Below are 107,805 nucleotides of genomic sequence, written 5' to 3'. Positions count from 1 at the left end.
GCAACACCAGGCATCTGGGACCAGGACTAGCAAATGTGTCAATCCTTAACCAAACAAACAGAAGGATTGTGAAATAAACCATGCTAGGATTGGGTAAGAAATGTGAATTAGAGTAAAAGAATTCAATGTCAAATCAAATACTGAAAGCAAAAATGGTGAGAAAAAGGATTGGATTAAGAGAGTAACAGAATTTTTTAAAAACTCTTACATCTTTCAAATCTCCAACAATTAAAACCTGAATGAATGAGACCCCACATTTATAAGTTAATCTTCAGTGTCAGTGGTTGATTTGCAGTAAATCAACACTTATCACGTCATTGAAAGGGGACATGCATTTGAAATAACAACATCTATGGATTTCGATGGTGACACAGACAGTGATATGTCATTTTCAAAGTCAACTGGGGCCGCATCTTTTGAATTTCTGTTTAACTGTCCTTGTCCTTGTCTGAAGTTTTGCCATCGGCCTTTCTGTTATTTTGACAGTTAGTTACTTACAGACCTATTACTGAAAGTAAAGAAAATGCCAAAGCATTGTACTTAGAAGAATTTATATACAGCAATGTATTTCTGCAATTATATACACAACATATTCTGCAGCTAATAATGTAAAGTTACATCTTTGACAGACCAACAGTACAATTCTAACCTACATGTTTACAAGACATGACAGATATATATTAATTTACAATATTAAACATTTATATTTACAATATCTGGAGCATCTAAAAAGGAGTGCGTTAATGTATCCTACAAGTACAATATTACAAATCGAACATCCTTCTAGCATTTATGTTGTTTCCATTTACGGGCGGCGAGTGTCAGTTGAGTATCCTTTTTGTGCCACAAGTAGATTTTGTTTACTATTATATTGGTGTCCTGAACATTGCCAATGAGGACATACTGTACGCCTCGGTTGCTACTACGAATCATCTTGTGGGCGCAGTTTGCATTGATAAGGAGCCATTGCTGAATAATGGTGCGTGTTCCAAAGGAAAACAGTGAGCCAGGGCTGATCATCTCTACCCGCCCTTCCACATCGTATTCAGAATCTCCCGAGGCACCCTTTCTTCGTGCTAGTGTAACTTTCACAGCTGTGGGCATAGCAACAAGGGACCATCGTTTACTGTTATACATAAATGCTATCAAAGTCAAAGGACTTCATTTTACAATACAAAATAAATACTTAGTTTCTGTTGCCAGGTTTTGCATGTGATTTTTCCTTTATTCTTTCATGGGATGTGGACATCACGGGTGAGACCAGCATTTGTTGCCCATCCCTAATTGCCCTTGAACTGAACATTTCAGAGGGTAGTTAAGAGTCAACTACATTGTTGTGGGTCTGGAGTCACATGTAGGCCAGACCAGGTAAGGATGGCAGATTTCCTTCCCTAAAGGACGTTAGTGAACCAGATGGGTTTTTTTAACACAATGATAGTTTCATGGTCACCATCACTGAGACTAGCTTTAATTCCAGATTTTTAAAAAGTTAATTGAATGTAAATTCTACCAGCTACCCTGGTGGGATCCTCAAAGCATTAGGCCAGGTCTCTGGATTACTTGTTCAGTGACATTTATTCCATATGATTTATTCCCCCTGCACAACCACCCCACCCCCCTTGCCCCACCATGAGACTTACCAAAATTGTTCTGACAAAATGTTTGTAATACTCTTTTGTGTGCACCTGGTTCCTCTGTAGTAGGACAGCCCTGGCAAGTAGGTTTTGGAAAAACTGTAAATAACAGAAGCAAAGATAATTAAAACAATTCATGTTGACTTTTGACTGTAAGAAAGAACGGTTTTAAAATGAGCATTTTTCAAATTAGAATTGAATTGTGAGGTTGGGAAATGTCAATTAGCTCGCAATATACGATGCAATATAATGTGTCTCACATTTTCGATAAGCAGTAGACTCTGTATGGATCGATGTGAGGCACGTGTCTTCATCAGCTGGGAATCGATCACAGTCAAAGGCATCAGGCCAGGACTGTCCATGGCAGGCAAGGACTTGACTACAACTGTCTCTCACAGCCACACACATACTCCTGCAAGGTTGGATGAATCTGCAATGATGCAATGGGACATTATAAGTGTACATCCTATCAATGTTCTCAAATGTTCGACCACTCAAGTATAACAAAGCAATGTGCATACTACGATGTTGATGTTCATAGAACCATAGAACGTTTACAGCACAGAAAGAGACCACTTAGCCCATGTGTGAGAAACCAGCCACCCAGCCTAAGCCCACCTTCTGACATTTGGTCCATGGCCAGAGCTATGGCACTTGAGATGCATATCCAGACACATTTTAAATGAGTTGAGGGCTTCTGCCTCTACCAACTTTTCAGGCAGAGTTCCAGACCTCCTACTATCTTCTGGGTATTTTTTTCCCCTCATCTCCCCTAATCTTTCTATCAATCACTTTAAATCTATGGCCCCTGGTCATTGACCTCTCTGCTAGGTCCTTCCGATCCACTCTATTCCCCTGGCCTGCACAACTTTGTATTTTTCAATCAAATCTCCCCTAAGCCTCCTCTGTTCCAAGAACAACCCCAGCCTAGCCAATCTTTCCTCATAGCGGCAATTTTCCAATCCTGGCAGCATCCTCATAAATATCCTCTGTACCCTTTCTAGTTCAATTGTATCCTTTCAGGAATGAGGTGACCAGAACTGTGTTCAAGCGACCACTATCAGAGTAACGTTATCCGAAGCAGACAAGGAGTAAGATACCGAATAGGGAATGCTTACGTATCTAAGCAGACGGGGGCAAACAACGAGCACAGGAAAGTGGCGGCCTGCGAGTGGCAGCCAGTGCGAAGAAGCGACTCCCATTCGGCAGATTTGGGGATAGCCTCTCCCAATGTGGTGTGGCCCATCAGATTTGGAAGCCTCATTTCTGAGTATCCGACATCCTGACATAACCCCATTTCCTTTGGTACGGACACGCACTTTGTCGATATTCCAATGTCAAAACAGTCTATCAGCACGAATGACAGAAGACAGAATAGCAAAAGAAGACATCTCCTCGTACGACGAGGCATCTCTGAAGAGTGACCACAAAAGTAAGATTCCTTTTTTGCCCCCTTGCCTGTTGCTGTATTTATATCTAGTGATCTGCTTTATCGATTGTCTTCAAAGTACTTCAGATAAACCTTCACCCTAATCTCCATTCAAATGATCGTTGTGATTACGGTGGAGGCGGACATTATAAACACTGCACCTCTTCAGACTGCACTGATTCATACCTACCGGTACTGTACCCTGGGATTTAGTACATTTTCTTTGTTTTAATTCCAAGGTGTCTTTTAATATTAAAATAAAATCTCAAACATACACGGTTCCAAGTTCGATTTAAGAAATCCTGCGCATAAATCTTCAGCAGACAGACAGACTCCAAAAATCCCATTTGTCTCCGTTGTGTTTTGACAAATGGCAAATGTGAGAAATTAAACAAAAGAATGAATTAAGCGAGTGAAGAAATTTCTGCCAGGGCTAATTGTCTCGCGTCTCTTGTCTTGAGTACAAGTATTACCCTGGAGACATGTTTCTGGTTCTTAACGACCGTCACGTCTGGTGTTCCAGCAGCAGGTATGAAAAGCTTTGAAAAGCCGGAATATTAAAGATAAACTAGTTAAATTTCAATTTCTTGCCAAAGGACCCTAACGTTGTAGATAGAAATAAATAATATAGGCACCATCCGGTGTAACAAGACAGGTAGACAATAATTATATTTTGAATATTGGAACTATTTCTTTGCAGTTTCCTCAAAAAGAAACCGTTACTTTTGAACTCGGGAGTTGTACTGAAGTAGAGTGAAACCTTTATAAATTACATTCATAGATCTGCTTGTGTCAGGAAGCTTCATTGTAATGTTCGATAGGAATGAAGAATAGGCCAATCCACCTTCGGCACACCACAGTGATTTTTTTACATTGGAAATAACATTTCACGTTTAATTTAGCACCTTTTCAGTGTTTAATTAATTTAATAAATTCAAACGACTGAAGGGTTATTATAATCGTCACTTGTGCGAAAGTTAGGTTTTATAGTTTCATTCAGTGTACAGTAACTGAATATGCAGCTCTGGTTTAATGTTTAAGCTGGATTAAACCTTTCCAATTCAAGCATGGAATTGTGATTCTTATTTTTTATTGTACAAGTCCCAAGTACAGGGGAACAGGTAACCCGAAAAAATAATGGAAAGCTGTTTTTTTGTAATTTTCACACACATATATAAGGTAACATATGACTGGGAATCAAAATGTAAATGTTTTAAATCATCAGATTTTGCTTTGCTTGTTATCTCTCCTCTCTTTAAGGCTTTGATTCTTGCTGGGATATGGTTTCATAAGAATGGTGAATTCTGTCCATGTGACCTTCCTTCATAACCTCAACAGTTAATGTAAGCCATTATTTGGATACAAAGGGTATTACAGTTGATCATTTCCCATTTAATGTCCAAATATAGACCTTCCAGGAGAACCCCGGCTGATCATTCTTCCTCGGCCAGGAGCACGGAGGTCCATTGAAACATTTTTTTTACTATTACTTGTATAATTCAGATTTCAGGAGACTAGCATAAGTGTGCCTGATACAAGCCTTTGTACTGTTAAATCCAGCTCCTTTATTCCTGTGCCAGAAGCTGATACTCATGAAAAAAAACAGAATCTGTGATTCCTCAGCTGGAATTCTGTCCTGAAACAAAAGATAAGAATGTTTTTCTTGCACCTCAAACACTGTCTTACCTGAGATCAGCAAATTCAGCATTGACAAAAAAATGAACTTTGGTCTAAAAATGGAATTGCCAGAAGTGCATACCATGTCACCCAGCATATGTGGACTGAACAAGTGTGTTGACATATTGAATGCATTATTGCCTAGGGTGTCAGAAGAATTCTCTAATGCTCTTTGAATAATACCATATGCTTGGCTGGGGCCTTTTAACATTTCTTTGGAAGGACAGCAATTCTGGCAACATAGCACACCCTCAGTATTTCTCACTGTATGGAACTCAAGCTCAGAATCTTCTCACCCAGACGTTTGCTAACTGAGCAAAGGCAATACAAATAATTTGCAACCCAGAATCTAAAAAATGCAACACTCAATGTGTTCTTTGGACAGCTATATTGTCACAGTTCATATATTTAATATTGTTTAGAGAATTAACAGTAAAAGATAAAATCCTAATATCTTTATTCTTAAATTATAATTTATGCCTATCATACATATTCTCAAATTCAATAACACAAAGCATTAGGATTAGACCATCTAGTGCCTGGACTGGCAGGCAGACACTTGACCCAAAGACAGATGTCGTGCATGCTTGACTCCCTCACCATTGAAAAGGTGAGGCAATACAAAGGCAGGTCTGATTAAACATTTCTAAGTACCTAACGTGTTCAGACTTCATTGTTAAGTGCATTAAACAATAGTCAGTCCCACTCCTTCCTTATCTGTCTTGCAGATTCTTCACATTCAGGTATAATAATTGTAGTTCCCTTCCCCACCCATCCAATTCAGGGTGTTTGATAAAATGTTGGGTGGAGGTTGGCTGAAGGCATTATTTTGGAATCTCGTTGTAGAGTGTCCCGCTATTGAAGCAATGAGGGAATATTTACAGGCCTTGTAGTTTATAGGTAAAAAACAACACAAAAAGGTCTAAGAGCAAAATATGGCAGATGCTGGATTAAAACAAGCTGCTGGAAATACTCAGTAGGTTAGTCAGCATCTGTGGATAGAGTAAAGCAGAGTTAATGTTAACATTTACTCTGTTTCTCTCTCCACAGGTACTGCCAGACCTATTGAGTCTTTCCAGCATTTTCCATTTTTATTCCAAAAGATCTAAAGTTTAAGGAATCCCATACTTAAAAACATGCTTCACATTTATATGGACTGTGAGAATTTGTAGCCCACGTTTCATTATTTGAAGAGGCCGCCCCTCAACTTCAGGCTCAAATTCAGTCCCACGTTGCTGATCCTTGGCCACCTGGTGCAGAGGATGGCGGACACGTCAGGGAATTGCCTTGTGAATCTATTCCTGTGCCTGTCCACAGGTCCAAGTTGGACTTAGCCCATGTAGGTAGTCGCGTTGGCCTCTCTTTGTGATCATATCCCTGCCGGAGTAGCCCTGAAGACGAACTTGCAGTGTCTGCTGATATGTTTGAGGTCTTTCGTGACCAGAGGATGCTGCAGGAACTGGAGCGTTTGGTGGATATTATTATTTAATTTGATCAGTTTTCTTTGTATTTTTGACATAGTTTTCTGTTAAATGTGCCGCTTTAAAACAGAGCATTTCTGTTTGATGGTACTAGGACAACCCAGTGTCTTCTCATAATTTAAATTAAGAAAATACATACTTACAAACAAAATGTTAACTGATGATACAATCTTGGGAAGCTCCAAAGGTAAAAGCCAAAACTAGGTTGAGTTGTTAGGTACATAGTTCAAAATAACCCATGATTAACTAAAGTCAATTTGTTCTTTGATTTTTTTTTTGCTAGTTTGCTTTTAAACCTTACAAAAGGATAACAAAAAGTATTGTAGCTGGTTTGTTACCGGTGACTGTCAGACTGATTGAATTCTATCTGGGTCAGTGTCTCAATGTAGTTTTTAAACTATTGAACACAACAATTTGTGGACGTGTTGCGGCAAGGAATTCTTAATACTATGCTATAATGACATTTTACATTTTCTTCTTTCTTTAGTGTTTTGACTCACGCTAAAGTTGTGACATGTTTGCTGGAAGCCTCCAATAACTCTCCCAAGTGACCATTCTTCGCATGTGAGGTTACAACAATGAAGGGCCAATTTTCCTGTGGTCTATGGAACTGAGCGTTACACCTAGACAGTGCTTTGAAATCATATTGTGCCCAAGGTCACTTCATGTGCTCTGACTTCCTGCCATCATATATTATCATATTGTGGGCTGAAGGCTGATCGAGGCCTCCAATATGGTGCAGTCATGAGGGCACAGGGAATTGAAACACTTTTGCAGCCTTTAAAACATGCTGAAGGGTTAATTCATTTTGGGAACTTGAGAGAGCTTGTGGAGGAAACACCAGCTCAATGAATAGATGAACATTTTGGAAGTTTAAAACTCGCAGCCAAATATCCTCATTTCCACCAGTGAATCGTTTTTAAAGTGACAGTGGCAAGGGGAAAGTTTTTTTCTGGGATCGACAGGAAAAAACACCATCAGCATGTCAGCAAGGAGGAATGGTCGCATAAGGCCACTCTGCTTTGAATGATGAGGCTACTGAGCAGGAATGCTCTTTCTCTTCATTATGGTCAGAAGGTCTTGGAGGTTGTGGCAGGCAGGACATTGCATGATGTGGTTTATGCCATCAACAGGAGAAGCATTATGCTGTGCCAGAAAAAGATTAATTACCCCCACTAGTTGAGGGAAAGTAAGTGTGAGCTTTTACACTGTTGTTATGCTTAATTAAAGGATAATTTCTTCTATTGATCATGGTTTTGGACTAGCAACCTGGAAGTTAAGAGTTCAATCCCATCATAACAAATTGTGAAATTGAGCTCAGTGAATATCTGCTAATTTGCAGCTGACACCAGAAAAAATGATAATAAAGTGGTGGAATTATTGTTAAAAAAAATTATGTTGTCTATTATTGTTCTTCAGGGAAGAGGAAAAAGTCCTGTTGCCCTTATCCAATCTGGACTACAAGATCTGGACTCCAGATTCCACATGATGCAAATGACTCGTAATGCTCTCAGGGCAACTAGGGGTGGGTAACAAATGTTACCTTGCTGATGTCACCCACATCACAAGAATACATTTTTAAAAGTAAAATGTTAGAGTATGATGAGTACTTAGTCAGCACTCCTGGATCACAAGCTACATACACACAAATGTGTGCAAGGATCTGATGTATGAAAGAACATCAAAGCTGTAAGAACTTCAAATTAACTGTACTTCCTTCTTAATGCACATGGAGATGGCACAGCTAATATTGTTGGAGTATTGACACCAGTTTATTGGAATCAGAAAAATATGACTACAGTTCTATCGTAAGTACAAGGGAGCCAGTTTAGCAATGTTATTGTGGGGAGCTGGTTAGTGGGTGTCACTTTACTGTGCTCAGAATTACAAGAGTATCAAATTTTTAAAGCACCTAGAATGAACTGAGCACAATGCCAGTGGCTAATAACTTAAATAATGCTAATCTCAAACAACTAACACAAGTGAGTCTACCTACCATGATCATACCAGAGTAAAATAAATAGTTTATCAACAAATGATTCTGGCAATCTACCATTCATTAAAATAGATACGTTTTCAATCATTGTTGTGTCAGGTATGTAGCTTAGGCTTACAGATGCCTCTTATATCTTCAGACCCACACACACTTACTACTCACTGCTATAAAGCCCTTTGGACACACATTCCAAAACTGGACAAAGTTGTTGAGAAACTAGAGGACCTATCCACAGGCACTTCTGCATTTAGTACTTCTATTTTTCGGATTGTGAGAGAATGACCTTTGTGTACCATTTCTCTGCACCCGCTTCCCCCACCCACCCCAATTACATTGCTAAATTTATCCGCATATTCTAAATCGCAAAACTGGACCAGGGTAAGTAAAGCCACTTTAGCAGTGCAAACATGGGCAGTTGGTGGATGAATAGCTGTGGCTGTCCTGCAAATTAAGCTATCGAAACACCAAATGCAATATCACTTTTTTTTACAGAATTATTACAGAACAGGAGGCTATTAGGCCCATCGTGTCTACACTGGCTCTCTGAATGAGCAATCCACCTAGTTCCATTCTCCTGCCTTTTCCCTGTAACTCTGCACATTCTTTCTTTTCAAAAAGCAGGCTAATTTTAAAATTTAAAGCAGTATTATTTGTCTGAAACTTGCTTCAGCGCTTTCAGTGAAGCTGCTTATCTAGCATTTGGCTTATTTTTACCTTCATGTGCTCGCTCAACTCCTCCCACCTGGGTAATATATTTCTAATTGTCTGCATTCTGTCAGCTTCAGCTGTTAACGGAGTTGTGTGAGATAGCCTCAGACAACTTGGAGACTGCCCCACAATTGTATCTGATAATTAACTGAAAAATCCACACTTATTTAATTTACTATAGCTGGTCAAAGTGAACAGATGGTTGCTGAGGTGGCAAAAGGTTATAAAGAAAGATTGTTCTGTAGAAACAAAATATTCCAATGAATACGGTGGTGATGCATCATAGTGACTCCAGTTAGTTATCAGTTTGTAAATCTTTACCAGTAATGATCATATTTGGAATGTCCCTTGTCCTCTTTTTAAATTCACAAATGATTTCTTGCACCTGACATTCTTGGGGTTTTGCTCTCCTCCCGAAATAGTGTTGGGCAGGATGTCCAGCCAGCCATTCTGCTTCACTCAAATCCCCATCCCAAATGCTGGGGTTGAGGTCACGTGCATAAATGTAAAACAAAAACAGAAACAGAAATACCTGGAAAAACTCAGCAGGTCTGGCAGCATCAGCGGAAAAGAGCACAGTTGAGGTCACGTGCATAAATGTTGCTGTTTCTGGGACATGTTGTCCCACGTGTGATGGATGGGAGGGAGGAATGCCGTCGAGAGAATATGATGCTCCATCTGAAGACAGGCCATTCTAACTGAAAACATTGAGAATTTTTTTTTAAGCGTCATGAATTTCAGCTGCTGACATGGCAGTAACATCTTATTACATTGCACTAGTAAATCTACCCAAAATTAGCAATGTTCTGAAAAAAAAACCACTTAGGTTCAGGCTGCCACAGCTTGATTGTTTGACCATGTTAAAGACACTATATAAATGCAATTTGTTGTTGTTAGAGGAGTTTGGAAAGCAGGATGAGAGTTTAAAAATTGGGGTGTTTCTTGCCAAACCAGGAGCCAGTGTAGGTAAGTGATGATGGGTGGACAGGACTTGGGCAGCAGCGTTTTGGATTAGTTCAGGTTTATGAAAGTTAGATGATGGGAAGCCAGCCGAGAGTGTGTTGGACTAGTCAAGTCTAGGGGTAACAAAGACACAGATGAGGGTTTCAGCAGCAGATGATATTCAGGCAGAGTCGAGTTGGGTGACGTTTTGGCCCTGGAAGTACCGTAGACGGTTTTGGTGATTGTGATATGTGGTTGGAAGCTCACACTGGTGTCAAATACAACACTTAGGTTGTGGTTCAGCCTCAGACAGTTGCTGGGGAGAAGGAATGGGGTTGGTATCCATGGAATGTAATTTGTGACGGGAACTGAAGACAATGGCATTGGACTTCCCAGTATTTAGATAAAAGAAATTTCTGCTCATCCGGTACTGGGTGTTGGATAAACTGTAAGTAGGAAACAAAAATCCAAGGATATTTTTTCTCCCCATACTGGAACACCTTACAACTGAACAGAGCTCTAATACCAGCACTGAAAATTGATGAAACTCCTGCTACAAAGGTAAGAGACTGAGGCCAAATATAGCCTTGGACAGTTTGCCTCATATCCCTCTTGTGCAGCTTTTATATTGACATTATTTAAAGCATCTTTTATATTGTGTGCAGCACATTGGGTTGCAAACTGCAAGTACTTTTATGGAGTTTACTCAAGTCAGCAGCCAAGAAGAGACAGTTAAAAATAAAATATGCCTTCCTAATTGCAGGCCTTAGCAAACTGTAGCAAATTTACCTTCAGGTTGCAGGTGGAAACTGGTTCACACCCTTGAGTCAAGAGCCAGTCCCATTAGCATGAGTAATGGTGCAATATAAAAACTGCTCCAGTTTGAATTCCAGTAGACGGACATCTGTGAATGGGCCGTCACTAGGGTTGCTAACTTATTAAATGTATTCCTGGAGGTTTCATCACATGAATTGCCCCCATGCTCCAGCCATTAGTTGGCCAACGCATCCATCCTTGTGATGTACTGCCTTCCTACACCAATTGGAAAGCAATAAGACTCATTACCCAATTGGATGATGCTTGACTGTCAGTCAAACAGCCTTTATTTCACATTTTCCATATTTTAATATCTGGTAAAGAGATATATTCAAAGCAAATGACAAAACAAAACAATCCTTTTTAATGTCCCAATGATATTTCTCCAGGGTTGCACACAGCAGTGTCCTGGAGATTGATCTTCAATTCCTGGAGACTCCAGGCCAATCCTGGAGGGGTGGCAATCTGAGCTGTCACTGTTTACAATCCTAAATATAGCTCCTTTATCCCAGTGGCAGACTCATAGGCCTAGTTTTTAATGGACCAGTGAGTCTGCTGCCAGTATGACAGAGCTGGAGTTAGCAACTATTAGGAGCCAACTCACAGACATCACTTTCTGAGAATATGAATATTGCTATTATAAAAATAGCCTTAGTTAGAGTCCAGCATGCTTCCACTGAAATTACTTGGTCACAATTCTGCCATTTGAATATATTCTAACCATTAAAAGTCTGACATTGGTGACAACAGGATTTCCGAAAGTGCACATAGGACATAGCTGTTAAAATAGTTTTGTGAAATATTGCTGCTATTTCTCAATTTTTGCTGAATTTAATTGCTGAAAAGAGACCCCAAGCAGTTTGGTAGGTAGAACTCACAGTGCTGACACTCATCACTGGCATTAAGTAAAAATGGTTCCGCAGAGATTTCCCACTACTAAAACATTACAGCCCATTAACTTAACTTCAAAGTAAACAACAGGTAGGTAAGAATTATCAGGAAAGTGAGTGCGATTATCTTGTCTGCTCCTGGTGCTCTTTTTGTCTACTGCATGTAGTCGGCTACTGATTACAAGTGATAAGACATGTGGGCATCAGAACTCCACAATCTTGTCTGGCATTAAAGATGTTAAAACAGAAACAAACTGTCAGAGTCTCAGCAAAACAATCAAGTGATCAGCCACTTTGACTCCAACATGTTCGATACTTTGAATGGTAAACCTGGTAAAAACAATTAAATTTCACCACTGGCTATTAATACTGTTTTGTATAAAAATGATTCTCCAAATATATACTTGAAAACTGAATTAATAGCAACCAATACATCACATTGCAGTATAAAATTATTTTACATTACAATAAGTACTGAACAAAACATGATTTTTTGATCCCAGCAAAATTGTGCCGTATGTGCCCATCTAGGTTTTATGAGACAAGCCTTTCTTATCGATTTATCTAGGCCCCTTGAACACAGTATACAGTAACAAGTGGTGAAGCAAATGCAGGCTGATTAACTGGCAATTACATTTAAAAGACAACAGTGTTTTCTGAAAAGGGAGACAACATTTTGCTCGCCAAACCACCATTGGCTGTCTACCAACATGGTTTCAAAGAGCAATGCTGCCTTCAATTACTACACCTTGCGTGGTGCAACAAAGAAGGTTGGTTATTTCTAGGGAGACCATCACCTTCTTGCAACTGTGATATGGAAGCTGTCTGGAGGTAGTTAGTGAAACAGACTTTCTATGGTTACATGCTTCCTGTTTCTCCCTGGAAGGTACAGCCTACAAAATGGGATGAACTCCATTGCCTGAGTGGAATGTGGGGAGGCAAGCAGAGCTTATCTGGGTTTCACTCCATTTAGAAAAATGGGAAGAAAATCAGGCAGGCTCTAATCCTAGTGTGCAAGCCTCCCCATCTGATTTTCCTGCTTACATTCTGCCCATATAAAGCTTAATGCCCAGATGGTAAAAACAAAAGTCTATCCCAATATTTTTCACCCTCCCAGTTACAAACACTGGCATCTACCTGACAATGTGGAAAATTGCCCAGGTATGTCCTGCCCACAAAAATCAGGATAAATCCAAACTAGCCAATTACTGCTCCTCTCAATCATCAGCAAAATGGTGGAAGGTGTCATCAATAATGCTGTCAAGAGACACTTACTCAGCACAAATCTGCTCATTGATGCTTAGTTTGGGTTCTGCTAGGGCCATTCAGCTCTAGACCTCATTATAGTCTTGGTCCAAAACATGGACAAAAGAGCTGAATTCTAGAAATGAGGTGAGAGTGACTGCCCTTGACGTCAAGGCAGCCTTTGACCAAGTTGGCATTAAGAGGCTCTGATAAAATTGAAGTCAATGGGAATCAAGGGGAGAACTCTCCACTGGTTGAAGTCATAACTAGCATGAAGGAAGATGGTTTTAGTTGTTGGAGGCCAATCATTGCAGTCCCAGGACTTCACTGCAGGAGTCTGTCCTAGTGTCCTAGGCCCAACCTGCTTCAACAATGACCTTCTGTCCATCATAAGGTCAGAAGGAGGGAATGTTCACTGATGAGTGCACAGTCTTCAGTACAACTCCCAGATACTGCAGCAGTCTGTGCCTGTATGCAGTAAGACCCGGTCAACATTCAGGCTTGGGCTGATTAAAGACATGTGACATTTACACCACTCAAGTGCCAGGCGATAACTGCCTCCAACAAGAGAATTTTCCCCTTGACATTCATACAAGATAAGTTCTGATGATAGGTAATCTCGACCTGAAATGTTAACTCTGTTTTTCTTCACAGATGCTGCCCAACCTGCCTGAGTATTTCCAGCACTTTTTGTTTTTATTTCAGATTACCAACATCTACAGTATTTTGCTTTTGCATCAGTTAAAAAAGACAAAATTGGCCTCCCTGCTATATTGCTCCCTGTTATATAGATAGTTGACACATTGATGCCTTTAGAACTAAAATGAGAAAGAAAGGAAGAAGGGGACAAAACTGGAAGGGGAAACTGGAATACATGGAAAGGAATGAGTTACCTTACTGGAGCATAGTTCCATAGGTGTTATCATTTGTTGACTGAAGCTCTTCCGCCTCCAAATGGAGCAGAAGAAGTCAAAGTCAATCAGAGCAGCGATTCTAAAATGTAAAGGAATGGCAATTTTATTTTTTTAAATTGTTTTTACTACTTAGGGAATCATGTAAAGATACATTCAGTTTAAAGTTAATCCTTGCTCATAATTGTTTTCAGCATTTTCTGCCTGTATTTCAGATTTCCAGCACCCGTGGGTGTTTAGTTGGCTGGGAATAGGGGGGGGGGGTTGGTTCTTTCTTTGCAGAGTTGGCTGCGATGTGACTGTTCTGCCAGTCCTGTTGGTGGCAGCAGCGCCCAGAGGCCGCTGAGCTGCCGGGAGGAGGGGAGCCTCTCTCTCTCTGTCGCTCTTTGTCTCCTCGGCTCGGGGGAGGGGAAGCTGGGGGGTAGGGGTGATGGCGGCTGCGGGAGAGGAGCCTAAGTTACAACGGGAGGGGAACGGAGTCCCGTACAAACAGCGGCTGGAGGTGAGTGCGGGCCCGGTCGGACATTGGGTGGGGTGTAGCTGGGCGACGGTCACGGGGGAAGAGGCCCCTCATCCCGGGGCCGCTGTGAGCCTTGTACCCAGAGCCAGGTTGAGCAGAAGCGGTCTGCCCTGAGCCCTGAGTGCCTGGTATTACCGCCTGTCTCCATACAGCAGCTCACACGCCCAGGTGGATTTAACACCATTGATGGAAAACAGCAATAACATGTCGCTGCTGTGGACAATAAAGAATTCCCCGTGTTTTCTACATGACAACAGTGACGACACTTCAAAAGTGGTTGAAAAGTGCTTTGGGACCTGCTAAGGTCATCAGAGGAACTACACAAAAGCAAGTCTTTTTAATGAATTCTGACGTTCACCCAAATCATTCATGGTTTTCAGCTTGCAAAGTATTTCCAGCACAGAAACACAACTCATCTGTGCCAGTATTTATACTCCACATGACCCTCCCACCTTATTTCATCTCATCCTGTCAGCATATCCTCCTATTCCTTTCTCCCCATGTTCTTATCTAGTTTCCCCTTGAATACACTGATAAAATTTGCCTTATCTACTCCTTGTGGTTCTGAGTTCCACACTCTCTGGATAAAGATGTTTCTCTTGAATTCTTTATTGGGTTTATTATTGACCATCTTACATTTATGGTCCCCTGTTTTAGTCTCACCTATAAATGGAAACTTTACATCCACCCTATTAAATCCATTCATAATATGAAAGGTCTCTATTAGAATTCCCCTCAATCTTTTTTTCTGGCGAGAAGAACCCAGCTTATTCAGTCTTTCTTGATAATTATAATCTCCCTGTCCTGATATCATTGTAAATCTTTTTGTACTTTCTCCAGTGCCTCTATATCCTTTTTGTAAGATGAAGACCCAGAATTGTTTATTGTATGAAACTTAATTTCTTTGCTTTTCACTTCATTTATTTTTTTTATGGCTTGCATTGTTTGTCATTTTCAAATCAAACCTGGACCACACACAGTTCCACAATACTCGTGATACCAGAGCCAACTTGTAATTTTGCACCCTTTCTTTGAGTTTAAATAGTAAATATTTCTTTAAAAACTCCCCTCTCTTGAGCAAGGCTGAATTTACCTGGCACTCACCCATCAACCTTGGTAACTGTGGATCTACCTTGTGATCTTACTGTCACTCTCAGCGCTCCCCCATATGGACTCCCATCCAATGAGCTGCTAATGTGGTGGTCACACTCCCCTCTTGCCTCCTCACTTGTAGTAAGGCTGCCTCAAGCTGCTGCTTATCCGTTAACATCTCAGCCATCTTGCAGATCCCCTGGAAAGTTTCTGTGGAATGCCTGGAGGTCTGTGAACCCCGGTTTGCAAAACACTGGTTTAGATTATCGGCTTTCCTTTGTATATTTTGCAGATATGCTTTTAAGTTTGTTTTTAAAAAATGCAACTCACTTGTTGCCCTGATGTTGTTACATGGCAAGAGGTCAGAGGTATACCTGTCAAAAAGATCTGTCCATGCCTCAGGTTCTACGTAACCAGCTACTAAAAAGGCATAAAAACAGAAAATATTAGTAAAACTCTGCAGGCCTGGCAGCATCTGTGGAGAGAGAAACAGAGTTAACATTTCAAGTCCATGTGACTCTTCTTCAGAGCTAAAGAGCTCTCTTTAGCTCCGAAGAAGAGTCATATGGACTCGAAACATTAACTGTTTCTCTCTCCACAGATGCTGCCAGACCTGCTGAGTTTTTCCAGCATTTTCTGTTTTTATTTCAGATTTCCAGCATCTGCAGTATTTTGTTTTTATCTTAGTGTTAAAAAGGCACATGGAAATGTGTTGTTTCCAATCAACTTTCATGGCCTTGTAAAATGTATTTTTTCCCCCCTTACCTCACTGATGTTCACAGATTTAATTTTTCATGTGCTTTGAAAGCTATTTGTTTGTGCTATCTTTTAGATGCTGATTGGAGACTCCACTGACAATTTGATTAAACGCATAATGAGACTCATTCTACAAGACACTTATGAGGCCCAGTCAGAACTACATACTATCATGCTAAATTTGTTTGACAAAATTTCTATTAACGGAGCCGAGGATTGTCGCCCTGAAGCACATGTCTTTTTGCAGCGATTTGCCGAAATTGCATGGTCTGAACTGGTGGATGAGTGCTTTGCTGAAAGCAGCATGAAGTTGATTCACTCGCATTCTACATTTTTTCAGGCTTTAGGCTTCTTGCGTCGAATATCTTGTTATATGCCCTGTGTTAAACGAATGTGGGATAAGCGATACAGAATCGTTACGAATATAGGCATCATGCTTGTTTTTGACGGTGAAATTACACACCTGCGCCATTTCATCTGGCAGGAGTGCTTGAAGATTCTTTACAATTGCCTTGTCTTGTGCACTGAAGATGACGTAAAGTATCTTTGCCAATTGCAGATCTTTAACTGCCTAGAAGTAGCTTGGAAAATGTCTGATCAAAGATTGAACCTTGGGTTGCTTGTTAAAGCATGGCTGGTCTTGGCAGAGCATTATCACATTCCGATTTGTAAGCAAACCTGGGATAGATCCTCCTTCCCCCAAATAATTTGGTACTTGTCACAGGAAGATGAATATGAAATGGCAGGCGTACTTGTCGCTAGAAAAGCCATGATGGCTGTGGAAAACCCTGAAGAATACAAGAAAAACCCTTACGTGCATTATAAACAGAAGGCGAGGTATGTATCCACAATTTCTGACATAGAAACCAAACTACCAGAAACATTCCCGATTATATGTTCTTCACCTATGTGTAATGAACTGGAAGATTTGGACTGTCACTTTCGCTCTTGTGAACGCTGTCGGCTTACATATTACTGCAGCAAAGTCTGCCAGAAGTACCACTGGAAACATGGTCACAAGGAGGAATGTGTTCCCCTGATTCCAAAGGAGGAAATTCTTAAGTACTACACTGAAGATGTGATAAATGACTTTCAATTGTACTGTATAAGCCTGTCGAATAGCAAGATGCTAGAAAGCATTATGGGTCAAACCATTCCGAAGCGCAAGAGAGGAGATGGCGTTCGCTGTTTAGGCGTTCTTGTTAAAAATGAGCAGGGCCAATGGGTCACCATTGATGAGCAAATACCAGATTCCAAGAAACATGCATTTTCTCATTCCAGAAGAAATAGACCCAAAGACTAATTTTTACTTTCCCCCCAGTGATTTTTCGGTTATTTATAAACAATGTTCGCATTGCAGCCAAATGCTTTTGTGGACCTCGGTTAGACCAGTTTTAGGGGCAAACATCGGTTTTTTTTTTGAACAGCAGGGGCCTACGGGAGAACATTTAAGACTTCACTAACAGCTGAAATAAACAGTCCACTGTTTCCCACTCTGACTTCACCACTACCGTCCTATTTCAGGACCGTGAAGAAATCACCTGTATGAGTACGGTTAGCTGTCGTTATACACCATTATGGACTCGGTTATTCTCATTTCCAGTCATTTTTAGCAAATTCCATTTCCAAGCCTTCTGATGCTATTATAATCTGGATTTACCTGAATTATCTAAAAGCTAGACAATATGCACCTAGATGAGTCACGAAGCTTGGAGAACAGATTTATAATTTCTCCTGAATTGTCCTATTATTTCTTACAACAACAACAACTTGCATTTATATCACACCTTTGGTGTAAGAAAATGTCCCAAGGTGCTTCAGCAGAGCGTAATCAGACAAAAAACACAGCATTGAGTCAAAGAATTATAGCCATTTTATACCTGGTTGAAGAAACTGAATAAAGCAAAGTGGCAGAGATTCAGCTCCTGATCAGTGAATGGAATCCTTCCTTTGTTATTTTAAAACATTGAGCACTTTTGTTTCTGAATTAATCTGATTTTAACAGTACTTTTGCTGAAATTGGAGGGAAATAATTCAAAATGGATGCATGGAATTGTAGAGTGTTTTGTCTTTTTGAGAAGAAATATCTTTTAATTTGATATTCTCTGATTCATGAATAATGTGCCAACAAAGTGACTTGTTATATTGAATCTGATCAGTTTCTTTAATTTGATTTTATTACTTGTAGTTGATCTTAAATGAGAAAATCGATCCAGTAGGTGACCTTTTGATGATGTTTACTGATCTAAAAATGTTGCTATAAAGTATATTTATTTCTCAGAAAGGAGGACTCTTATTTTATAATGAAGTTAAAATGTCACAGAAAGGTGACCTGGTCTTACAAATACAGAGTAGTCGGCATTATTTTTTATTAGAAACCCAACACTAGTATGGCATTGTATTAAATACCTTTTTATGGTGGGGGAGAATAGATTAGCTGTTCAGAATTTTCAGTTTTCTTGAAGTAGTCCACAGGTGCAAACTCCAGGTAGTGAATATAGGGATAAAAGCTGCAATGTAAAATTACTCTTTACTTAATTTGAGGAAATACCTTTTAACCTCACAGAATTAAAATTTTCTATTCCACTTTATTGGGCTCTTTCTGAGAATGAGAAGTTCCAGCCTTTATAAAAAGATCATTTATTATCTCTGCCACTTTAAAGAATCCATTAACTGAAGAAGAGATGTTGAAGCAATCATCCCTGTATTCTAATACATAAATTGTTAAATATGAATATAATAAATATATAAATTTATATATACGTATAAATTGTTGTTTTTTCCCTTATATTGGTATTCTTGCAAGTGTCCTGATGAGTGCAAGACAAAAATCTTCGACATGTTTCTTTTTTTTCAGCGATACTCAAGTTCAGTACTACCAAATGACTATTTGAATCCATTGAAATTGGGAAATAGAGCAAATAGGGCATCGGAATATTTTGGTTGTTTTATTTAGCATGTTGTGGATTCCCTCAGCAGCTGTGGTGGAATTTGTCACAGCTGTCAAAAGTGAGCTGAGTTTTTAGAGCAGGTTATTGGATGTGGATTGGCTTGAAGCCAATGAGATGGAAGTGCTTAATAAAAAGATTTCTTTTTCAGCTTTGTAGTTAGATGTCAACCAGGCAGGGAAACCCTCAAGGAAGAGATGAATAACTGTATTAACGTTGAGTAAACACAGTGGCAAAGGTATGTGCTCTAATGGCCCTCTTCACTTGTTATGTGTTAGGAAAATACAGACGTGGAATGAAACAATAACTACACTCCAAACATTTGGGAGTTCAAGGATTTAGAATTGCTTTAAAGAAGAATACCTCACTTAAATGCTATAGCCTTATAGAAAGGCTTATACTGGACTAATCCCATAAAATAAATTTTTTTATGTAGCTAGGGATGATGAAGCTTTGTAGACGTCTCAGTGCTTGCAGGTAGTGAAGTAACACATGTTTGAGGATCAGGGCAGCTGTGGAAGAGGTGTATTATATGTTGAAATGTTTAAATAAAATAGATCCAGTGGAGCCCTTGGCACCTTGAAAGTCTCAAGGAAGGAATGCTACTGTACACATTTTAATCAGCTACAATGGGCAGCGAATTCTTCATGTAATTCATGTGACCACTAGGTAAGGATACTGTCTGGTGTTTTGTGTTTTTAGACTGCCGTGAAGGTTATTTTCATATGGAAAAAGAACAACTGCACATATTTCCATGGCCAGCAAGTATGCCTTTTTTCTAGATTGTAGGAGTTATATTGGACAATTAAGAATGTGGTATTTCTTTCCGTAAACCAATAAAACAGAACTACTGATAAATAGGATGTAGCTAGAACTCCATGGTTCAGTCAGGCCTGTGCTGTGGATTGACCACAAGATGGTGCTCTTAAATAGTAGGTTACAAGCAATTAGCTATCTCTTATAATAATAGCTGAAAGCAAATATACTTCATTAAGCTCAAACCCTTGTTTTTAGAATATTTTCTCCTAGTATGACTCTTAGACAGTTGGATCTTGATTTATATTGACTTTGGGGCTTGTGTGAGGTATGAACAGGTTGGTGTAACTGTTCAGGATTTGTCTTACAGGTTGGATTTCTGGTAGAGACAAGAACATGCTGCTCTCAAAACAGTTGCAAAGCTCCCATGTCAGACACTAGAGGAAGTGCAAGTTGTGGTGTATGCTACAGTCTACATCTCCAACTTCTTCAAACAGTTTAATACCCAATGTGTTTGGTGTCGCAGTAACAACATTCAACCCCTAATTGCATGTCTGCTGAAATTTAGACACAGATATCATGATCTGGAAACTTTAGTGGTTGGAAAGAGCGAGACAGATCGCAAAACAATTTAACATTAAAGATGTGCTTATTTTTCAGGAGTGAGGTAGATTAAAATTGGCCACATCTTTACGCCAAAGTGAGTGAATTCAGTTCTAATGAATGAGACTTGGATTTCTCTGTAGTGGAAATATATTACTTAGGAACATAGGAGCAGGAGTAGGCCATTTGGCCCATTGAGCCTGCTCCGCCATTCAAACAGATCATGGCTGATCATCTATCTCTGTGCCATTTTTCCCCCTATCTCTTGAAATCATTAGTATCCAGAAATCTATTGATTTCTGTCTTGAACATGCTCAATGATTGAGCTTCCATAGCCCTCTGGTCACTTGCGTTTCCATCTACTAAAAAGTGCTCATTCTTGTCTCAAGGACAATTAGGAACGGACAATAAATGCTGGCCTGACCAGCTACACTGACATATCATGAATTAGTTTTTTAAAAATTTAATTTTAGCCTATAGTTTCTCTGCATTTGTGAGACCCAAATGGTTTTGCTAAGAGTCTGCATTTGCCCATCCACATTATTGTAATGAAATATTCATCTTGGGGAATAGCACAAAGTGGGTGGTATCACATCAGCTGATGGAATGGAATGGAAAATCAGATGGTCCTGTAACAGGTAGCCGATGACATGCCACTTGTTTTGCGCTATTGCCCAAAATGAATTATTACTCCATTGTGTGGTGTAAATTATAGTGATTCTTAATCACTTCTGACCTGTTTTCAGAATCAAAAGTTTACAATTTTTTTTATAATTTCAAGAATGTACCTGGGAAATAGCATGGAACAACTTAAAAAAGCAGGTGAATAAACAGAAGCAGTGTAAAAGTGATTCAATAAAATTATTCAGAAAGATATAATTGCCAGTTAAAGGAGACTTAGGAAGAAATGAATACATAGGCAAGCCTCTCAATAGATTGCTATTCAGCTTGCAAGTACTGAAACAAAAAATTGTCAATCTACCAAGTTTAGGAAACATACAAGTAGAACTTGGCCACTAACTTTAGCAACGGCTAATGGATTCCTTTGTCAGTTCTTTCAAAAATAACTGGCTTTCTGGGTATCCTTGGAACTGCATGCAGCAAGACCTGGACAACATTGCTTGTGCTCATAAGTGGCAAGAAACACTCATGCCACACCAGTGCCAGGCAATGACTATCTCCAAAAGAAAGAACCCAATCACTTCCCCATGACATTCAGTGGCACTACTGTTGTTGAACAACATCCTGTGGGGGCTCACTATTGATCAGAAACTTAGCTGAATCAGCCATCTAAACACTGTGGATACAAGAGCAGATTTGAGGCTGTGTATCCTGTGGTGCCGGTCTCATCTCCTGCCTCCCCAAAACCTTTTCACCATCTAAAAGGCAGAAGTCAGGAATGTATTGGAATACGCTCCACTTGCCTGTAAGAATGCAGCTTCAACAACACACTAGAAGCTCATAATCATCCAGGACAAAGCAGCCGCTTGATTGGCACCCCATCCACCACCTTTAACATTTGCTTCCTCCACCAGCACACGCTGTCTGTAGTGTGCACCACCTATAAGATGCATTGAAAAAACTTGACAAGGCTTCTTCGACAGTACTGCCCAAACCTGTGCCTTCTACCACCTTGGGCAATGATAGCAATGCACCACCTGCAAGTTCCTGTCCAAGTTACACACCATCCTCCTTTCTTGGAAATATATAGTCAATCCTTGATAAAGTGCCATATCAAAGATTGTTTTGGAAAATAATTGCTCATGGTATGGGGGGTGGGGGTGGGTGGGTAACGTATTGGCATGGATAGAAGATTGGCTGGCTAACAGGAAGTAGTAGGCATAAATGGGTCTATTTCAGATTGGCAAGATGTAACGAGTGGTGTGCCACAGGGATCAGTGCTGGGACCTCAACTATTTACAATTTATATAAATGACTTGGCTGAAGACATGGTTAGCAAATTTGCTGATGACACAAAGAAAGGTAGGAAAGTAAGTTGTGAAGAGGACATAAGGAGGCTACAAAAATGTAGATAGGTTAAGTGAGTGGGCAAAGATCTGGCAGATGGTGTATAATGTGGAAAATGTGAAATTGTCCATTTTGGCAGGAAGAGTAAAAGAGAAGCATATTATCTAATTGGTGAGAGATTGCAGAGTTTTGAGACTGAGAGACCCGGGTGTTCTAGCGCATGAACCACAAAAGGCTAGTAAGCAAGTACAGCAAGTAATTAGGAAAGCTAATAGAATATTATCATTTATTGCGAGGGGAATTGAATACAAAAGTGAGTTTATGCTTCAGTTGTACAGGCACTAGTGAGACCATATTTGGAGTACTGGATATAGTATTGGTCACCTTATTTAAGGAAGGATGTAAATGCGTTGGAAGCAGTTCAGAGAAGGCTTACCAGACCATTACCTGGAATGGGTGGGCTGTCTTATGAGGAAAGGACTAGAATTGTATCTGCTGGAGTTTGGAAGAGTAAGAGGTGACTTGATTGAAACATATAAGATCCTGAGGGGTCCTGACAGGGTAGATGTGGAGAGAATGTTCCCTCTTGTGGAAGAATCTAGAATAGTAGGTCACTGTTTAAAAATAAGGGGTTGCCCACTTAAAACAGAGGTGAAATTTTTTCACTCAGAGGGTCGTGAGTCTTTAGAACTGTCTTCCTGAAAAGGTGGTGGAAGCAGAGTCTTTGGATATTTTTAAGGCAAAGGTGGATAAATTCTTGGTCAGTAAAGGGGTGATAGGTTATCGGGGGTAGGTGGGATGCAGGTTTCAGGTTACTATCAGATCAGCCATGATCTTATTAAATGGTGGTGCAGGCTCAAGGGGCTGAATGGCCTACTCCTGCTCCTTGTTTATATGTTCCTTCATGTTACTGGGTCAACATTCTGCAGCTCCTTACCTAACAGCACTGTGGGAGCATTTTCATAGGTTGCAGAAGTTTAAGAAGTGGCTCATCACACCTCAAGGGTAATTAATGATGGACAATAAATGATGGCCTTGCCAGCGGCACTACATCCCATGAATTGTTGATAGTAAATAATGGGTTTGAAGCTCTTTCCAGTTTTATTTCCCCTCCCTTCTCAAGGATTAATTCCTTTGCAGTGCCATGATTCTCTAGGAAAACGTTGTCCTCTTGGCAGCTCACCCAAGTAAAGTTATTTGGCTGGAGGACAACGCAGCCAAGCCAAATCCTGCCCTCACCCATTCTGTACGTACATACTTTCAACAGGTTATGCTGGACAAAGATAGAGAGATGGAACATGTGTTGATTTTCCTTTCCCTAATCCAAGGTACGTTAGACATTGCTGCCAGCTCCTCTGTTGCCCCATTTAGAGATTAGCTAATTCAGTACAGGCTGCTGATCAGACCTGCAATCCGCCTGGCCAGAGAGTTTTCTTTCCCACCTCACCCTGACTAATTAAGGTGAAGTGGTGTAAAAGCTGAAAACGTTGGAAATAAACAGCCAGTCTGACAGCATCTGTGGCGAGAGAAACAGAGTTAACATTTCAGGTCGATGTCTTTTCATCAGTCAGATGGTATGCTGCCAAATTGCACTCTGCTCCAATGCACTTGAACCCACCTTTATTTCTGGTTTCAGGTAATTTGCATTTTAAGTATCTGCAACACATGCAACAATAGAGGTATGGAACTTGCATGTCAGTACAGGCCTGCAGCAGTTTATAGAGGAGATTGCTGTTTGGCATGTAGGCTGCATTATCCAGCTGAGGACATGTCTGGCAGCAGTCTGGGGATAAATCAAGTCCGTTGCCAGAAAAATATTGCTGTAGCGAGTTTAATACCCAAGCACTCTGCAAAGCAGTTCCAATTCACCTGAAGGGATCTGGGTAGCTAATGTGAGGGCAACAGACTGGGTGGCCAATAGGGCAGAAATGAGCAAGATCAGGGAGAGGTGGTTCAGGGGGAGCAGGAAGCACCTGACTAGAGTTGAGAGTACATCCATCCATAGTTGATAAGAGATGCTGATCTCCAGGGCAAAGCTTTTAAAAAGATGCTCGCGGAGTATGTGAGCATATTGAAACTTCTGAGTACGTGTCTTCGATAAGTTAAACTACACTTATGAGATTCTGCTGTATTTGCTAACAATTAAGAATTATTGAGCATGTGCACCAGTTTGGCTGTTTTGTCGCTTTAGTGTCAGAAGTCAATATTGTTAATTTTAGTGATGTCTGTTTAAGAATCTGACATCATTCCATGGAGGCTGGGAAGCCAACCCTAGCAATGGAAGATGATATTGGTGATTGTGGATAGCAGGTGTTGTGGCCTCAGTCAAGACCAGTTAACTTAAAAAAAATCTCAAATCCTAGCTATTTACTGAAATAATGAGGCCACAGATTCCACAGTTTAAAACAAAAGAAGTTTTACTATACATGAGTCAAACAAAGCAAATACTAAATCCTATCTTGGATAACCACTGATAGCTAAAACCCAGAATGAACATAAGTTAAACATGAATTAACAGGCAAATTGCAGTTGATTATAAACTATAAATTGCATATTAATTGGCATGTAGAACTAAGCCAGATCTTACAAATTAGCCTGGCAGTCCACTCAGCTAAGTCATCAATCTCAGTCACAAAGCCCTTCAAAACTCTGTCTTCTGCATGAAGAATTTCAGCTTTTAAGATTTACCCTGAACCCCAGATGACAGCAGTGTACAACCAACCTGGGTTCCACATGCACGGTCTTCATTAGAAATGGCACATGTCTCCAGAACCACCTCAACTCTGCTTTCGACGGTCTGGATGGCATAGATCCACCAGTGTTATCTTCAGGTAACAGAAACAGCTGCAGCAACTGTATATTTGCCTATTCTTAGCTTCTGGATCTAGATTCTTCTTCTATACTGCTGGGATTGTAATCTGAGTTTGGTTGGCTTGGTGTCCTTTTACATGATTTCAACCTGTTTTAGCCTCCCCATAAATTTTCGTTTCCAATCTCAGTTTCAGTCTGCTTAGAAGCTTGGGTGGTGAGTTTCCTGTCTCAGTTTCCCTTTTCAATTAGGGTCTTTCTCAGAAAATACAAACTTTGAAATTATGGATTCCATTACACAATAAGAGAAAGATTGAATTTAGCTGATCTCCTTCACCCTAACCACCACCCTCCCTCTACCAACCTAGTTAAAGAGTCATACGGACTCGAAATGTTAACTGTATCCTCTCCGCAGATGCTGCCAGACCTGCTGAGTTTTTCCAGGTATTTTTGTTTTTGTTTTGGATTTCCAGCATCCGCAGTTTTTTGCTTTTATCCTAGTTAAATACCTGTCTGACAGTGTCAATATGGGAATGAAGTACGGCCACTTAACAAGATACTGGGAGAGGAGGAGAGTAAAATATTAACATTCATCTAATACCAAATGGACACTAATATCTGTTGCTAATGTTAAGCTTATTGTTAAAATTAATGAAGCAATTGTTGGAGGGTGGGGAAATATTTTTTTCCTCATTTCCAGGGACATTTAAAAACAGCAGGATTTTCTGCACTTCCCTTGATCTAAGTATATTTTTAGTCTAACCTGCCATTAAGTTTCAACATTGTAAAATTGTTCCTACATTGGTTCTTTAAATGTGATTCTAAACTCCTGTAGTGTGGTTAAGAAAGGGTTAAGATGATTTGTGAACAGTAAAACTGTTAGACTTTAGATGATTGTAATCTGGGACAGTGTCTTTGGACACATAAACAAGTTTTAAAATAGAACAATGCCCAACATCAATAATGCCTGCTGCCCACCGAACTCTGATGTGCTTTAGGATCGTTTGTTACATGATGAGCACTAAGTTTAAATGTACTAAAATATAGTTAGTTCAGTTTTTGGAATGTACAGCTTATTGCTGTACCCCAAAGGAGTCCTTATGCACATTACTCATCTCAGTCATACTGCTGCAAAGATACACCCAGTGAAAGCCAGACTGCCCCTCACAAAAAATCATTGACATGGAGGGTGTCTGACGGATGTTACTTAGTGCCATTAGCAGAACATTGGAAGCTAGATGCCCACCTGCTCTCTTAGCGGAGGAGAGTCCAGGGGTGGGGAAATAAAGCAAAGAAAATCAGTGGGCAATACGATCTCACCCTGTAAATCACATTGCAAGTTTCTCTATTCCAAAATTTCCACAAAGCTAAGCTTTTTTGCATTTTGAACTATTATGTATTTGTTGTAAGAACAAAAAATGTATCTAAACTGAATTTGGTGCCAACGCCTCCCTAATTAAAGTTCAGAAAACTAATTGCATGATGAGGCCTGTCAGTGGGGTGACTAATAGTTGTCATCTAGGCATATATCAACTTCCAATATACTTCAACAAATCGGCCCTATAATAGTATGAGGGCTTCTGCAAATTCCCTGAACTCTTGTATGTATTATAAGTGGGCAAGTATTCTCCAGGAACAAAGAGAATTCAAATATAATTAGAAATCAGATTTGTTACAGTAACACCAACCTAGTGTTGCCCATTTTCTAAACTTTTTTTTTAGCAAACCTAATCTACAAAATGCAGCAAATCTGTTACCAGTTCAAATTTGATATCATTTGAAATATCTCTGCTTGCATCTGCCACCACCATTGCAGAAATTCATTTCCAAGAGTTTATTTTGATATCCTTAGAAAACAATACAAAGGCAGTTTAAAATGCATAAAGGCTTCAAAATAGGGACTTTTTTTTCAAGTCAGACAGCAAATTGTACAGCATCAGTTATAGAATCTTTTGAAAAGGGGGAGTAAAAAATTTAAGATTGCTCTTGCAGGCCAAGTTCAGAAATGAGGAAACGATTGTTTTAAAACAAAAGCCAGTTTAAAGTATTACTGGTTAACCAAAACTTAAACTGCTCCCAAGGTAATTTCAGCCTGTCAGTGCCATTACTGAGTTAATTATTAATTTCAAATTTAGATTTGAGTTTTCTCTTGACCAGGTTTGCAGTTTCCATTGCAAGATATCTTGAGCTAAAATGAGCAGTTGGGCTGCGGCAAAGTTTAGCTCAGCTCTGTGGACTGTATTTATATTTCTTGCTCTGATTAAAGCAATCATAAAGCATCTTACTGCCATCCACCCTCAGTTATGCTGTATCCTACAACTTATCATGAGCACTATCACTCATTTTTAGTAAGAGGAGCGTGCTGTGTGATATGAACATGATTGATTAAACCTGTTTTATGCGAAACATATTAACATGACCCTACTTCAAGTTTGCATTCCTTATGAAATTTATAGTTGTAAGATAAACGGTTTGGCTAACTTGGTCAGTGTCTGTTACTACAGAGCCACTCTCAGTAATGGGCACTGAAGTCCCCACATGGTATATTTTGTATCCTTGCCTCCCTCTGGTAGGTATAATTCTGTGAGTATAACTATGTCAGGCTGTTGCTTGACTAATCCATTGACCAGACCAGGTAATTATGGCATGTTTCCTTCCCTGGAGTACATCAGTTGCGCTTATACAACAATCCAACAAATTTTATGGTCACTGATACCGTGTCTATATTCAAGAGAATTAAAATTTCCAAGCTACCATGGTGGGGTTTGAACCCTTGTATTCTGCAGTCCTAGTCCAGTAGTATAATCCCTATACTGCTATACCCAGGTTTGTAAATGCTGAAATCTGGTACTGCAATGCAACTGATATATGAACATCTGTCTTTTCGTAACTTCTCATTAAATATGTAGATTTTAGCTTATCAACACTTGCATTCTTTGAAGGAAAATCATAAACTACCAGAATTTGTTTATTCAGTAAAATTGTATATCCTGGAAGCCTGCCTCAGGAGCTCCCCATGCCTTTGGATGGTGCGATGCTGCAAGGTACTGATCAGGAAAGTCCCAGGCTCAGTCATTTGTTTATGCTCAATTATGTAATTACAGCCAATTGACAGGTCCACTCAATATCCCTGTGCTAGACTGGGAAAGAGTTAGGAAGAGTACTATCCAGTGATCTCTCATGCAGTATGTACGAAGAATGTCAATTTAGGGCAGAATAAAGCTCAGGTATGAAATCTTTATGCTTGAATAATTTCCTGAGATGCACTGTTCAGGCAAATACATGAAGAGTAGTCATTTGTGTGAGGGCTGTCAGGACCTGTGGCTCAGTACAATCACCGCCTTTGTGATGAAGGAAAAATAGTGAGAAAATTGTATTTGTGTATGTGGTCAGTCATTTTATTTCATTGATAAGATAGCTGAAATTTTCTTTTAATTGCTGAAAATATTTTAGAAATATTTCTTCTACCATTTCAGCTGCCTTCCAACTGCCAAGCACATTATTTTGGCTGTGTGGATACATGTGAGGGGAAAATGATTTACTGTACAGTCACCATGAATTTTGTGTGAATACCCATCACAGCAAGAGTGATTCTGGAGATGCTCTCTATGTTCAGATATGAGGTCTGCAGAGCTCATTTTCAAAATCTAGAAGTTGGTGTTAATTTCAATATGTAATTGTTTTACTTTCTGCCCTCATGATCTAGGAATATTGCTGCAAAAAAATTGTACTTGTCTTACGACCTTTAAGGCATTGTTCTACTTTAGTCAATATTTTTGATCAACTTTTTTTTAATACTCGTTCAAGGGATGTGGCATCGCTGGCTAGGCCAGCATTTATTGCCTATCCCTAATTGCCCTCCAGAGGGCATTTTTAAGAGTGAACCACATTGCTGTGGGTCTGGAGTCACATGTAAGCTTGACCAGGTCAGGACAGCGGATTTCCTTCCCTAAAGGACATTAGTGAGCCAAATAAGTTTTTATGGCAATCGGCAATGGTTTCATGATGATCATCCAACTTTTAGTAGCAGACTTTTAATTCCTGGGTGCTTGACATACATGAAAACCCACCACCAAGAGTCTCCAAACCAAGCTAATGAGAAATCCATATAGGTGGAATTTATATTTGCTAAAGATAGAATGCGCACTCTCATTACATTGAGACATACCCACTTAACTATGTCCAAAGCGAATAGAAGAAAGTTGGCAGAATCAAGGTTTAGGGACCTCAAGTGTGCTCAGAGTACAGCTAAAACAGCAATATTCCACAAGAAAGCACTGATGTTTTGCCCGCTGCTTGTCGAGTTAAGACCACCCTACCATTAGGGCGTTGACAGGCCATCTGAAGGAAAAAATATATAGCATCTTTCATGACTTTAGGATGTCCGAAAAGTAGATGGTAAAATATATCAACCAGCCTCAAATTGACATGTTAAATGGAGTCATATGTGATTTCCACATATTTCAAAAGTGTAAACAATTACATCTTGTCCGTTCAAACAGATTTATTATTAAGTTCTACCATAATCAAACTGTGAAGGTTGAATCATATTTTTTGTGGTTTAGCATAATTTGCAACACGAACCAAAGCTGCTGATGAGATGTTCAGACACAACAACACAATCTAAGATATTTTTATTAAGTTTATTCACAGTCTTTCATCTCACAAAATGTGAACTGAACAACAATTGTTCTTTAAGGAGAAACTCTTCCTGGACTATCTTGCACTTGTAACAGTTTCCCGAGGAAATACTCTGGCATGGGTGGAGTTTCTGTCTCTTGAACTGGTATCGCTCAAATGGTGTAATGAACATAATAAGGCTGAATCTTTTGCCAGCTGCACATGCCAAAATCTAGTGTTAGATACTAAACGTGAGAATGCCAGCTCCTCAAACTACCTTAGTACTTGATTAATTGTGGATGATGGATTAGATTTTCAAAAAATACCTGTTCTGTTTTGTGAGGTTAACACAAACATTGTTTTTGCCTAAAGAAGAAAGATTTGCCTTTATATAGTGCCTTTCACAATCTCAGGATGTCCCAAAGCTAATTGGTTTGACAGCCAATCAAGCCACCTACCCTGCATTCTACAGCACCCATTCTGTTGGTTTATTTACCCCTCTGTTATCCTCATCCATGCCATATGGGCTAGTTTGCCTTTGACATTAAAGGTAGTTGAATAAATTGTATCATCAAGGGAGCAAAAGATGAAACATCTGACCTGAGCTTTGAAGTTTACTCCCTGTAGATATTTTAAAGCATAAAAGTAGTTTAAGATTCTCATGAAGTTCACATTAATTTTATCCATTCTGGCTAGAGTTTTGATTGGGTGATATTCTCAGTCCTTGAGCAACATAAATTATCTGTGGTGCTGAGTTTTCCTTTTCTTAATATCCTCAGAAGACATGAGGTTAGGAATTCTGGCATATGGAAGAGGAGAGAGGGGTTTGTGTTTGTACGGTGGGAGGGAAAGAATCCCAGTGGGAGTGGGTTATAATTTGAGGTGAAACCATATCTAATGGGCTTCTACTCAAATTGCCCAATTATTTCAGTTTTTGTTAATTAGGCAACAATCCCAGAGAGAGAAATTACTTTTAAAAGGATGGTTCTCTGCTCCCTAAGGTGTAGTTCTCAAAATTTTAGACGCTGTTCTCTTTGGTTGTTTATTGGACCTTGGGTGTCCTCTGGAGGTGCAGCCTGCTGCCGTGATTTTTGCTTCCTTATTGTTAATACTAAACATACAACAGGCTGACAAAACGTTGCAATTCTACCACTGAGTGGTTAAAGTACCACTGACTTTTTCTTTAACAGTGTTCCAGTACACTAATACAAGTGGTTAGCAGAAACAGTGATACTCTTCAAACTTTAAAAAATATTTTAATGTTTTAGCCTACTGGTGGTTTCTCTGCAATACAGTTCATTGTTTACTAAAATTCCGTCAATACTGCTCCTTCAGCAAAGCTTTAATGCTAGTACCATAAGGTTCATAGGCTAGTAATGCACTGGATAAGTGTCTGCACGCACAGCTCGCAGGAAACAATTGAAAAGTTAAAATAAATAACTAGATGACATCCCTGAGGAAATTGTTGAAGTATGCTCTCACTGGTTTGAAAAATAATGGGATGGATTTTGTGGTAGAAATTACAGTGAACCTAATGGCACTCATTGTTTTTAATGTAAGATAGACAGTAACTTCCAGTAATTTCACATGCAGTTAAATGTGTAAACCAGGAAGCTGCGGTCTGAGATGCCCTTCCCCTCAAGAAGTTGCACAAGAATGGTATCTCACCAAGAGCCTTGACGTTGAAATACCTGGAATGGTGTAAAGCAACTATATTTTAACAGTGTTGTAAATCTTAATCACTGCCAAATTAATCTTAACAAGTGTGCAGTCTCATTCCTTTCGATTTTAATTATTATTGTAGATTATAAGAAATGTTACTTTTCATTTTGTCTCTCATCCAGTTTTATTTTCTCTCTGTAGATGATTTTACATTGAACTAACTATTCTAACTGACACATCTTGGTTCAGACTATGTATAGTTTATTAATGATTCTTCAATCTAATTGGTTAAGGAGATACACAGTTTGGCCTGTTCGCACAGGTTCCAGATGCCCAGTGGAGGGCTGCTCCACATATTCCAATAGTTGGCTGAGAAGAACATCCAATGTAATACCCATAATCTTTGGGCAAGTTCAAGTGTGATGAACAACACCCAATGGATTTACACTGTTAATTTCAGTCCTTTAAAATGCAGCTATGACAATATGAATGAATTAATGAAAAGAAGTGAATTAATTTTTTAAAAATGTGGCTGAAGCCCACATGATTGGCCAATGCTGTACACTTGCACATGAAAGTTTTAAGAGGTCAGTTCGTCAATCATTCTATGCGAGGATTTGAAAAATGTAGCCTTTGATAATTACTTTGAATTAGTGTTCCAGCATAGTTATAATGGAATTGAGAATAGATTAATCAGTTTTCAATACCCTTACATGTTTGTTATAATTCCAACACTCCACCAATGTTAATAATAGTTCTATATTTTTGCTAACAGCGCTTAGAGAAAACTGATTAAATACACCACATACAGAGTATGCAAGAGACTGAAGACAATGCAGGTAGGACAGACTATCCTTTGCTAATAACAACAACTTGAATTTACATAGCACCATGAAAAGATCGGTGTAAGGACAAGATTGCTTTTGCTACTTTTTTCCCTAAATTATGGTCAGGAAACATTTTGGCCTAAAATCACTAAATGCTGTAGAACTTTTAAAAATGTTACAACACTGAAGTGCTTTCCAAGAGATGCTGGTGCAGAGTTTCAGTTTGACCTTCAAAGAGACAAAGTTACACTGTGATTGAACTGCAGGCTATAGACATAAAATTAAAATATTGTACATTTTTTTCAAAACATTAAAACAAGAAACAACTAAAGTAATGTTTTCAGAGCTGCACGCCCCACGAGTATATACTACTTCTGTCTTGCCCCATTGTTATGATTCCAGTGTTACACTGCAGTTTCTTTAGATTCGGGTACTCCAGTTGATGGTTTAAAGTTAATCACTTCTTTATGTGTATGACCTAGGGAGAAAATAAATGAGTTTATTTCCTTGCAATTTACCACCTTTCACATGTAACACTAATTTCATAGTTCCATTTGTCTATGTTGCCTTTTACAAGTTTTTTTCCATAAAGAACTCAGTCTGGAGCTCTCTCTAAAGGACATACTCTTACAAAAAATACATTAATTTATGTTGTCACTGAAGTCCGTGGATGATGTTAACAAGAGGAAGAATGTAGATGAGGAAGAGCAGAGGACAAAGATAGACCTCTGGGGGAACCTCTGGGCCAACTGTAAAATCTCAACTGCTATTTCAACTGAAATTGGCTACACATAACTGGAAACACCAGTAGGCGAGTTAGCATTTGTGGAGAGAACAGACAAGTTAATATTTTGGGTGTGGAACCCTGTTAGAACTGAACTCAACAGGAACCTAGAATTAAACTATGGACTTTCTCAGCTGTACCCCATAGTTCCAGATCTGGCGGTACTAACATGGGTATCAGAAGTTTCCAGAGGTATAAATAAACTACCACAGAGACCTACCAGTAGGAAAAAGAAACAGCAGTGAAACCATCCCAGGAGAAAGACAGATAGAAATTTAATTGCAAAATGAAAGGCTTTACTATAGCAAAATAAAATGAAAGAAAAGCTTCGCTTCATTTTTATAAATCAGAAAATTCATGTCAATGAATTAGTTGAATTATTATTAGCTTCTGTAATTTTACCAACAGTCACCTAGAAGATAGATCGCAGTAATGGAGAATCCAACATTTTCTAGTTTTTCGATGCAGTGTGGGTATCGAAGAATCCTGAGTTCCATAGATTAAATACAGATTAAAACACTTATACAGTCTTAGTTCTACCATTACTATGTGATTTAACCCAAATATCAGTAGCTCATCCTTTACTGCACCAGTTGAAGTTTTCCATTTCCTATACCAGATATCCTCATACTCTCTGAGGATGACACACCTACATCAAATTGTGAGAAGTTTGTATTCTGGACTCATGCCAACTAAGGAACTGAGTTGAGAATGGCTAAAATTATGGTACTTGGCAACCTTACAACTGGCAGACAGGAAAGATTTTTGTCATACAACTTTGAACCCAATTTGAACATAAATTAGATGGTAAATGAACAAATTCAATGGAATAATAACTACATGAAATGGCCAGAGCAGTTACAATCGACATTTATTTTTTATTCATTCACAGAATGTCGGCTTCGCTGGCTGGGCCAGCATTTATTGCCCAACCCTAATTGCCCTTGAGCAGATGGTGGTGAGCTGCCTTCTTGAATCACTGCAGTCTGTGTGGTGTAGGTACACCCACAGTGCTGTTAGGAAGGGAGTTCCAGGATTTTGACCCAGCGACAGTGAAGGAATGGTGATATATTTCCAAGTCAGGGTGGTGAGTGACTTGGAGGGGAACTTCCAGGTGGTGGTGTTCCCATCTATCTGCTACCCTTGCCCTTCTAGATGGTAGTGGTCGTAGGTTTGGAAGGTGCTGTTGAAGGAGCCTTGGTGAATTCCTGCAGTGCATCCTGTAGATGGTACACACTGCTGCTACTGTGCGTTGGTGGTGGAGGGAGTGAATGTTTGTGGATGGGGTACCAATCAAGTGGGCTGCTTTGTTAAGAAATTTCCAATTTCCAGTGTCCCCATGCTACTTTTTCGATTGAATATCCATCTAACTGTTCTCTGTTTTGTTTTAAAGTCCCACCCTCCATTCTCTTTCAAAGCTCTGTTCTCTGTTGACTTTGGGAATCTGCACCCCCGTTTGCTTTCTTCTTGAACTCTAATGTGGCAGCTCCAATGCTGTGAGGCAGAGTGAAAACAGAATAGTTAAAAATAGACAAAACCAAGAACGAGGACTGAAAGATGAAAAAAGGGAAAAGTGAATAGCAAAAGAAAGAAAAAATGTGAATGAGAGCGATAGAGGCAAACCGTATTGTGGGAAAAAATGTTCGCGAGAAGCAAGTGAAGGAGTGAGAGCAAAACAATGAAGAGATGGGAGAGAGAGAGTAACTGAAATGAAGGAGTAGTAAGCAGAAGAGACATCTTTTGCAGGCTTATCATTATCAGTATATTTATTTAATGGGGTGTGAAGTTGAGAGCTTTTTTAGTGAACATTGCGGATAAACCAAGATTGCGTACAACATTAACATAATTTCTCTGCTTTTCAATACTATCCCTCTAGCAATAAACACCAGTACTTTGTTTTCTTTTTTAAAATGGCCTTATTAACTGGTGTCACTAATTTTAGTGTTTCTTCTAAACTGATTGCACTAACCAACTATGCCATCCAATCCCGGCTCAAACTGATTTTATGTTAAGGTCAGAAGTGTACGAAGAAGAGAGCAAGAAATAGAGAAACAAGATGGAGGTGAGTGGGGGGAAAAAAGAAGATTTTGACGTATTTTGCAGATTCACGCCTACCTGCATCCTTAGCTTGAGGAATATGAGAGGCAGAAAGCTTTTTTTGGTGGGGGCTAGTGGCAAAATTGGAGAGCCATTGAATCAGAGTCTTTTTTCTGGGCTGCACATGATCCTGGTCCTACAATATGCGTTTGACTCTAAATGCCCTCTGAAGTGGACCCCAGCACCGCGGATGGGCAATTTGTATGATCTAGTGTGACCCCACAACCTGAGAACAATTTTTTAAAAATCAATATTGGAAGTGTGCTTACATTTCCATTCTTCAATAGTGCAATCTATGTTATCAAAACTATCGTCATACGGTGTTGCAACGGTCTCTTCCTCAGGATCCCGGTACTGCTCAAAGTAAGGATGAGCCAAGGCGTCTGCAGCTGTTATTCGTTTTTCAGCATCGAGTACAAGCATTTTTTCCATTAGGTTCACAGCTGTTTTCAGAAAATTAAAATCAGCAACATAAGGTTATTAAACAAATGAAATTCTAAGCTTGAAAGAATAACTGCATATGCACATTACATAAACTAGTACAGTGAAATACCACATGTACTTTAATGCAGAAAAGTTTGCCAAGCTGCTTCACAGCAGTGAAAAAAGACTTGGATCTGTATAATGTCTTTCACAATGTCCCAGGGTACTGAACAGCCAATAAAACACTTTTGAACTGTAGTCACTGTTGTACTAGGAGGCAAGTGGTATTGTCGCTGGACTAGTAATCCAGAGACTCAGGGTAATGCTCTGGGGACCCAAGTTCAAATCCTACCACAGCAGATGGTGGAATTTGAATTCAATAAAAAACTGGAATTAAAAGTCTAATGATGACCATGAGTCGATTGTTGTAAAAACCCATTTGGTTCACTAATGTCCTTTAGGGAAGGAAATCTGCTGCCCTTACCTGGTCTTACTCCAGACCTACAGCAATGTGTTTACTCTTAAATGGCCCCTGAACAAAGGCAATTAGGGATGGGCAATAAATGCTGGCCTAGCCAGTGATGCCCACATCCCATGAATGATTTTTAAAAAAAGTTGCACCCAATGTGTGCAGAGCAAGCTCCCACAAACAGTAATGATGAGGAATAATTTTTTTGTAATGTTGAATGGGATAAATATTGTTCTTCTTTGAAATAGTGCCATGGGATCTTTTACGTCTACCTGGAAGTGCAACCAGAGCCTTCGTTTAAAAAATGATTGCACTGCACAGAGTGTCAGCCTAGATCTTTGCTAGGGTGGGACCTGATCTAACAACGACTGAGGCAAGAGTGCTTGCAACTGAGCGAAGCTGACGCTGCTGCATCAAAGGTACACAGATAAATTCTCATAGTTAATCACAGAAAAGAGAGAATGTAGCCACTGTCAGAATCAAGCATACCCAACTTACGTCACTTAGAACACACATTAGATGTAATGTATATTAATACAACATTGGTGCAATTTAGCTGTTGGATTGTTAAAGCAAAATGTCACAACAGGAAAATTACCTCTTAACAGTTTTAATTTGACATTGCCAAATTTTGGCAATGATGCGCAAACCAACCAGATGATGTAAAATTTAGTATTGCTGTTGTGAGGTGAAAATACCAATACCAATGGTGCTAAATTGGCTACCAGCCACCTAGGGAAAATCACACTAGTTGGAGTTTAAATCTGATTTTAGATTAACACACTCACCTACACCAGCAAGGCAATGACCAAAACCATTAGCTTGAGCTGGGATTGGATGGTACCACTGGCTTGCACACTCATAGTTGCAGTCAGTAACAAAAGATGGTTGGGGTATCACCTCCACAAGTATACCATGACCCCTCATTGCCTCACTAGCACATTCCCTTGGAGGGAGGTCAAGCATCAGAGATCAGCTTAGCCAGTTTTATGCTGTGAGTTTGTAGTTTGAAGAAAAACATTGCAAGCATTTGACCTCTTTCATTACCTATTGAATTTCATTACCAGCTATTGAATTCAGTGTACCAATTCAGCCTTCTATAATCAAATCTCTGATTTATGCTGCTAGAACATAGCAATATAGGAGCAGAAGTAGGCCATTCACCCCATCGAGCCTGCTCTGCCATTTAATTAGATCATGGCTGATCATCTACCTCAACATCACTTTCCTGAGCTATCCCCATATCCCTTGATGTAATTAGTATCTAGAAATCTATCTATTTCTGTCTTGAACATGATCAATGACTGAGCTTCCACAGCGCTGGTTAGAGAATTCCAAAGATTCACCACCCTCTGACTGAAGAAATTCCTCCTCATCTCCGTCTTAAATGGCCTGCCTCTTGTTCTGAGACTGTGTCCCCTGGTTCTAGACTCACCAGCCAGAAGAAACATCCTATTTACATCTACTTTGTCATGCCCTGTAAGAATTTTGTAAATTACAATGAGATCACCTCTCATTTCACAATGGTGCTTGTTTAGTTTGTATTATAGGATAGCCAGTACCTGGTATTTACACAACTAATTTAAGTTGCCTTATCTCAGTGGCAGAAGCATAGACCAGAGAAAAAATTGGGTCTATGTTTGTACCTCGGATTTGTTCCTGAGAGTTTTTAGTAATTTACACAAAATGAGTCATGGACAACAGTCTTTTGGAATCTGTCTAAATAAATGGAAATATAAAGGGGTCTTTAAGCAGAAACTGCTTCATCAATCTTTGATTGCCCAGATAACCAGAGAACAAAAGTCCTAAATTACCATGAGATAAAAACAAAAAACTACTGCGGATGCTGGAAATCCAAAACAAAAACAGAATTACCTGGAAAAACTCAGCAGGTCTGGCAGCATCGGCGGAGAAGAAAAGAGTTGACGTTTTGAGTCCTCATGACCCTTCGTTCTGCTGAAGGGTCATGAGGACTCGAAACATCAACTCTTTTCTTCTCCGCCGATGCTGCCAGACCTGCTGAGTTTTTCCAGGTAATTCTGTTTTTGTCCTAAATTACCATATCCGACTAACATTTCATTGCTACACTGCCTAATTAATTGGCTATAATCCATCTAATCCCTTCATTAAAACATATCAATTTATAGAAGTGATTCTTACCCGCTTGATTTGCATTTGCAAATAGGGCTTTAAAGTCTTTTTTTGGAACTCTTTGTAAACTTTTGATGTAATTCTTAGCCTGTAGAAAACAAACATATAGCTTAATTATTAAGATTTTATTAACACAAAATTTTACTGGTAGTATGTGAGCATTTAATAGTTAACTAATGCCTCCCCAAGCATTTAGTTTGTTCCAAGATCTGTGTGAACATCTGATGCCATTTTTTTCAGTACTAAGCCAATGTAATTTTACAACAAAATATTAAAAATCTAAAATTTTTATTTGGAAATGTAATAAAAGAAATTTTACATAGTGTAACTAGTAAGTTGTTAAATTGCTAAAATACTTTATTATACATTTTGAAAATTGGAAATATCATTAAGATCTTAAAAATATTTACTTCTATTTCAATTAGAAACATCCTTTTGTTAAAACATACGATGTGTATGTTCTTTACTATTTCCATTAAAGTCTAGTCAACCATACTTGCTACATTATGGAATGCCTAAAAATGAAGCCATGATTCAAAACTGTTCAATTCTGAAATTTAAATAGGGAGTTATTGCTGTTCAGCCTCTTGAAGCTATTTGCAAACTGCCAGTGAAGTCTCTGTTTCACTGATGTGAAAGTCCCAAAATGCATATGTCACGTGTTTCATGCTGGCTAGTGTAAGGAAGAAAGATCTTGCATTCATGTAGCATCATGCTCAACCTGTCCCAAAGTGCTTCACAAACAGTGAAGTACTTTTGAAGTGTAGTCAGCCAATTTGTACACTGCAACGTCCCACAAGCAGCAATAAAATAGATGATCAGATAATCTGCTTTTAATGATGTTGGTTGAGGGATTAATATCAGCCAGACACCTGGAGAATCCTTCTTTGAACAGTGTCAGGGTATCTTTTATGTATAACTGAGGGCAGATGGGACCTCAGTTTAAATATCTCATCCAAAAGACAGCACCTTCAACAGTGTGTCACTCCCTCAATACTACATTGAAATATCAGTATGGGTTAGTGGCACAAATCCTGCAGTGGAATTTAAACTCTCACGGCAGAATTTTGCCCTTGGTGGGTGGGCGGACCCCACTGGCTCGGTGGCGGGCGGGCAGCCAATCCCTGCCGCCATTTTGAGTGGGTGGGCCAATTAAGGCCCACCCAGCGGCCTGCCCGATGGGGAGCGCTATGCACTTTCTGTGCGGGGCTGGTGGGGGGGAGGGGGGGGATTCCCCAACTGTCAAAGTGCACTCTTTCACACATGTGCACAAAAGAGCGCACATCTCCCTGAGACTAAGTGCCGTCTCAGGGAGAGCGCTGAAAGTTTTTTAAACATCAAGCATAGACAAATAAAAAATTTATTAACATGTCCCCCTCATGTGACAATGTCACACGAGATGGGACATGTTAATAAAAAGGACATGAAGTTTATTAAACATTTTTAAAACGGACATGAACCCTCATCCCGCTGGTGAATGAGATTTCATGTTTTTTCTATTCCCCACTGGGGCTCTTGGCCTGCCCACCAACCTTAAGGTTGGATGGGCAGGGCATTTAATGGGCTTAATTATCCTGTCAATGGCCTCAATTGGCCATTGACAGGTCAGCAGGTGGACAGCTGATTTCGATGTCCGCCCGCCTTCCTCAATATTTTAATGGGGCGGGATGACATCGGGGGTTCCTCCCGACGTCATCCCGCGTCATTTTCCCGTCAGCGCACGGGCCCCACCCCCAAATCGCCGATGGAAAAATTCTGGCCACAGCCTTCTGACTCAGGCAAGAATGCTACCATTGAGGCAAGGCTGATGCCTAATATAAAAGCAAAATACTGCGGATGCTGGAAATCTGAAACAAAAACAAAAATTGCTGGAAAAACTCAGCAGTTCTGACAGCATCTGCGGAGAGAAAGACAGACTTAACGTTTTGAATCCATACAATTCTTCTTCAGAACTAAAGAGAAGTAGAAATGTGGTGAAATATGTACTGTTTAAGGGGGGTGGGACAGGTGATGCTGGATAGAAGGCCAGTGATAGGTGGAGGCAAAGGAGAGATTACAAAAGATGTCGTAAACAAAAGGTTGAAGGGGTGTTGATGGTGGTGATACTGGCTAAAGGAGGTGCTAATGGTGACATTAAGAGTAGAAAACAAGATGAGCAAGTGACAGATGGCCCTAGTGGGGGTGGGGTGGGGGGAGGGGAGGGGATGGTGTGGGAGTAAAGATCAAAATTGGCTAAAAGGTGGGGATAAAACCAATGAATGGAAATACATTTTAAAAATAATAATAGAAATAGGCGGGGGGAAAATATATATACAAATTTAAAAATAAATATTTGAAAAAAGGGGTGAGGATGGAGGAGAGTGTTAATGATCTAAAATTGTTGAACTCAACATTCAGTCCAGAAGGCTGTGAAGTGCCGAATCGGAAGATGAAGTGCTGTTCCTCCAGTTTGCATTGAGCTTCACTGGAACATTGCAGCAGGCCAAGGACGGACATGTGGGCATGAGAGCAGGGTGGTGTGTTGAAATGGCAAACGACGGGAAGGTCTGGGTTATGCTTGCAGATAGACCGAAGGTGTTCCGCAGAGCGGTCACCCAGTCTGTGTTTCGTCTCTCCAATGTAGAGGAGACTGCATTGGCTTCAGCAAATATAGTAGACCAAATTGAGGGAAGTGCAAGTGAAGCATTGCTTCACTTGAAAGGAGTATCTGTTGGTGCTGTTAATTGCTTCTCTGGTTAAAATTGCTTCAAAGAAGTTCTTATTTTGTATATTTAATAAATGTTTTTCATCATGATTTTCAACTGTGTATGTCACTTAAGAACCCCTTTTGGGTTTTGACTATCAACCCTCTCTGTTACAGTTTGGAAGAATTATTAGAAAAAAAAACCATGCATATCAGAATCATGACTTTTGTTTAGTATTCCATAATTTTATAAGTAACAATCACTTTTACCATATAAATTTTGAAGGAAATGCCGCTTTAAGAATGTGCCTACTGATGTTGCCGTATTAAAGTGTTGCCATATTTAAAGCACTATGGGCTGAATTTTGACCCCCGTGCAGGGGCGGGTGGGAGCAAGCATGAACGATCGGGTGCACGCCGCCATTTTACGTGGGCAGGCCAATTAAGGCCCGCCCAGCGTGACACACACTTGGAAGTGCTGAGCGCTCCCTGTGCGGGCGGGCAGGGATTCCCTGAGTCGAGAGTGCGCTCTTTCGTGCATGTGCGCAAAAGAGTGCAGAAATCTCCCTGAGGCACAGAGGTGCCTCGGGAAGATTTGTTTAAGTTTAAAATTTCTAAATAAAGTATTTGAAAACTTTTAAAACATGTCCCCTCATATGACACTGTCAGATAAGCTGGGACATATCAATGATTTTTTTAAAAAAAAATTCTATTGAATTTTTAAACACTTCATGAAACCTCATCCGGCCCGTGGATGAGGTTCCATGAGAAATGCGAAGGCCACCTGGGCTTTTCACCTGCCCCCCAACCTTAAGGTTGGACCCCGCCCCGGGCCCTGTCCCTGCTTGCCGACCAGAGATTTCAGCCCTATATTTAAATCAATGGCATCACTAAAAATATCAATTTCTATATGGTAGCATTTTTTTTTATTGCTTAGCTTCCTGAAATAAATACAAAGTGTAAGGGAATTGATTCAGTCTCTGTTATAAAAAAAATAGATCCATTAAAAGCTCAGCTCTTATACAGTCCTTGTTTTGCCAGCGGTTGTTATGTGTCTGTTGTTATGGTAACCTATCTCTGGAACTGAACCTTTTTCTTGCAGCAGTTGGAAACAGCACCAAATCTAATTAGCAGCTCATAGCAGCATCATGACCCAAACAGGAAATGTACAGTTAACAGATTTACACAAATAATCAGATGTCATACAATCTGCATCTTAAAAATCATTTTACTGATTTTGCTTCCTAACGTTGCTAGAAGAGTATATCATCATCTACAATAATCAAAGTAACAAAAAACAGAAATACTTGCATTTATATAGTGCCTTTCACAACCATTGGTACTTTTGAAGTGTAGTCATTGTTGTAATGTAGGAAATGTGGAAGCAAATTTGTACACAGCAAGCTCTCACAAACAATGTGATAATGACCAAATAATCTGCGTTTGTGATGATGATTGAGGGATAAATATTGGGCAGGAAACTGGGGATAACTCCCCTGCTCTTCTTTGAAATTGTGCCATGGGATCTTTTACTTCATCTAAGAAGGCACGTGGGGCCTTGGTTTAACATCTCGTCCAAAAGACACCAACAATTCAGCACTCTTAATGCTGCACTGGCGTGTCAGCCTTGATTTTTTATGCTTAAGTCCAGAAGTGAGACTTGAACTCACAACTTTGTGACTCAGAGGTGTGAGTGTACGTACCACTGCAGACATGGCCCTTAAACAATTTGTGCAGGAAAATGTGTGAATACCTATAACTCATTGCCATTTAAGCATACTTTGGAGTGAGTGAGCCTGGTTCTAACTCGCTGAAATCCCATTCGCTTAGAGTTAAAATCGAACCCATTTTCACTGATATTCCTTTTCTACAATTGAGCTTTCATATAAAGCTGGAAAATGCAGTTGAGGTGCACAGCATCCATGATCTAAATGCAGGCTGATTGGCCTGCCCATGTTCCCAATGTTCCTATGATATCGTTGGCAGAGTATTTCTAATGAGAGAGAAACTATTAAAATGTTCTTTTTGTTACTTTTTATAGGTTTAAAATGTTCTTACTTCTTGACTTTGCAGCTTCTGAACGAAGTCTTGCGTGGGTGTACCTGTTATTTTCATGATTTCTGTCAGTTGATCTAGATCTATAAACTGAGAGTCAAGGACCATTTTCGATGAACCACATAGCTGTAAACTGTAGGGCAAAAACCCTGATGTGCGATTAAGTTAATTAAACACTGTAACCCTCTGTGATGCCACACATCAATCAAATATCCAAGGTATTGTCATCTGTGAAAAGCAGACACATTCAATTGGGCGAACCATGAAGAGTCAAAGAAAAAAGATTTACATTTATACAGCGCCTTTCATGACCACATGACGCCCCAAAATGCCTTAGAGCCAATGAACCACTTTTGAGTGTAGTCACTGTTGTGCTGTAGGAGATGAGGCAGCTGAACTGTGCACAGCAAGCTCCCACAAACAGCAATGTCATAATGACCAGATAATCTTTTGTGGTGCAGATTAGGAAATAAATATTGTCCAGGACACCAGGGATAATTCCTCTACTCTTCTGCATAGAAAGGATGATGTCAGTAGGCCAGGGGCAGATTACGCAAGCACCTGTGGCCCAGTGATCTCCTGGACACAGGAGGGTAGTGCAGTTGATGTGATCTACATGGATTTTAGCAAAGCGTTTGACACAGTCCCACATGGCAGACTGGTTAAAAAAAATAGGAGCCCATGGGACTGTAGCAAGCTGAATGCAAAATTGGCTCAGTGGCAGGAAACAAAGTAATTGTTGATGGACATTTTTGCGACTGGCTGTTTCCAGTGGGGTTCCGCAGGGCTCAGTATGAGGACCCCTGCTTTTTGTGATACTTATTAACAATTTGGACATAAAGGTGGGGAGCATGATCAGGAAGTTTGCAGCTAACTCAAAAATTGGCCGCATGGTTGATAGTGGACTGGTCAGGTGGGCAGTAAAGTGGCAAATGGAATTCAACCCAGAGAAGTGTGAGATGGGTTTCTGCCTCTACCACTTTCAGGCAGTGAGTTCCAGATTCCCACCACCCTCTGGGTGAAAGATTTTTCCCTGCATCCCCTCTCAACCTCCTACCTCTTCCTCTCAATCTATGCCACCTGGTTCCTGTTATAAACATGGGGCCTGTCTCAAATGTAAATTTCGATGTTGCTGCTCCATTCATAGGGGGATCCTTTCCACTAATTTCCAGTCATTTGCCCCAATATCAGGAAATGAGCAATGGAAACATGAAACACCCTTTTCCTCAAATTTCCACGGGCCCTCTGCAAAGGTTATGGCAGACAAACGGTAACACTTTCATGAAAATTCACCCCAAAAGAGTTTATAAAAGAAAGGGCACATTGGTCATGCCTCTCCGATACTGCTGGGAGTGGTGTCTGGTATCGAGGCAAATGTTTAAAACTAAAACAAATTTGCAATTCTTACATGACAATGGTAGGCAAGACTGTGGGCCACGTATGGACTTGATTTTCTCAGTGCTGAAAATAATATACTACCTAGCCTATCATTGTCAACTGGAGGCTGTTGTTAAGACTCCAACACTAATTTACTAATTACATTACTGATCTGCATAATTAGATCTCTACCTTTTAGTAATTAACAGAGTCTGTCGCAGTTGCAAAGGATACGATCGATGCCTTTAAAAAGAGGCCGGCTTGTAATCATCTCCGCCATGATGCAGCCGACAGACCAAATATCAACTAAAAATTATAAATTATATAAGGTCATTAACAATGTCAAGGTAAAATTGTTTTCATATAGTCAACAGTTTTCAATACCGGAAACAAAGCTTTTTCTTTATTCATTTTATTATTTAGGAGTTTAGTAAACATACAGGTCATGTAGTCTTAAACACGGAGAGTTCAAAACCAGGGATCCAAGGGTCCAAAACCAGCATGATAGGGAAGGGGTCCAAGAATAAATAAAAGTAAAATAAAAAGTGATGTCACAGGGAAACAAGTAAGTGATTTGTTGGTGATTAATTTGCTCATTTATCCTTCAAAACCTAGGTACTTTTTAGTAATTGTAAGGTTTATTTAGTATAGTAAATTTTGCTAGCATTAATAAAGCTTATTGAGAGTAGTTGGGTTTATTAATTATAAATTAAGTGTTCATTAATTTATACTTTTCTTAACTAAGATGGCAGGGCAGGTGATGTGTTGTGACTGCAGAATATGGGACCTCCTGGATGCTGGTGTGATTAGGGTAAATGGATCTGCAGTAAATGTCTGCGGCTGGAGGAACTTCGCCTTAGGGTCATTGGATGGAGGCTAAGCTGCAGACACTGCAACGCATCAGGGAGGGGGAAAGTTACCTGGACAGTTTGTTCCAGGAGGCAGTCAGACCCCTTAGTTTAGGGTCTTCTGATTTGTTCAGTGGTCAGGGACAGGAGGGTGTGACTGAGTGAGGCAGGTAAGGGGATTGCGAAGGTAGACGTGCAGGAGCCTCCACTTGTGCAGTTGTCCAACAAGTTTGAGGTTCTTGCAACCTATATAGATGAAAGTCAGGGCTGCACCCTGACTATAGCACCGTGGTACAGGAGGTCATTCATGTGGGGGCAGTTAATGGGAATGTAGTGGTAGTAAGGGACAGTATAGTTAGGGGGATAGACACAGTTGCCTGTAGCCATGAGTGCAAGTCCAGATGGCTGTGTTGCCTGCCCGGTGCCAGAATGCAGGACATCTGCTCTGGGTCTGGAGATGAGCTTACAGTGGGAGTGGGGGGGAATCCACTGCTTGTAGTCCACATAGGTACCAGGGACATGGGCAGAACTAGGAAAGAGGTGCTGAGGGTGTATGAACAGTTAGGGGCTAAATTTAAAAAGCAGAACCTCAAAGGTAATGATCTATGGATTATTATCTGAGCCACAAGCAAATTGGGAAAGGGTATATCAGATTAGAAACTTCAATGCATGGTTCAAAGATTGGAGTGGGAGAAATGGGTTTTGATTCATGGGGCACTGGCACCAGTACTGGAGAAAGTCGGAGCAGTACCGCTGGGACTGTCTTCACCTGGACCATGCTGGGACAAGTGTTCTGGCGAGTTGTATAACTAGGGCGTTTGAGAGGGCTTTAAACGAAGTAGTCAGGGCAAGGGATCAAGTTTGGGAAGATGTGATAAATTAAAGAGAGAAAGCAAGGTGGCACTCAGAGTGTGGCAGGAAGAGACAGAGTGTACAAACCTAAGAGTGCACCAGCAAATAAGCCTAGAGGTTACAAAAATAGGAAAAAGACAGAACTAAAGGCTATGTATCAATGCATGCAGCATTCATAACAAAACAGAGGAATTGACAGCCGAAATCAAAATAAATATGTATGATTTGATAGCCGTTACAGAGACATGGCTGCAAGATACCAAAGACTGGGACCTGAATATTCAAGGGTTTATGATATTTAGGAAGGACAGGAAGCTAGGAAAAGGTGGAGGGATGTTAATTAAATCTGTTAATTAAGAATAAAATTAGTACAATAGAAAGAGATGACCTCAGTTCTGGAGATCAGGATATAGAATTGGTTTGGGTAGAGATGAAAAATAGTAAAGGTATGAAATCACTTGTGGGGGTCGTTTATAGGTCCCCTAACAATGACCACACTGTAGGATGGATATACAGGAAGAAATAATGGAAGCTTGTGAGAAAGGTGCAGCGATAATTATGGATGATTTTAATCTATGTATAGATTGGACAAATCAGATTGGCAAAGGTAGCCTGGAGGATGAGTTCAAAGAGTATTTTTGAGAGAGTTTCTTAGAACAGCACACCCTAGAGCCAATCAGAGAGCAGGCGATGGTAATGTGCAATGAGACCAGATTAATTAATGACCTCAGTGAAGGCGCCCCTAGGATGTAGTGATCATAATATGATTGAATTTCACAGAACTGGCTAAAGGTAAACTGGGAAATTACGTTAAGGGATAGGTCAGTAGAGATGCAGTGGCAGACATTTAAGGAGATATTTCAGAATAGTTACATTTCAGTGGGAAACAAAGATTCTAAGTGAAAGATGCACCATCCATGGCTAACTAAGGAAGTTAAAGATGGTATCAAATTGAAAGAAAAAGTGTATAATTTCGCAAAGATGAGTGGCAGGTCAGAAGTTTGGACAATATAAAGAATGGCAAAGAATGACTACAAGATTAATAAGGAGGGAAAAATTAGAGTACGAGAGAAAGCTGGATAGAAATATAAAAATAGTAAGAGCTTCCACAGGTAATTGAAAAGGAAAAGAGTAAGTAAAGTAAGTATTTGTTAGCTAGAGAGTGAGTCTGGGAAATTAATAATGGAAAATAAGGAAATGGCAGATGAATTGAACAGATATATTGCATCTGTCTTCACTGTAGAGGATACAATAATATCCCAGATATAATTGTGAATCAGGAGGTGAAAGGAAGGGAGGAACTAAAAACAATTACAATCACCAGATAAAGGGCACTGAAAAAATTATTACAGCTAAAGGCACCAGCTCCTGACGGACTTCATCCTAGGGTCTTAAAAGAAGTGGCTGCTGGGATATTAGATGCATTGGTTTTAATTTTTCAAACTTCCCTAGATTCCAGGAAGGTCCGATCGGACTGGAAAATAGCGAATGTGAGTCCTCTGTTCAAGAATGGTCTGAGACCGAAAGCAGGAAACTACAGGCCAGTTAGCTTAACATCTGTCATAGGGAAAATGCTGGAATCTATTATTAAGGAGGTTATAGCAGGGTACTTAGAAAATCTCAATGCAATCAGGCAGAGTCAACATGGGTTTGTGAAAGAGAAATCATGTTTGACTAATTCATTGGAATTATTTGAGGAATTAACAAGCAACTTGGATAAAACGAAACCTGTGGATGCGCTATACTTAGATTTCCAGAAGGCATTAGAAAAGGTGCCACAACAAAAGTTACTACTTGTATTAAAAGCTTGAGTATTGCTGAATAATGAAATGTATCTAAGCTTTTTATCTTAGTTGTCAGTCACCATCAGTGGTGCGTTCTCCATGGCAACGCCACTTGCCAATCAATCAGCACTCTCTTCACATACAGTATAAATTGTTGTTTTCCCCTAATACTGGTATTCTTGTTAGTGTCCTGATGAGTACAAGATGAAAAGCTTAGACATGTCTCTTTTTTCAGCAATACTCAAGTTCTGTACTACCAAACAATTATATTAAGAACTCATGGTGTAGGGGATAACATATTAGCATGGATAGAGGGTTGGTTAGCTGATAGGAAGCAGAAGGCATAATTGGTCATTTTCCCATTGGCAAAATGTGACAAGTGGAGTGCCACGGGGATCAGTGCTGGGGCCTCAATTATTTACAATTTATATAAATGACTTGGATGAAGGGACCAAATGTGTGTTAGCTAAATTTGCTGATGATACAGGATAGGTAGGAAAATAAGTTGTGAAGAGGATGTAAGGAAATCTGCAAAGAGATATAGATAGGTTAAGTGAGTGGACGAAAATTTGACAGATGGAGTATAATGTGGGAAAATGTGAACTTGTCCACTTTGGCAGGAAGAACAGAAAAGCAGCTTATTATTTAAATGTGAAGAGATTACATAACTCAGAGATACAGGGGGATCTGGTTGTCCTGGTACAGCAATCAGGAAAAGTTAGCATACAGGTACAGCAAGTGATTAGGAAGGCAAATAGAATGTTGTTTATTGAAAGGGGAATGGAATATAAAAATAGGCATGTTTTGCTGCAGTACAGGGTGTTGGAGTACTGTATACAGTTTTGGCCTCCTTATTTAAGAAAGGATATAAATATATTAGAAGCAATTCAGAGAAAGTTCACCCAACTGATACCTGGGATGAAGGTTTTATCTTATGAGGAAAAATTGAGTCTGTTTTCACTGGAGTTTAGAAGAATAAGAGGTGACCTTATTGAAAAAATAAGATCCTGAGTGGATTTGACAGGGTGGATGCTGAGAGGATGTTTTCCCTTGTGGGAGAGACTAGAAATAGGGGACACTTTCTTAGATGGGAGACCCCTTATTTTTAAACTGAGATGAGAAATTTTTTCTCTTGAGGGTCGTGAGTCTCTGGAACACTCTTCTCCAAAAGGTGGTGGAGGCAGGATCACTGGATATTTTTAGGGCAGAGGTAGATAACTTTTGACTCCCTTGTTAGTCAAGAATTGGGGGTAGGTAGGAATGTGGAGTTGAGGCCACAATCAGATCAGCTATAATCTTATTGAATGGCAGCGTAGACTTGAGGGGATGAATGGCCTACTCCTCCTAGCTCCTAGTTTGTATGTTCATATGTAAGGCCTCAACACGCAGGTCCATGTCTGCTTATCCGGCAGCTGTTGCCTTCTCTCCTCTTTCACACTTTGTGCCTGCACAAGAGTGTGAGGCTGGCTGCATGCGGATAAAGTCTATTGCTGCTCGCTTGGCTCAAAACTCCTGTCTGGAACCACTTGACCCAGTGGTGGCTGGACTGAATTTTTCTGCTCTCCCAATGGGTGAGCTGCCTATAGAGAACATGACTAGTGTTGGCAGCTTGCACATTGAGTTTAAGGCAGGCCTGGCTACAAAAATGGCACAGGCCCTATGTTGAACCCTTTTGGCGGGTGCAGCACATGGTCCCCTTGATTTATGTCTCCCACCCCACCTGTCTAATGTGCTCTCATTAAAATGAGCTTTTTGTGCAATAATTGACAGAAGTGCTGGCACTGCAAATAGAAAATGCAAGTTTTGTTGCTTCTGGCATTGTATTCAATAGTATGAGATTTTGATAATGTAAAATAAAACTCAGGATCTGAATACTATGTGAAACATTGAACATTATTCACACATGCTCTAGGTTAATCCGTTTCTCACACAAGTATGAATAAAACTAAAATAAACCAGATAATCATTTAATTTTCGTAGTGCTGGAAAAAAATGGAAACTAGTGTTTTCACAACTCTATTAAATACACTAAAGGATATAAGATTACCTGTCTGAGTATAATGCATCCAGTTAAGTATTACCTCTGGGGCACGATACCATCTGGTAACTACATAACCAGTCATTTCATGATCTGCATGTCTCGCCAACCCAAAATCCAGAATCTATAACCCAAAGTGAAGCGCTTTAAAAATGTCACAAGTTAAACACATCCCTTTGTTACTGTACATATATACAATCATCCTGTTTACTGTTGTAGAATAAGCCAAAACCCTAGGGTTGGTTTTCTTGGTTCCTTAAAGTGAGCAGTATTTGCATAGACATTACAAAAAATTGCTAAAAGTGGGTGGAGTGGATATTAATGAATGCTTTTTCTACCCCTTTACCCTTTCACACAAGTGTGAATCACAAAAACGGCACAAGCCCCTTTGGTTGAGTGCAGCGAATGGTCCCCTCGATTTATGCTCCCCACTCCACCCATTAATGTGCTCCCTTTAAAGATTAAGGCTCTAGATTCAGCCTACAGATAGTGTGGCCAGACAGAGTAAATGCTAAGGGAGTAAAACTAGAGCTGATTCAGAGACCACGTAAGTACATGCGTACTGAGTGGGGAGAAAGGATACAGAAATTGTGCTGTGAGATAATGTGTTTGTATGAACTTGTCTGTTATTTTATAGGTATTGATCCATTTGAAATAAATGGTTTAGCTTCTTTGATAAAAGGTGAGACAAAAGAATCTCTCAAGAATATGTTAACATGTTGGTTATTAATTCATCTCCAAACAGAGCAATTTTTATCAGCATATACACCTGAAGCACTCAGCAGTAAAACAGCTTGAACCAATTAAATGGAAATGGCAGTAACTGTAGTGCAGTAAGAACATCAAGCTTTCAGTACTGGGGTGGGAATGAGCAGATAACTAATGCAGTATTACAAAAATTAATTGTATCATCGGCACTAATGTAGAACTAATGTAGATAGTGTAAAATAATGGGCATTTTTAACTCTCCCTGCCTGGTGAAAATGAGGTGGTGGAGTTAAAATCCCAATGGTGGGCATACCACCTGCCACCATTTTTTAATGGGTGACCGAGGCAATCACCTGAATTCAAGAAAACTGGTGTCTCAGGATACAAATAAGATCCAGATGCAATTTTTAAAAATTGATTCTTTCATGGGATGTGGGTGTTGCTGGCTAGATCAGCATTGATTGTCCATCCTTAAATGCCCCCGAGAACTTGGTGAGCCACCTTCTTGAATCACTGCAGTCCATGTGGTGTAGATACATCCACAGGGCTGTTGGGGAGGGAGTTCCAGGATTTTGACCCAGCGACAGTGAAGGAACGATGATATATTTCCAAGTCAGGATGGTGAGTGGCTTGGAGGGGAACTTGCAGTTGGTGTTCCCATGCATCTGCTGCCCTTGTTGTTCAAGGGGGCAGATGTCGCAGGTTTGGAAAGTGCTATTGAAGGAGCTTTGCTAAGTCGCTGCAGTGAATCTTGTAAATGGTACACACTACTGCCAGTGGTGGAGGGAGTAAATGATTAAGGTGGTGAATGGGGTGCTAAGCAGGTTGCTTTGTCCTCGATGGTCTCGAGCTTCTCAAGTGTTGTTGGAGTTGCATTCATCGAGGCAAGTGGACAGTATTCCACCTCACTCCTGATTTGAACCTTGTAAATGGTGGACAGGCTTTGGGGAAATCAGGTGGTAAGTTACTCACCGCAGAATTCCTAGCCTCTTGTAGCCTGCTCTTGGAGCCACATGTAGTATGGCTGGTCCAGTCAGTTTCTGGTCAATGGTAACCCCCATGATTTGATAGTGGGGGATTCAACGATGGTAATGCCATTGAATGTCAAGGGTAGATGGTTAGATTCTCTCTTGTTGGAGATGATCATTGCCTGGCCTTTCTGTGGCGCGAATGTTACTTGCTACTTGTCACACAAGTCTGTATGTTGTTAATAGCCTACCGGGTGGGGCATGGACATCCTGCTCAATAAAATCTGGAGAATGAGGAACAGTCCTGGAAGGTAAGTGTTAAATTATTTCCATGAAGTTAGAAGGAGCAGGTGTATTCCTCTGCTCTTCACAAAAATAATATGGTCTGCTGCCATCCTGGTACCACAGATGTTACTATATGTCATGACTTTTAGCACTTTGAATAGGCATACAAAAAATATTGTGGTCTATGCTTTGCCAGCTTTTTAATAAATGTGTTGAATTGCAACCTAAATGTCAAGCTTACCTTTAACTCACAGTCCTCATTGATGGCCAGATTCCCTGGTTTAAGATCCTGACAACAGATCAGCCATAAAGACACAGGTTAACTATGCAAACAGATCTTTGCTGGTGAAGAGTTTCTTGTGACCTTTTTTAAACTGCAGTAGCCCTGACAGTAGCCACAGTGCAGTAAATGAGATAGCACTGCTGTCTCTGGAAACTCCTCAAAAGGTGGTCTTCCTCAGCATCTCTGGAAGCAATAGCACTGCCAACAACAAATACAAGAATTGTTCTTGGCAGATGTCACTAATTCTGTCCATGTATTGTCTGAGCTTTCAGTCCATCCATACAGGCTAGTGATGGATTTTCCAATCACTGGGCTATACAGGCCCTTCTCAGGTCATTGGAGGAGATCCAAATTAAAACCCAACATCCTTACCTTAAGAAAACTTAGTTCTAGATAACGCACTTTTCCTCCAAAACAAATAAGGCAGAATTGTGATCCCTGTAACCCAACCGTCATTCTAACATATGATAAATTTGCCCAGCAACTCATGCTAATTGGGCCTCCAATGCAGCATCAGAGAACTTGCTTTGCTGGATTGAGCACCACATTTTATTTAAAATCATTAATAGGTGCTGCTAAAATATTATAATGCTTGAGATGTTTCTCTTAGCCTTATAAACCTATCTGAATGGAGCTGTGTATTGTTCCAGAAAGTCTATTTCCAAAACATGATGTCCAGATACATTTAATTACTTTCTGTAATGCTCAGTGACAAAATTACACTCTTTATGGTGTTAGATCTTAAAATATAGCATAAAATAGGAGGATGGCTTACCCTGTGGATGATCCCTGCAGAGTGGATGTACTGTTTTAAAAAAAAGGTTTACATTTAATTTAAAAAGAGAACACCTATTTGACCCAGCTTAGAGATTCTACTGTAAATACTGCACTATCAGAATACAGAAAACAAGTTTCTGGATGCCTTACTCCGTTTATTTATTTACATGTTTTGCGGATTCACATTAATTAACACAGCTAATAGATTGTGTCTTTAATGTTCATTGTATTATCCCATGCATTTTGTAAAGAAGAGTTTGTAGAATTTGATGAAGTGTCTAGATACAATTGGGATGCAATTAGAACTTGTTTAATAGCCTAAGAATTTAGGTACTGTAGATCACAGCATCTAAGTTGACCCGGTGTATAAAACAACCAATTTTTTCGGTGCCAAGTCATGTTTACCAGTTGACCATGACCCCCCTTTTACTGCTAAGAAATGCTATACTCGAAATAGGAGACGGCCTCAATTTTTCATCTCAGAAATGCATGTTTTACTCACCTATAAGCCAGCGCATGGAATTAAGCAGGCGATACGAGCCATTTAATGCATGGGAGTTTAAGACATGCTGAGAAAGAGCAGACCACGCATGGCGAGGCAAGTGATAAACGGAAATGGGTCCTCCAGCATAAAAAATTAAATACAAAGCTGCTTTCCAGCTAAAAGTTGTAACATTTGGTAACTCATCAAATAACTGTAATGCAGCGAGGGAATTCGTGAAAAACTGGTGCGAAAATGAGGAGGAGGAGGAATCTGGCCTACGATGCCTAAAACCAAATGCCCTATGAGGGCAGGGACCAGCCACTGGCCTGATCATGAGATATATGTATTGGAATGGGTCCTCGAAAATGGCCAGAATGGTTATATTGCCACCAGAAATGCAATGCATATATACACACTTATGTGGGCCAAATCAAACCGAATCCAGCAAAGATTTCAAAGGTGTAGCCGCTTTATGGAATGAAAATGTCTGGTGTTGTGAAAGAAGATCAAGGCTGCTCAGGGAATACCAAAAGGCCTTGATGCTTAAAGTACTTTGCATTGGATGCTGAAGACAATGAATTTGATTGTTCTTAAAGGTATCCTTGTAGACTTCAATAAAATGTGTCACATTGATTTAATTTGAATTATCAGCATTGTTTTTTCACATTTGAAAATGGTGACAGCCCACACCATTTTCACATTTTATAATTGACACACAAGTTTTTGTACCGATTTTTCGAGGCTTCAAAGGTCGACTTATACGTGTGATCTGCAGTATTTGCTACAAATTAATGGATTATATTTAAATAGTCTTTTATTTCAACATAGTTTAAAAATATTCCAACTCAGTGAAAATGCATATAGAAATCACAGAAATCAAAGACAATTTACGATAGAAGGAGACCAATGTTTAGCCCATCATCTCTGTGCGGTTGACAAAAGAGCTACTCAGCCTCATCTCACTTTCCTGCATTAGGTCCACAGTCCTGCAAGTTTCAGCTCTTCAAATAGACATCCATGTAATTTTTAAATATGGTGAGATTTCTGCCTGTACCACCCTATTGATGAGATCACATCTAGAGCACTGTGCACCGTTTTGGTCTCCTTCTTTAAGAAAGGACATAATTGCATTAGAAGCAGTGCAGAGAAGGTTCACACATTTGATTCCTGGGATGAGGGGGAGGTTATACTATGAGGAAAGGTTGGGCCTGTATCCTTTGGAGTTTAAAAGGATGAGAGGCAATCTTATTGAAACATATAGGATAATGAGTGGGCTTGCTGAGAGGATGTTTCCCCTTGTGGGAGAGACTGGAATGAGAGGAAATAGTTTAAAAATAAGGGGTCTCCCATTTAAGGTTGAGATGAGAAATTTTTTTCTCTGAGGGTCGTGAGCCTGTGGAACTCTCTTCCTCAGAGAGCGGTGGAGACAGGGTCAATGAATATTTTTAAGGCTGAATGAGTTAGATTCTGGATTGACAAGGGAGTTGAAGGGTATCAGGGATAGGAAGGAAAGTGGAGTTGAGGCCACAATCAGATCAGCCAGGATATTATTGAATGGTGAAGCAGGCTTGAGGGGCTGAATAGCCTATTCCTCCTCATTCGTATGTTCTATTAATTTTTGATGTGATACAATAACACAACATTTCAGCAGTCTTTGTGGGTTTAAAAGTGACTTGTTTAAAAAAAAACTTTGCAGACTGGTTTTTGTCAAATTTTAGAAAAAGTCTTCTGCCTCTAGAACCTAAGCACAAATCCAACCTGGATAAATATAACAAATGCCTGCTTTTGCTTGCCTGACAAACCAGAAGTCAGAGGAATGTTAAAACTTCAGCGCCTCACAGTATTTACTGTGCTTAAAATTTCTAAGACATCATAGTGCCAAAGGAATTAACATACCAGTTTATTAAAGATTCTTAATATTGTAGGCTGCAAACTTTGGGCTGAATATTTCTGCCCTCCATCCGCCCTGGGGCAGGATGGCAAGCAGGGGAGGGGATTGTAAAATTGGGCTCCATGTGGCGCCACTCCCTGTGCCTACATGCCCAGCTCCACTGCAACTTTATCCAGTGTCAAGACTCACTGGGAGGCCCATCTGCCAGAATGTCAATTGAGGCCCTTAAGTGGCCAATTAGGGCCTCCTGTTGCTGCTGGGGTTTTACCCACGGTGAGGGTAGGCCGGCATCAAGCGTCCAGGCCACCCCATGAAAGCTGCAGGGGGAGTTGCCTCTTTTTCCGGCCCCCTTTGCTAATCTGTGGCTCCCCCCAAGGTCTCTTCTTCCTTGTGTTTCCCCTCCTGCCCCCGTCCACCCCAGATCTCAGCCCCCTCATTGCGGCCTGCCAGCCTAGCCCTGGTGAAATCCCGGACTTACTTTGAAGTCCGGCTCCATCGCAGCACACTTCCCTCCTGGATTTGCTGCAGTTCCAGCATTGGCCATCACTCCTGGTGGTGCTGAGAGGCCGTTAAATGGCTGCACTGAACAGAGGTAGACTCACCCATAACCTTTACAGTAGGGGATGGGGACTCTGCTCCCCGCATTAAATTCAGCCCTTTGTGTGTGTTATCCACTTACTTTTACAGAATTTGCCTACCAATGCAAATTAAAATACTTAAAACACAGAGTCTAAGAAATTTGTGGGTAAGGATTTTCAGACCATTAATATTCTGCAAATATAAGTTGAAGTTACTTAGTGTAATGTGTTAATTTCGTTAACTAACTAGAAGTCAGAATCTTTATTGCCTCTAGTTGTCCTTTGTATAAAGAACTTCCATGTGAACGCGCTGTTTCATAAGTGCCTGGTGGCTAAACACATTTCTGTGAGACAATAAATGAAAGAACAGGATGAAAATTTGACGCCTACCTAACCTCAAGTCAATTGTGCAGCCAGGTGCAGAATACCACTGCTATTTTATGAGTGAGTTGCACTTGCAAATGCAAATTACTCGTGCGTGGGTGCAGATGCACTTCTGGCAGAGCATTACAGCTATGGTACTTTTGTGTTCCAAACCCATATTTTTGGTGAATGATTATGATTCTCTCTCTTAATTCTTCAACTGGTGCTCATCAGCCATTTCTCCTCTAGCAGGCACCTTTGGCTATTTTCTACATTAAAGACTCAATAGACATGGAAGTTGTAGTTGCTGCAAAATGTCAAATCACACAGCTTCTCATTTGTTGTCATTGAAACTGCAAAAAAATTACTATTCTTCACAAAGCTTGAAACTCTGTTTGGTGCCATCCTTCATTTTACAAGATTACAAAGAACATGTTTATTGAAGGAAATTATTGCTCAGTTTACATTTCTGTATCTACGCAATATATCAGTGATGATCAGGTACTGTAGTGTAGTGGTTATATTATTGGACCATTGAACCAGAGGGCTGTAGAGAACATAAGTTCAAACCCTAGTCAAATTGAGAATTTGAAATCAGTTGAAACAAAACTATGGGATAAAAAATTGGCAACAATAAAAATAACCATGAATGGCCAATTTTTTTCAAAAAGGTTCAATATTCTCTTTAGGAAGGACCTGCTGTCCTTGCCAGATCTAATTCATATTCAACTTTTGTCCAACACCAATGTGGTTGACTATTAACTGCCCTGAGATGTAGCCAACCAAACAGTTGCATCATTACCACCTTCATTGGGCAACTAGGGATGGGCATCAAATTCCAGTCTTGCTAGTGACACCATGCCCACAGATTAGATAAAACAAATTAGTTCATCATTTTGAAGTATGCTTTTGGGAGAGGAAGAGTCAAAAGAATGTTTTCTGGTGAAAAAACAATTATGGATAAGTGCACATGTCTTGCAAATTAATACAATGTGACAAAAGTAATACATCAAGGCCATAAGGTTGGAAGTATCTAACTCCCTTGTCCAAAATTATACAGATAATTTCTTAAAATTATTTTAAAACTGATCAGGACATTAACTAGTATCACATTCGCACAGTCAAAATTAATAATTGGAGGACAAACTGACCTTTAGGCCTTTCAAGATTTGATATACCAGAAACTGGATCCGGTCTTCAGTCAGTTTCTCATGCTTCATTAATTTGCTAAGGTCTGTCCCCATGAAAGGCATAACCAAATAACTGCAAAATAAGGAAAATAATAAATGTAACATCAACATGACCTTTAGAAATGTAATACAGGACAAGAAACAATATATCTAGTTGTAATGTTGTAATGATTAGATTATTTGTCCATGATAAGCCCAGTCCTGGACACAACAACAGGATGGAAGATTTAAGGTCTGAGAATGACTTTTAAAAATGGAGGTGGTTGGTAAGATTTTAGATATTCAAAGCTATGAAAATTTAAGAACACTAAATTAGAAATCTATTTTGAAAAATATTTAAATAAGAATTGAAAGTTCAAGCAAAATGTTATGGAGATAGTCCAGTTTATTACTACATGTTTTATACCTTAAACAAATTTATCACTTCTATTTTCTGTTATGCATTCTGGTTAAGTACATAGCATAGCATTCAGTGTATTTAACTGTGACTGCACTCATCAAGTTTTGATAGGACTGAATTTCAACCTTTACAAGTCATCCCATGACAGATGTAATACACAAAGCAAAAACGGTACAAATTTATTTTTAAAGTTTAGTGTCGTCTGATTTTTTTGCATTTATATAATTATCTACTAGTGAAGGACAAGATTTGGAATGTGGGAAAGGCATGCACATTCAGTCATAATAGATATACACTTAACAGCTAATTACATTTTTGTATGAACAGAATCATGCCGAGGTGTACTTAAAAATGTAGTAATCAAGCGATTATTAAATGATTTGATATTTAACAAAATCTTTTAATTAGCTGTTATGACACACTCCTGCAAGCACCTCATCAGATGGGGGAGGTGATGGTGTAGTGGTATTGTCGCTGGACTAGTAATCCAGAGACCCAGGGTATTGCTCTGGGGTACCTGGGTTTAAATCCTGCCATGGCAGATGGTGGAATTTGAATTCAATAAAAATCTGGAATTATAAGTCTATTGATGACCATGAAACCATTGTCATATGTTGTAAAAACCCAACTGGTTCACTAATGCTCCTTTAGGGAAGGAAATCTGCTGTCCTTACCTGGTCTGGCCTGCATGTGAGTCCAGACCTAGAGCAATGCGGTTAACTCTTAAATGCCCTCTGACAAGGACAGTTAGAGATGGGCAATAAATGCTGGCCTAGCCAGTGATGCCCACATCCCATGAATGAATTTAAAAAATCTAACGAGATAAGGTTGGAAATGTATCAATACACCTAATCCAATTTCCTTTAAATAAGACTTGCTGTAGGAAAAAATCATTTTGCCCTGAGGACCTAAACATTCACAAATTATGAACTTCAAAGAATGGGTTATTAAAAGGTTCACCGAGGTTTAAATTTGTGACATCAGACAAATTGCTGAGGAGCTAAGTGCAGTGTCTTTGATCTGCCCTTAACTAATAACATTTCAGTTAATAATTTGTCATTGTTAGTGGATACTTTCATGTTGCTTTTTCTCCACTCGTCATTTTTCTCTGCTGCGATTAACTCTTTGTGAGGCTGTGGGCACCAGTCATCCTCCAATATTTTGCTCAGATAGCCATTTTTCTTGTAACTTTAGAAAGTAGCTATTTAATCATGGGCTCATCATAGGTGGAGCCTTGCCCTCTTAATCAATTCCCAATGTGTCCTTCAAGCTGGATAGACACTGGATAGTGAAGAGGAGTGGAACCTTATCCAAATTGCCCCTCTCTAATATAGAGGGATTAGGTCCATCACTCATGACCATTTCAAAGTCTTCTTTGATAATTCAATTCTATTCATCATGCATTTACAGTGTGCATTTTGACCAATATGTACTACTACACATTTAATATTTTTAAATCTATTTTGCTATTTCTCTGACTTTCTCACTTAATAATTAGCATAATTGTACTGTTCAATTTTGTGCCATGCACACTGATGTATCAGCACACCTTTTGCCCTGGCCTTCACAGAATTATACTACAGTATATGAATGTTCAATTTGCATTTTCTCCTAGCAACTGTAAAGGCTTTAGGAAACCTGAGGAGATTTTTAACCTCAAAAAAGCAGGCAGGTTTTAGTGGGTGGGTGTTCAAGTGCTAAACATCTGCATCCTGACCCCAACCTGCCTCCTACCCATCCAGTTCTGCTTTTAATGAAGTTGCGATGACAGGAGCCAAGGAAGGCTTTTCTTCTTTTCCTTTTCTTGCCTGCTCCAAGGATGTGAGATGGCACTTTAAACATTATAATGAGGCCTCATTTTTATTCACCATTTGAAATTTAAGCTTGGCTAGTCCTTGGAAAACCCGGCAGTTAAACTGAGCTGACGGACTAGTGGAAGCAAATGACTTTGCATTTAGCTGCTGGATCCAGCATTTCCACCTGGACAGCCCCCATCCTACGACCCTTCTGATCTTTCTTTGATTCTTCGCCTGGGCTTTTAGTCCTGCCAAGCAAGCTGGCTTCCGGGTGGGGCACCTCTCATTGATGTCACACACACACTATGAAGTTAAAACTCCAAAGCTTGCAGGAGACCCCTGATTTTCTGGACCTCACACCACTCTTCTAGATCCTCCAGCCCCCTACTGCCTCCACTCTGCGCCAGTAAAAAAAACCCCACCACGCAACACCCCCCAACCCCCAAATCCCAGTGTGTATACATAAATATTTCTGATTACCAGTCATGCTAGTCACCAATTATATATCCTGCTTTTCAAGGAAAAGTTCCAAGTAGGTATCTTCAGTAATTGGTGAGAACAAAATATTTATACACCCAGCTAATTAAAGCACAAAATCCTAATTGGACACGCAATATTTACCAAGCTATTTGTTTTATTTTACCACACGTTCTGTATACTAACACTGCAGTTAATAGTTAAATATCAGTGGTTAGCTGCAATAGAAACAAAAATACCTGGAAAAACTCAGCAGGTCTGACAGCATCTCCAGAGAGGAATACAGTTAACGTTTCGAAGGCCGTATGACTCTTCATCAGAACTAAGGAAAAATAGAAGAGGAAAAATTCCTCTCCGCAGATGCTGTCAGACTTGCTGAGTTTTTCCAGGTATTTTTGTTTTTGTTTCGGATTTCCAGCATCCACAGTTTTTTGCTTTTATGTTAGCTGCAATAATGTCATTGTAAAGAATATAACAAAAATGTGACATCTATTAATTTTGCCAAGTTAATCCAATAATAATCCATGAAAAATAAGATTTGTCACATTCTCCTTTCTCAGTCATTTTTCTTCTTTTCCTTCTGCCCTGAAGGCATTGAGCCAGTGCTAGTGGGGAGTGATCTTCCAGAGACATTCCAGTAGTTTTCCCAAATGGCCAGTCTTTATTGTGACCCCAGACAGTGCATGCTAACAAGCCATCTGAGCATTGGGCATCTCAGCTATGCCCAAAGCGGTCTTACCTGCTATCCATACCCATGAACTTTCAGAAGCTCCCTTCCCTGAATGTGGTCAAGCTACCCAAGGAACCTCAGCCCAGTAATAGAATCAATGCCTTCAGATGGGAAGGGGAACAGATAAGCAGGGAAAAAACAAAATATCGTTCCTGATTTTGCAGATTGAAAAGATTGATAAAACTGTGATTCTTCTCTTTGGGGCAGAGTTCCGGGTTTTCTACCTGTCCTTCCAAAACTGCCTTAATCCTCACCCATTTAACGGGATCAGAGCTAATTTGTGGCACATGACAGACCTCCCATTGAGGGAGCCAACCAATGTGAGGGGACAAAATCCCACTCGTCTGGTACTGAAGGAGGGACATCACTGCAACACCATAAGAGACAACAGAGGATGTTAAAGGAGTAGATGCACCCTGAATTAAAGTTCCCACCGAAGGCCTCAGCTGAGACTGAAGCCTTCAGCAGTTAAATGCTAGGCTCAGATTGGACGGAGAGGTGGCCACGAGAAGGCTCCTCCCTTGGGGGAATTTGGATCATTCACTACTACTTTTTGTATGTAAGGTATTTGGGAGGGAAGTGGGCCCCATTTCCATGCAGCAGATAGGCACAGAATAGCCAACAGTTCTGGCAGGGGCAGGGGAGGTAAATCCTGGTTGGGAACGAGAGGTGGCAGTAGGCATCACAACCCAGATTTTATTCCTCATTCTCTGCCATATCATGTGAAAAATCCCTGTCCTCCTACGTCAAGGGAACAGAGAAACTGACTTGGTCACTGCACCACATTTCAGTAATGAAAGTAGTGGTTTCCTTTTTGCCCAAAAGTTTATACATGTCAACGTACTCAAATTAGAAGAGCTGCAGGAAAGCTTATATAGTTCCCAAGGAGCTGACAACTCAAAAAAAACAGACCTAAAGACCTTTGACCAAGGTCTCTGCTTCAAAGCAACTGAATGTGTTTCACACTTACATTGCATTGAATTTCGGAGGTTTTTAATTAGTGTTTTGTAATTCAGTTTGTCTTTCTGTCAAACGAAAACTCAAATTGTTATAATGGGAGTGCAGTGGCACTGCATTATTTAAAGCTGCAGCAAATATTCCTGGAGTTGTATCCGAGCAAGGGCAAAAGACAAGTGTGTGTAAAAGTGCAATTTTTGCAATGGTGGCTTAGAAATGTTTTGAATGAAGAAAGCAGCCTTGATAGTGCAAAATTTATTTCCCAGGGAAATGTTCCTACTGCCGTGAGATTTTTTTTAAATTTTTGACATTTTTTTAATGCCTTTTCCAGAATTTTGATTTGTATTTTGATTCACCATTGAAGCTAAAATGATTTATTCTCATATACATATCTCCCCTTGCCAGATATTCCCCTTCTCCCCCTTTTGGATATTGACATAGGATCTTTTACATCCATCTAAATAGGCAGATGCAGCTTTACAACAATTTTTCAACCAAAAGGCAGCGCTTCCAATACTGAACTGAAGTCATCCAGATTGTAAATGTCAGCCAAGCAAATAAACAATTTCACACACTTACTGTGGATGGCAGGAGGAGACACACTGGCTTCTGCAGTATATTAAAGCAAAAAGTCCTGCATACAACATAAGGCTTTAATATTTATGCTACTGAGTTGTACACCTGGCTAAAGATGCTGTGGTGGCTTTACAATGTCATCTTACACCCTGAAATTTCTCAGGATTTGAATGTATTCTTGATTTAAATTGATTACTATAAAATTGAGCAACAAAATGAAAATGGCCCCTTCATGCATTCTCAAAATGTTAGGGTTAAGTGTAATAGCCTCACATATGATGCATCAGCCAAAGAGAGTATGGTATTGTAAAATTCCAATATGGCAGAAGCTGAGGACTGTTAGACCATAAGACCATAAGACATAGGAGCAGAAATTAGGCCATTCGGCCCATCGAGTCTGCTCCGCCATTCAATCATGGCTGATAAGTTTCTCAACCCCATTATCCCGCCTTCTCCCCGTAACCTTTGATCCCCTTACCAATCAAGAACCTATCTATCTCGGTCTTGACCGAGTCAATGACCTGGCCTCCACCGCCTTCTGTGGCAATGAATCCTATAGATTCACCACTCTCTGGCTAAAGAAGTTTCTCCTCATCTCTGTTCTAAAAGGTCTTCCCTTTACTCTGAGGCTGTGCCCTCGGGTCCTAGTCTCTCCTACTAATGGAAACATCTTCCCCATGTCCACTCTATCCAGGCCTTTCAATATTCTGTAAGTTTCAATCAGATCCCCCCTCATCCTTCTAAACTCCATCGAGTATAGACCCAGAGTCCTCAAACGTTCCTCGTATGTCAAGCCTTTCATTCCTGGGATCATTCTCGTGAACCTCCTCTGAACCCTCTCCAGGGCCAGCACATCCTTCCTGAGATACGGGGACCAAAATTGCTCACAATATTCTAAATGTGGTCTGACCAGAGCCTTATAAAGCCTCAGCAGCACATCCCTGCTTTTATATTCTAGTCCTTTCAAAATAAATGCCAACATTGCATTTGCCTTCCTAACTACCGACTCAACCTGCAAGTTAACTTTAAGAGAATCCTGGACTAGGACTCCCTAGTCCCTTTGCACTCCAGATTTCTGAACTCTCTCCCCATTTAGAAAATAGTCTATGCCTCTATTCTTCCTACCAAAGTGCATGACCTCACACTTCCCCACGTTGTATTCCATCTGCCACTTCTTTGCCCTTTCTCCTAACCTGTCTAAATCCTTCTGCAGCCTCCCCGCCTCCTCAATACTACCTGTCCCTCCACCTATCTTTGTATCATCTGCAAACTTAGCCAGGATGCCCTCAGTTCCTTCATCTAGATCATTAATGTATAAAGTGAAAAGTTGTGGTCCCAACACTGACCCATGCGGAACTCCACTAGTCATCGGCCACCATCCTGAGAAGGACCCCCTTATCCCCACTCTCTGCCTCCTGCCAGACAGCCAATCTTCTATCCATGCTAATACCTTGCCTCTAACACCATGGGCTCTTATCTTACTGAGCAGCCTCCTGTGTGGCACCTTGTCAAAGGCCTTCTGGAAGTCCAAGTAGATAACATCCATTGGCTCTCCTTTGTCTAATCTACTCGTTACCTCCTCAAAGAATTCTAACAGATTCGTCAGGCATGACCTCCCCTTGATGAAACCATGCTGACTTTGCCCGATTTTACCATGCACTTCCAAGTATTCTGAAATCTCATCCTTAATAATGGACTCTAAAATCTTACCAACGACCGAGGTCAGGCTAATCGGCCTGTAATTTCCCGTCTTTTGCCTCACTCCCTTCTTAAACAGGGGGGTTACATTAGTGATTTTCCAGTCCTCTGGGACCCTCCCTGACTCCAGTGATTCCTGAAAGATCACCACTAACGTCTCCACTATCTCTTCAGCTATCTCCTTCAGAACTCTGGGGTGTAATCCATCTGGTCCAGGTGATTTATCCACCTTCAGACCTTTCAGTTTTCCTAGCACCTTCTCCTTGGTAATGGCCACCATACTCACCTCTGCCCCCCGACTCTCTTGAACTTTGGGGATGTCACTCGTGTCTTCCACTGTGAAGACTGACGCAAAGCACCTATTCAGTTCCTCCGCCATTTCTTTGTTCCCTACTACTGCTTCTCCAGCGTCATTTTCCAGTGGCCCAATGTCCACTTTTGCCTCTCTCTTACCCTTTATATATCTAAAAAAAACTCTTGCAATCTTCTTTTATATTACTGGCTAGTTTACCCTCATATTTAATCTTCTCCCTCATTTCTTTTTTAGTTGTCCTCTGTTGGTCTTTGTAGGCTTCCCAATCCCCTGGTTTCCCACTGCTCTTCGCCGCATTGTATGCTTTCTCTTTAGCTTTTATGCTGCCCCTGACTTCCCTTGTCAGCCATGGTTGCCTCGTCCTCCCTTTAGTATGCTTCTTCTTCCTAGGGATGAATTTTTGCTGTGTCTCCCAAATTACTCCCAGAAACTCCTGCCATTGCTGTTCCACTGTCTTTCCTGCTAGGCTCATCTCCCAGTCAATTCTGGCCAGCTCCTCCCTCATGCCTCTGTAGTTGCCTTTATTCAACTGTAATACTGATACATCTGATTCCAGCTTTTTCCTCTCAAATTGCAGGGTAAATTCCAACATATTATGGTCACTTCCTCCTAAGGGTTCCTTCACCTTAAGCTCCCTTATCAAATCTGCCTCATTACACATCACTAAATCTAGAATTGCCTGTTCCCTAGTGGGCTCCACCACAATCTCCTCCAAAAAGCCATCTCGTAGACATTCCACAAATTCCTTTTCTTGGGATCCACTACCAACCTGATTTTCCCAGTCTACCTGCATATTGAAATCCTCCATGATCACTGTAACCTTGCCTTTCTTACACACCTTTTCTATCTCCTGGTGTATCTTGTGCCCCACATCCTGACTACTGTTCGGAGGCCTGTACATAACTCCCATTATGGTTTTTTTACCTTTGCGGTTCCTCAACTCTACCCACACAGATTCTACATCATCTGACCCTACATCATTTCTTGCTATCGATTTAATTTAATTTCTTACTAACAAAGCAACCCCACCCCCTCTGCTAACTTGCTTATCTTTTCGATAGGATGTATATCCTTGGATATTTAGCTCACAGTCCTGATCCCCTTGCAGCCATGTCTCCGTAATGCCCACCACATCATACCTGCCAATTTCAATCTGCGCCACAAGCTCATTTACCTTATTTCGTATACTGCGTGCATTCAGAAACAACACCTTCAGTCCTGTATTTCCTGTCCCCTTTCTCATTGTCGTCCCTTTATCTGATGTGCTTGAAGTTAGATTCCTAGCCCTTTCCAAACACTCTGTCCTATTTTGTGTTCTGGAGACTTTAATATCCTCTCCTGGGCTCTCCTTTCTTTTCAGTTTTTTCATAATTTTCCATGAAGTTGAATCCACCCCCCCACACGCTAACCTGCTGCTTTGTTTCCCATTAGTCATACTTCTTGGAGTTTTACCCTTCCCTCCCCCACACTTTCTAGTTTAAAGTCGACCACCCTATTTACCCTTTTCGGTAGAACATTTGTCCCTGATCGGTTCAGGTGGAGACCGTCCCAACGGTACAGATCCCTCCTGTTCCAATACTGATGCCAGTGCCCCACAAAATGGAACCCCTCTTTCCCGCACCACTCCTTTAGCCACGTGTTTACTTCCCTTATTCTCGTGTCCCTATGCCAATTTGCACATGGCTTGGGTAGTAATCCGGAGATTATAACCCTTGAGGACCTGTTCTTTAATTTAGTTCCTAGTTCCTGATAATCCCCAAACAGGTCCTCTTTCCTAGTCTTACCTATGTTATTTGTCCCGACGTGGACCACAACAACTGGATCCTCCCCCCTCCCTCTCGAATATCCTTTCAAGCCGGTCAGAGATGTCCCTCACCCTGGCACGGGGCAGGCAACATACCATGCGGGACTCTCGATCCTGCATACAAAGGAAGCTTTCAATTCCCCTAATTATAGAATCCCCTACAACTACCACTTGTCTTTTTGCTTCCCCCTCTTGAATGGCCTCCTGTGCCACGGTGCCGTGGTCAGCTGGCTCATCCTCCCTACAGCCCTGTTCCTCATCCACACAGGGAGCAAGTACCTTGTACCTGTTGGACAAGGTCAAGAGCTGAGGCTCCTCTGTTCCTGAACACAGGATCCCTCTACCTGCCTCACTTGCAGTCACACCCTGCTGACACTGACCACTGATCGGACTTGAGGTACTTAATCTACCGGGTGTGACCGCCTCCTGATACAAAGTGTCCAGGTAACTCTTCCCCCTCCCGGATGTGCTGCAGCGTCCGGATCTCGGACTCCAGCTCATCAATTCTGAGCCGGAGTCCCTCCAGCAACCAACACTTGCTGCAGATATAGTCACTGCGGCTCGCAATGGGATCTGCCAGCTCCCACATCATACAGCTACAGCACATCACCTGCCCAGCCATCTCGACTTAGATAATTGTTAGTAAAACGGAACCACACTTATGAAAATTTATTTTAGATTACAAAACTGTTATTTAATAAAACGATCTACTGATGGATTCCTACCATCTTTGAAATGTTTGGGTGTTTTGAGAAACAGACATTACTTAGATAATTAATATTTTCTTGGCAGTAACAATCAACGTAATGTTTAGATCCTGAATTAACACAATACCCAGCTTTGATCAATTATTTCTTCAGAGGTAGTTCCACATAGCCACTGCCCTGCTGTGGGGAGAGAAATGTGTTTTTATCATCTCTAACTTTGTTGGAAATTTATAAATATTGTGTTTGTGCCCTCTAGTCTTTTGTTCATTGCCCAAAATAAATTAAGTCAAGTATTTACTTCCACCTCATCTATACTTTTCACTATCTGAAGAGCTATATTATATACCTTTTTTCAATGCAATACATTTACATTGCTGGAAACTTTTCATAACTTAGTAATCTAAAACCTGAAATTATCCGAGACACTCATTTATGAACCCTTTCTAATATTTCAACATGCTTTTTGAGGTAAGATGATAATTTGCATTTATATAGCATCTTTAATGCAATAAAATATCCCAAGGTGCTTCACAGGAGCATTATAAAGCAACATTTGACACTGAGCCACCTAAGGAGATACTAAGGTGAATGACCAAAAGCCTGGTCAAATAAGTAGGGTTTATGGAGTGTCTTAAAAGGAGGAAAAAGAGGTTTGTGGGAAGGGGAGTTCTAGGAAGGGAATTCCAGAGCTTAGGACCTTGACAAGTGAGGGCATGGCTACCAGTGATGGAGTGATTGAAATCAGCAATGCTTAAGAGGGCAGAATTAAAGGAGCAGAGATATCTTGGAGGGTTGTAAGGCTGGCAGAGATTATAGAGATAGGGAAGAGCGAGGCCATGGAGGGATTTAAAAAAGAATGAGAATTTTAAAATCAAGGCTTAACCAGGAGCCAGTGTAGTTCTGCCAGCACATGGGTGATTGGTGATTGGGTGCAAATTAGGATAAAGGCAGCAGAGTTTTGGAAAACCTCAAGTTTACGGAGGTGGAATGTGGGAGGCTAGCCAGGGCTGCATTGAATAGTCAAGTTGAGAGGTTGCAAATGCATGGATGAGGGTTTCAGCAGCAGATGAGCTGAGGCAAGGATGGAGGAGGGTCATATAAAGAAGGTGGAAATAGGCAGTCTTAGTGACGGCGTAGATGTCTGCTCGTAGCTCATCTCAGGTCAACTATGACACCAATGTTCTGAACAGTCTGGTTCAGTCTCAGACAGTTTCCATGGAGAGGGTGACTCAGCAGCTAGCAGAATACCATGGGGACTGAAGGCTTTAGTTTTCCCAATGTTTAATTGGAGTATATTTCTATTTGTCCAGAATTGGTTGTCAGACAAGCAGTCTGGATAAGCAAAACTGCTTGTCTGGCTCAGTATTCATCACTGATCTGTGCAATGTCATTATGACTTGTTTTGACTTATCTTACAATGTGCTGCAGCAGCCAATTTGCCTTATTAATAACTTTTGGAAGAAAACAGCACCAGATGGCTCCATTAGCCATGACCTTAGGGTGGAAACTAGGAGATGCATTGATTGCATGATTAGGAGTTAAATAAATGGAATGATCTCAAGAGTATAGTAAAGAGGTTTGACTGCAAAGTGGGAAGTTTTTGATTACATACATGCTGTCAACAATATTTAATTTCAATAAAAACCCTGTATTTCTGCCTCTTCCATTTCTATACTATTCAAACACTGTTCTATAATCACTGTCTGGCACCATCCAGAGATAGTTGTTGGGGTACATCCACAGCAACCTGTTAAATTATAAAGCTCAACATTCAGGAAATTATTTAAATTCAAATATAAATGTTGACTTTGTGGGATGGAGAGCCCTTATGTGAGCAAATAAAAGAAACTGCCTGACTTATATGAGTAGAGACCATTGAGAATCAGATGCCAGAATTTCCCCGTCGGCGATTTGGGGGCGGGGCCCGATCACCCACAGGAAAATGACGTGGGATGATGTCAGGAGGAACCCCCGACGTCATCCCGGTCCCTTTAAATTTTTAGGAAGGCAGGCAGACAGCGAAATCAGCTGTCCGCCCACCGACCTGTCAATGGTCAATTGAGGCCACTGACAGGATCATTAAGATAATTAAAGACCTGCCCATCCAACCTTAAGGCTGGCGGGCAGGCCAGGAGCCCCAGCGGGCTTCTGAAAAAACATGAAACCTCATCCACTGGCGGGATGAGGTTTCATGTTTGTTTTTAAAAACTTTAACAAAGTTTATGTGAGATTTATTAACATGTCCCATCTCGTGTGACATAGCGCTTCCTGTCGGGCAGGCCGCTGGGCGGACTTAATTGGTCCACCCACTCAAAATGGCGGCGGGCCCCGTTTCAGCAGCGGAGTTCGGCCGCCCGCCTGCCACCGAGCCAGTGGGGCCCGCCCGCCAACCAAGAGCAAAATTCTGCCCAGAGAATCCACTTTGTATAATTTCTAGCAAGTTAAGATCTCACTTATTCAGCATGAATTTAAAGCCAATATTCTGTTCTGTCCAAAATAAGCTTAGAAAAGTTGTATTAGATTTATTTGATATCTCTTGAATTGTTACCTGCTAATCCCCATTCATCAACTGGATGCTAAAATAATGCTTTAAGTATCATAATTTCTCTCTTCTGCGTCAGACTTGAACAATATACTTTAGCAGCCATGGCGCGAAAGGATGTCAAATAAAAACCATCCATGTCCACAGTTGGCTACTATACAGCTGGTTAAGATGCTGGCTCCAAAAGATAGGGGCCAGTGGTCTTGGAGCACCTCACCCATGGGTCTATGTCTCAAGGCTATTTGAGTGTAGTCACTTTCCAGCAGGGTTCACTGGATAATGGTCAGATGTGGAACCTGCCAGGTATTCCCACTGCCCTAGGCCAGGGCCATTGCGGTCAACTGTAGTTTTTCCACAGCAGCTCAAACATGAACTAATATGGCATAGGCTAGGGATCGAACCTGCGATCTTCCTGATTATATGGATCAGTTCCAAATGGTACATTTACTTGTTTAGCTACTTCAGGAGGCACATCTTTAGCAGAGAAGAACTCCAGATGAATGTTTCATGGAATTGAAGGCCAAAGTTTTGGATTAATATTTTTCTGTGCATTTTCTGTCATTTGTCACTATTGTTGACACAATTTGCAAGTACATACATGTGCTACATCTAAGAAATGATGCAGTATTGTAATTTTTGAGGATCACATCCTGATTATGGGAAGTGCAATAAGGTTTAGGAAGACTTCAACCGCTCACTATTTGTAAACTTGTTTACAAGTTCTTAATATGCTCATTTACAATTTCACTATAAATAGAATACAGTGGAGATCTTACTTCTTAGCAAACTGAATGAACTTTAAGAACTGTTGCCTATCTGCTGTGTTAAATGAAAAAATAGCTTGGTTGCTATGGAAGTGCTTAACTATTTGATGAATTTCTAATTGATTTAGTCCAGTTTCCATGGTTACTATTTTTACTGGAGGTAGCAGTTCTGCTGTTGTAGCACAGAATGTGCACTGATTGATCAGGAGGAAACAGGTCTACTTTAAAGGAAAACACATTTAGATTCATCAACACTTCAGTGAACACCATGACCTTGACAAAATGTAATACTAGCATATGAACACCCAGTGTGCTTGTCTGAAATGTACTGGATGAATGAAACGTTTTATAAAAGTTATAAAATCTGCACAAATAGCTGAGAGGGCAGTTTCAATAAAATGTAGACCAGTACTGTAGAGGGTCATCCATCTACATATATTAAAAAAAGGTATATCCAATAAACCTAGATGCCACTTTGTTACAGTTGCAAAATAATTTTCAATTGCTGGGTGTTTCTGAGCTGTGGTCTGAAATTGGCGTGTGCATGTCAACCTGCAGCGTTCCTTGGCCAAACAACAAATAAAGGCTGAGTGAGGTGAACCAGGGATATCGTAATCATGCTTCAAAATACATCTCTCGTTATGTGTTAATACTTTTCTAAATTGTTCTTCTCTTCACTTCCATCGAACATTCTTTCTAGGTAACAGTTCTTCCTTCTGTAATACATTCATATTATTGTGGAATATTCAAGACTCATTGTACGGTCTCCTTCTTCAACTCATTTTGTCCCAGGACCTGTGGAACTCATTTACTTCTCCCTGTCTTCTTATAATCTTTAGATTTTGAAAAGCTCGAGCTAGATGCCAATTAATTGCTACTTCCTGATTTGCTTTGCCTTCTCTGCTATTAATTTCAGCCTTGTAGGTGCCCTATATTAGGGATTGTTTTCTAATATAAAATATTACATTAATGTAAACCTCTCGAATATTCAGACTGCACCCACTCCCCAGGTGCACTCATGTGTGTCCCAATGCCACAGAATAGAATTTCCTTAGGAAGCTGCTCAAATGCCTAAACTAGATTTATTTCATCACCAGATAGAAAGATTTATTGTTTGGTGTGTGGGTTATTGTTATTATATCTGGAGAATTAACCTAAAAGACAATCAAAATATACTGGAGAAAGATGAGCACATCAGGATGAAACTCTGAAATACTGAACCTAAATTAGGATGAAAAAATTTTTATTATCAATAATTGAATGCATGGGTTGACAACTTGCTCATTTTCAGAGGCAGGAATATAATCCAATTCAACCACAACTTATATTTATATAGCTTATATAGCGCCTTTAACATGATGAAACATCCCAAAGTACTTCACAGGAGCATTATAAAACAAAGTATGACACCAAGCACGTAAACAGATTTTCACGGAGCCTCCCCAACTCTGCGGACCGTTAAAAATGGCAGGTTCAGACCCAATTCCAGGATTCCCAACCCCATTCTTAGTGCCTCCAATTTTCGGCAGTGCGGGATAAGGTATGGGCTGATTCAGGTCGTGAGCCTGCACCCTGTACTCTTGACCTGGCTAGCTCCATAGTGGTCATAGCCAATGAACTCTATAGTAACAATAGCATGTATGGAAAAGCTTTAAAAATAAATCAATCATTCATAACTTTCTACTTTCTTAACAAAAGTGGTTTTACTACAGCCCTATAAAAGTGTCAATCATCCAGACATTTGAAGTATAACAGAAACGATAAACGCTTGACACTTCTTTATCTTGTGTAAATAAACATTTAGCAATGGACAGAATAGAACACAGAAAAAGAGCTGTCGATAAAGCAATGTTTTTCCTTGGGTGGGGCGGCTTCAACAGAATAATTCGTACCATGAGGGGCCATGGGAGTGGATGGAGGGGCATAGGTTGGCATGGAAGTTATGAGAGATCATGGGGAGTGTATGAGGGGTTTGAAGGGTGAGGCCTAGAGGGCTTTTTTTTGTTTTACTGTTATTATTACAATTGGGGCGCAAAGCACTGAGCAAGCTTTTTAACCAGAATGCCTCAGCACCCAACAGCCCCTGTGGCCGCCTCCGAACTGATTCTGGCCTGACTCCAGTTATGATTCCACCCCCCACACCACCTTTGCAGGCACTTTCCTCCCGAGCCGTCAAATTTCTCGACTCCCACTAACCACCTCTAGTCTAGGATGAAAATCCAGTCCATACATTAGATAACCAAAAGCTTGGTTGAAAAGTTAGGTATTAAGACGTGTCTTTAAAGAGAAAGCAAGTTCACTGAGGGAAGAACCTTTAGCTCATTCTATTCAAACTCACACTAGCAGGGGAATTTGCAGGCAGCAGGATGGATTGGCAGTCGATATATTTTTATTGTATATAGGGAGCATTTAAATTGTGCTTGCTATCTCCTCCAATTGGTATGGTTAAGATAAAGAGGTGACTGGGGGTAATTTTGACAGTGGGCAATAACACAAAACAGGCGACATGGGCTCGTCCACCCATTAAACACCTCTTACAATTTTTGTTTCTAGTGACTTCAAAAGTTAAAAGGGTCACAAATCAGTACCCGACTGCCTTGCTGTGTTACATTGTGAAAGCGCAGGAACATTTGTGAATCCCTTTCAGTTTCACTCAGTTTTTCATCTGCTTTTTATAAAACTTTGACTTGTTTCTATTTTTCTTTTGGTTTTCTTCGCCTTTTCTGTTTTCCTTTCCACCACTTCTGTTTCCCCGTTCACTTTGGTATTCCTTTTCTCCCCTTTCTTAGGAAAGATTCAGGATTTCAAGCCAAGAAAGGACAGTGGTCAGAGTGGAGCTGGTCCTGGGAGCGGCAAGTAGAAACAGATTTCAGCAAAGCTGGAACTTCTAAAATAGAAGCCCAAACAGACAAGGTGTGAAGCAAAATCAGGAAGAATACTTGTGTCACGATGTTATATACTGTACTATGTTATATTGGGCTTGTGGTTTATGGCAGAAGTAGTCAGATTGGTATTTCACAAACACTTTTACAGCCTTCATGGTCCAGTACGAAATATTTTTAGACCAGATTTGGGCCATGCAAGATGTGTTGTGCAACCTTGGTGTAATATATTGGCATGTTTGATTAATTGTTTTAAAAATGATATGTATGCTATGTAGTCATTTAAAATGATTGTTGAGTCTTGTTAGATGTAACATGTTGGAACACAATACACTACATATAGAGCTAACTGCACATTTAGAAGTGGAAAATAGAAACTATGTAGGGAGCATAACTTCCATAACTCCCAATAAAAAGTTATTAATTTAAAAAAATAAACATGTTCCTTGCTTTTTGATATTCCACTTCTGCTGTTAAAACTTTAAAAAAGACATTTTTTTGAAACAAGATTTTATAGAGGGCAATGAGTGATTTTTATTTTTGTATTTGGTAGAGATTTTTGAAATGTTATGTCTACAATAGGGATTTATACTGGAAGCAATTCTGGATCATACTAGTATGACTGGAAGGGATCACTGGCTGAATCAGGGATTAGCTTTCACCATCTGTGTAATGGACTTATTATTGGGTAAAATTTTTGACCTTGGATAGGCTTCAGATGTGTTTTTTCATTAAAGGCAGACTTGGCTTTTCCAAATGTTTGTCTGTTTTGTTACAAATATCTTGTGCGACAGGGAGTAGAATTTCTGTTGCCACAGGTTAATCAGAAAAAGACTATTTTAGTTACTGTTAATTTGTTGTTAAGCAATAAAAATAGTGTCTGGTTACTCTGTAGCAGTGTTAAACATTTCATCAGAAATCACAGTTCCCTTTTTGCTTATTAAAAGGGAGTGTAATCTTACTTGCAAATCAAATTCATCCAAGCAAATGAATTACTGTAAGAAGACGTCAGTGATCGAAATAACCATTTAAACTTTTACATTTTCTCCTTTGCTCTCTCGAAGTCGTGCAGGGAAATGGGTTTCAAGGGTGGCAGCTGGAATATTGTTGGAGTGAACATTACGTATTGCCTTAGGCACCAAGGATAGAATTTTAACTGGTGGGGGAGGGGGAGGGGGCAGGTTCAGGTAGAGTTTAAATTCCCCAAAATATGCCGGTATTTTGGAAATCCGACACGATCCCACTTTCATGGGATCGCCTTCGGGGGCACATGGGAAACCCCTGAGGAGCCGTCAGGTCTCTAATTTAAATATGTTAGGAGCCAATGAATTCAGACTTTAACCTTACATTCTGCCAGTGCATGGGTTTCCCAAACTGCAAGAAACTCACCAGGGTCAACAGGGCCGAAAGCACAGCCGTGAGACGTTGCTCAGTGCAACTGACAAACTGGAAAACCTTTAAAAGACTGAAGCTGCACAACTGCATCCTTGACCAAGCGAAAGGCTTGTGCTCAGAAACCTGTTCAGAGATTGTGCTTTTAATACTTTACAGCCGATTTTCAAAATTTCTGAAGTAATTTCTGTGGCTTTACTTGCCTTGTTCTGCATTTCCCCACCGTCAGCCTTCACTGCAGCATAGGAACAACTTATGCTGTTCTACCTTAAGAGTTCTGATGAGGAACAAGGGGAGCAGCAACACCAACACCAGGAGTAGCAGGAGCAACACCAACAGCAGCAGCATTTGCCTTCTCCTCAGCCACTTGCCAATTCACAGAACTGAGGGGTTGGACACAGAGCTGCAGCTGGAAGGAGGCAACCCACCCCCCCGGCAACCCCCTCCACCCGCCCCCTCGCCAGCATAGGGCCTACAGGCAGCAGGAGATCGGTTCTCTTGATGACTGTGCAACAGTAAGTCAGGAGGCTCAGGCTTTCATGATAGGTCATTACTGATATCTTCAGCATTTTCTGGAACAAGATCGCCTTCCCAGCGGGACCAGGTGGGCTGTCAAGGTCACCGCAGCCCTGAGTTTCTTCACCTTCAACTTCTTCCAGGGATCTGCTGACGACATCTACAGGATTTCACAACCCGCTACCCACTGTGCATCTCCCAAGTTACTGATGCTATGTCTGTCATTTACATCCCCTTTGCTACTGATGAGGCCAGTCAGAACCAGTGCACTTTCACTTTTGCAGCAGTGACTGGATTCCTTCTGATTAAAGGAAGTCATTGCCACATGTGTACAGCCAATCTAGGCATCCTCATATCAACCAGCAGGATTCATCTACCAAAAGGGATTTCATTCCTCCCATCAAAGTTCACTGGAATGTGACCACCTGAAGATTATCAAGCTTGTCTGCGCAAGATATCCTGGAAACTGTCATGATGCCTTCATTCTACACCAGTCACATCTCCCACAGATCTACACAGTTCCATGCAGAGTCAATGGGTGGCTCCTTGGAGGCAAGGGCTACCCAGTGAGGAACCCTACCACTGATGCAGAGGATAGATATAACCAGAGCCACATGAGCCCAAGAGTCCCCATTGAACAAGCGATTGGGTTGCTGAAAATTCGATTTAAATGTCTGGACAGATCTGGGGGCACCTTTCAATAAGGGTGCCCAGAAAGGTAGTCTGCTGTACCTCACACAACATTGACCTGCAGAAAGGACTCCTATACTGTTAGAAATTATCAGAGTTCGTACTTCCTGGTTACTAGATCGTAAGGCAGTGGGGAGAAAACACTTTTTATCCTCTCAAATTTTTCAAAATTTTGAACTGTTCCAAGGAATATCATCTTAACCTCCTCTGCTTCAGTGAATATACTGCTATTGTTTCTAAAGCCTCATCATAACAACTGCCCCATACCCCAGCCATTATCCTTGTGAATCCACATCGTAATCTTTCTCTGATGCATATTCATTCTCTCAAATGAGATGCTCAAAAATACATGTAATACGCCTGACTGTCGTTCATCATCATCTCCTTGCTTCTGGATTCAGTGTCCCATATATGTAACCAATATTCCCGTTTATTGCTATTTATGGCTCTTCCCAACTTTGAAAGAACTGTATTTTTCTCCCCATGGATATCTCTGTTCTCCCACTTAGTTGAAAATCTTATAGGTCTGGATTTTCATCCTCGAGGTGGGTAGCAGGAGTTGAGAAAATTCCCACCTTGGGCAAAAGTGCCTGCAAGAATGGGGCTTTCATTGAGGGGGGATGGGTGTGGGCTGGAGTCGGGCCAGCCGACTCAGGAAAAAGTTTGGAGGCAGCTACACGGGCTGTCAGATGGGCTATTTAAAAGGCCCACTTCAATGATATGGGACTCTGTCCCAGTTAAAATAAAAACAGAAGAGCCCTCTAGCCCTCACCCCATGCCCATTCATCCACTACACATTGTATAGAAGCAATGGACCCTAAAGTAACAGCATAATTTGTAAACAAAAAGAGCTTTAAAAAAGTCATTCATTGATAATTTTCCCCTTTCTTAAACTAAAATTACTTTTACAATAGGGCAATAAAAGTGTCAATCATCCAGACCCTTTAAATTTTCTTTAGATGAAACTGCAAGCACGGGAAACCTCTTAAACTTGTGTAAATAAACACTGGGAAAATGACAGCAGAGAGCAGGAGCTGTCAATAACGCAATGTTTTCTCTGGGGCTCAGGTGTTTCAACAAGCTCATGGACTTCTGGGCTCTCAGCCAAGCCTCATTATCGGGGGCAAACCTTGGCATTGGGGTATGAGGAGCCATAGGTGGTATTTGGGGGGGTATATTGTCATCAGGGGCATGAGGGGCCACAGGGGTTGTTTGGAGAGGCATACTGTGGCATGGGGGGTGGGCATGAGGGCCATTTGAATTTACCTTATAAACAATCCTCTCAAGTAAACTATAGTTCATGACACCTCTGAGGGGCCATGAACCATGACTCATTGAAAACCTGGCTGACTCCATGAAAATTTAGAGAACTAGGACATCTTAACCTCACAATGGAGCCAGCCAGGCTGGGATTAGACTTTTGACCTGAACCAGCCTTCACTCTTCAAAGTTCATGCTCTGTGGACCCGGGTTCGAATCCCACCACGGCAGATGGTGAAATTTGAATTCAATAAAAATCTGGAATCAAAAGTCTGATGATGACCACGAAACCATTGCCAATTGTCGTAAAAACCCATCTGGTTCACTAATGTCCTTTAGGGAAGGAAATCTGCCGTCTTTACCTGGTCTGGCCTACATGTGACTCCAGACCCACAGCAATGTCTTAAATGCCCTCTGAACAAGGGCAATTAGGAATGAGCAATAAATGTTGGCCTAGCCAGCAATGCTCACATCCCATGAATGAATGAATAAAAAAAATTGGAAACCCGAGGAATCCCGGAATTGGGCCCTGGCCACCATTTTAAAAGGGCTTCCCACTCGGTGAAAATCCAAGCCATTGTTTCTGGTGTACCTCCATCCCTTGTTCTTTACCCCTGGCACCCCCCACCCCAAACATCCATTACATCACATTTATTTACCTTGAGCTAGACTTACCACATATCTAAGATAAAAACAAAAAACTGTGGATGCTGGAAATCCAAAACAAAAACAGAATTACCTGGAAAAACTCAGCAGGTCTGGCAGCATCGGCGGAGAAGAAAAGAGTTGACGTTTCGAGTCCTCATGACCCTTCAACAGAACTGAGTAATATTAGGAGAGGGGTGAAATATTTCACCCCTCTCCTAATATTACTCAGTTCTGTTGAAGGGTCATGAGGACTCGAAACGTCAACTCTTTTCTTCTCCGCCGATGCTGCCAGACCTGCTGAGTTTTTCCAGGTAATTCTGTTTTTGTTTACCACATATCTGCCCATTTCCCTTGGTTGTCCAGTTCTTCCTCACAGGTTCCCATGTCCAATCTGTCAGCAGTTTTTAAAAATATATATTGCTGTCACTCTCTCACACTTTCATTTGTGTGGAAAATAATTGAAAATGTCATGGACAGTTACAATTATTACAGCAATTATATTGATAAACTTGTAAGATCTTCGACCAAGCTTGTCAATATGATTAGTGACTTTTCTCAAAAGAGCTTTACTGTGGATCATAATGGAGATTTCATTGGAACTAGGGAAACCATTTGCTACAACATGTCTCCATAATGTACCATTTGCAAATCATAGATAACCTGACCTCGCAACACACACACTACAAGCAGCTCAGGTGTCTGACTTGCTCTGAGACTTCTTAAAACTTAAAATATGAGATTGTTTAATTTCATAACTATTTCTAAAGCTCCAATAATTTACCCTTGTTTTCTTGCAAGTCTGTACAGAGAACTGTTTTCAGAATTCTTCTATTGATAAAATTAATCAAACCAAACTTATAGTATGGAAAAATAAATATTGGGAAATAGGCACTTTAAGCGAATGTGACCAGACTGTATGCAAAACATAACTTGAAAGCAATTTTTTTGAGAAATGAGGAATCTCACTCATGATTAGTTCTGTAGGCATGGTAAAGAACATACATTACGGTGAAACACTTTATTGATAATATTTACCACACCGAGGTTCAAGGGGAACAAGTATAATTGATAAGTATGAAACAAAAGAGTTGCAAGGCTAAACGCAGTCACAATAAGCAGTCAAAACAACAGAAAATTGTAACATTCGAATGAGGCTTTTCCTACTGAAAATGTGTGATGGGGCAGGACTTGTACCTGCACTCATGCTGATCCCACCACAGTTTCTGGGCCCAGTTTAATTATAGAATGGAAGGCGAGGTCCAATACTTTTGTTGCAAACACCTCCCACTGTAAGCTTGCCTGGTTGGGGTGGGAAATAATGGGCAGAATTTTAACTGTAAGGGAGTGGGGTGGGGGGGGCAGGGGTGGTTTCAGGTCCAGGTTGGGAGAGGGGTGATGAAAAGCAGAAAAGTGGCGTTAGGTCAGGAACTCAACATGATTTCGCCCACTTCCAGGTTTAACTCAGGCACGTTTGCAGAAATGTGGGAAACCCCTGTGGAGTTGCTGGGTAGGAAAAATATTTAAATCCTCGATTAACTCAAGTAAAACACAGATTTCTGTCTTTAACAGTCAACATGAGTTTCTCGAGCTGTATGGAACTTGCCAGGGTCAACCAGGCGAAAGCACAGCAGGGAGTGTTTGAATAATGAGACAGGCTGGGAAGCCTTCAAAGAATGGAACTGAATAATTGTAGCCCTGCCAAGTTGAGGCCGGTGCTCACTGCTCTTCTCTCTCTCCTTCAGTAGGTATACCTGTGCAGGAATCAGGAGCTGGAACCCTAGCTGACTTTCCTTCCTTAGCACAGGATCCTCTGGCCAATTGTACTGACCTAACTACTATTTTCAACAAGGTCAAGTGGCTGTTCACAACCCTACCCATTCTGTAAAGCCGAGTGTTGGAAATTTCACTTTTAAGCCATTAAGACAACACAATTATTTTTATCTGTTTTTTTATCCATAAAGTTGCTCCATTTCAGTTGACAGGAGAAGAGCTTTGCAAGGCAGGATATATTCCCTTGTCCATATTGACCAAGGTTAGAAAATATTGCCTGTCTTGTGCACATCATTTTGTTTTTTAATATAAAATGTGAAAACTCGACTCCATTTAGCTTTTACTTAACATGTTTCAATTTAATTTGGCTGTGTGTATTTTACTTTTCTGGGTGTAGAGGAATAAGTTGTCATTCCAAAATAAATTACTGAATAAAAACTTACAAATCATTAAATTTCTCCAAGGACAGATCTGGTGTGAAAACATCCAACAGCCCAATAACCTACAGAGAAAACAGAACATTTTTATAGTCAATTTATCATTTGTACAGATTATTATTCAGTACATCTGAAAGGAATAGAAGACAAATCACATGAGAAGTATTTCTTCAGGTTTCAAAAGTTGAGTGTATAAGTTGAGTGTATTTATTCCTTAAGGACTTATTTTTAGTCAACCAAAAAGGGCTCTGCCTTCACGAGAAAGTGTTTGCAAACCAAACAAAAAATATTTGCCGAACATGTAATAAAATGACATATAGTGCATTGAAATCAGAAATGCAACCTATGGTTGAAATGTATTACTCTCATGTAGCAGAATCTGGCTAAAAATGACACAGGGCTCTTTCTGAGTTCTTCCCAAGTTCCTCTTCCCCTAGGCAAAAATGGTTTGCTGCACAGTTTTTCATAAAGACAAGGAGGTATACATTTCTCTTGGGCAGTTGCATAAAATGGGCGATAGTGAATTTTCAGACCATTTTACAAGTCTGCGCAATTTTTATTTTCACTGACTTCTTTATGGAAAAGATGTTGCTGCTGCTTGTAGCGTCTCCAACCAGGAGATCTGGTCATGGTATGTCACACTCGCCTGCCTTGTACCATCTTCATACATCCACTGTAGCTCGTCTGCAACCGCTCTATGATGTGTCATCTGTCTATGCCTCTTTCTGCTGCCCTCCATTTTGCACTTGAGAAGAGATCTCTGTAGCTTTCCAGCTCTGATCAAATGGCCAAAATACTGACATTTACTTTTCTGGATGGCACTTTTTAAGTTATTTTTGTTCTTGCAAGTTCAAGAACCTCTATTTTATGATCTGTATATGGAATTTTTAGCATCCAAATTTCAAAGGCCTCTATTTTCTTCCACAGATTGTTCCTGTATGCCTCAGGAACCTGGACAATAAGTAAAGTAGATAGAATGTAGCATCTTATGAGTTTTTTTTCCTTATTACAAGCTTGAGTTTTCTTGTTGCTAACACATCCTTCATCTTCTCAAAATTACTTCTGGCTATCTCTATCCTTCTTCTGACTTCAGCAACACATCTACCATCTCTTATCATTTGTCCCAAGTAGACAATCTTCTACTTGTTCCATTGTGACATCATCCACTTCAATCTTCACTCTAGTTTCTTCTAACATATTTCTTCTAACTACAGTTGTATTTGTCTTTTTGGTGTTCATACTCAACCCATATTCTAAACTTCTAGATTTTACTTGATATACAGTATTTTGTAGGGCCTCTTCTGATTCGGTAAGTAGCGCTGGGTCGGCATATACTGCAAGATGTTGGGGCGGAGGGAAAATGGGCTGCCAATTCGCTATCATCCATCTGTGCTACTGCATAAGCCAAATTTACACACCCAATGGTTTTTGAAGAGTGACTGCTTACTCCTTCAAACATTGAAGTTGCAAAGAATTATGATTAAACAGCAAGTGCTGGCAATTACATTAGGTGACTGACTTGGATGAGGTACTGAATCTAATTAGGCTGTTGAATTAAATTATCTGATTATAAACTCTACAATTTTAGTTTAGTTCTCCCACATCGCTTGGCTCAGTAACACCACCAAGCTGGTTCCTCTCAATAATATCATTAATTTCCATTGCTTAAACAAAAAAGGAAAGTGCAGATCAACCCACTGTTCTATCTACCGGGAGCAGCGCAGTTCTTGTTCATAGACAGGAGCATCAGGGTTTCTTGTACTAGACCATTTACATGGCCTGGGGTTATTGGCAGTCAGCTCTCCAAAATCAGTAAGCAGTTGACCGAGATTGGTAGGAATGAGGTTCCAACTGGCTGTGGACATCCTACGGATTGTTAAAATTATTTTGAAAAAAGGACCTACCTAATTGTCTCCTGTGACCCCCCCCCAAACCACACAGTTGACAGGGTTTTGAAGCGGGCCACAGTGCCATGTCTTTTGGTCAGCCCGGCGCAGTAAGTACAGGAAAACAAGATACATGGCTGGGAGCACCCACTACTGCCTCATTGGTCTACCTCTGGGCCAGTAAATTATAAGCAACGGACCACCAAACATGTTAAATGAATCATTTTTCTAAGATAGAAGTGTACTTAATTGTTATGTACTCCTCTTTACCCCAAGTTCCCTCATGTTCACTGTGGACTATTCTTGGAGGAAAAAGAAGGCGCACCAGTCCAGTTTAACTGTGTGCTCTGCTAGTGCTGCACGTTCCTGATTCCAATGACTCCCACTTGGAATTCACAGCAGGAAAGGATGCCAAGCCAATGAATTTCAGCAGAGCTGCTTTTTGGCAGACAATAGTTAATATCAACTGAACATTCTCCACTAAGCAAGAGATCAGAACTGGTCAATGTCCATGTAGACAGAAAATAACTGTACAACAGAACTTAGTTTAAGTTATGTTTTTGTGTAAGTACATCTTTACCTGCTGCACATGAAGAAATGTAAAACTTAAATTGAAACACCACGAACTAGAACAATGAATTGAATGCACAGTAATAGGGAGAGGTTGAGAAAGGGGCGACTAACTATTTATAGAAGGAAAAATCCAGTCCTTTAGTCTGGCATTTATCTGAAGCAATGTTTGTGTAGCTAACATATTTTGGAGACTGAATTTTCGGTCAGATCTAACATTCAAAACTTAATATAACAATGGCATTAGAGCCCGCGAATTTTATATTAGGGTACTCATGCACAAATCTTAAATGCATTTCACTGAAATTCCTTCCTTTGCTATTTTAGCAGAGGTTTTAACTAGTTTAAAATAAATGGGTTAACATTTCACTAGGACAGCAGAAGGAGTTTCAAATATCGCCAGCACTTTACAGCCAAATTCAGAGCCTGGGTGACATTGGGATCAAGGGAGCAGGTGGTGGGTCTCATGAAGATGATGAGCTCAGAAAGGACATGAGGGGGAAATCAGAGAGAAACTAAAGAAAGTCACAAGAGAATCGGAAGCCAGAGGGAGGGCTCAGGGATCCTCTGCAACTCTTAGTACAGCACTTTTGAAAATTCTTTCAAAGGAAGTGGGCATCATTGGCCAGGCCAGCATTTATTGCCCATCCCTAATTGCCCTCAAGAAGGTGGTGGTGAACCACCTTCTTGAACCTGCTGCAGTCCATGTGACGTAGGTACACCCACAGTGCTGCTAGGAAGGGAGCTCCAGGATTTCCAGTGAAGAAATGGTGATATAGTTCCAAGCCAGCATGGTGTGTTACATATCCTTGCCCTCCACAATGTTTCTCCGGTACTTTTGTTATGGCCAACCTTACCATTCCACTCCTACTTGTACTGATTCAGCCTGCACACGTACAGCAATGGTTGCTGCTCCTGCCATGCACACAGGGGTCATCTCTGGACTTCAAGGACCAACCTTGCCCCCCCCTCCTCTTCCTAATCTTTGTGCGACCCCTCACCTGATGGTATTAAGTATTCTGGCAATACCCAGCCTTAACCTTTTAACATTTTCCTGGACTCCTCAATGCTATGAAACCACCTGGATGACATTAAATTATTAATTCCTTCAACTGAATTTGGGAATACTTAAGCTATATTTACTGGCTCCTGCCCAATATTTTGCTCCTTTGCCACTGACTCCCCCTTCACAACCTGGTTGTTTGATAAGGCTGAGGGAGCACCACCTCAGAATTCTGTTTTGCCTTGCAACTGAATTTCAAACCCATATTTTAACTGACATCAATACTGCTTACTTCCAGCTTCACGGCATTGTCCTCCTCCACTCCTACCTTACCTACTGCTGTTGAAAGCCTTAAAGAATTTGGATTTATATGCTATCTTTCACAATCTCAGGATGTCTTAACTCAGTTAACCATCCAATTAAATACTTGTAGGCATTGTCGTATTGTAGGTAAATGCAGCAGCAAATTTGCATACAGCAAGTTCTCACAAACAGCAATAGATGATGAGCAGATAATCTGTTGGTTGCTTGAAATAAATATTGGCCAGGATACCTGCTCTTTATCAAAATAGAACCGTGGGATCATTTACATCCACCCAAGAGAGGGCAGGAGGATATTTAATGTCTCATCTAAAAGATGATACCTCCAATAATGCAGCAATCATTAAGTATTGCGCTTAAATGTTAGCCTATGTCATGAAGAGATTAATGTCTACAATGTTATTGGAAATTTTTTTTAAAGAGAGAGAGTTCTAGTGGGGTCTGTGTCTATACGTTGTGCCTGTGTGTGTCTTAATTGGATTAAAGCCAGCTGGTCTAGAGGCTTTGATGTATAGAAAGAAGTAGGTTTGAAATGGTAATTAGATAAACATGGGGAAGTTTAGAAACATGGGTGTGAAGGGAGCAATTTGCATTTTTAAATAAACTATTCAAAAGAATGGGTGGAATCTTGCATGTAGCTAGAAAACACCAAGCAATGTGTTTATTTTTTTAGCTTACTAATAAAATTGGTGGAATCAAACGATATTATTGTTACAAGAAGTAAAATTAAAAACCTAGTAATACAATGGAAAATTTACATTCAAAGGAAAAGCTAGGTATAGGCAGAAAGGAGTTTGTGTGTGTAAGGCAGAGGCACACAAATCAGACTGTACACCTCCAACTGTGCCTGCAAGGAGCCAAATTTTGAATTTGGAAGGTCAAATGTGCTTTGCCTGGGGTCTTTTTAAATCTATGAGTTTTACTGTTTCCTTAACAGGGGTGTAGCTGAGAGCCAGATTAATTAGGGGATTTTTGTAGTTATTATAGTAGTAATTTTGTAGACATATGTATGTGCTTACAATTTTTCTTGTATTAATAAATGTTTAATTTAGGTTTTATAAAAAACTTCGAGACTCGGTGGTCTTATTACTACCGAATTGAAAGCCTGCATCTCGAAACATACAAATTGCAAAAATCGGTTATGACTGTTGTTTCAAGTTTCCCTCTGGGATTTGAGCAACTCAGCCTTTACCAACAGCTGTGTTATAATAATTGGGGGCTCTTGGCAGGATATATTTGCAATTCGTTGACTTTTTTTGAATTGTGAATCTTATGGCTACGAGTACAAGAAGCACTTTGAATTCAGGAGTGGGTGTGAGGTGTTTTTGAAGTGGTAAGACTGCAAAAATGGTTGTATCCATGGCTAAATCTTTTTTTGGAAGTAGAAGATACAACTCTGATTGGGTTACAAAAAGTATTCAAGAGTAGGTTGACAGAGTTGGCAGATAAATTACAATTGGAGTTACCTGTGGGGGCTAGGAAATCAGACATAATTGAAATGATAGCACAGCATTTGAAATTGGAAGGAATATCGGAGAGACAGAGTTCTCCAAGGGGTGGTTCATTGGAATGGGCTCAAATTCAATTGTAAATACAAAGGATTGAATTGGAAGAAAAGGAAAAAGGGAACAGGCAGAAAGGCAGGAGGGAGAAAGAAAACAGGAAAGGGAATTAGAAATTGTGAAGATAGAGGAGGAAAAAGAAAAAGAGAGAGAGAAAATTCCAACTGAAAGTGTTGGCAGTTAAAAAAGAAACACCAAGAGGTGAGAAAGGGCTTATCTCCAGAGTACAATCCAGTGGGGATGTTTAAATTTGTACAAGTTCTTCCAAAGTTTGAGGAAAAAGATATTGAAGCATTCTTTATTTCATTTGAGAAAGTAGTGAAACAAATGAAATGGCCACAGAAAAACTGGACATTATTGTTACAGTCTAAGTTGGTGGGTAGACCGCATGAGGTATATGCTTCACTGTCTGAAAAAGTATCGGTGAATTATGTGGTAAAAAAGGCTATTTTGAGTGCATATGAGTTAGTTCCTAAAGTATATAGACAGAAATTTAGGAATCTGAGCAAACTTATATTGAGTTTGAGAGAGTAAAACAAAGTAATCTTGACTGGTGGATGCAGGCATTAAAAATAGAGACAACATATGCAGCTTTTAGAGAAGTAATTCTTTTGGAAAAATTTAAAGATTCAAACCCTTTGGTAGTGAGAACTTATGTGGAGGAATAGAGGGTTGATTCCGTAAGGCAAGCAGCAGAGATAGATAATGATTATGAGTTAGTTCATAGAGCTAAACCTTTCTATCGTCACCCTTTTAAATCTGAAAAGGATAGAAGGTGGGTAGGTGAAAGGAAGGTAGGTAGTTAGGGAAGAGGAATAGCTGGTAATTCCCAGGAAGTTTTTTCTCAGAACAAAAAAGGTGCTGAGGGTAGAAGTGACATTCGAAAGTTGAGGTGTTTTCATTGTAATAAAGTAGGGCACATGAAATCAGTGCATTGGAAATTGCAGGGAAAATCTGTTGGAATTATTGGGGTGCAGAAAAGTTCTGGAAGTAAAAGTACTGTGGGTTCTGAGGTTCAGGCACAGGAGAACCCAGTAGTTTGTATAGAAGTAAAACAGGGGGAAATCAATGTTAGATAAAGAAGTGGGAATGTGTTTACAGTTTACCCAAGAGAATTGAGGAGCAGGTTGCAGAAATGTTTAAAGATTTTGCGTGTGAAGGGAAAGTCTTTCCATGTGTACAGGGTGGAGTAGGTAAATATGTTAAAATTTTTAGAGACACAAAGGCTAGTCAATCTGTAATGTTGTGGAATTTGTTGTTCAGAGGGAGTATTGCAAGAACAGGTGCAATTAATGTAAAACAGGTGTATTAAATGGGGTTCATGGAGATGCTAAACCTATCCCCTTGTGGAAGATAAATGTAAAGAGTAGGTGGAAAACTGGCAAAGTTATTTTTGGGGTGGTGCAAAAATTGCCCATTGCAGGGTTTCAATTTATTCTGGGTAATGATGTAGCTGAATCACAAATGTGGGTGATGCCTATGGTAGTTGAGTAGCCTGTAGAAGTGTTTTCAACAGAGGTGTTACAGAAGGAGCAACCTGGATTGTTTCCAGATTGTGTGATAACGAGATTCCAGGCACACAGGTTGAAACAAGAAAAACGAGAAGGACAGGCAGTTCAAAGGCAGGAAGAAAGTATTGAAATCCAATTAGCAGGCACTGTGTTTGATAACCTTATTCAGAAAGACACAGGAGAGGACCATTCAGCTGAAGTGTTTAACTCAAGGCAGTTAACTGAGTTGCAGCAAAAGGATTTGCAATTAAAACAGTTACATCAGAAAGCTTACTCAGAAACAGAAGCAAAATGTATTCCTGAATGTTTTTACCTTAAGGGTGATATTTTAATGAGAAAATGGAGGCCGGATCATGTCTCAGCAAATAAAAGCTGGAGGGAGGTACATCGGATTGTTATCCCATTAGGGTATAGAAATGAGATTCTGAGGATTGCTCATGAAATTCCAATGGGGGACCATTTAGGAATTAGAAAGACAGACAAAAGTATAGAAACATTTTTATTGGCCAGGATTGCATAGGGATGTAGTTAAATTCTGTAGAACATGTAACACATGTCAGGCGAAAGGGAAACCACAAGCAGCGATTATGCCAGCACCTTTAATTCCAATACCAGCATTTGAAAAACCTTTTACTAGAGTAATGACTGTTTGTGTAGTACCCCTCCCTAAGACTAAAAATGGAAATCAGTACTTACTGACAATAATGGACGCGGCTACCAGGTTTCCTGAAGCAATGCCTTTAAGAAGTATTACAACTAAGAAAATGTGGAAGAGTTAACTAATTTTTTTTTAAACAAGATGTGGTTTACCTGAGGAACTACAAATCAGACCAGGGTTCAAATTTCATGTCACAGCTGTTTAAGGAAGTAATGAACAGTTTGGGGATAAAACAGTTTAAGTCAATAGCTTATCATCCGGAGTCGCAAGGGACTTTGGCAAGATGGCATCAAACTTTAAAAACTATGATGAGAGCGTACTATCAGGGTTAATGACAGGATTTGGATAGGGGAATCCCATTCTTGCTATTTGCTATTAGGGACGCTCCTAATGCATCGATTGGTTTTAGTCCTTTTGAACTAGTTTATGGTCATGAGGTAAGGGAACCACTGAAATTGATTTATGGAAATTTGGTGGGTCAAAATCCAGAAACTATTCTCCTGGATTATGTATCAAACTTCAGAGAGAGATTATACAGAGCATGTGAGTTGGCTAGGGAACACTTAAAGATATCACAGCAAGTGATGAAAGTGATCGCAGATAAGGAAGTTAAAGCTCGCAGTTTTGTTCCTGGAGAGAAAGTGCTAGTTCTGTTACCGTACTAGGTGACTCATTAAATGCAAGGTTTAGTGGGCCTTACAGGATAGAAATTGAGTGAAGTAAATGATTTGATAAATACTCCAGATAGAAGAAAGAAGCAGAGGGTGTGTCATGTGATTATGCTTAAAAAGTACTATGACATGGAAGAGGACCAAAAGGAGGTATTAGTGGTGGTAGATAATGAGAAAGAGGTAGAAATGCAAGACTCTGAAACTGATTTTCCTCTAATCAGATTGCATAATGAGGGGGTGCTTGAAAATTTAAATGAAATATTGAGTTACTTTCCAGACAAGTGTCAAAGTGATTTGGAAAAGCTATTGCAGTTACACAAACCTATTTGTGGGAATAAGTTGGGGAGGACAGATTTAGCTATACATGATGTCTATGTAACAATTTCATGCTCGATAAGACAACATCCTTATAGATTAAATCCGACAAAGTTATCACAAGTACAGAAAGAAATTGATTTCATGCTTCGAAGTGATATTATTGAGTCTAGTTGCAGTAACTGGAGTTTGCCTATTCTAATGGTACTGAAACCAGATGGAACACAAAGACTGTGTGTGGACTATTGAAAGGTGAGTACGGTGACAATAGCGGATTCATATCCTATACCACGGTTGGAGGATTGTATTGAGAAAGTGGGACAATCAAAATTTATCACAAAGATTGACTTTAAAAAGGATATTGGCATGTACTGTTACCGGAGAGAGCAAAGGATATATCAGCTTTTGTGACGCCAAATGGACTATATCAGTTTAAAGTCATGCCATTTGGTATGAAGAATGTACCTGCGACATTTGAAAGACTGACAAATAAAATAATGGCAGGTCTACGCACAGTTAGTGATAGACACTTGCGCCATCTTAGCCCTATCTTCTCGAACCTCCTCCCTGAAACTCCCCATATCTCCACTCTCCCCACCAGTAATAGCTTTCTGAAATGGCAATTATCAAAGTCACAAATCACATCCCATGTGAATGCGATATATTATCCCTGTTCTTCCTTCCTAACTTGTCTGCAGCCGTTTACACAGTTGACCACACCATCCTTTTCCAACCTCTCTTCACTGTTGCACAGCTGGGTGGAAAGCACTCGCCTGTTTCCATTATTAACTTTCCAGTCATAACGAGTGAATCCCCTACAATGGCTTCTCTCCCTGCTTCCACACCACTACCTCTGGTGTCACCAAGGATTTATTCGTGGGCCCCCTCCTACTTCTCCACTACATGCTGTCTCTGGGTAACATCATCTGAAAATATAATGTCAGTTCCACAGAAGCACTTGACAACAACCAGATCTACCTCATCACCACCTCTCTCTCAACTCCTGCACAGTCTCTAATTTGTCACACTCTTTGATCAGCATCCAGTACTGGATGAACAGAAATTTCCTCTAAATACATATAGGGAAGGCTGAAGCCATTATCTTTGGTCTTCACCACAAATTCCATTTCCTATGGGACTTCATCCCTCTCCTTGATAACTGCTGAGGTTGATCCAGATTGTTCACAACCTTGGTGTCACATTTGCCTCCAAGATGAGTTTCCGACCACATATCCCCACCATTGCTAAAACTGCCTATTTTCACCTTTGTAAAAGAAGAAAACTTGCATTTATACAATGCCTTTCATGACCACAAAATGTCCCAAAAGGACTTTACGGCCATTGAGATAAGCCTCAGCTCATCTGCTGCTGAATTCATCATCCATGCCTTTGTTACCTCCAAAAGTGACTATTCCAGCACACTCCTGATCGAACTCCCCATCTTCCACCCTCCACAAACTGGAGATTTTCTAAAACTCTACTGCCCACGTCCTAATTCGCGCCAAGTCCTGTTCACCCATCGCCCCTGCACTCGCTGATCTACATTGGTTCCCAGTTGAGCAACACATCCAATTTAAAAACTCATCCTTGTTTTCAAATTTTCCCATGGCCTTTTCCCTCCCCTACCTCCGTAACCTTCTCCAACCTGACAACCCTCTGATATATCTTGACTCCTCCAACTGTGACCTCTTGAATGTCCTCGATTTTAATCGCTCCACAATTGGTGACTGTGTTCAGCTGCCAAGGTCCTAAGCTCTGGAATTCCCTCCTTAAGCCTCTCCACCTTTCTACTTCTCTTTCTTCTTTTAAGATGCTCATTAGGACCTAACTTTTTGACCATGCTTTTGGTCATCTGCCCTATTATCTCCTTATGTGGCTTAGTATCAAATTCTTTTCAGTAGTACTCCTGTGAAGCATTTTGTGACATTTTATTACACTAAAGGCACTATACAAATACAAGTTGTTCTTGTTTTTCAATCAAACCTTCAGTCATTTTTCCTAACCTCCCCTCCCCCAAGCAATGGGTCAACCTGTTTTCCTTTATCTCTCACAGAGATGCCTTGGGATGTTATTGCTATACAAATTTCAAGCAGCTGTAGTAATTGTCAGTTGTTGAACTGATGTTTCGATGAATAATTAATACACTAGCACTATCAAAGGAATGAACATATATAATTAATTTGCTTGAATTAACATGACATGTATAGAGTACAAAACTTTACCTTTGAAAATACATACTGAATCAGTGAAATTAATTCTAACATGACAAACACTAAAGTCTTTTTTGCACTCCTGCTACTTTTTCAGCCAAGATTGTTAACAAGAAGAATCTCACATACATACAGCAATTTTTTTTTTGGACACTTTGTGACCCCCCTCTTAAAAGCTCTATGCCATTGTGTGACTGTTAGCACAAGTGTGGGAACTGCTTGAAACAACACAAGTGTGTTACTATGGCAACAGTATCTGGATGCTGAACACTGCTACCTAACATGACAGAACAAAGAAGCTGGCGCTGTCTTTATAAAGGCTGTGAAGACCTCGCACAAAAATGTTTTGCTAATTGAATTTCAATAGTCACATTGCTAATTCAGCTCAGTGCAGATTCGAACCATTCGCAGTGTTATAAGTTTGTTTCTGAATCAACCTGCTATGTCCGTGAAACTTCTCTATATAAAGGATTGGACTGTCTAAAAAATGAATTAATTTTAGTTCTTTTTTCCAAAATAGAAAGGCACGCAATATTAAGCCTCAGACATAACAATGACAATTCACATAACCATGGCCTGAAATGCACAGCATTATGTGCCAGCTTAGGCACTGTTTCAGAGAACTTAACATATTCAACCTTGAGTTGATACTACTAATATAAACAACTGACAAGCTTACTTTGTGTATCTTGGGTTGAAAGTGAAGGTAACTACATAGTTTAGTACCTTAACTAGGTAATTATTTTCTTTCTTGCATGGGCTTTTTGAATAGGCATATTTAAATTGTAAATCCCAATGTCATAACTAATGGGGGTGAACTAGCGGGATGTTTTGAAGGAGCTATTGGACCAACAAAGTGAATTAACTAATCTATAATTAACAATTAACTGCAAGGACACTTCCTTTTTCTATATTCCATGGTATTTTGTACCAATCCCCTCCTTTTCAAAGAAACTCTCAGCTGATACTTATAGATGGAAAATCATGGTTACTGCAATTGTGATTTCCCAACACGCATGGCCAAAGAGCAATGCTCCCCAATTGGCTGGACAAAGTTAACCTCAAATTGTCAAACCGGAAGGCTTAGCTGAGTCTGTGGATTTAGTCCAAATTAGAGAATGAACTATTCAGCTACAGTACTATTGAGCTACAGAATATGTGCAAATGGTGAAATGCTGGTGGGGGAAATAATACAGGCAAGTATAAAGTACTGCACAGAGTACAGTCCAAAAATGGCTGATAAACAACTTATTTGATGAGATAGTTAATGGCACAGTTGACAGAAATCTAGGATTTTTTATTCATTTATGGGATATGGGCATCGCTGGCTAGGCCAGCATTTATTGCCCATTCCCAATTGCCCTCGAGAAGGTGGTGGTGGGCTGTATTCTTGAACTGCTGCAGTCCATGTGGTGTAGGTACACCCACAGTGCTGTTAGGGAGGGAGTTCCAGAATTTTGACCCAGCAACAGTGAATGTACGGCAATATATTTCCAAGCCAGGATGCTAAGCGGCTTGGAGGAGATCTTCCAGGTGGTGTTCCCATGTGTCTGCCGCCCTTGTCCTCTAGATGGTAGCGGGTCTAAGGAGCCTTGGTGAGTTCCTGCAGTGCATCTTGTAGATGGTACACATTGCTACCACTGTGGATCGGTGGTGGAGGGAGTGAATGTTTGTGGACGGGATGCCAATCAATCAGGCTGCTTTGTCCTGGACAGTGTCAAGCTTCTTGAGTGTTGTGGGAGCTGCACTCATCCAGACAAGTGGGGAGTATTCCATCACACTCCTGACTTTTGCCTTGTGGATGGTGGACAGGTTTTGGGGAGTTAGGAGGTGAGTTATTCGCCGCAGGATTCCGAGCCTCTGACCTGTTGTTGTATCCACTGTATTTATATGGCTAGTCCAGTTTAATTTCTGGTCAATGGTAACCCCCAGGATGTTGATAGTGGGGGACTCAGAGATGGTAATGCCATTGAATATCAAGGGGCGATGGTTAGATTCTCTCTTGTTTGAAGATGGTCATTGCCTAGCACTTGTGTGGCACGAATATTACTTGCCACTTGCCAGTCCAAGCCTGGATATTGTCCAGGTCTTGCTGCATTTGGACATGGACTTGTTACTCAATGAATAGAGTAGAATGTTGAACTGCACGTGCAAAACATTAAATCAGAGGAAATAATGCTTAAGCTGCACATTACTGCAGTCAGCCAACACTGAGTACTAAGACACATAGGAACTAAATATTCTGGCCAGGGAGATGGTGCAGAGGAAAGTTAAGTTACTGATCCCCCAGCATCTGAGGAAATACTGTAGAAACGTGATCTTTTCATCCTCGAAAGATGGCGACTGAAAGATGGCCACATGTACAAGGTGAATAGTGTAGAAAAGGTAAACCGGGAACACTCTAATCTAAGCCATGAGACACATTTGGAATGATACCCGGAAGTTGTTCACATGATAGATAAGTCATGGTACTTATGGACTTCCAGGTTGATCAGTGGGGCAATTATTTACCAAGCACAGGATGCTGTGAGATGGGCTGGAGTGGTGGTGGATTTATTCCGGACGGATGACCATCCTTATTGCTCAAGTAGTTGGCCAAGTAAAATAAAACAAGATTATTAAAGGCGTTGGTTTTCGAAAGAGAAAGTAACCGTAACCCTCCTCTGTTAATGACAAATCATCTTGCACATCAAAGAACAGAGATCTATTACAAAAGGCTGTCATTTTAATCCAATGCCGGCGCCACCGTGTTGATAGTTTGGATGTGAACCATTTACTCACATTCTCGTGTTTCATGTGTTTCAACAGCCGAAGTTCGCGGTAAGCTCGTTTAGCAAAAAGCTCAGATTGAAAGGGTCGGTACAATTTCTTGATTGCTACTTTAATGCCAGTTCGCTTATCAATGGCTGAGCTGTGGGTCAAAAAAGATCACAAAGTGAGTTTGGTGCACAGATATTTCCGCGATTCAGACAGTAAAAGAACAGGCAAGTTTCCAGCAAACCCGGAAGAGTTGTGTCCCGGTCCGCAACTCTCGGAGTTCACAGATTGCCTTTAAAAGCAAGTTGTTCATCGCCAAGTACTTTTCACGGGGCTGAACACATACTTGGGTGCGTTTTTTTTTTAAAAAAACAGATGAATGGGCATCAAGTGAACGGAGGAAACCGCTCTGCCAATGACTAGTCCAATCTCTGAATCGAAACTCGCGGAAAAGAGAACTCTCACTCACCAAACACTTCCATAGGCTCCTGAGCCTACAGCAGTCAGCTCTGTGTATCTCTCCAATACCTCCCAGGCTGTTTTGTTAATCTCCTGGTGATGGAACCCCTTCCTTGTTGTCATGGTAGAAATCTATCAAACTTTGGAAACTCGCTCAGAATAGTCCAAAAAGTGTCAGCTTCTTGTACTACTTCAAAACAGCAAATTGCAGAGCGCCAAATCGCCTCCTTCATCCACTTTAAGGCTGAACTGAACGTGTTGCATTGGCTGCCTTCATTGACTATGAATGAGTACAACTCGACCTGGAGTAACCTGGGGGCAGTTTCTCTTTGTTCCGATTACAGTCTGGCTGCCAGTTTCTCCCCCCTCTGTCGCTGTAACATTCAATCGTTTCCTTCAAAGAAAATCTTTGAACTTTATAAATCACGTGTCCAATCAATATTTGCAGTAAGGGGAGGAGGGGGGAGGGGGGTGTTTCGATCGCTTTGAGTAAACACTGTTCACAGCAGCTGGATTGGAAGCTGCCCTCTCATGGAAATAACCGAGTGTTACAAGCTAGCTCCAAATCCGTGTTTGAATTTAGTGTCGACTTCAGCATTAAATGGTTACATCCCAGAACAAACAAAAACAGCAAAAACTGGGAAATAAGAATACTGGTCTTGTATAGCTTTAAATGGAACACCAGTAAAAGCTAGGAAATAAGAGCACTGGTCTGAACTTTTTTTACATCAATTATTTTTATATACAGTTTTGCAGTTGATGAGATTGGTAAACCAAACCAAAGTTTACATTTTGGGACATGTTCTGCTTTGAAGTCAGCTACTGATTTACTCAACCGCACCATCTCCATTCCCTTCATTCCGAAGAATATGGTGGACAGTGGCCGGATCTGGCCAAACCACTTAATGGTACCAGGTCCTACTCTTGCAAAGCTATTCCAGAGTCATCCTGGAATTGAAGGATAATCTCTGGCTGCTTTACTTGACTAGAATTTCTCCTTTAAACCCCTGGCTATCCACCCTCCCCCTCCCAACACTTTTTCTCTTTAAACCTCTGGCCAAACACCCTCCCCCTCCCCCTCCCAACACTGTGCAAGAATCTCATGAACTTCTTTGTCACTAGGATTGAGACCATCAGCTGCCTCTGCCACTTCTCTCCATTTCACTAGCTCCCCTGGCCAACCTCCTTTTGATGTTTTTCTCTCCTGCCTTGGCCCTGAACTTGCATCTTCCTCTAATTTCTCTCCTATTTCTCCTCATGCCCACTCTCGTCTCATCTTGTCCACAAGACCCACCTCCTGTTCCTACTAAACTTCCCCTCTTGGCCCCCATGTTAGCTGATATTGTAAATATTTCTCTCTTCAGGTGTTGTGTGCCTCCTTCAAAACTGCAGTCAGCAGCCCCTCCTCAAAAACACAACCCTTGACTCCTCTGTCCTTGCAAGCCACCATCCCATCTCCAACCTTTTCCTCTCAAGCCCTCGAACATGTTGCCTTCCAAATCTGTTCCCATCTTTTCCGGAACTCCTGCTTTCTGTTCCAGCCACAGTACTGAAATAGCTCTTATCCAAAGTCACAAATGACATCCTGTGTGACTGTGACAAAGGTAAATGTTCACTCCTCCTTCATCTCAATGTTTGACAGAGTTGACTATGCCTTCTTCTGCAACACCTCCCCACTGTTGTCCAGTTGAATGGGGCTGCTCCTGTGGTTACATTCTTATCTAGCTAATTGTAGCCAGCGAATCACTTACAATGGCTTCTCTTCCTGCTTCCACACCTTTGCCTCCGGTGTCTCCCAAATATCTATCCTTGGCCCCCTCCTATTTCTCACCTACATGATGTCCCTTCGTGACACCATTTGATTAGTTTTCACACGTACGCTAATGACGCCCAGCTTTACCTCGGCACCAGCTCCTTCACTGTTGCTAAATTATCAGACTTCATATCCCACATCCTTTACTGGATGAGCAGAAATTCTCACCACCCCACGCTGCCCCCCACCCCACCCCCATTAAATATTAGAAAGATGCCACTGTTTTCAGTCTTCTCTCCAAACTTTATTCCCTATTTACCGATTCCATCCCTCTTTTTGGCAACAGTGTGAGATTAAGGCAGTATGTCCAGAATCTTGATCTCACATTTGGCCCTGAGATAAGCATCTGACCTCCTCCTTGCGCCATCACTAAGACAGCCTACCTCCGTAACAGCGCTCGAGTTTGAAATCTTCATTCATGCTTTTGCTTCCTCTAGGCTCCACTATTCCAACATGCTCATGGGTGGCCTCCCTCATCATACCCTCCATAAACCTGAGGTCATCCAAGACTCTGCTGACCATTCTTAACTTGCAGAAAGTCTTGTTCCCATATCACTCCTGTGCTTGCTGATCCCAACTTTGTTTTCAAATCCTTCCATGGCCTTGCACACCTCCCCGCCGCCCCCCCAGGTTTCTGTAATCTTCTCCAACCTCTCAGCCCTCTGAGATATCTGCAGTCCTCTAATTTTGGCCTCTTGTATATTCCCTCTAATGGTGGCCATGCCTTTAGTTGCTTAGGGTCCCAAGCTCTGGCATTCCCTCCCTACACCTCTCCACTCCTCCACCTTGTTTTTCTCCTTCAAGACACTTCTTTAAAATCTATCTCCTTGACCAAGCTTTTGGTCATCTGACTTAATGTGTCATTACCTGGCTTTGTGTCATACTTTGTTTTATAATGTTCCTGTGTAGCACCTTGGTACATTTCATTACTGTAAAAGTGTTATTTAAATTGCTTTTGTAATGGAGCTGCCTATTAACTTCATCTTTTTCATCCTTTTCATCCTTTCATCCTTTCTTTGAGATATTTTGCAAGGTATCTTTTTCTCTAATGCTGTTTATTATTTTCAACTTTCCTACAGGCATGCTTTTTACCAAATTTGCATTTATTATTCCAATACACTGGCTTTTTAAAAAAAAAAACTCTCCTTTGTTCCTGCTTTCAGCCAAATTTCATTTTCTTGTGTACTCAAGACGGCAATCGATGGGCTTTTTGATCACTCAGGAGTCAGGGATATGGGGAAAAGGTAGGAAAGTGGAGTTGAGGCAGTAGTTCAGCCATGATCATATTGAATGGCAGAGCAGACTTGGAGGGGGTGATGATGAATGGCCCACTCATCCTAATCCTTCTGTTCTCGCTTTTTACCTCCACCCCCTCCCCATGTGTCTGGCAGTTCTTTTCCTCTAGTCAGTAAAATGACTTGTGATATCATCTTCTGTATGGCCCTTTTTCTAGGGATGGGTAAAGAGAAACTGTGTTGCAGAACTATCAACTGAAAATCCACATTTTAAAATGTGGTTTCTCTTTCAAAGGGGGCACAACTAATAAAGGGTGTAACTATACAAAGAGAAGGACTCGCATTTATATAGCATCTTTCACAACCTCAGGACATTTCAAAATAATTAGTCAATGAAGTACTTTTGATGTGTAGTCATGGTTGTAATGAAGGAAATGTGACAGCCAATTTGAGCACAGCAAGCTCCCACAAACAGCAATGTGGTCATGACCAGGTAATGTTTCTATGATTAAGAACAAAAAACTGTGGATGCTGGAAATCCAAAACAAAAACAGAATTACCTGGAAAAACTCAGCAGGTCTGGCAGCATCGGTGGAGAAGAAAAGAGTTGACCTTTCGAGTCCTCATGACCCTTCAACAGAACTGAGTAATATTCGGAGAGAGGTGAAATATAAGCTGGTTTAAGGTGGGGGTGGGGTGGGGTGGGGTGGGGTTGGGGAGAGAAGTTGGGGGGTCCACCCTGGCCCTGTCAACGACCGTGGATGGGAAACCTTGGTTAAGGAAGAAGGAGGACATGTCAGAGGAACTGTTTTTGAAGGTAGCATCATCAGAACAGATGCGACGGAGGCAGAACTTGTTCTCACACTGAACAATTTCTCCTTTAACTCCTCTCAATTCCTCCAAATAAAAGGTGTGGCTATGGGTATCCACATGGGCCCCAGCTATGCCTGTCTCTTTATGGGGTATGTGGAACATTCCTTGTTCCAGTCCTACTCCGGCCCCCTCCCACAACTCTTTCTCCGGTACATCGATGATTACTTCGGTGCTGCTTCATGCTCTCGTCGGGACCTGGAAAAATTTATTAATTTTGCTTCCAATCTCTACCCCTCCATCATTTTCACATGGTCCATCTCTGACACTTCCCTTCCCTTCCTTGACCTCTCTGTCTCAATTTCTGGTGATAGACTGTCCACCAATATCCATTACAAGCCTACCGACTCCCACAGCTACCTCGACTACAGCTCCTCACACCCCGCTTCCTGTAAGGACTCCATCCCATTCTCTCAGTTCCTTCGCCTCCGTCGCATCTGTTTTGATGATGCTACCTTCAAAAACAGTTCCTCTGACATGTCCTCCTTCTTCCTTAACCGAGGTTTTCCACCCACGGTCGTTGACAGGGCCCTCAACCGTGTCCGGCCCATCTCCCACGCATCTGCCCTCATGCCTTCTCCTCCCTCCCAGAAACATGATAGGGTCCCCCTTGTCCTCACTTATCACCCCACCAGCCTCCGCATTCAAAGGATCATCCTCCGCCATTTCCGCCAACTCCAGCATGATGCCACCACCAAACACATCTTCCCTTCACCCCCCCGGCGGCATTCCGTAGGGATCGTTCCCTCCGGGACACCCTGGTCCACTCCTCCATTAACCCCATTCTCCTCAACCCCCACCTATGGCACCTCCCCATGCCCACGCAAAAGATGCAACACCTGCTCCTTCACTTCCTCTCTCCTCACCGTCCAAGGGCCCAAACACTCCTTTCAAGTGAAGCAGCATTTCACTTGCATTTCCCCTAACTTAGTCTACTGCATTCATTGCTCCCAATGCGGTCTCCTCTACATTGGAGAGGCCAAACGTAAACTGGGCGACCGCTTTGCAGAACACCTGCGGTCTGTCCGCAAGAAAGACCCAAACCTCCCTGTCGCTTGCCATTTTAACACTCCACCCTGCTCTCTTGCCCACATGTCTGTCCTTGGCTTGCAGCATTGTTCCAGTGAAGCCCAACGCAAACTGGAGGAACAGCAGCTCATCTTCTGACTAGGCACTTTACAGCCTTCCGGACTGAATATTGAATTCAACAATTTTAGATCTTGAACCCCCTCCTCCATCCCCACCCCCTTTCCGTTTCTTCTCCCTCTTTTTTGTTTTTTCCAATAATTTATATAGATTTTTCTTTTCCCACCTATTTCCATTATTTTTAAATCTATACCTTTAATGCCCTGTTTAGTCTTTCCACCCCACCCCCACTAGAGCTGTACCTTGAGTGTCCTGCCATCCATTCTTAATTAGCACATTCGTTTAGATAATATCACCACCTTCAACACCTCTTTGTTCCTTTGTCTGTGACATCTTTTGATTATCTGCTCCTATCACTGCTTGCTTGTCCCTACAACCAACCCCCCCCCAACTTCTCTGCACCCTCCCCCCCACTTAAACCAGCTTATATTTCACCCCTCTCTTAATATTACTCAGTTCTGTTGAAGGGTCATGAGGACTCGAAACATCAACTTTTTTCTTCTCTGCCGATGCTGCCAGACCTGCTGAGTTTTTCCAGGTAATTCTGTTTTTGTAATGTTTCTGTGATGTTGATTTGAGGAATTAAGATTGGCCAGGACACCAGAGATAACTTCCTTGCTCTTCTTTAAAAAGCACCAAGAGATCTTTTACATTCATCTGAGAGTATACAGGGCCATTGTTTACTGTTGCAACTGAATGATGGCACCTCCTACAGTGCAGCACAGACTTGGTATTAAGGTGTGTCAGTCTTCATTTGTTTTGAGCTCAAGTTCTGGAGTGGGACTTGAACCCACAACCTTCTGACCCAAGTGGTGAAAGTGCTACCGACTGAGCACAAATTGAAACTTGGAAGACTAAATGAGAATGCAGGAAGGCTAAAGAAATGTAAGTTGTTTTTCTAGGGTGGGAGGGGGGGGCTGGTGGTGGGGACCAGTTTTGGATTTATGAACACTGAAGGCTTTAATTTTCAGAAACTACTTCTTGTTTCTTGCACAGAATAATAACCCAATAATAGCTGCATTTAATATTCAGTTTCTCCTTTTCATTGAAGTGTGTTTTTTTTTCTTTGACAGCTCAGTGCTTTGTTCCAGACACATGCTGCCTAGTTGCCCGATCTCCCAGGACACTGTCTATCTGTAACTGTGACCCTTGTAAGTCACAGGTTGGTAATGATTCCTGGCCTTATTTTAGTTGGACCAATAGCAGTGACATTGAGTGGCACCTGATGAGTTAGCATCACAAGTGGGCCTTTAAGGCCACTGCTAATATTAAAAAAACATGGTCCAATCACACTAAAACATGCAACAAAGTCCAAACAAATCCAGAGAGAACCTTGCTGACTGAATCATCATGCTATAATTGGTGTCTGAGATGCTCCGTTCCCTATGGTGCCCACAAGTTGTGAAGGCCTCCATGGATGCTAGCCCCTGGGACTGATGGTAATTACTCTTACCCTCTAAGTGTGTGCTCTAGGATTTAGAGCAGCTAACACATTCTTTGGCATTTTCTGCAATAACTAGATGCAATTAAAACACGCATCTCAGCAAAAAGTGTAGCAGATTCTTTTGTCAATGACCTTAAATTGCTATCTTCTGGTTCTCAACCCTTCTGCCAATGGGAACAGTTTCTCCCTATCTACTCTGTCCGGGAGTATACAATGCTTTTGTTATTTCCCAGTGAACAACTGTTCATCATTAGTTTTCACATTGTGATTGCATCACCATCGTTAATGCTTCAGCATAATTATACATCATGTAACACTTGCTAATCTCATACAAAACTGTCCTAAAATCACCTTCTTGAACTCCACAATATATTTCGTGAAAGTAAATGCACATGGGATTTCAAGGTTGTAATCTTGTCTCCAGTTTCAGGTGACAGTTGTAGGGTGCTCAAGCTTTGACCTTCGATAAGATTCCTGCCACCTAAGAAGTCAGACTTCCTTTATTCTCCAAGTAAGCATTGTGAAATATCTGGTTGCTGAGCTGAAGCTATACATGGGAAATCTGATCTTGTGCACCCCCAAAAGATTTTAACTATCTATATCAGTATGTTTCGAGTCTAACAAGGATGGAGGCATTGCTGGATCTGGTTCTGGGGAATGAAGTGGGTTAAGTAAATCAATAGGGAAACATTTGGGTGGGGGGGTGCGGGGGCGGGTAGTGATCATAGCATCTTAAGGTTTATCATATATGGAAAAGGACAAAGAACAATACAAGGTCAAAATAATTAATTGGAAGGAGGGCCACCTTTAATGGGGTGAGACCAAATCTGGCCCAGGTAAATTGGTATCAAAGAGGAGGCGGTGGCATGGTGGTATTGTCACTGACTAGTATTCCAGAAACCCAGGGTAATGCTCTGGGCTCAAATCCCACCACGGCACTTGGTGAAATTTGAATTCAATAAAAATCTGATGACGACCATGAAACCATTGCCGATTGTCACAAAAACCTATCTGGTTCACTAATGTCCCTTAGGGAAGGAAATCTGCAGTCCTTGCCTGGTCTGGCCTACATGTGACTCCAGACCCACAGCAATGTGGTTGACTCTTAAATGCCTTCTGAACAAGGGATAGGCAATAAATGCTGGCCTAGCCAGTGAGGCCCACATCCCATGAACAAATGAAAAAAAAGATTGGCAGGCAAAACTGTGATGGAACAATGGGCTGCTTTTAAAGAGAGAGTTCAGGTACAATCAAGATACAGAAAAGTAAGACAAAAAAATCCAGAGCTGTCTGGATGACGCAAGAGATAGAAAGCTGAAAAAGGATGCATTTTTCAGTCGGATGATACAAGAACTAAAGATAAAAGCTTCAGAGGGGAAGTGAAAATACAAATATGGGAAGCAAAGACAGAATATGAGAAGAGACTGGCAGCTAACATAGGACGTCCAAAGGTCTTCTATAGTCATATAAATAGTAAAAGGGGTGGAGCTGATTAGGGACCTAAAAGGGATTTAGACATTGAGGCCAGGGCTGAGGTACTACATGAGTACTTTGATAAAGACGGATGCAAAGATGATGATGCTGCCCTGATATTGGTGAAAGAGGAGGTGGTTGAGACACTGGATGGACCAAAATTGATAGATGGAGATATTGAATTGGCTGGCTGTACTCATAAGTTGAAAAGTCACTAGGAAAGGATGAGATGCATCCAAGGATACTGAGGGAAGTAAGGGTGGAAATTGCAGAGGCACTGGCCATAACCTTCCAATTCTCCTTATATGCACGGGGGGGCGGGATGCCAGGGGCCTGGACAATTGCAAATGTTACGCCCTTGTTCAAGAAATGGTATAAGGATAAACCCAGCAACTACAGGCTAGTCAGTTTAACCTTGATAGTGGGAAAGCTTTTGAAAATAATAATTTGGGACAAAATTAACAGTCACTTGGACAAACATGAATTAATTAAAGAAAGCCAAGATGGATTGAAGGGCAAATCATGTTTAACTAACTTGCTTGAGGTTTTTTTGATGAGGGAACAGAGGGTTATGAGGGTAATGTGTTTGATGTGCTGTTCATGGGCTTCCAAAAGGCATTTGATAAAGTGCCACATAACAGGCTTGTGCATAAAATTAGAGCCCATGGAATAAAAGGAACAGTAACAGCATAGATATGAAATTGGCTGAGTGACCAGGAAATGGGGGTGGTGATGAATGGTTGTTTTTTTTTGACTGGAGGAAGTCACACAGTGGGGCTCAGGAGTCAATATAGGACCCCTACTTTTCTTGATATACACTAATGAACTAGCCTTGGGTATACAGGGCACAATTTCAAAATTTGTGGATGACACACAACTCAGAGGTATTGTGAATTGTGAGGAGGTTAATGATAAACTTCAAGAGAACATAGGCAAGCTGGTGGAATGGGCAGACAAGTGGCAGATGAAAATTTAATGCAGGGAAGTGTAAGGTGATTCATTTTGGTAGGAGCGGCAATATAAAATAAAGAGTGCAATTCTAAAGGAGGTGCAGGAGCAGAGGACCTTGTGGTATTTTGTGCAAAGATCATTGAAAGCGATAGGGCAGGTTGAGAAAATAGTTAATAAAGCATACTGTCCCTTATGAGGAGGGGCATAGAGTACAAAAACAAAGAATTTATGATAAACATCTATAAAACACTGGTTTGGCCTCAACTGGAGTACTGTATCCAGTTCTGGCCCCACACTTTAGGAAGGATGTGAAGGCATTAGAGACGGTGCAGAAAAGTGTCATGAGAGTGGTTCCAGGGATGAGGAATTTCAGTTACATCGATAGATTGGAAAAGCTGAGGCTGTTCTCTTTGGAGAAGAGAAGATGAAGAGGAGATTTGCTAGAGGTGCTCAAAGTCATGAGGGGCCTGGATAGAGTGGAAAAGAATAACTGTTCCTGTTGGTGGAAGGATCAAGGTATTGTGAATTGTGAGGAGGTTAATGAGAGCACTGATTTAAGGTCATTCGCAAAAGGAACAACTGCGACATGAGGAAAAACCATTTCACACAGTGAGCAGTTAGATCTGGAATGAAGTGCCTGAGTGTGGTGGGGGCAGATTTAATCATGCTTTCAAAAGGAGATTGGATATTTGATGAGAGAAAATTTGCAGGGTTGTGGGGTGGGGAAGGCAGGGAAGCGGGACAAGCTGAGTTGCTCTTGCAGAAAGCCGACATGACGGGCCTGCTTAATTCAGCTGGCATGATTCCAGAACCAACCCACTTAAAATCTGGTAAATTTTTAGTGGCTTTGTTTTGTTGGATCAGTTCAAGTCTAATATTATGGTTTCTCTTGCCCTGGTGTTTTCTCCATATGGAGTTCTGATAATGTATCAGATTCACTACTAAAAACTAGGTCTATTATCCGAGTTACCCCAATAGTATGTTGTCAGGAAATAATTGGTTATTATATCTACAAATCTTTCAGTTACCCTGCCCTCAATCCTGGATAGACCACCATTTGCTCATTGAATTCCTGGGAAACTAAAATCCTCAATTATAAAGACTTTACTGAATTAAGTTGCTTCTACAACTGATGGACACCACTGGGTACCATTTGTCTCATCAACGAAAAGTAAATTCTAACATTTTACACTTGTACTTTTAGTTTTACTAGGACACTTATATTCGTGGTGGCTCCCCCTCAAGAAAGACACTTGGGCCTTTTTTTTAATCTTATGCCCAGTGGCACTCCATTGGCCCAGATAAGGGTCCCAATTTAGTATCCCTTATAATTTGTGCCCAAAGTGTCTCATCATAATGGCACCTTAACCTGAAGTTCTATAATAGGTGCCAATAAGCACTTTGTTAATGACCAATTTTGGGTAAATCCACCTGAATTCAAAAAATTTCAACACTATCTTATAAAACAAAGCCAGCCACCTCTCTACAGCAGTTAGGCTATCTTTAACAAATACAGCAACACCTTCCCTTTTATCTTAACTGTTTAGACTCCCTCTAACCATCATTTCTTTCTAACCGTGTATCGGAAACACTTACGACGTGATATTTTCAAGTTGCTGAAGAAACATAATGTTGATTTTTCTCATAAAGGTCTTGAGTGTTGAGATTTTCTCTACATATCAGCTTTTCAAGTAATTTTCATATGTAGATTGATTGATGATGGCTGTCAATATGTTGGGTGTGTTTTCAATTTCTGGATCTATCTATAATTTCTGGTCTCTGCATGTGATTCTCTTTTCTCTGTAGACTTTATTGACATTGAGATATAAACGTGAGCGATGTCTTGACAATTCCCACAGAATTATTTTTATTCCAATGTATTTCCTGTCTGCGAAACCTTCCTTCCTGCTGTTGCCTTTTTGTATTAACTTTTTCCATTATAAAAGATTGAATCTCCAAATCGGGTGAACAGTGCAAGGGAGTCCTACAACTGCATCTGAATCTGTGCCCTGGAACTTCTTACAATGTAAGAATGATAGTGGTATAAATGCCCATCCCAAGAACCGCCAAAACATCCTGTATATAAATGTTAATTGTCATGAGGCTATGTGTTGTAGGGTGGCCGAGTTGTGCTATTAGTGATAGAGTTGATCCACAGACACGTCTTGGGTGGAAACATGAAGTTTATTTACAATATACTCAGCAGCAGCTACATGTGTGCTTTCAACACCAACTCCATCTCTACACTGACTGCTGAGGTAGCCTGTGCTACTCTCCTATTGGTTACTACAGATTATGTGATCTTGCCTAACACGTATTATTCTTAAAAGTACACTGCACACTAAATAAAACCATGGGCAGAATTCTCCGGTCGGCGAGCAGGAGCAGGGCCTGCTTGCCAATGCGTGAAATGACATGCAGTGATGTTGGGCGTGTGTCCCGACGTCACCGCATGTCATTTAGATCATCAGTTCGGCGGGCGCGCAGCCGCTGACCTGTCAAAGGCCTATTAAGGCCATTTAAATAATCATTAACTCAATTAGCTGAGCTGCCCGTCCAACCTTCGCATTTTTCATGAAACCTCATCCACGGGCGGGATGAGGTTTCATGAAGTGTTTTAAAATGTAATAAAAAATTTTACATTAACTTTTTGACATGTCCCAGCTCATGTGACAGTGTCACATGAGGGGACATGTTTCAAAAGCTTTTTCCTTCCTTTATTTAAACTTACACATATCAAACGAATCTCCCTGAGGCACCTCCTCAGGGAACCACTCAGACAGTCCCTCCCTGTCCGCATAGGGAGCGCACAGCGCTTCCGGGCATGTGTTATGATGGATGGGCCTTAATTGGCCCGCCCACGTAAACAGGCCACATGTCCCCGAGTGGCACCTCCGCCCGCTCCCACATAACAGCCCCGATGGGGGGAAAATTTTTCCCCATATACATATTTTTATATATTAGTGCATATTTTTCAAGACAACATAATATTTACACTGGGTAAAGAATTTACAAGTTCAATCTTTCAGGTTGTTTCCTGGTACGTGTGGAACATCGCAGCTCCAGCACTTCAGATCCTTTGTCAGGAACCTCATTTTCAGGAGTTGCCTGAACACCAGGTGCTTCGGTTGGCACCTGCAGTTCTGTATCCTCAACTCTTACAGGAACATCAGACATATCAGTCTTGTGTTCAGTATTCTCAACAGGAAACGCAGACCTGGTCATGATCACTGGTGGCACCAAATCTTGGTGATTTGTCTCTCTCTTCCTTAAATGGTCCACATGTTTACGGACGACCCGGCCTTCCACCTCCACGTGGTAAGCTAGAGGTCCAGTCACTGCACTTATTTCACCCTGTAACCACTTTGGTCCTTCTCCGAAGTTCTTCACGTATACCGGCTCTCCCAAGCTCAATTTCCTCTTGTAACTATACCAGTCATGTCTAGTTTTCTGGCTTCCCTGACTCCTTTCCATCTTCCCCTCTAAATTCGACATTATTAGACTCAATCTTGTCCAGAGATGGTGTTTCAACAATAACTCCACAGGCGTGACACCTGTTGTTGTGTGAGCGGTGGTCCTGTAATGAAAAAGAAAGCATGCTAGCTTGGTTGCCAAGGAATCGCCAGTTAGCTTTTTCATGCCTGCCTTGAATGTTTGAACCGCCCCTTCGGCCAGATACCGTTGATAAACCGTTGAAACTCACACTCATAAATGCCTTGCTGTTATCGGAAATGATTACTTCTGGTGGTCCATGAATGGCAAAACTCTGACGCAGTTTCTCAATTGTAGCGGCTGACATTGGTGACTTCACCTTATATAAGTCCAACCATTTTGAATGGGCATCGACAGTGAGCAGAAACATTGTTCCCGGGAAAAGTCCAACGTAGTCAATGTGTAACTGCACCCAGGGTCTACCTGGCCACGCTCTATCTGCGAGTATCCCTTTTCCACTTTGGTAAGCGTTCTTGATACGTAACTTATTGGCTGTCCTGTGCCATCGTCCATCCGATGAGTGAGCACCGTAGGGAGATGCGTCACATGTCAACACCAATTCTTTCGTCTGGTCATAATGCACTAATAAATTGGACAAGTGTAACAACTGTTTCACCTTTATGAAAGCTTCTCTCTGGGGCACCTCCTAAGACCAACGTTGGTTCTTTTTGAGTAGAGAATGCAGGGGAGCCAGCAATGTAGACACATTGGGTAAAAACCGCCCATAATAGTTGATCATCCCTAGGAATGATTTGAGTTCTAAGGCATTCTTTGGCACAGGTGCCTCTCATTTTCTTCTCACCTGGATGGAGGCCCTATTCATATTTCTGTATCTTCTTTCTACATACCTTCTTCTTTCTAGCACAGACTTTAATCTTGGCCTTTTTGACTTGTCTCAGATGCAAACTCAACTTGTCTGAGCTCAGTGGCTGAGTCTCCCAAAATTTCACTATCTGTCTGCTTCTTGGGAAATTCTGCAACTTTTGCTTCCAAAGCCTCTTTAGCTGATTCTTCAGCTCTTTGCTAGACAGCTGAGCCTGAGCACTGCCTTGGAGTTGAACAGAACTCCTGTCTCCTGGCTGTATCCAGCTCTATACAGCACCCAGGGCTTCCTCTGAGCGTTCTTTGGTCACCAGGGCTTCTCCAGAGCCCTCTTCACGTTTCTTCTGCTGTGCTTCCATTCTACTGTTTGAGACGGCCTTCATTTCTTCCTGTTGCTGAATGATTATGCATTCCTTTTGCATTTGATCTTGAAGACCAATCAACTTTTCTTTCAACTGTTTAATTTCAAGTTGCCCTCTCTCTGGGGCCCCTCCTTGCCTTCAGCAGAACATAAGAACAAAAGAACTAGGACCATTGGGCCCCTCATGCCTGCCCCGCCATTCAATAAGATCATGGCTGATCTGCCCAGACCTCAACTCCTCTTTTGTGCCAGCTCCTCATAGCCCTCAACTCCCCAATATTTCAAAAATCTATCTACCCCCTCTTTAAACAGTTTCAGTGATCTAGCTTCCACAACTCTCTGGGGTAGAGAATGCCAGACATTCACTACCCTCAGAGAAGAAATTCCTTCACATCTCAGTTTTAAATGAGTGTCCCCTTATTCTGTAACCATGTCCCCTAGTTCGAAATTCCCCCACTAGTGGAAACATCTTCTCAACATCTACCCTGTCAAGCCACCTCAGACTCTTGCATGTTTCAATAAGATCACCCCTCATTCTT

General features: G+C 40.8%; 3 protein-coding genes across 3 annotated transcripts; 1 reads left to right on the top strand and 2 right to left on the bottom strand.

Annotated features, from left to right (window-relative positions):
• Positions 1-536: 536 nt before the first annotated feature.
• On the bottom strand, positions 537-3,576 carry szl (sizzled). Its single transcript, XM_078553337.1, has 4 exons — positions 2,753-3,576; positions 1,895-2,064; positions 1,641-1,733; positions 537-1,094 (listed from the first exon to the last, which is right to left on the bottom strand). The coding sequence occupies exons 1-4, from the start codon at positions 3,043-3,045 to the stop codon at positions 784-786; spliced, it is 867 nt and encodes a 288-aa protein (XP_078409463.1). The 5' UTR covers positions 3,046-3,576; the 3' UTR covers positions 537-783.
• A 10,546-nt stretch (positions 3,577-14,122) lies between these two features.
• LOC144687344 (uncharacterized) lies at positions 14,123-18,054 on the top strand. Its single transcript, XM_078553333.1, has 2 exons — positions 14,123-14,231; positions 16,174-18,054. The coding sequence occupies exons 1-2, from the start codon at positions 14,160-14,162 to the stop codon at positions 17,398-17,400; spliced, it is 1,299 nt and encodes a 432-aa protein (XP_078409459.1). The 5' UTR covers positions 14,123-14,159; the 3' UTR covers positions 17,401-18,054.
• A 13,652-nt stretch (positions 18,055-31,706) lies between these two features.
• Positions 31,707-93,935, bottom strand: LOC144687346 (mitogen-activated protein kinase 12-like). Its single transcript, XM_078553335.1, has 12 exons — positions 93,670-93,935; positions 93,225-93,354; positions 79,743-79,801; positions 57,339-57,450; positions 52,870-52,899; positions 52,053-52,100; positions 49,860-49,974; positions 44,563-44,634; positions 42,955-43,034; positions 38,223-38,301; positions 35,440-35,613; positions 31,707-32,767 (listed from the first exon to the last, which is right to left on the bottom strand). Exons 1-12 carry the CDS (start codon positions 93,780-93,782, stop codon positions 32,694-32,696), a joined length of 1,086 nt encoding a protein of 361 aa, XP_078409461.1. The 5' UTR covers positions 93,783-93,935; the 3' UTR covers positions 31,707-32,693.
• Between the last annotated feature and the right edge of the window lie 13,870 nt (positions 93,936-107,805).

The sequence above is a fragment of the Cetorhinus maximus genome, chromosome 12 (genome assembly GCF_964194155.1).
Source record: "Cetorhinus maximus chromosome 12, sCetMax3.hap1.1, whole genome shotgun sequence".
NCBI classification, from domain to species: domain Eukaryota; kingdom Metazoa; phylum Chordata; class Chondrichthyes; order Lamniformes; family Cetorhinidae; genus Cetorhinus; species Cetorhinus maximus.
This window is presented reverse-complemented; position numbering and strand designations above follow the sequence as displayed.

What these genes read in the sequence shown, in the direction of transcription:
- LOC144687346 (XM_078553335.1), bottom strand. Translation starts at nt 93,782, where the DNA reads ATGACAACAAGGAAGGGGTTCCATCACCAGGAGATTAACAAAACAGCC. An exon ending in AGAAGCTGCAAAGTCAAGAA is followed by an intron (nt 38,302 to 42,954) that starts GTAAGAACATTT and finishes TGTTTTCTACAG; the next exon opens with GCTAAGAATTACATCAAAAG. An exon ending in CACTATTGAAGAATGGAAAT is followed by an intron (nt 32,768 to 35,439) that starts GTAAGCACACTT and finishes TTTTCTCCCTAG; the next exon opens with GTCATACACATAAAGAAGTG.
- LOC144687344 (XM_078553333.1), top strand. Translation starts at nt 14,160, where the DNA reads ATGGCGGCTGCGGGAGAGGAGCCTAAGTTACAACGGGAGGGGAACGGA. An exon ending in CGTACAAACAGCGGCTGGAG is followed by an intron (nt 14,232 to 16,173) that starts GTGAGTGCGGGC and finishes GCTATCTTTTAG; the next exon opens with ATGCTGATTGGAGACTCCAC.
- szl (XM_078553337.1), bottom strand. Translation starts at nt 3,045, where the DNA reads ATGCCTCGTCGTACGAGGAGATGTCTTCTTTTGCTATTCTGTCTTCTG. An exon ending in GCCCCCGTCTGCTTAGATAC is followed by an intron (nt 2,065 to 2,752) that starts GTAAGCATTCCC and finishes GCATCATTGCAG; the next exon opens with ATTCATCCAACCTTGCAGGA. An exon ending in ATTTTGTCAGAACAATTTTG is followed by an intron (nt 1,095 to 1,640) that starts GTAAGTCTCATG and finishes CTATGCCCACAG; the next exon opens with CTGTGAAAGTTACACTAGCA.